The sequence below is a fragment of the Triticum urartu genome, chromosome 1 (assembly GCF_003073215.2).
Source record: "Triticum urartu cultivar G1812 chromosome 1, Tu2.1, whole genome shotgun sequence".
Classification (NCBI taxonomy): domain Eukaryota; kingdom Viridiplantae; phylum Streptophyta; class Magnoliopsida; order Poales; family Poaceae; genus Triticum; species Triticum urartu.
In genome coordinates this window covers 543,957,018-544,097,570 of record NC_053022.1, presented here as the reverse complement: position 1 = coordinate 544,097,570, position 140,553 = coordinate 543,957,018, and the positions used below count along the sequence as shown (strand labels likewise).

The following is a 140,553-nucleotide window of genomic DNA, read 5'->3' as shown; positions in this document are numbered from 1 at the left end:
CTAGTATGTGCCCTAGATGTGATATGTTCATCTGCTATGCTAGTTCGCATGATTAGTTTAATCTCTGCTGTTGTGGTCATGATTTATCTTCTGTTTATTCGGATTAAATCTCGTAGTAATTTGCTCATATTTCCAACAATCCAAAAACCTGATTATAGGCAATTTACTCCGAGTGGTTTTGCTGCGCATCTGAAGCCGCCTGCCTTTAAGGGGGCGCAATATAAGAGGTGGCGCACGAGAGCAGTCTACTGGTTTCAAACCATGGGCTGCTATGATGCCACCAAGGGCAAGCCTAAGGGCGATCTTAATCCAGCACAGCTGGAAGCTTTTGAGAAGATCAATACCCTCTTTAAAGGAGCTCTTCTGAGTGTTCTTGATGACTCCATTGTGGATTCGTATATGTCGTTTGACAACGGCAAGGACATGTGGGCTGCGCTCGAGGCCAAGTTTGGTGCCTCGGACGCCGACAGCGAGTTGTACGTCATGGAGCAATTCTATGACTACAAGATGACTGATGAGCGCCCTGTTGTACAGCAGGCTCATGAGATACAGTCGCTCGCAAAAGAACTTGAGTACTTCAAGTGTGTGTTGCCGGACAAATTTGTTGCCGGAGGCATCATTGCCAAGCTTCCACCTTCGTGGAACAATTTTGCTACTTCCCTGAAACACAAGAGATAGGAATTTTCCGTTGTAGATCTCATTGGTACTCTTGATGTTGAAGAGAAGGCGAGAGCAAAGGACACACGTGCTCGAGTTGCTGAGGGAGGTTCTAGTGCCCACATGGTACAGAAGAAGAACTCCCAGCCTAACAAGTTCAAAAACAATAAGAACAGAACTCAGGGCAAAGGCAAGTTTGATACAAAGAACAAGCCATCACATTCTACCAACTTCAAGAAGAATTCTCATAAGAAGGGGAAGGGACTTTGCCATGTCTGCGGTGATCCTAATCACTGGGCTCCGAATTGTCCTAACCGCTTTGAGGAGCGCGAACATGAGAAGAGCGGCAAGTCTGCTAATGTTGTCATCGGTGATACTGATATGAAGGAATCAGGATACGGTATTTTTCCTACCATCCTTTCAGTATTTCAATCCCCTGATTGGTTAATTGACACCGGTGCCAATGTACATGTTTGTGCTGACGCCTCCATGTTTTCTTCTTACCAGGCAACAGGGACTTCACCCGTGCTGATGGGGAACGGGTCACATGCCATCGTTCGAGGTGTTGGTACGGTCGATCTGAAGTTTACTTCGGGGAAGACTGTGCGTCTGAAGAACGTTCATCATGTGCCGTCCATCAATAAAAATCTCGTTAGCGGTTCCCATTTATGTCGAGATAGTTTTAAGTTGGTTTTCGAATCCAATAAAGTTGTAATCTCTAAGTCTGGACAATTTTTTGGAAAAGGCTATGAGTGCGGAGGCTTGTTCCGCCTATCTTTGTCAGATATTTGTACTAAAGTTATTAATAATGTTTGCCACAATAATGAGTCTGATATTTGGCATTCACGACTCTGTCATATTAACTTTGGTTGCATGACGCGGTTAGCCAATATGAATTTAATTCCGAAAATCTCTACTGTCAAAGGCTCCAACTGCCAAGTATGTGTGCAAGCTAAGCAACCTTGCAAGTCCCATAAGACTGCAGAGGCAAGAGACTTGGCGCCACTTGAGCTTATACATTCTGATCTTTGTGAGATGAATGGCGTGTTGACAAAAGGTGGAAAGAGATACTTCATGACGTTGATTGATGACTCCACTAGATATTGTTATGTGTATCTTCTGAAATCAAAAGATGAGGCTTTGACTTTCTTTAAAAACTATAAAGCTGAGGCAGAGAACCAACTTGATCGAAAAATTAAATGGCTTAGGTCCGATCGTGGTGGAGAGTATTTTTCCAATGAATATGATCTATTTTGTGTGGAACATTGTATAATCCATGAGAGGACGCCTCCCCACTCACCCCAGTCAAATGGGGTAGCCGAAAAAAAGAACCGAACTCTAACTGATATGGTTAACACCATGTTAGACACTTCGGGTCTATCCAAGGAATGGTGGGGGGAGGCGCTAATGACTGCGTGTCATGTCCTAAACCGAGTTCCCACAAAGCATAAGACCATGACTCCATTTGAGGAATGGGAAAGGAAAAGGTTGAAACTCTCTTACCTACGTACTTGGGGTTGTTTGGCGAAAGTCAATATACCAATTCCCAAGAAGCGCAAGCTTGGACCAAAAACCGTGGATTGTGTTCTTCTGGGCTATGCTTTTCATAGCATCGGCTATAGATTTTTGATAATAATATCTGAGGTATCCGACATGCATGTTGGTACGATTATGGAATCAAATGATGCAACTTTCTTTGAGGACATATTTCCTATGAAGGATATGTCGAGTTCATCAAATCAGGAGATACCTACTCCATCTAGTGAGGAATTCACTGTAATTCCTGAACCCACCATTGCGATGGAACACGTTGAGAATCCTGTTGAGGGTAACAATGGAACTCCTGTGAGGAGTAAGATACAGAGGACTGCAAAGTCTTTTGGTGATGATTTCATTGTGTACCTCGTGGATCACACACCCAGGACTATTTCAGAAGCCTATGCATCTCCTGATGCTGACTACTGGAAGGAAGCTGTACGTAGCGAGATGGATTTCATCTTAGCTAACGGTACCTGGGAGATCACTGACCGTCCTTATGGGTGCAAACCTGTAGGATGTAAGTGGGTGTTCAAGAAGAAGCTTAGACCTGATGGTACGATTGAAAAGTACAAGGCACGGCTTGTGGCCAAGGGTTATACCCAGAAAGAAGGTGAAGACTTCTTTGATACTTACTCACCCATGGCTAGACTGACCAGAATTCGGGTGCTACTATCACTGGCTGCCTCACATGGTCTTCTCGTTCATCAAATGGACGTTAAGACGGCTTTCCTCAATGGAGAGTTGAAGGAGGAAATTTACATGGATCAGCCAGATGGTTTTGTAGTACCTGGTCAAGAAGGAAAGGTGTGCAAGTTATTAAAGTCTTTATATGGCCTTAAACAAGCTCCTAAGGAGTGGCATGAGAAGTTCAAAAGAACATTAACTGCTGCCGGCTTTGTAGTAAACGATGGTGACAAGTGCGTGTACTACCGCTATGGTGGGGGCGAAGGAGTTATTCTTTGTCTGTATGTCGACGACATATTGATCTTTGGAACCAAACTTGATTTAATCAAGGAGGTTAAGGATTTCTTATCTCGCTGTTTTGAGATGAAGGATCTAGGAGTAGCTGATGTTATCTTAAACATCAAGCTGTTGAGAGATGAGAATGGTGGGATCACACTGCTTCAGTCTCATTATGTGGAAAAGGTCTTGAGTCGTTTTGGGTATAGCGACTGCACGCCTTCTCCAACTCCATATGATGCTAGTGTGTTGCTTTGAAAGAATCGACGGATTGCTAGAGATCAACTGAGGTATTCTCAGATTATTGGCTCGCTTATGTATTTGGCGAGTGCCACGAGGCCTGACATCTCTTTTGCTGTGAGCAAGCTGAGTCGGTTTGTGTCAAAACCGGGAGATGATCATTGGCATGTGCTTGAGAGAGTTATGCGCTATTTGAAAGGCACCGCGAGCTATGGGATTCACTACACCGGGTATCCAAGGGTACTGGAGGGTTATAGTGACTCAAACTGGATATCTGATGCTGATGAGATTAAGGCCATAAGTGGTTATGTTTTTTCACTTGGTGGTGGCGCTGTTTCCTGGAAGTCTTGCAAGCAGACCATCTTAACGAGGTCAACTATGGAAGCAGAACTCACAGCACTAGACACTGCCACTGTTGAAGCAGAGTGGCTTCGTGAACTCTTGATGGACTTACCTATGGTTGAAAAACCAATACCCCCTATCCTGATGAACTGTGATAATCAAACTGTGATCGTCAAGATAAACAGTTCTAAGGACAATATGAAGTCCTCAAGGCATGTGAAGAGGAGACTAAAATCTGTTAGAAAATTGAGGAACTCCGGAGTTATTACATTGGATTATATCCAAACGTCGAAAAACTTGGCAGATCCCTTCACAAAGGGTCTATCACGTAATGTGATAGATAATGCATCGATGGAGATGGGTTTGAGACCCACCTCATGAGTTGTCCATAGTGGTAAACCACTCTATGTGATCGGAGATCCCGTGAAGTAGAAGTGGGAGACAAGCTGTTGGTCAGCTGGGAGGAGAGTATCCCTATATTAATTATCCCACTCCGTGAAGATGCAATACTCTCCTGATCTGCATGGCAGGTTGATACTTATCTTAATGTGTTCCAAGTGGCTTATTCGGGTAAGCAGAGATGTTGTCCTGCAGAACATCTTCTGAGGAACACACCTATATGAATTTGACTGTTAACGTCGCAGTCTGTGAGAATTGGGTGTTCTCTAATAAATTCATGAAAGGCCCTGGAGTATGACGTATACGCTCCACCCGCGAGGAAGCCTTGCGGCAGCCCAGTATCGGTCAAGAATTTTTGTGAAACTAGTTTCACAGAAAACTTGTAGTTCATGGCATAGTCCACTATTCAAGTTGTGATCTAGTGTAGCATAAATTTCTAAGTGGAAGTTCAACTTCACAGTCTCCACTAAGCACCGATATATAAAACAATGTTTTGGAACTAAATGATGAGATGTGCCAATGAGACTTTGTGGGGATTGTTGGAATTTTGCTAGTAGGCCTTTGGCCCAAAGCCCAACTAAAATTCTGAAATTCTCTTGGCCCATTCATGCACACATGTGAGTGAAGTGAGTGAGGCTAAAGTTTAGTCCCACCCCGGAAGTTGAGAGAGAGTTGCACCTCTTTATAAGGTGAGCTCTTCTACCACTTGTATGAGCATGAGAAGAGGAGACCTACACGCGCGCTCCTCCTCCTCGCTCGCCTCGCCACGCCACGCCTCGTCACGACGCGCCGCGGGTTGCGGGATTGAGCCGAGCCGAGGACAGAGCTATATAGTCAGGCAGACGTCTACCCTAGCCGCCGCCGCTTCGTATGGTTTCTCACCACCGTTCCAGATCATTGCGTCGTCAAGCAAGTCTTCTCCATCCCTCCTTCCGGCGTGCACCGCGAGAAGGGACAGCAGGCCTCCGGAACCCCGCCTCTCGTGATCCTGTACGGGAGAGACGACTTCTTCCCCGACCTCGGCAACCTCGTCCTCGACGACATGGGCGACAACGTCAACGCTGGCGGTGCTGCACCCGCTGCACCGTATGTGATTCTATCCTTCCTGTTCGAGATCGTGGTAGAATTCATGTTTCTAGTATGTGCCCTAGATGTGATATGTTCATCTGCTATGCTAGTTCGCATGATTAGTTTAATCTCTGCTGTTGTGGTCATGATTTATCTTTTGTTTATTCGGATTAAATCTCGTAGTAATTTGCTCATATTTCCAACATCTTCCCTGTGTTGTAATGATGATGAAATCGGCTAGTAGATCCGCCTCAGCTCAAGGTCGATTTGATCCCTTCAATTTTTCTACTATTGTACATGGTGCGGGTGGCATCTTCAGATGTATTTCGATATCCATTACCCTCAAACTTCTGCTGTTACTGTCCAAGGTGCAGGCTAGTCCTGCAGTGTGTTCAGGTGTCTATTGCCCTCTCAGCTAATATGCTACTCCCTCCGATCACAACTATAAGATGTTCTAACCTTTTTCTGAATCAGATGTATATAGACATGGTTTAGTGTGTTTATTCACTTATTCAAGACCGTTTGTAGTCCATATTGAAATATCCAAAACATCTTATATTTATGAACCCGGGGAGGAAGTACTAACAGCAGTCAATTTATTATTTAAACATAAATTTGGGGTTAAGTTCTGTCTACTTTTCCAAAAAAATATAAAAATGCATTGAGATTCACTATACTACCACTCAAATTATGCCCATGTGTGTATTTCACTGCAGGACATCTTGCTGAATTAGTAATATTGATTGGAGCAGCAGACATTGGTGGTGAGATGATGGGTAGCAGCAAGAGAGAGAGCGGCATGCCATCCTGTGGCGAGTCCGTGAAGATTACGGCAGAGGCGTTCCCAAGCAACAAGAGGAAGAAGGCCGTTGTACCTCTTTGTGCACGGTTGCTTCCTGATGACATGATGTTGGAGGTGCTGCTTCGGCTCCCTGTCAAATCCATTCTCCGCTTCCAGGCCGTCTGCCGCTCTTGGGCTGCACTCTTCTCCTCCAAGGATTTCTGCAGCCTCCATATGGCAACATCCAAGGTGCCACCACAAGCACCAAAGCTACTAGTTGTCTCCCCCACAGCAGAATTGGACTCCACCTCAGTATGCTCATACTCAACCTCAAGCTCAAGCTCAAGCTCGAGAGATGCTTTGCTCTTCACCGTTGACTCTGCCCGCCGCAACTCCATGGAAGTAGTGATGCCCTCACCTTGCTGTGGGCTCACCCTTCTGTTTGACGCTGTTGCGCCGGCTTACTATGTTTGCAATGCATCCAGAAGGGAAGTCACACGTTTGCCACCTCACAGTCTTCCGAAATATGATTCCAGTGCTGGACTGGGATTTGATGCCCGGACAAGGGAGTACAAGGTCGTCAGGTTGATCAATGGGTTTTCTGATGAGAAGGAGATGATCAGGTGTGATGTGTACACGCCTAGAGCTGATCGCTGGAGGCCTGCGGCTGGAGGAGTACCCTTCAAGTTGTCCCTGTTTGCAAATTCTGCAGTCGCTCATGCAATGGTGAACAAAATACCACCTGCGTTTGCCAATGGATTTCTGCACTGGTTGATCAATCCTTCTTTTTTCTTCAGAAGGCCAAGAGCTGCTATCATATCCTTTTCTGTTGCAGAGGAAACCTTCGGATGTGTCCGTTCACCGCCGTTCTGGGGACCAACAGAGCACCTGCGCTCCTGGGCTCAGTCAGAACGAGAGCACCTGGTTGTGATGGATGACCAGTTGTGCATTGTCCGGGACCTTCGCAACGGAAACCCTGATGGTAGCACCTTGGAGATTTGGGGACTACTGGATTGTGGCTCTGGTGATTGGTCCCTGAAACATCGAATTGATTTGTTTGGGCAAGTCGGAAGAGAATTAGGTGAGCCAAAGGTTGTGAGGGTTATTGGTTCTGTCGGCAATGGCACTTTGGGGAAGAAGATTGTCATTGCTACTAGCGAGTGTTGGGTTGAGTTTCAGAAGAAGGTTTACACCTATGATCCTAGGTGTCAAATTCTGGAGGCCATTCTTTCGGTGACCGAGACACACACCCGGCTTACGCGTTTGATCCCTGGCTCAAGATTTAGCCTGTTTGAAGAGAGCCTTGCTCCAGTGCATAAAAGGGATGATGAGCTAGCCATGCCATATACCCTGGCTAAACTGATGATGAGCTAGCTATGAAACTACTACTACAAGCTAAATCAGCCATACCGACGATATTTAGCAGTGGCTTGGATTGATTGAGAGTGAAAACTTCAGCTAAAAGACCAAATGGCACTGTTGTGGTGATCTTCTATCACCTAAGGACTTGAAGAAATCATTTGATATGATCTTACCTGGTTAATATGCAAATCTGTTGTGGTATTCTCTGAAGCTGCCACCTACATTTTCTAGTACCAACAATAGCCACTTGATGTCCAGCTTAGATTTACAAAGAGAACTCCATTGGCGATACATATTTTATTTCTTGTTTCTTATTTCATATGTCTTTATAGACATATCATGTGGTTGTTGCAGGTACCCTTATTGATTATGTGAAAGGAAGCTGAAAGTTAGACTGTAAAATATTTATAACCATAACATAATATTGACACTATCAGTCTTTGTATGACTAAACGGTTTCACTTATTTGAATTATTGAGTGAGAGAACTTCGCTGTAGGCTCTATGTTCTTTCATCAGGCGTACTCTGTATTACACCGTTGCTGAATGCTCACTATAATTTTCCCTAATTATCATTTATGACCATGAGTTGTATGAGGGGGCTGACTGCCTCTTTTGTATGCAGTACTTGGTCCTTATATACACTTGAATACACATCAAATCTACTCTGTGTGATAGTAGGTGGACGAAAAGGTCATATTGCTATGATGGATATGTCGAATATATGGATGTCATCAAGGATTTTCAGGTTAGCTTTCAGTATTTAAGCAGTCTGTTAGCATGTTGGTTTACTTTTTTTTGGTCACTAAGACGTTCACCATTTTCAGTGCTTTCCTAATAAATTAGGCTGGCAAGAATGGTCTTAGTCTGCTGTTCAAACTTACTCAAAATGTAGTTGTATTAAAAGTGTGTGCCTTTTGTGAGACCTCCTTAAAAGCAAGAACTAAAAGAATGTTTATGTTTAAGTCTACTAGTTTGACAAATATACACACGTGAAGGCTAAATACCTAAGATACGCCACTTCTTTCCCAAGATACTATTGAGAAATAAGGATAATGGTATGCTAAAAAGGTAAAAAAGAAATTTGTTTCATGTATTCGTAACTGACGGTGATACACATTTTTATTGATGGAAGGTGTGGATGTTGAAGTCAAGGAACTACTTACAGTTCATGTTTCTTCAAGGTATTGAAATTTTGAAACTAGAGTAACTGGTAACCAACACGTTGCTCACCTTGCAGGGATTAAAAGGGTTAATTTCCCTTGTACTTGGGTTTAATCAGCTTTATACTTCGGTTTTTCCGATAACCTGTGAGTGCACCTAGTATTCATATGCTTTAAGTGATAGCAGCTCAACTTCGGATCTAATATGCTGACTTGCTGAGGTTAGTGTAGGTAGTTTGTCTTGTTTGCCTAGGAAACAGGAAAGTATTCAGAGACGTTACTGCTGTCTCATTGGTTTTCCATGGTTCGCGAAAGTGCTAGGTGCTAGGCAGGCAGTGTATGGATGTCTAGTGCCTGGACGTCACCTGGAACATGGTGACAAGCAGCCAACTGAGAACCTTGGGCCTAGGCAATGCATCCAAGAGCAAAAATTAGAGAGTGCGGGTAAGGGAGAACGATGTGGGGTGGATGTAGAGGGTGTCCAGGCATCTGGAGGAGATGTTCTGTGGCCGTGCCGATAGGAGAGTGTCGCTCGTGGTGTCTAGGAAGATGATGCCCCATGTTGCCATGTTTTGAATAGGGGCATATCTGGCCCATGTGCAACCCTAGCTTTATCAGCCCTTCTAGCTGGCCATCTAAACCATCCATATATCCATACCCTCTGCATATGATCTGCTTTACGAGGGAGCCTCCACTTCACAAATCTTCTCATGCTGCCGCTGCTGCCGGTCCTCCTCTTCTTGCCATCGCAGCTCCTCATCAGGTTGTCTCCTCACGCCACCGCTAGAGAAGTCAGTAACTCACTTGAGTACTTTGCTTTGCTAGATACCTATGGTGAAGTGTCGCAGCACGCCATCACAGAGCATCTAATAGCACATTTTTAACCTTGATGATTTCTTGTGTGAAGATTTTTTGGTAGTTCACTTTGATGGTGATGAAAGAAAGCTGTGACCTGACCTTACATCCCCGGTCCAAATTCTGTTCTTATTTCCCAAACCATGTGTTGCTACGAACCCATGTGTCAGTGTGACGTCCAGTCCAGATCCATTATCGATAACTGACAGCTTTGTGGTGGCAAAATACACTGCATGCAAATAGATGTACTTGTTTCCCCTTTGTTAATGAATATGATACTTTGTTTTTTGCGAGAGGCCTTCCAGAATGAACTTATTGGTACTAAACAGTTGAGTATTGCAATTCTTTTGTTGGATAGAACTAGTTTGGACAGCCTTTTGTTTCCTAAGCACCATAACAATGCTACCACACACATTTCGTTGCTGTCTGTCATCCAATTTGTACCCACAAAAGATTTGCTATCTCGGAATGCTTCTTTTGGAGTCTTATCAGTGCTCTTCTATTTCACAGGAACAATGGCAAATCGTTGGAACTTCAGTTTCTGGATAAACACTAACTCTTGGTATCAATAAACAGCTTCCGGCAGCTCTGCTATCAAGATATGAGTACCAGTGAGACGATCAAACGAGAAGGCCTGTGAAACCTCATTAGCAGGTGACACTGTCGCAGTGCGGGCGGGGAGCACACGCATCCACAAGGGGTGGAGATGCGGGCAGCCGAAGAAGAGATGGCATATTTTTTGGTACACACCAGGGCAGAAGGGGCAATCGGAGACACCCAATGCGATGAAGGCACGGGTACGGGTATTCTGGTGACGCATGATCGAGACTAAGATCTTGACCTTCATGGAGCAAAATCACCGCTGCTGACCAGTTCGCAACTGGTGTCCCCTGCCTGCCTGCATGCTTCCATGGTGTCCCCTGCCTGTGCCTGACTGCATGCTTCCATCTCCTGTCCACGAACCTCGTGCTATCTCTGACCCTCTGATGGTTATGATTTTATTTCATCTTTGTCGATTGGGGCAAAGCTCACAGTAGATTCTCACATTTCAGTAAATACCATGGCTGTTCTCAGGATGGACTTGTGGTCGTGGAAGGAGGTCCTCGTATGGTTTGTTTCTTAAAAGTAACTTTAGCAATGATTGGTTTGTAAGTTGCCAATTCGGAGCCATTTGTCTCATGGCTTTGATCAGGCAGATGCTTGGTCTTAGAGGGCTATCATGTTTTCTACCAAGTGCACTGTTAGGTATAGGAAGAAAATGGTCTAAAATCTTTTTTTTTGCGAATACGCAAATGTTGTGTATCTTTTCATTGATAGAAGAAGAGTGATAGCATGTGATTACACGAGTGGGTGTTGTTGGGTGTTGTACCATTCCACCGTGTAACTTGGCTGTTGTTGCTTTACATATAAAGCGGGACGAAAGCCTATTTCAAGAAAGATTACATACACTCACTTAGTCATGTGTGCTAGAGGCATGGTAGTTAGTTTTGGAGCAAACAGAAAAGAGAGGGGTTGCATCGGACGAGGCGTTTTGGCTCCCGGAGTGAACAGAAAAATTCAAAAAAATCCCAAAAACAATTGTGGTCAAAGATGCGTGAGTTCGTGATGTCCGTGCAAAAATTCAGCACATTTGAACATCCAACAAGGTCTGTGAAAAAGTTTACTGTTTTGCACTGTTGGAGCTGATTTTGTTTTATTCTGAATGCTACTTAGATGTCCGAATGAGTTAAAACTTGGCACGGATCACGCACTCAAGCATTTTTCACTGCAATCTTTATGAATTTTCTAGTATTTTATTTGAATGTACTGTTCACATGGTGTAGATGAGCTCGGGAACGAATTGGACATTCGGATTGCATCCCCTAAAACATCAAAGTTAACTCTCAGGAATGATGTTCTTTATCCCGGTGGCGCCAGCCTTGGCCCATAGGCTCGCCTCCTTGATGGTGGTGATGGGTTGAGAGACCGATGTCCAATCGTCGTCGAAGATGCATCCATTGCGGTGTTTCGACAACCACCACGCGGTGAGGATGATGATGGATGCAAGTCCCTTGCAAGCAGAACCTGGCGCTTGGTCGAACGTTGTGGCCCACCATGTCTGAAAGGGTGTGTCACCATGAGGTAGGTCAGTTGGTGCTCTCACCCAACTAAGAACTTCGTGCCATATCTGCCTAGAGAAGGAGAAGCCCGCAAGAAGATGTTGCATCGTCTTTGGCTCTTGGTCGCATAGGGCACAAACGTTGTCGTGAGGGAGGCCATGATGTGCCAAACGGTCTGCCGTCCAGCAACTCTCTTGCATCGCAAGCCACATGAAGAACTTGATGTGGAGCGGCGCCCAGGGTTTCTAGGTAAGTTTCCAGTGTGGGTGTTCACAAGCATCGAGGAAGAGAGCTCAGGTAAGTTTTCAGTGTGAGTCTTCACAAGCATCAAGGAAAAGAGCTTGGTAGCAAGAGTTGACGGAATAGGAAGCCGAGGCCGTCCATTTCCAGTTGAGGCTGTCTGGGAGCCTGATAGCTCCAATGTGGCGCACGCGCCGCCAACGTACTGGACCAAGGCGATCGGCCCAGGGCACCCTGGATATCATGCACCCATGATCGATGGTGAAGAGCCTCGCAGACCATGAGCTTGATCGTTCCTAGACGCCAACGAGCATGGTCTAAAATCTTGACAATGCATAACAAAATCACGCTGCTTGGATGTTCCTTCACGAATTCCATTGATCAGGTTCCGGCCTCAGTGTTCTGCTATTTAATTTTCTCAACGTGGACGAGGAAAACACAAAACTTCGTGGTTGGTAGGTCGAACCGTGGATCATTTGGTTGTGGAAATGATGGTGCTCTTCATTTTCGCGGAGGCAACAGCTTTGCCCCCATTTCAATAAAATAAAATAAAATAAATCATCCAGGCATTCCCCTTCATATTAATTGGATAACGGAAATACAAAGCACCTACACTCTAAAGCCAGGCGTCTCGACCCTCCTCGAACACCTGGGCTGACGGCCCGGTCACTGAAAGCTAAAAAGCAAGACCCAAACAGGCACCTCAAACATTCGGGCTGACCGATACCCTTCATATCCAGGGGAGGCCCGGGCGTGACCGGGCGCATGCGACACGTCGGATCCGGCCAAAGCTAGCCCATCCGATCCGATATATATTCGTCCCTATCTGTTTGCCGTACCAAACCCTAGCCAAGCCATTCCACTTCGCTCCGCTCCTCAAGCTCATGTCCAGTAATCTCCGGCCTTCTTCGGCAATGGCGGGCAGCGGATCTGACTCCGCGCGTCATCCCATGCGGGTTGGAGGAGGCTATGGCCCTCCGTATTGCACTCTGCCGCTGCTGGGAGGACTGCGCCCGACCGACGGCGGCATATGTTCAGCGCGAATTCATTGCATCAACGCAACAGGCGCTCGGATATGCCGGGGCTGGATCATCGTGGTCCGTTAGCCTTCCCATCTCCGGTCCGTTGGAGTATGAGTGCTATCGGGACTGGTGTACCCGTCGTGGGAAGGAGAGGACGGATATGAGGGTGGCCGAGGCCCGCCTCGCTGCCGTGACGGTGGCGGAGGTGGTGGATGTGGCGGCGCGCGCTCCACAGAGGAGGAAGTCATCCGTACTCGCATCCAAAAGAAGCGGCAACATAGGAACATGCACACCCTCGCCCAAATAGGGCGGTCCGCGTCATGGCCGGACTCCCCCCCCCCCCCCCCCCCCCCCCCCCCTCCAAAGAGAAGGATGACAACAGCGACGGAGAGCAGATCCGACTTGATCCATTTTGCATTTTTGAGCGCTACTTCCGCGAGAAACACGGCAGGGACGCCAGGAAGGGCAAGGCCCGCCGTGGATGATCTTCTTTGTAGCTAGTATGTAGGTAAAAAATGCCAAAATAATTTAGTCTGATGACAATGTTCTAATGTAGTAGCTGGACGATTTATGTTGTATCGTGGTGTAAACTAATAAACACCCTTACACTAGCAATCACGGAACATGACAGCCTCCAGAGCACGCCCAGTGGACCTGGCTCACAAAAAAAAAACCACGCACACACGGTACCAATAAGAGAAAAACCGTTGAGATTGCACACAGGTGTCATGTGTGATACCAAGCAATCTCAACGGTTGCCGCGAATCAACCTGTGGTTGAGTTGGTTAGGTGGACAGTGATATCTCCAACCCACCAGGGTTTCGAGTTGGCTATGATGACTATCAAATTGCCTAGCATCACATGTAAGTTGTCAACCATGACTACCTATCAACTTTGTTGCTATGTGAAGCACTTGTTGCCAGGTTACCGACTCAATGCTCTTATAAAATTGGCTATCATGATTGTAAAGTTGCCTAGTTGCCTAGTATCACTTTCAAATGCAAAAGGAAATTTCCTAGCTTTATAATCGCCAAAATAATGTTGCCTAGTTGCCTAGTAACACCACGATACAACATAAAGCTAGGAAATTTCCCCATATGAAAATGCAAAAGGAAATTCACAGTCCCATGATGAAATGTCGTGCTGACTAGCATTGGCGATTATAAAGCTTGGGAAATAAATAGAACATGGGAGTAGGTCGCGCCACATACCGTGAGGTGAATAAATTTATGTAAAAACATCACCATAATCATACTTTGTCGACCTTTTTCTACACAACCCCTCCAACATTGTGTCGCAACTTGCAACCACTAGCCATTGACGCCCTACTCCTGTGTAATCTTGACTATGATATCATGTATATATGTGTTTTTCTTCTTGGATAAAGGAAGACTTTATTGACTAAGATTTTCACATAAGACATTACGAGAAATTGTCACATGATGACAATTTCAAAGAGCTTCCAACATCCAAACACGGTATGTACTCCCTCTGTCCCATAACGTAAGACGTTTTTGACACTACACTAGTGTCCACTAATGGGACGGAGGGAGTACATCGGATTGCAAAGAGTTTCCAACATCCAAACACGATAAGTACATCGGATTGCAAAGAGTTTTGAACACCAAACACGCCGCATAGTTAGAATGTATATGTAAATGGCTCAAACAATGAAAAACATGAAAACAAATAATGCAGCCCCTTTGGCACTCCAGAAACAACGTACACGGACAAAGGGCAGAGAGGTCTTTCCTGATCATCGGCTAGTGTCTGCAACCAAATTATGGCTACAGTTTTGGTGCGCCAAATAACATAGCACAGTATGCAAGCCTTTCGAAAAGAGAACAGCATGCAGGCAGGCACACACATGACATGAAAATAACCGGAGAAAACAAGAGTGCCCACTGTAATCCAGATTTCAGAATTTCCTTGTCTGATCAACCACATAACAATTGTCTATTCTGAATATAAGCTGCAGAATCTCACAGTACTACGACAGTACGACGATCCCTAGACATTGATGAACAGAAATTGTGGCACCGGAAAGAAGGCGGCTCTGCTCACCATTCGAATCTCCCTCGTCGTTCTTGTGACCCAGGCGCCATGCATATCGAAACGGAAGCTGTCGACGGGAACCAGCGGCATTGGACCAAAGACGTCCTGCAATCTGCAGAACTGGTAGGTGATCTGGGAACCAGCACGGTAGGCGCCGACGAAGATGGTCGGCGGCTGCGGGAAGACGAATGGCTGCAGGAGCTGCAGGTCGGGCGCGGATATGTTGGGCATTGGAAGGATCCGCAGAACTTCGCCAAAGCACTGGCACACATGGTCCTGGCAGAAGATCGTGCCGCATGTGTAGCAGAAGAGCACCGCGTCGACGTTGCAGCCGTCACCTTGACATCCGGCGTACGGCAGTCGACGGGGGAATGGTGCCATTCCTCGATGTGGTGGGCCATTCCCCCCGCCGCCGCCTGGCCCTCCCCCTCCCCCTCCGTCACCGCCTCCAGGTCCAGGGGCTCCACCCCCACCGCCGCCTGGCCCTCCCCCTCCGCCACCGCCACGGCCTCCAGGTCCAGGGGCTCCGCCAGTACCGCCGCGACATGGTTCAGCTCCTCCTGCGCCTCCCACCGTCCCACGCCATCCCCAGTTGCTCCCCTGTCCAAGTCGAAGGATCTTGTTAGAAACACACGGGTTGACAGCGGCAGCAATATACTCCTGATTACTACTGTAGAACTTACACGAACGGCGGTGCGACGTCGCCGCTGCCCTTCTCCGCCAGCATCAAGATGGACGGCGGGTTCGGAGCCTCCTCCTCTTGCTTCAAGACAGTGTGCGCAACGCTTGGGCCGGTCTTCCTCTCGGGCTTCAGCGCCGCGTCCCGGCTCATCTTGTTCTCCTGCTTGAGGGACGCGGCGGCCCTGCTGATCTTCCCCTGAATCGGGGCTGTCACGAACCCGCCGCTATTCCCCAGGATCGCTGGCGCCTCGTCGTCTCTGACAAATAAACATGCTCATCGTCGTCTTCGTGTACAACTGTCCATCTCCGATGCAAGATGGGAGCAATATCGATCAGGAGTTTAGGAGCGAAGGTGAATGAATCCGCACCTTGCGACGCGAGGCGCTCGGATGTGCGGGACGGCGCGGCCGGACTCGCCGGTCTCGGGCGCGAGTACCGCAAACGGATTGGAGCTCGCGAACCTGCATTTGTTGGGGAGTGGTGCTCGCTGGCCAGCAAGAGCCCGCAGCCGGCCCGACGCCCTGCGCCAGTCGTCGCGGCGGCTGAACGAGGCGGCGGCCCGACGCGGCGGCGTGGAGCGGTGGCGAGGCGACGAGACGGCGGCCCGACGCGGTGGCGTGGAGCGGTGGCGAGGCGACGAGGCGGTGGCCCGAAGCGGCGGCGTGGAGCGGTGGCGAGCCAAAGAGGCGGCGGCGCCGCGCGGCGGGGAGACGAACCCGAGCTCGGACGGGGGCGCGGGGCCCGTCTGGCCGAATCGGCGGCCCGATGAGGAGTCGCCGCGCGGTGGGGAGACGACGCTCGAGGTGGCGCCGAGGTAGTAGGCGGCGCGGGCGGTTGCCATGGGTGGTTCTGCAAGTAGGGTTTTCCGATTTGGTATTCCGGTGGAGGCGACTTGTTTTTTTTTTTAGGAAAATGCCATTATGGCGGTTTATATTTTATGTGCAAACATCGATACATCGTTTGTCAATACATCTACTAGAAAATCCGGAGGCTCCAATTTCCAGACAATGGTTCTAGAGACCTCCGAATTTCTAGCTAACAAATCTGCCGCCATATTGGCCTCCCTAGGACAATGAGAAAATTCTATTGAAATAAAATTACGAGCTAAAAATGAGCATTCTTCATAAATTACCGCTGCCGGACCAAGTGAGTTTCCTCCGTTTTGCATGATCTCAATAACTTCCATGCAATCACCTTCTACGCAAATTTTGTTACATCCCATTTCATTGGCAAGGAGAAGTCCATCTCGTAATCCCCGTGCTTCTACCGTTGCCGCATCTTGTACGAATGGGATATTGCTACATGATGCTGCCACAAAGAAGTCCGTATGGTCCCGTAGAATCGCACCTGTCGCCCCGGTTCCTGTCACCCCGGTGCCGCTGTCACTATCAAAACCAGCATCAAAATTCAGTTTAACCTCCAATGGCTTCTCCCAGCCATGTCTCTTTATTCTGCCCTTCTTTGAATTTGCTCTTGAGAAATTTTTCGCAAGTGCTGAAATTGCTTGCGCCGATCTAGTGGATTCATATAGTTGCTCACCATGGGTATAGCTACGTCGCTCCCACCATAAATACCACACCGCTGTGGCAACAAGGTCATTGCGCTGGACATCACAGACCACGCCTTCGTTGGGTTCTTGGACATAAGCAGATCAGCCATAACTGAGCCGCCCTCCCTTTCCATCATGCAAACCTCGTTAACCACTGATGCCAAACCAAGTAGGCGCCAAACTTGTTGAACACGCGGGCATAGGAAGAGAGCATGTCGAATGCTCTCACAATCTGAGTTACACAAAGGGCATTGAGAACTAGTTATTATGTGTCTATTTGCAAGAACTCCTTGACATGGGATCGCTCCGAGTAAAGTTTTCCACACGTGGATTTTTACTTTTGATGGCACATTCAATTTCCAAACGGTCCTCCAATCTGGACTAGTACTTGAGGCTTGTATTGAGTTAGTCATCCTCAACTTTCGTCCATGTTGGTGCTCCCATTCTTCATGATAGGCCGAGTTCACCGTAAATGATCCACTCCTATGTAAATGCCAAGAAACAAAGTCCTCCATCATCCCTACAGCCAATGGGATATTCAGAATACGTTGCGCATCAATTGGCCAAAACAACTCATGAATCAACTGTGCATCCCACACTCTGTTATCCGCATCAATTAATTCAGACACCTTGGTGATCACAATGTTAGCTCTAGGTGTCATAACCTTTCGAGTGGGGCTGCTTGGTATCCATGTGTCCTCCCATATATTTATCTATGACCCATCTCCTACTCGCCATATATTCCCTCTCTTGAAAGTTTGAATGCCATACCAAAGACTTTGCCAAGTGTAAGAGTTACCCTTCTTAAGACTGCAATTAAGTAGATCACCCTCAGGAAAATATTTTGCTCTCAAGACTGTAGCACATAAAGAGTCTGGTTCACATAGAAGCCTCCAACACTGTTTAGCAAGGAGAGCCAAATTAAAGCAGTGTAAATCTCTGAATCCCATACCACCTCTCTCCTTCGGTACACACATCTTCCACCAGGCAAACCAATGCATATGCTTTTTCAAGTCATCATCACCCCACCAGTATTTAGACATGGCAGAAGTTATAGCACTGCATATCTGTTTAGGTAATTTAAACACTGACATAGCGTAAGATGGGATTGCCTGGATGATTGACTTTAATAAAACCTCTCTTCCTCCATAAGATAGTAACTTCTCTTTCCACCCTCTAATTCTGCTAAGTACTCTATCAATGAGATGTTGGAAGCAATCAGAGCGGTCCACACCCACAATTGGGGGTAGCCCCAAGTATTTGTCTGTAATCGCCTCTGCCATTATGTTTAGGGTGGTACAAACCTCCACCCTAGTCTCAACGGGTGTACATGGACTGAAAAAGATGGTAGACTTGGCCTCACTCACCATCTGACCTGAAGCTGTACAATAATCATCTAGAGCTCTTCGAAGACTAGTTGCATTTGTAGCGTCTGCTCGCATCAAGATTAATGAATCATCAGCAAAAAGAAGATGTGACACCGAGGGGGCGTATTTGCACACCTTAACTCCCAATAAATTCCCAGACTCCTCCTCATGCGATAAAAGACTTGAAAGGCCTTCCGCACAGAGCAAAAACAAGTAAGGGGAGAGGGGGTCCCCTTGTCTGAGCCCCCTGGAAGGAATAAAATAATCAGTAAGCACGTTATTCATCCGTACCTGGTATGTCACCGACCTGACACACTTCATGATCAGGTCCACCCAATTTGCCGTGAAGCCCAAACGTAGAAGAATCATTTGCAAGAAACTCCATTCCACCCTATCATATGCCTTATGCATGTCAAGCTTCACTGCACATGTGCCATATTTGCCCGTAGTTTTCTTCTTTATCGCATGGTAAGATTCAAAGGCCACCAGGAAATTATCCGTAATGAGGCGTCCCGGAACAAATGCACTTTGGTTTGGTGAGATGATCTCAGACAAAATATATTTCAGCCAGTTAGCCAGAAGTTTGGAAATCACCTTGTATACAACGTTACATAAACTTATAGGCCGAAATTGGGTTATAACCGTAGGATTTTCAACCTTTGGGATAAGAACAATAGTGGTGTTATTCCATCCTTCAGGGATCTTCTTCGAGTTAACAGCAATGAGCACTTCATCAATCAAATCCTCACCAATGATATGCCAAAACCTCTTATAAAAGACCGCATGGAGACCGTCCGGACCTGGGGCCTTTAGGTCGCCTATGTTGAACAAGGCCTTCTTCACCTCCTCTCGGGTGTATGCTTTGTTTAGTTCGTCATTCATTGCATCTGTTACTCTTGGTTTGACTTTGTCAATTACATTCATGTCCGGGGCTTGCTGACCTGTAATAAATAAAGAGGAGAAGTAATCTGCAGCATGAGTATGAATATCATCCTGGTCCTCTATCCAGTCACCATTTTCTCGTTGGAGACGCTTGATAAAATTTCTTTTCCGCCGTCCATTAGCCGCCCTATGGAAGAACTCTGAATTCCTGTCTCCCCTAGTAAGCCAGTCCGCCCGGCCCCGTTGGAGCCAGTAGATTTCTTCTTGTTCTAGAAGTTTTTCAATCTGCAAGTGTAGGTCATGTTGCTTAACCACTGCTTCATCTGATAGTGGTCCCGAGAGTACTACGTTCAATTCTTTCTGCAACTCCCGGAGTTTGTTACGAGGTCCCTTAAGAACCTCTCTATCCCAGCGATGAAGAGCCACATGAACATCTGCAGTGCTGATCGCTAGTGGCACAGAGCCCAACTCCTTGCGCTTGTCCCACGCAATTTGAACGATTGTTTCAATATCTTCCTCCGCTAGCCACCGCGCCTCGAATTTGCGGGTTCTTGACGGCCCCCTAGGCTGCACCCCCGGGTTAAAATCGGTATCAATAAGAACCGGCCGGTGATCAGATTTATCAAACTCCTCATTTGAAACAGCGAAACTAGGGAACAAGTCTGCCCATTGCATATTCCCCACTGCTCGATCCAAACGCTCACGTAGGTGGCCTCGACGCCATGAGAACAGGTCGCCTGTATAACCAAGGTCATCTAGTCCACAATCAGACAAAGCATCACTGAACATTTGCATACTTCTTTGTGGTCTTGCGACTCCACCGTCCTTCTCGTGTGCATGTAGTATTTCGTTGAAATCACCTGCCACTAGCCACGACAAACTTATCATTGCATGTAACTCCCGCAAGTAATCCCAGGACAAGTGCTTCCTTTCTCCACTCGGCTCTCCGTAGAAACCTGTGAAGCGCCACCCATTAACACTTGCTTCATTAATTCGGATGTCAATGTAATTAGCCTGAACTTCAAAAGATGTGACTCCCAATCCTGTGTACCAGAACATCACTAGACCACCGCTTCTTCCATCACTTTCCGCTACCGCCAAGCTATCAAAACCGAGTCTCCTCCTCAACCTTTCTGCCTTAGCTTTACACAGATGAGCTTCAGACAAAAAAAAGCACATCCGGCCTCACCCGCCCTTGGACCCCCAAGAGTGCACGAACTGCCGCGGGCTTCCTCATCCCACGGCAGTTCCAACATAATATTTTCATTGCAACCGGTCGAGCCCCAGCACGGAGCTCCGTCCTCGGTAATTGAAACAATCACGCCCAGTGGCCAGGTACCAAAACACCACCACTAGAAACGCAACCAATCTGAATAGATTGGAGCACAACTTTCTTCACGAGACCTTCAAAATCTCATGCTTGAGATGTTCATCCGATCCAGTCGATTGAACAGACGGATTGATCTATCACGGATTCCAGCAGCAAGGCGGCAGAACTCGTAGTAGAGAGACAAAACCAGCGATGGCACGTCACGGCAGCATCCTGGGACAAGAAACCAGCCACGACACCTTCCGGCGCCGCCCTGGGATAGAGAACACCGGCCCCCGCGCCGCCGCCAGGGAGGCGGCCGGCGGCGGACCAGCGGAACCCTAAGTCGCCCTAGGAGTCGCCCCTCGGGAGAGAAAACGCTTTTGTGCTTACGCTTTTTATGTTGTGGAGGCGACTTGTTTCGAAGGTGAGTAAGGCGAGAGGAAGGAAAGGAGAGGACGGCTGTTAACTAGTGAAACGGGCCTATTTGTGAACCCAGTACACCAATTGACTTTGGGCTGTTCGATAGCAAATCAAGGGATAAATTTGGCTAATTTCAGAAAAAAAAAGAGGCTAAATTCGGCTGGGCGCACGAGTTGATGACGCATTTCAAAAAAAAGGCTAAGTATTTCTTCACAATACTATAAACCAACAGTTCATCGCACCGGTCTAGAACATTCGCATCTACAACCGAATTTGACAAATCCGTCCCACTATACACTCGGGAATGCGCTCGTGCCCGTCCATGGACATAACCAGACAGCCCCTTTTACTAAAAAAATGTGGGACAACCCCTCATATGTTGTGTCTGGCGGCTACACACCTTAAATTTGAAATCTCAAATTCATGCAATGCATGCACGTTGATCATAGTGCACAAACTCATCACAATTCAACAGTTTACGAAATGCGGCAAAGCAAAATAAAGTATAGTTCAAGAGTTCGGACATGCCAAAATGAAATTATTGTTCGAGCATGACGGATCACTCGTTGGCCGATCACCCGCCGAACGCCATCCATACGTCCTGCTCCATGGCCAGCCATGCCTCCTCTTCCGCGATCATCCTTTCCTCCTCCTCCGTGGCTATCCTTGCCACTTGCTCCGTGGCCATCCTTGCCTCATAGTCCCTATGATTGATCTCCTTCTTCATTCCCAAAAGCCATTTCTTTCCATGCTCATTCAAGGTGCTTTCGTCCACCAACATTATCTTGGCATCCTCTGCGTCTCAAGCAAGTTGCAACCTCTTATTCCCAAGCTCAATTCCTCCAATTGTTCGGGCCTTCTCTAGCTCCCATTTCATCGATGCTTCCCTCTTCTCCAACTCGATATTCTCCCTCTCAATTTACAACTTCTTGCTTGCCCTCTCCTGGTCTCAATCCATCCTCTCCTTTTATGCGCCCAACATGAGCTTGTACCTCTTCTCTTTATTGTTCTCCCTTACGAAAAAATGCCCGTTCAAGTGGGGGACATTTTTGTAGCCGCGGTCGTGAGAGGCCCTCGCCTTCTCCCACTTGTTTCCCATCACTTGCCGGTTATCCTTTGGCACTGTGACTTTTCCATTCTCCCCTACAACTTCTTCCTCCTCCTCGCCTAATCCAATTGATTGGTAGGAGCTTGAGACATCATTCTTCCTTTTGTCGGCCTTGAGATCAGCCACTAGTTGTGTCCATTTTGGTTTGTCATTCAGTAGCACCCAGCCATGGCTAAAATCGAATGGCTTCTTTCCCTTTCTTGATACATAGTGGTCGCCACCACCGTCTAGCAAACAATGTATATATAACGATGAGAATGCAACAAAAAAATAATTCAAATGAACTAATTATGCTTACTTGAGTGGACACTCACATCCCACTTTGAGGGCGGCCAAGCACTTGGCATAGTAGTCGACATACTTGTTCACTTCCCCTTGTGACAATTTTGGTTTGTCACAGTCTTATACTTCAATTAATATTCTTTTCTAACCATTCGTACAATTATTGTACTGACTTTATTGTTAATGATTAACTACTGCCTATATAGTGTATCCCATGCAACATAAGGGTTGACTTCAACAAATTATGCGGTAATGCTATGTACTTCGAGGATGATATGGGCCGCACATTCTTAATGGATGTGCATAAACGAATGGATAGAACCATGATATATGGCGATGAATGGAAGCAGCACATTGCACAGAATAATCTCATCGGAGGAGAGTGCATATCCTTTTCCTTGAAAGGAGATGTCAATAGGTTAAGGACAATGTATTCCTGCAACGATGACGATGATGATGACGACCAGGATCATGACGATAGGCAGGATCAACAGGATGATGGAGACAACCAAGATGACGAGGATAGCGGTGAAGATGAGGACAGCCAGGATGACGAGGATGAGGAAGATGATGATGAGGAGGAAGATGATGACGATGGTCCATTAAGTTCTGCAATTTTCTCTGAAAGAATAAGGAAGCTTACTCGAGATGAGACCATGAATATTACCGCGATGTTACCATCGAGTGTAGCCTTCTTGGGGAAGCCATTTGTGCACCGCTTAAGTAAAACCAACGTCATGAAAAAAAATCATGGTGAGATGATTTGTCTTCTTTTATCTTTTTTTCATAACCAAGTATGGTGAGATGTCTAACATTGCATGCTCTCTGTTTGCTTTTAATGATGGGGAGTGCAGAAGTTACCGATCAAGATGTTATCCGGAGTGGACATTCCCGCTGTCGGCACCGCTGGAGTACGCCATGGACCAACTGGGCATGTCACCAGCGTTCAGTACCAGACGAAAACAGACAGACGCATATCCTTTTGTAGGTCTGGCTGGCGGGAGTTCATGACAGGAAATAGAGAAATAAGGGTGGACACTCTTGTGATAATCAACATAAGGAAACGCAACCGCAATGACTTTCAGATGATGGTTGTCGTCGGACATGTTTAGAAATATATTCTTAAGTCATGAATTTATCAGCCGATGAACTGTTAGTTAATTGGTATTTTATGATGGACGTGGTCGATACATTGATGTTTGTTTCTTCAGTCAAACAAATCTGAAGTGTTACTTAATTATTCCGCCGTTTGTTTCCAAACTGAATTCGGTCTGCTTCGATTATATTGAGAATCGTATGACTAGCCTTTTGTAGTATTGTGTTTCAACTTGCAATGCCAAGAATTGTGTAGTCTATCATATCCCTTGAGTGGCGGGCGCTACGGCAAGACTGCCACTGCTACAATGGTATTTGTGGCAGGCAGAAATAGCGAGTTGTGGCGGGTGGGAACAAACGCCCGCCACTGCAAGCACCGTACGAGTGGCGGGCGGGCGCCCGCCACTGATGAGGTTATAGCAGTGGTAGAAGGTCAGTGACGGACGGCCCTGGGAGCCTGGCCCGCTACTACTAGACATTCCTGCAGTAGTGACATGCTCGCAAGAAGCATGTCATGATAAAATGGCGCACTCAGAGAGTAAGTGAGGCATCTCAAATGTGTGTCATCAAAACAACTTCAAATGTTCGGACTAGACGGATCAGACAATTTTTGCCCTCCAACGCGGATCACCAAATCTTGTCTGAAATCCATCAGCATGGCTCCAAATCATGTGGGGAGGGGGGTAGGGGCTCTGCGGGAGTTCGGTCATCCGCTTCGTTCAACTTTTAGACACCTCGGACACACCCCAAAAACCGTGGTTCGGGCCCTCCATAGGTCCAAGACCACGAAGGAAGATGGAGGGCCGCCCCCTCCCGCCGACTGAACGAGCAACTCCTCCAGTCGGACTAAAGAGTCCCAATGCGAGTTCCGCCTCCAAGCAGACAAGAGGCGGAGGCGGCGGCCAAGCGCGTGCACTGCAAGCGTGACGCGGTAGTCAGGAAGGAATGTCGCCACGCCTGGTGCGGCTTCCTCCACTAGCGCGACGACGACGACTTGGACGGTGGTGACTACGACGATGGCAGTGCCGGTGCCCTCAGAGGCCATGTGTACAAGGTCATGATCCAATACTTAGCGTAGGCTTTAGTTTAGTCTAGGTAAATTTCGAGTGACTTGGCTTGAACTTGTTAAATTTTATCATACATACATGCATATAATATATCATACTCACTAAATTTCGGTTGACATTCCTGTTTGATCCGTTTGAAATGAAAGGACATTTGAGGAACACGATTGGACGACATCCGGCGCAACCTTATGTTTGTGGACACGTCGGGACGTGTCGATGGGCATTTGACGAGGTCATGATCCGCGTTGGAGATGCGCTGATGGTAAAGCTCGTCGGGCACACGAGATGGCGAAGTAGAATTGTCAGTCATGAGCGTCTGCCACGAAGATAAAGACACCATAAAAGAACGGAGTGGCGATCAAGGAGACAGAGTGCAAGGGGGCAGTTTGGTGTCCGAAGGCTGGAGCTCTCGTGCGGACCAGCCGAGCCAGACCCAATTAACGAACATTATTGTGACACCGTGGCACTTAATTATAACTGCAAAGCTAAGGTAAAAATGTACAGTAGCTCTCAAAATCATTTTTCTTTTTGAGATTTTGGTGGTCAAATGGGCTGGGATAATGATTGGGAGGTCAAGAGGTTTGGACTTATTACCCGGAGGGTAACTTTTGGTCTATGGGAACATATAAACCCTATATGAAAAAAATATAGTAATTTAACAAAAAGTCAAAAAAAAATTAAAAATATTTTTGAAATAAACTTGATCTTACATTGTACTTGTGAGAAAAATCTCACAAAAATAAAATCCCCCTTTGACTTCTTTTCAAAAAAGACAAATTTTTGGCCAAAATAGTGTGAATAGTGACCTATAATAGCAAATAAATTTTGCCTTTTTCGCTGTGAAGTCAACATTGGTTTTTTTCTCGAAATTTATATATACTAGTGCAAAAGTAAGTTAAGTTTATTCTAAAAAAAACTTCTGAACTATTTTGACTTTTTGTTTAATTATTAAAAAAAATTCTCATGTAGAGTGTATATACAACTAGGAACCAAAGTGTATTTCCCTTATTACCCCCTCCTTCTTTGGAAGTCTTTTCTTTCCATTTTGGTTGGCCGGTGTCACGTGCTAGCTAGGAGCCGGACAAGAACAGGAGCATATGCTTGAACCTTGAATGGTCAAATGGCCCTGACCTGGGTTTGCTAACATGGGTTTGGAAAGATTGGCAAAGATCAAAGACTGACGGGTGAGGATGAATTTGAAGTGAGCAGCAACAGGGCTAGATGTTGTTTACAACTCTCTCCGTTTCATAATATAATAGTGTTTTTTACACTGAGGACGGAGGTAGTAGATGAAAAGAACAAGAATAAGAAGAGTGATGTTTTTTTACCAAACGAAACTAGGGTGGGGCGGCGTTTTGCACTCTGGCAGATGAAGACGAGCTAGTGCTGGATATATGTGGTTTATGGGGGGAAAAAACAAGAGACCGCTGAACTGATGAACAGAGTATATGTACTGTGCTAGCAATGCAGAGAGTTCGAATCAAGATGCCGCAATTAATGCTTTACCAAAAAAAAATGCAGCAGTAAAAAAAGGATGTAAAAGTACTCCTTCTGCGGGCTGTAACCAAGTCAAGAAAAGTGGTTGAAGATTCAAGATTGTGCAGCAGTCCCATTTCTCGCCGGCAGGCTGCAACCAAGATTGGAGCTTCTTCAGAACTGGCTTCTACAATGAACAAGAGACAGAGGAGCACAACTAGAGAAATTCTTGAGGCAAACCCTACCCGGGTGATAAAACCAAGAAGGGAGCGCCCCCAACATACACGTGATTAGGGTTCGGTAATGCACGATGAATTGCGAAAGCATCGACAAACTGAAACTGTCAACACTGAATCTATCTGCTGTCTGTCTTCTTCAACTGTGATGACGCACGTCAATTTCAAATTACTTGAAGAACATGCATATGTATTTATAGAGTATTTTTTTGACATTTTTTCAAATGTTTAGCCCATCTTTTACAACGCCGCACTTGATGCAACCTATCCTATATTTTCATCCATGTTTCGCAGGAGCCAACCCCCTGAACTTTCACCTCGCCTTTTCCTCCTGCATGCCCCCTTAGGTCTGGCCGACCCCGGCCCACGACCATCGCACCACCATCACCGCCTCCTCCGCCAGCCGATCGTACCACCGCCGGCTGCAGACGCCTCCGCTGCTCGTACGTTTAAAGAAGGAAATATGAGGCGTGTTACAGACGTCGATTTTTTTACAAACCCTCCGTCAGGAACGTTTACAACTAGTAGAAGTTTAGGTAGGTGTGTGGTCTCATTCTTCCTGCCAATTGAAAAGACGAAAACAAGAATGTTCTACATTCTTGCAGGGAGTATTACTCTCTGAAGAATAAATTACTCAGACAATATTCAAACTGGCCTATTAGCTCAGCTGGTTAGAGCGTCGTGCTAATAACGCGAAGGTCGCAGGTTCGAGACCTGCATGGGCCATTACTAATTTTTTTCTTCTTCTCTTTTTTTCACTGTTAAAATTGCAAAATAATGAAGGAAAAAAATAGAGTTTGGCTTCGCCCGGGTTCGAACCGGAGACCTTCAGTGTGTTAGACTGACGTGATAACCAACTACACCACGAAACCTTTGTGGTGGAATTATCCACAAGTACTTATAATTATTTCTTACTGTGGCACCCACTGGGTTGGGTAGACAAACCAGTGTCATGTCAGATTGAGATCCTACAACAAGAAAACGAACAAGTGTGATATTGCATTAAAAAAACTTGAGAATTTCATCTACATTAAGCAATGGCTACTGTAATGGATTTTTGATGCTTCAGACTTCCACTCTATGGTGCTAACAGTTGCAGCAGTATGACATACTTGGGAGGACAGGAACAATGTAAGAAGCGGAGAGAACATTCCTTGTCTTGTTCAAATGGTGGGGAAAATTAAAGCATACATTGACTTCATATTGGCGAATAATTTTAGATTGGCTGTCCCAACAGGTGCGAGAACCTGGCATCAATCCCAAAATGGTCTCCGCCACCGGAAGGGCAGTTCTGATCAATGTAGATGTTGCTATCTTCTCTGAATCAAAACGCATGGGTATTTGTGTTTTAATTCAGAATCACATGGGTCTGGTACTAGCTGCTTGCGGACGATATGTGGACCGAGTTGAAAATCCATAACTGGGGAAGCTATTGCAATGCGTCATGTGCTGTTATTGAAGCTGGGTTCCAAAAGATTGTGGTGGCATCTGATTATTTGACCTTGGTTACCAAAGTAAACAGCAACATGGTTGATAGATCTCATATATGTGTCGTTGTGTTTGATATAAAAAAATAGGGTCTCAAACTTCTCATATTGTAAGTTTACTCATGTACATCGAATCTGTAATGTGGCAGCACATGTTCTAGCGAAATCAGCAGAACATGATGTTGGGTCCTGTTGGTATAGCGAGTCTCCTGAAATTATCAGGACCATTGTGTGCACTGGATAATTAGGAATATGAATGAATGATGCTGCCCATTTCCTCAAAAAACAAAGGGCAAGTGTGTAGTCTTCCGCAGTGGCTTACATTATATAAAGTTATTTTGTGTAGTTGTGTGTCCAATAAATGAAGTCCAACACTTAATATTGAGGATATATCATGCCCTTGTGCCAAGGTGCTTTCCCATATTTTTTCTGCTGGTCTCAACCATGCCGCTTTCTGTTTTGTTCGAGATATCATGGTGCTCATGTCAACAATTGTTTCATCATTTTCCCTTCACACTTAGCTTTCTTAGATGACCCTACTAAAAGTAGGACATATTTTTGGTCAGTGATTTTCTTAAGCATACTCAATAGGATGATCATGATATATTTGTGCAACTCATGTAAACTAGGTGATCAAGACCTCGTATGCCTCAATGTGTTTGCTTTCAATGTCAATGGTAGATGAGTTAGGACACTTCAATATTTTTCTTAGCTCGTCTCTCTATTTGCTTAGACTACTAAGAGAGATAGAGTAGATATTTTCAACAACTTTTGAGAAATATTTCTCAAATAGGCTCCAAAGAGCATACCGGCCTTCATGATTAGGTTGTCAAGACGTTGTATGCCTCTGCTTTATCAGGCAACAGAGGAGGGCGGGCAATTGGAGCGGTCAACACTTTTGACACATTCTCTATTTGGTCATAGCCTCATAGAGATGGTTCAAAATTGGTGAGCCAAATTTTAACAATACTTCTCCAGTATGCTGGATAGTGTCTGAAGATATCCCTAGAAAAACCATGTTTTTGTTGAGGTAATTGACATGTTTTTGTTGATGGAGTCATTTTCATGGAAAATGTCACTTTGTTAAATGTTAATGTTTCCTTACAAGTGAAGTTAAAAGGTATGTGTTTGTTAATTAATCATGGTCCATACCAATCTCATTCATTCAACCACATCCCATTCTCATTCGTCCAACCAAACACAATATTGGTACCCATTAAGTTGAAGTTGTAATCTTCGATCTAACGGTACAAGGTAGGAAGATGCAGTTCATCATAGTTGGTAGCATTCCTTTGTGACTAAGTTAGAAAATTTAAATGTGTAATGTAGGCGCATATAGAAAAGATCTCCTACCCTAAGCTCCAATGGCCAGCCCATGGGTTCGGCTCCCCTCTTCGTGCCGCTCCGGTGGCTTTGTTCCTCGACTCCAGCTAGTAGTTTAGGTTAGGATTTTTAAGTCCTCGCATGGGCGGTGCCCAGGCACGGCGACGACTACAGCTCTAGTGCGCTGCTGGTCTTTAGAGGCACATGCACACAAAGACTTCCCGGATTGTCATCAACAAGGTCATGCCGGCTCAAGTATGGGATCGATGGCACTATGATAGTAGAGCAGGTGCAACAGGATGTGGCCGCCCATGCTATGGTGGTTTTCACAGCGGGAGGCAGTAAGCTGAGGGGAGAGGGAGTAGACCATGGGACAGAACCAAATCCAAAGAAGAAGAAACCCACTCCCACAAACTCTCAGAGCTCGGATAGTTCGGCGGCGGCTGCGAATCAGCCCCGCCTGGATCAATGAGTTGCTTGAGTTGGAACTGCCGGGGGCTTGGGAACCCCGGGGCAGTTCGCGAGCTTCGCAATATTGTGAAGCAAGAAGGGCCCGACCTCCTGTTTGTTATCACTAGTAGAAAACGGGCCATTAGCACCGGTTTGTAAGGGCCTTTAGTGCCGGTTATGGAACCGGCACTAACGTTTCGGCACTAAAGGGGAACCGGTGCTAAAGGGGAACCACGTGTCACGAGCCAGCTTCGGGGGCCGGGAGCCCTTTAGTACCGGTTGGTAACACCAACCGGTACTAAATGGTTGTGGGTTTTTGTTTTATTTTGTATTTTTCAATTAAATTTGTGTTATCAATTTAATTTAGGATTGTTTTACGTTATAATGAGTTGTAGTCGTCATCATCATCATCATCATCATCATCGCATATTAATAAATAAATAAACTCTAGCTAGCTAAAAATCATCGTAGTCGTCTAATTACCACTATTTAATCATCATAGTCATTACCGCGCTAGCTATCTAATCATCATCAACGCTGGCTAGCTTAAAGAGGAAACATTCACTTTGTAACAGAAGCAAAGATATCATCAAGTTCAACATAATCGTCACCAAGATCGAAGTTCAGGACACGGACATGAGACAAGTACTAATTAAGAGCATGAACTAGTAGCTACTGATCCTGCTGCTCCCTCTCAGGTAGAATAGCATAGAACATGTATAGCTCTCCTGATTCATCATACTGGAGCATGCAGATGAATCTGTCTCCTAATCTTGCATGGCAGGGGATGCGCTATAGTAGAATAGTGAAAATTTAAAATTATAAGTTGAAGCAAATGAAGCATAAGTTTTGCATTCAAATAATAATTGACAAAGTGACTTACTGTATCAACTTCGAATGTCTCATCCAGCTTGATGCTGAAGCGCCTACCATCAATAAGGAAATTTTGGTCGCACAGGCCGCGCTGGTCTTCACAGTGTTCGCACAAAATAAAATCTTTTTCGTCGTCAGATGACATTTCTTATGTTCATATAGGTGAAACATTGAACACCTATATCTAGCCAAATATATATTCATCTAACATTTGACATTAATATATCTAACTATATATTCAATTGACATTACTATATATTTAACTTTTCTATCTAATTCATCTAACATTCGACATTAATCTAACATTTATATAAACTCAAAATATATAAAAAATTAAATAAACAGAAAAACTCATTAACAAATAATATTTTAATTAGATTCATCAAATCTCAGATACCTAAATTTTTCTTACTAAAAATAAACTAGTTATATTAATTATTAAACTAGTTCAAATCTCATATACCTAAATTTTCTTACTAAAAATAAACTAGTTATATTAATTATTAAACTAGTTCAAATCTCATATACCTAAATTTTCTTACTAAAAATAAACTAGTTATATTCATTATTAAACTAGTTCAAATCTCATATACCTAAATTTTCTTACTAAAAATAAACTAGTTATATTAATTATTGAACTAGTTCAAATCTCATATACCTAAATTTTCTTACTAAAAATAAACTAGTTATATTAATTATTGAACTAGTTCAAATCTCATATACCTAAATTTTCTTACTAAAAATAAACTAGTTATATTAATTATTCAACTAGTTCTAATCTCTAGTTCGACAATTTTTCTATCTAGCTAATTCATCTAACATTCGACATTAATCTAACATTCGATCATCTAATTAACTTTTCTGAAAAACAGAAAATAAGAAAAAAAATGTGTGTGTATGTGTGTGTATACGTATATGTGTGTACGTATGTGTGTATGTGTGTGTATGCGTGTGTGGTATATGCATGTGTGTGTGTGTGCATGCGCGCCGCCCCGTACGTACGAGCGGGGGTGGCGGCGTACGGGGCGGGGGCGCCGGCGTTCGGGGCGGCGGCGGGGACGAACGGCGGCGCGCGGCGTTCGGGGCGGACGGCGCGCGGCGCGGCGGCCGGGTACGCGCGAGGAGAGAGCGAGATACGTACGGACGGCGGCGCGGAACGACGACGGACGGCGGCACGCGGCGTTCGGGGCGGCGGCGGGGACGACGACGACGACGACGGGCGACGGGCGGCGACGACGGGAGCGGTGCGCGAGAGGTTGACGAAAGAAGTAGGGAGATGTAACTGAAATTTCGTAAGTGCTGTATATATAGGTTGAGCCTTTAGTACCGGTTTGAGCCACCAACCGGTACTAAAGGCCTACTTTGGCCAGGCAAAGAGGCGGGAAGAGTAGGCCTTTAGTACCGGTTGGTGGTTCCAACCGGTACTAAAGGGGGGGGCCTTTAGTACCGGTTGGAGCCACCAACCGGTACTAAAGGCCTTGCGCTGCCACCCGAAAGTTTAGTCCCACCTCGCCCGGCGAAGGGCAGCCTCACTGGTTTATAAACCCAACCGCGGCTACCTCTTTGAACTCCTCTATATAGCAGGCTTCTGGGCCTAATTAATTAGGGCACGCTGCCCTGTGGGTCTGCTGGCCCTCCTGGGCCTGCATTTGCACACCCTAGGTCTGGTAGACCCACAGGGCAGTGTGCCAACAAATTTGCTATATAGTTTTTTCTTTTTGCATTACTTATTTTCTTTTATTTATTTTTGAGTAGTTTTTATATAGTACTTATTTTCTTTTATTTATTTTTGAGTAGTTTTTATATAGTTTTTTCTTTTCTGCATTATTTATTTTCTTCTATTTATTTTTGAGTAATTTTTTTGTATGGTTTTTTTTATTTTCTGCATTATTTATTTTTGTATAGTCCGAAACCCTGATACTCGGAAAGAGTTTGTCCAATTTGTACACGAAGTGCGTCCAGTTTTTGCCGTGACCCTCTCTACTCTTTCGCGCATGCTATGCGGGTGATATGATGATACCATGCCAAGTTTCAACATTTTCAGGATTTATTTTGTAGTGATTTTCAATTTCATGGTCATTTAGCTCTCTAAACAATTAGGTAAATGACCGAAAAACAACAAATGATGTCAGAACATGTTCGAAATTGATGACGCCGCTTTAAATGCTGCATACTGAACACAAAAAAAGTCCGGAGTTTAAATAAGTTATTAAAAATAAAAAAGAGGTGCAATGCTGGTTAATTTGCTTCAAGCCATTCGTAATAGTGTAGACTGCACTGCACATAGCTCAGTGCAATCTATGTTATTCCGCAAGGCTTGAAGCTAATCAACATGTAGGTGAGCATTGCAACTCTTCGTCATTGTCTGTGCACTCACGGCTTATAAACCGCTCATACTGCCTCTCTCTTGGCGAAGATCACAAGATAGTTTGGTTAAATTGCATTACTTGTAAGTCCAGTTAACATGGATGCTTATGATGCAAGAGCAACAGCAAAAGTGAAAATTTGGCACAAATAGGTAGTTGTGTAACTAAAATAGGTAGGAGGAGAGATAGCTCTTATGTCACAAAAAAGAAGTTGTATCAAACCTTTTATGTCGGATCTAGAACAAACCAATCAGTATCGCCATCATACAGCCCAACCGTGGCTCGTGATGCATATATATGCATATCAAATGCACGGTTGAACGTATGATGGCGAATCCGAATGATTTGTATTTAGTCGATGAACTGGTAGATGTATGCAGTCGATGAACTGGTAGATGTATGTAGTCGATGAACTGAAAGACTTATGCAGGGAAGGCGAGAGGTGGGCTAGCTATATATAGGGTCGTCTGGCTCACAAAGTGATTGTGGTAGTTTCGATCCAACGACTCACATGAGCTAGGAAGAAACACATCCTTGATCCAACGACTCGCAAGAGCTAGAAAGAAACACATGATCCGTGTGATTCTTCCTGATTGGTGGGATGCACATTAGTACCCACTCCGGACTCCGAAACCGTGATACTCGGAAAGAGTTTGTCCAGTTTGTACACGAAGTGCGTCCAGTTTTTGCCGTGACCCTCTTTACTCTTTCGCGCATGCTATGCGAGTGATATGATGATACCATGCCAAGTTTCAACATTTTCAGGATTCATTTTGTAGTGATTTTCAATTTCACGGTCATTTAGCTCTCTAAACAATTAGGTAAATGACCGAAAAACAACAAATGATGTCAGAACATGTTGGAAATTGATAACGTCGCTTTAAATGCTGCATACTGAATGCAAAAGAAGTCCGGAGTTTAAATAAGTTATTAAAAATAAAAAAGAGGTGCAATGCTGGTTAATTTGCTTCAAGCCATTCGGAATAGTGTAGACTGCACTGCACATAGCTCAGTGCAATCTATGCTATTCCGCAAGGCTTGAAGCTAATCAACATGTAGGTGAGCATTGCAACTCTTCATCATTGTCTGTGCACTCACGGCTTATAAACCGCTCATACTGCCTCTCTCTTGGCGAGGTGGGACTAAAAACAGCTTGCCATAAATTCATTAGTACCGGTTCGTGGTAAGAACCGGCACTAAATGGTGATGGTGGGGCCATAGCCTGACCGCAGGCTGATGCAGCCTCTTTAGTACCGGTTCGTGGCATGAACCGGTACTAAAGGTTCGCCACGAACCGGTACTATTGATCGCCGCCACGAACCGGCACTAATGTACACATTAGTGCCGGCTCTAATTCAAACCGGCACTAATGTGCTTCACGTTTGACCCTTTTTCTACTAGTGTATGGAGACGAGGATTTCAGCGACACGAGTTGAAAGCCTACAGAACTTGCTTGGTTTCTCGGGCTGCTTCGCGGTAAGTAGTAGGGGACTGAGCGGTGGTATTGGTATGTTCTGGACCTCAGGTCTGGACGTGGAACTGAAAAACTATAGTGCCGGCCATATTGATATAATGGTGCGGAAAAAGTACGATGCCACTAAGCAGTGGCGGGTGACTGGTTTCTACGGAGCTCCGAAAGTGGAGGATCGATGCCACAGCTGGAGATTTCTGAGAATGCTTTTTGCAATCCAACATGAAGCTTGGATGTGCATTGGAGATTTTAACGAGACCCTTGTCGGCTTAGAACACTTTTCCAGAACCCCCCGACCAGAACGGCAAATGCGGGCGTTTAGGGAAACGATGGATGAGTGTGCGCTCTCTGACCTAGGATGGTCAGGAACGGAATATACATGGGACAATATGCAGCCGGGCCGGTCAAATGTGAGAGCCCGGCTTGATAGAGCTTTTGAAAATGTTGCATTCATGCAGATGTTCTCAAATGTAAGGATTAGACACATTGTCACAAAAGAATCCGATCATTGTTTTGTTCTCGCGGACTTGCGAGAGAACCTCACGTCAACTACACCTAGAGGGCATAAACCCTTCAGATATGAAGACATGTGGCAAACGCATGTAGACTATGACAAGTTGGTCCTGGATTCATGGCAGAAAGGTGCAGGTCAAGCAGGTTTGCAGGGTATAGCTCAGGCCCTAAGCTCGTTGCAAGGTACACTTGTTGCATGGGGGGCGAGAGAGTTTGGGTGTTTGTCACGCAAGATCAAAAAGCTACGCGAGAAGCTAACTAGACTGCGTGGTCAAGCTTCAAGAAGGGGGCCAACAGATGAGGAGAAAGCAGTTGCGAAGAAGCTGAAACTTGCACTGCATCAAGAAGAAATTTGGCTACGACAGAGATCGAGAGTCCCATGGTTACGGGAAGGAGATCAGAACACGGGTTATTTCCATGCTCAGGCAGCTCAGCGTAAACGGGTGAACAAGATAGAGAAGCTCGTCCGCGCTGATGGAACAATTTGTGATACTCTGGAAGAAGATCGCGATGAGGTTCAGAGCTTCTACGAGCAGCTCTACACTTCGCGAGGCTTCAATCAGATGCAAGAGCTTTTGGATGTTATAACTCCCCGGGTGACACCTTTGATGAATACTGATCTTGAAAAACCATACACAGAAGAGGATGTTCATAGAGCTCTCTTTCGGATGGCCCCATCAAAGGCCCCAGGGGTGGACGGATTCACAACGGGTTTTTATCAGCGCCACTGGAAACTGCTCAAGGATGATACTGTTCCAGCAGTGCTTGATTTCCTAAATGGGGGAGAAGTGCCAACGGGCTTGAATGACACGTCTATAACTCTTATCCCGAAGGTACGTTTCCCACAGAGAATTACCCAATATCGCCCTATATCACTCTGCCCGGTTTTGTATAAGATCGCTGCCAAAGCAATCGCTAACCGAGTTCGTGAGTGTTTGGATGAGATTGTGGGTGCAGAACAGAGTGCCTTCGTCCCCGGCCGGCTGATAACCGATAATATCCTCATTGCACATGAGAGCGTGCATGCAATGAGAAGAAGGAAAAAAGGGGGCAATCCAGTTTGTGCAATCAAGCTAGACATGATGAAAGCCTACGACCGGGTTGAATGGCACTATCTACAGGCCGTCATGCTCAAACTTGGTTTTGGAGTGGAGTTTGTTCGCCTTGTCATGAAGTGTGTCTCCTCTGTCAGATTTTCCATCCGTGTCAATGGCGAGCTCCTTCCGTTCTTTACCCCGTCGAGGGGTTTACGACAGGGGTGTCCCATGTCTCCGTACCTTTTTCTTGCTTTGTGCGGAAGGACTAACATCATTATTGAACCGTTTCGGTGGACAGGAGGTGGATAAAGGTATAAGAGTAAGCTACCGCTCACCATGGATCAACCATCTCTTGTTTGTGGACGACAGTTTGATCTTTATGCAAGCAAAGGAGCAGAGTGCTCACAGACTAAATGAGATTTTGAGAATATATGAGGAAGGTTCGGGCCAAGCGGTTAACAAGGAAAAAAGCTCTATTTATTTTAGTCCAAACACTCCGGCTCCGACTAAGTTGTTGCTAAAGCAAACACTGAATATTTCAGTGGAAGCTTTTAGCGAGGGCTATCTGGGTCTACCCACCGCTGTGGGTAGGATCACAAATGGGACGTTCGATCATATTGGGGAGAGGATTCGAAACAAGCTCCAAGGCGGATCAGAACGTCTGATTTTCTGTGTTGGACGGGAAGTACGGATTAAGGCGATTGCCCATGCCATTCCCATGTTCAGTATGAGTTGCTTTAAGCTAACCAAGAAGATATGTAAGAGTCTTGTCTCTTACTTGGCTAAATATTGGTGGAGTAGTTCCCTTGATCGCAGATCATTACACTGGAAAGCATGGGACGCTTTAACCAAGCCAAAGGCGAAAGGAGGGATGGGATTCCGGGACCTCGAGCTGTTTAACACGGCTCTACTCGGGAAACACGGATGGCAATTGATGACAAATCCTGATTCCCTGTGTGCTCGAGTTCTCAAAGGAAGATATTACCCTACATGTGATTTTATGCAAGCCACAGCTCCTCGGTTCTCCTCTTCAACTTGGCGCGCTATCATCGCTGGGAGGGACGCATTGCAGATTGGTCTCCTTAAGCGTATAGGAGACGGCACTACAATTTCTATATGGAACGACAAGTGGATTCCGGGCACTATATCTATGTCAACGGTCTGCAGAATTGGTACTGCTCAGGTGAATTTTGTGGCGGACCTCATTGACCCCAGCAATGGGTCGTGGCTGGTGGATGTGGTGCGCGAGAACTTCATACCCCCAGATGTCGATGCTATTCTCAACATTCCATTGAGGCAGGGAGGGGGTGATGATTCGTTGGCATGGGCTTTTGAACGATCGGGTTGCTACACTGTAAAATCAGCGTATCGTGCTCTAATGACTCGCAACGAGCATATTGCTCTAGAGGAAGGGACGACTACCGAATCTTCAATGACAGATAAACAGATGTGGTCTCGTTTGTGGAAGCTCAAAGTCATTCCCAGAGTGAGAGTCTTCTGGTGGCGGGTGTTGCAAGGCATTCTCCCCGTCGAAGCCACTCTGAAATACCGCCATATTGAGACGGTAAGCACATGCAAATTGTGTCTTCAGTCTGACGAAGATATGATGCATGCACTACTGGAGTGCCCTCGCGCGAGGCAGTTTTGGGATGCAACACCAGAGTGGCTAAATGTTAAAAGGCCGATCCTGCACCCGCTAACCTGGTCAAGGGATATCCTATGTGACGATATATTTTCAGTCTGAAAGAGCGACTCTAGTGACTGTTATGTGGACGATTTGGACCTCTCGGAACAATATCACCCACGACAAAGCTGCGTTCAATCCTAGCCAATCCATGAGAAAGGTGCGGGAAACCCTAGCAGTTCTGTAGCTGCCTCGTGAGCATGCCCGTACTTTGCCGGGCCATGGTTGGCGCCCATCAGAGTTGGGCTGGATCAAAATAAATACTGATGGAAGTATTGCAATGGATGCAATAAGGGGAGGGACAGGGGGAGTTGCTCGATCTCGGTCTTCCTTTCTTGCGGCATGGTGCAAACCCTACCCTGGGATCACGGATCAGCTGATAGCTGAAGCTCTTGCCATTCGTGACGGAGTCATCTTCGCTCGTCTGAGAGGCTATGCAGAAGTGGTTCTTGAGTCTGACAATTTGGAGATTGTGAATCTCTGGAATTCGCGCCAAACATCCCGTGCGGTGGTGGCGCCTATCTTCTTAGAAATTGGGGAGCATGTTCCTTCTTTTAAGTCCTTTGTAGTTCAACATGTTGGTAGGGCAGGCAACGTCTCCGGTCATCTTTGTGCAAAGCAAGCGAGTACATTAGATGTTACGGAGTGTTGGCTTCAATCTACTCCTAGTTTTCTTGTAACCAGCCTCCTAGCAGATTCTGCTAGTGCTGTCGATGTTGAATAAAGAGCTCCCGATTTACTCGCAAAAAAAAGGTGATTGAAATGTGTCGTACTTCCAGTGAACTTCTGTAATAGAATATGAGTTTTTTTTAAGAAACTTCAATGCGTAGTGTCACATTAAAATTTACCGAACCCGAAAATAGAAAAATTATCGTTCAGTTAGAATTTGTAAACTCTCGAGTTCAGTAAAGAAAAGTTGTAGTTGATCAAATTTCGATTTGTTAAACTAGAAGGGAAATGGAAAATTAGAATGTGGCCAAGGAATAGAAAGCGGTGCTTCGAATTTAAGTCGCGACGGGGTGGTGGCGCAGTTGGCTAGCGCGTAGGTCTCATAGCTAACGTGAGTGATCCTGAGGTCGAGAGTTCGAGCCTCTCTCACCCCAACATTTTTTCTTTTTCTTTTTTTCCGTCAGCATTCAGCCATTCCTGAATTATTATTCCACCGACTAGTGTTTTTTCTCCGTTCTGCTGATGCCTGAGACTGGTAAGGTTCGGCAATATACATGTATCTGCTGAGCTTCCTGCACCGTCTCGTCGTCCTGCTGTTCTACCTACACTTGGATCTGCCCCTCCCTTCCCTTGTGCAGTAGCCCTGCTGTTCTGGAAGCGCTCAGTCGCTGGCCGCGCCGGGATGCTCCGGGCTCGTCACCCATGTTCCACCGGCAATCCTGGTGTACATCGGTTCTCCTGTTCTGCTAGAGATTACGTTGAGGCTGAGCCTTTCTTTCCTTGGCGTTTGTTTGCTGTGGCTGTTCCCCCTGTAGCTGAACTCTGTTTTACATTCTGTCTGTAAACACAGACGACTGACAGCGAGTCCAACAACGTCATACCAATAAAACTAGCAAACCGCTCGCCGTTAAGACACAATCATTACCCGTATCTGATAAGGAAAGCAAAAAATACTTCCTTGAAGACAGTGGAAACCATGTCTACAAAAGAGAGGCCTTACTCTTGGACCGCGGTCTGTGACTGGTGTCGATCTGCTCCATGTATTATCTGCCTGACTGATGAATCATCTGTGGGCTATTCATGCCATTTTTCGAATGGCGTCACATGCAAAGCCTGCGCACCATCTCACTAGAAGCACGAGCAGCGCGAAGGCGGGTCACCTACCGGAGATGTGGGACTGGCATGGCACTGTCAGGCTCCTCACGGTTGCGAGTGGCGTGGTCGCCGGCATGCACGATCACTGGTGTGCCGACGTCATTCCCTTTGTTGGATGCATCGCTGTTTCAGTGCTTCCTCCCCTTTCTCAACATGCTATGGGGAAAACCCTAGATTCGGTATCATGGATCAGACGATGGCGGCACCATTGGATTTGCTCGATATCGTGTTTCCTCTTGGGGTTACCGTTTTGGAGTTGGACTCGATCAGAGGGACTTGGGGCTCGTGGAGGTAGTCGGCGGCAACAAGAATGACATCTTCGTCAGGGCAGCAGGAGCACCCTCTACATAGAAGAAGCGTCAAGCAAGTAATGCCAATCGACCTTGTGGGATTGGAGTGGCATAGGTTTACTCTACCTATATATGTCTATGTGCAGTGGTGGAGCTAGCGATTTTTGAAAGCCGGGGCACGCTGCAAGCTAAATTAGCAAAGTATTTCACTATGGTCCGGAAGTACCCTTCTACTTCCAAACTCATTTGAGCTTGGGATGAACAGTAGATTCTGAAAAAATAAAACAAAATAAAAAAGTCTGAAATGTTTCTGGTGCAAAATTTGACAATGTTCTCGGTGCTTGCAAATTTTCATCCCGAAATAACAGTCGTGGAAGTCATGAAAAAGAAACAACCCTCCAAAATGCTTTAGTAAATAGCATTTTTGGAGTATTGATTTTGTCGTGGTGGGTTTTGTCTCCTGAGTTCTGGGGAAGTGATGACGAGCATGACACGCTCGCGACGGCGCAAGGTGTGCGGCATTGGTGCAGGTGCAGGTGTGGCACATGGTTGCTCAACTATGTGTATGATGGCGGTGGTCATGAGGTTTTTGCTTGGACTTCTTTAGAGTAAAAACCCAAGATCGTGTTATACCTGGCGACGCTGACCGTTGCACGACATTCTTTTATTGGAAGTGTCGTTATTGAAGCAATTTTTTCACAGTCCGGATGTTGTCACCGGTGCTGGTTGAGGAAGGCGATTTGTGGCACACAGGTGCGAGGGAGCCAACCCCATTTTTTTGCTTTTTAATTTGAACCTTTTATATCTTTTGAACAAAAAGCCCAAGTTATGTTTTATTTCATGTTCCTTGTGACGATGGCTTTGAAATAATACCATTTTTAAATACGTTTTGACAAGTTTACAAAACTTCATCAAGTTTCGAATGCTGAAATTTGACACGAATGAACAAGATCACTATCTTTCAGAAGCTAAAACTTAAAACTTGATATGCCCTTTTACGGAATTCAATGACTTTACGGACCGCGAAGCAATTGTGTGGCGGAGAATGATCGGGAAGGTGCGTGCTCCCCAAACTTTTGTGGTGGTTGATGTTAATGGTTATTTATACATGCTAGAGTTTACTTCAACGGGACATTCACACGTCGCATTTTTGTTTTTCTGTGTGTGCGCGTGCATTAAGTGTTGGTTAGGTGCTTTCTAATTATAAAGAGGTTGGATTGATGGTGCTTATATTCTCTTGAGGTGACATTATGAATCAATAAAACCTATCCTTTATCGAAAAAAATACTATAACAAGGAGCCTATCCTCTAGTGACAGTTTAAAAGAAAAAAAAACTCATGTGAAGAAAAAGAAAGATAAACACAAGATATTAGGGTGTTGTACTTTGTTTTTACAAATCTTCTGTCTATTATAGAAATTCATTAAAAATACAAAACAAGTCAAATATAATAAAAAAAATTACATCGAGGTCTTTAGACCACCGAACAACCACTACCACTGTCAGAATGAGCAGTCGACGCAACTCACTATGCACACATTTACATTTTTATATAAAGTGATAGAGATCAGATTGAAAAAATATAGTGTAAAAATAAGATATTTTTAAAATGAAACGCGCTCTGAAGTTTTCTTAAAAGACAAATAAGAACTCATAATCCTATTTATATTTTAGCTGAAAAGGAAAAGTTTTTTTTTTGAGGAAAAATTGGAGCTCCCGCGGTGCCGCCCTAGCGACAGCGTTTCCCACCGCCGGCGCTCCAATCCCAATCCCAATCCCACTCCCACTCCCACCTCTCACGTGCGGCGCCGCCGCCGCCGCCATTCCGGTTCTTCCTCGCCGGCGCGTCGCGTTCCCGCCGTCTCCACTCCGTCCCGGTCTTCGGCCATCGGGCTTCGAGGCACCCGGCGCACCATCTAGATCCGCCCCCAAATCGCCATGGCGGGGCAGTCCGACCCGCATCTCTCCCTCTTCTCGCCGTCCGAGGTAATCGACCCCTGCGCCCACCCGCATCTGTATGCATCCTTGTCGACCCTAGGAGGGCTTGTTCCCCCGCTGCTGGCTCCCTTTGTGATGGCGGCTGGTTGGTTGGTTTGGTGCAGGTGGAGTTCGTGGCCGAGGATGAGATCGTCGAGATCGTCCCCAACATCCGGATGGAGGCCCTGAACATGATCTGCGTGCGTGCTCTCAACGAATTTCGAATTTTACTTATCAGTGTTCTCCTAGTCCACTAGTCATGTTCACTGCACCTCCATTTCTTCAGATTTTCTCCGGCCATTTGTAGTACTTGTCTAGGTACTTTATGCATCATTTGCTGTCTAGTGACCGGTACATTCGATGTTTTGCTGACTGTTGGTTGCTGTATAGTATCATTATGTGGGAATTCCTGAGGGTTGGGCCAATTTTATAGGTCAGTCATGTCTAGGGTATCTTTGGTTTCTGCCGATGGCTGCCCTGCCAAACATTGGTTAAGGAATCCTCCACTCTGCGTTGGCTAAAATTTTGGGAACAATTTTTGAATGGAGATTTAAAGGATCTGTAGGCAACCATTTTTTTTTTGCAACAGACCAAGCAATAGACAAAGTGTCAAGTGGTGCTACACATCTGGCCAGTCTTGTCTAACATTGTACTCACCTTCACCATGTAGGGGGATTTCGGACCCTTCTTCCCCCAAATTCCAAGCAAGGTCCCTCTGTGGCTCGCTGTGGCGCTCAAGAGGCGTGGCAAGTGCACCATACGTGCACCCGAGTGGATGACTGTTGGTGAGTGCTCGCTCGCTTGCTTGTTTTAGTAGCTTCATCTCCTGTCAAACCTGTATCGTAGCTTATAGGATTATATTTGCTACATGCCGGTGCATATATGACAAGTCATACAGGGGAGCTCTGTACCTCTAACTTACTGAGTGATGCATGCGACCAGCGTGCACTTTTTCTGAATTTTTGTGTGCTTGTCCATTTGTCCTTCAGTTGCACCATCTGGTGAAACTGACACTGCCTATATTTGATACATACTTAACTGCCTATTTCGCCCCTTAAGTGTTTGTTATCTTTGTTGCTAGAGCGCTTAACACAGGTGTTGGATGCAGAAAGGGAGTCACCTAGAGAATTTCAGCCATTACCATTCCACTATATCGAAATATCTAAGCTTCTGTTTGATCAGTAAGCAGACCTTGCAACTTTCTGACTGCTTTTATTCTGTAGTAAGAACCTGTATAATTCCGTTAAAGAAACAGCATATGTAGCCTAAGTCTCTTCTTTTTTTGTACAGTGCTCGTGATGACATCACAGATGCTTACTTGGTGAGTTATAAAGAATTCTGAAGGAAAATTTGTACTGTCTAGTTTGCTATGATTTTCTTAAAAGATTCTTACTTGTAGTTTTGATACAGGTGAGATCTTTGATCGAGGATATCAGAGATGTCAGGTTCCATAAGGTCGAGACTGGATTAGAGACAATATCTGGCCGTACTCATGCTGTGAAGGTATCTTTTTGAACTCCACGTCCAGCCACTGGCTCCTAAAATTCTGCTGTTAAAGTTACCATGGAGATGTGTAATATGTCGCCTTTTTTCTCCATTACATTAACAGTTCTGGTGTTTTTCTTGAAGTGATCTTATATGCGTATCTATAGGTTAACCTTCTCGTTTCTCATGGAACTCACAAATTTTTTCATCTGGGGGTTATGAATATTCAAATGTTGATAATATGATTATGGGTTACAAAATTATGAGGTTTTTTTTTTTAAACTGGAACATTTCATTCCATACTTAAACCCGCACAGCAAGATCGCTGGTGACCAAAGACGATACAAAGTCTGGGGCCTGCTTATGCCACATAGAAGTGGCTACCGCTACCCTAAAGCCATATGCGGTTACCGCACTTTTTCATGGGCATCTTTATTACATTCACGCTTAAAAAAAGGGCAGCCCGGTGCATGTAGCTCCTGCTTGCGCAGGGTCCAGGGAAGGGTCCGACCACTTTGGGTCTATTGTACGCAGCCTTTCCCTACATTTCTGTAAGAGGCTGTTTCCAGGACTTGAACCCGTGACCTCATGGTCACAAGGCAGCAGCTTTTACCACTGCGCCAAGGCTCCCCTTCTTTATTACATTCACGCTTACAGAAATGAAATTCGAAGCTGTCAAAACGAGCTCAACATAAACTGTGAGTCCCTCAGTAGGACTCTGATTGACACGGAATCATTTTCTCTTGACTTTAGAGCATTCAGTAGATTGAGGGAGTCGGACTCAGAGATAGCTCTGTGCAGCCCCAGCTCTTCCCCAGCCTCAACCGATTTAATGCATGCCGCTGCGTCTGCATTTAACGGGCTAGACAGGTAATCAAGCTTCCCAGCAGCCGCTGCGAGGAACTCCCTCTGATCTGTTCTGAAGATACATCCCCACGCTACAGCTCCTAAATCAGCATGAAATGCAGCGTCAAAGTTCACCTTGATGAAGTTCTCCTTCGGCCTGCACCACACAGCTTTCTCCTTCTGGACAGCTTCGGCCTGCTGCATTGGGGCTGGTTTCGCAAAGTCCATAGTGTGCTTCCTGACTGCAGCGCATACATACTCAGTTGATCTCACCTTGTCTCCGGCATTTGCTTTATTTCTGGCGGACCACCACTCCCACAGCAGAACAAGAGCATCTTACGCCGCTTGCTGTTCAAACTGCATAGCTGATCAAACATCTCCATTCGGGCCTGGCATTTCACCAATTCTAGGTGGACATCCTCCCAAGTCCAGCTGCTTCCAAACCTGTTTCACGTTTTTGCATTTTACAAATAGATGACCCCCGACCTCAACCAGCTAGGGCTGCAAGAAAAGCTCGAGACTCGTGAGCTGCTCGAGATTGACTGGTTTTTTTTGGCTCGATTCGAGATCAATTTGAAAGGAAACGAGCCGAGTTTGAACACTTTATGTAGCTCGACCGAGAAACGAGCCGATCTTGAGTCAATATTGGCTCGCTCGATTTTAGCTCGATAGCTCGACATAATATCATTATGTTAAATGATGATGCCACTTATTAAATGGCAATAAGATAATTTGTTACCATATATGATGTCCATGATTTTTCTTCATTTTATTTACCAACAAACATGGAAGCTTAATTAAGTGCAGAGCTAATTTTGGTATGTGGTCGACTATGTGTTAAATATCCTGTTGTTTTTAGCAAAAGATCCCAGCATATGCACCTTCGTTTTCTTGTTTTTGGTCCACGAAGACCACCATTTATTGCAGTTGGCTCAAGAGACCAAGATGATCCCTCCCGAGAACGACGAGATGGTTGTACAAAGTTGTGTCCTTATCTATTTGGAATACTTGCCATAAATTTATAATTTTTACTGTCTCATTTAGCTCGAAACTAGCTCAAGATCGACTCGAGATCGTTACAAGCTGAGCACGAGTCATGTTCTACAGCTCGATCATGAGCTTCACTCAGTTTAAGCTCGCTCGAATTTTAATATGAGTTGAGCTGAGCCAACTCCAACTCGCTCGAACTCGACTCGTTTGCAGCCCTACATCCAGCCTCCCGCACATTTGACAGATTGTGTCGAGATCAACCTTCTTCCTATTTATGTAAATTCTCAGCGGTAAGCTATTCTGAGCGAGCCTCCGAGTGAAAATCCGTACCTTATCCGGCATGGATAGGTTCCAATAACAACTCCAAATGTCAGCACGACGACCTGCAACCAATGAGGATTCAGTGTCATGGCTTAGCCGCACATCCCTGAGTCGCACGCCGAGGTGATAAGCTGATTTTACAGAGAACCTCCCCTTGGGGTCAAAGTGCCAAGCAATATGATCTTCCATGCCCTCACGGATTGGAATAGCTATAATATCTTTTGCATCTTCTTCAGAAAAGAGGTCGACAACCAACTGATCATCCCATGCTTCCGTTACTAGATCCACCAAGTCGCTTACCTTAGTAATGACAGCGTTGCCTCGGACAGACCTTGGTTTTCTGTGTCACCCCGTGGTGTCCATGGGTCCTCCCACACCTTAATGTTATCCCCTGGACCCACTCGCCAAATTACTCCTTCCTTGAAGAGTGCAATGCCTTTGAGAATACTTCTGCATGTGTAAGAAATGCCATCCTTCGCCTCTGCCTCCAGGATTGAGCAGTTTGGGTAGTACCGAGCTTTGAGGACTCGAGCACAAAGAGTATCCGGGGCGTCCAGCAGCCGCCACCTCTGATGGGACAACATTGCGAGGTTGAAAATGTGTAGATCCCGGAAACCCAGGCCTCCCTCCTTCTTTGATGAGCCTGGCATACTGCTTTACTTGTGGCGTACGTACATGTTTGTTACAGTATTACTGCACATTTTTTATTACTTGTGGTACAGCAATCTGAGCCTAGTTTTGGGCTGACTATGTTTTATAAGTTAACAAGCTGATCTTTTGCTTACTGCCTTGTGTTTCCTTTTTTCTGCATTTTGACAGCTCAAAAATCTCTCTGCAATGGAGGTGAATATCGTGCGTCCATTTATGGTGAGAACTTTGCAGGCGTTCTACAAGCATGATAGCCCACAGATGATTCAGCAGGCAGACAACACAGGGAGCAGATCAACACCAGTCACAGATCGCGGTCCAAGAGTAAGTCCTCTCTTCCGCAGTCATGATTTCTACTGTCCTCTAGGAAGTAGCTTTCTTTAGCAGATTCTCTCCAAGGTGCATGTTGCTCACGGAACAATTGCCTACCACAAATCTAGTTAACATGGATAACAAGTTTAGATGTTTCAACTAGACACAAGAACATGTACTCCGTATTTTCATGCTTCTGATAACATGCCTAATAAAATCTTTGCTTAAATCCGTGAACTCCTAACAGTATGGTTTGTCATCAAAAGTTGCACCTAACAAATTCCCCCTTCCCTTTTGCTTGTGCAGAGAGACCTAAGGCGCAGGTAACGAGCATACTCGTGCCGGAACAGCTGAGGCGCAGGTAGTGAGCGGGACATCCATGTGCGCATCACTTGTATTTGCGGATAGTTTTCTGCATAGGAGTGGAATTGTAGTGAACAAAGGTACCCGCTGCGCTGTTGTCATGCGCTGTATGTTATTAGCTGAAAAGCCATTTTAGTTCCCTCTGCGTGTCGATTTTATCCCACTGTATCGGATCGTGATGGATGTGTGTTTATCTATTAACCACAAGGTTTTAGAATTGGCCGTTGTAGTTTCCCGCAGTGTGTGGTCTGCCGCTTGCTTAGCTGTGATGTCCTACTGGTCTGTTTGTTGCTTTACCAGTCAGGCGATCACGAGTACTTGATACTCCCTCCGTCCCATAATATAAGAGCGTATTTGACAGTTAAAGGGACAGAGGGAGTATGTCATAACGACCAGTGCTGGCACTCTGTTGGACTCGCTTCGAGCGGTCTGTGTTGACAGGCTGAAGTGGTTCCTGAATGTGATGGCCCCGGAAGTAGATGGTGCTGTACTGACATGGCAGCAGTGACATTACATGTCAGGTTTTTTGAAGGCATATAATGCACATAGGGCACAAAAAAGCGCGCTCGACAAGGGGGGAATCAAAGCGAGATGTGAAATTAACAGTTGGTGTGACCGTTGCCGCTCCAGTGTTCATTGGCAGCTGAAACAAATCGCTGGTCAGTGGAATAATAATTCAGGAACGGCTGAGAAAAAAAAAAGAAAAATGTTGGGGTGAGAGAGGCTCGAACTCTCGACCTCAGGATCACTCGCTTTAGCTATGAGACCTACGCGCTAGCCAACTGCGCCACCACCCCGTTGTGTTTGGATTGGAAACTAGGTCTATATGGAACAACTCAGTTTTAATGGGCCCTGGGCCAGAACGCTCGCATAGCATCCAGCGTCCAGTAGGTTTCAGCTTTTTTCTACTTCATTTTTAATGGTGCTTTTATTTTAGTTTTAACTACTTCATTTTAGTACTTACTAGTAGTATTATTACACAAAAACATAAACTTGATACTTTGGTTACTTCTCAAGATGAAGCATCCAGCTTGATATGTTTCAGCTTTTTTCTACTAAACTTGGAGCTTCCAACACAACGAATTACAAACTTTCTATTTTCAAATCGATAAAAATAAATTTGTACTACACATTGAGGATTCTAACTTGGTGGGCTGTGTGACTTTCTACTACCCAAATGGATGCTATCAACTCGATGAATTGCAACTTTCTCTTGTCAGGTCGAAGCTTACAACTTGATGAATTGCAATTTTCAGTTACCATCCAACCTTGTATGCCTAGATGTGTTTGCATGAGTTGCTCAGAAAAGATACATGAAGACATCATCATCATCATCATTATCATCATACTATTGGGTATATTTAAGAATCATTTTTCACTGACCATAGGTTTGTCTTATGTCATCCACTCTCCGTCTCTCACCCCTCTATTCAAACACACTCGACACATGGGAGATCTTGTGATCACAGCTGTAGTGGTGTATCCTAGGAAAGGTAAGTATGAAGGGAAAATGGTGAACTAATTGTTGATGCCGCTTCCAAGACAATGAGCACCATGATACCTCAGACAAAAAGAGAGAAAAGCATCATTGAGACCAGCAGAAATATATGAGAAAGCACTTGGCACAACATGAGTGTTAGTTTTCATTGACCGGAAACATAAGTTAGTCTTCATTGACCGGAAACACAACTACACAAATTGACTTTATATGACGTGAACAATGATCAAAGATTACACACTTGTTGCTGTTTTTTGTTGGAAATCTGAATCTGACATGACATTTATCTGTCTACCACGTCAGTGAGCGCAACAGCAAAGCAATAAAGATTTTGCTTAACTGTGTTATAATTTCTGTGAAAAATTGTATCACAAAGGTTTCGTGGTGTAGTTGGTTATCACGTCAGTCTAACACACTGAAGGTCTCCGGTTCGAACCCGGGCGAAGCCAAACTCTTTTTTTTTCCTTCATTATTTTGCAATTTTAACAGTGAAAAAAAGAGAAGAAGGAAAAAATTAGTAATGGCCCATGCAGGTCTCGAACCTGCGACCTTCGCGTTATTAGCACGACGCTCTAACCAGCTGAGCTAATAGGCCTTTCTGGTAATGCTTTTCCAATTAGTTTACTTATTATGGAGACGCTCGGCTTACCAACAAGCTGAATAGCAAAAAAACTCGTTCACCACTATCCAAATTTTATGATTTGATGGATCAAGTCCCGAAAAACTTGAAGGTAAAGAAATCCCTCGCGCAGTCGACGAACCCTGTTTTTATTATTTTATATGCTGGAATCAACTAGTTTGGGAGGGAGAGTTGGAATTTAAACGGCGCCGCTCGTTGGGCGTCGTTTCCTTTGTAGAGGCCATGTCAAGGAGCTCGACACCTCTCCACTCTTACAATATTGTCTCTAGGTGAAAACATAGTGTCCTGGCTCTAGCCACTTCAGCATAGGAGAACTTCTGGCGAAAGTGTTGTTCTGCTCCCGGGTGAACACTAAATTTTGAAGAAAATAGAAAAATATGATTATTTTGTGCGATAAACATTGTTTAATGTTTTACTAACATGCAAAGTTTCATGATGGGAAAACATCCACGGGTGGACAAAAAAAAAGAATGTTCCAAAATGCTTTAAAAATTGGCCCTTTCCGCAACATTTTTTTTTCTGGACACATTGTTGAGTACTCCCTCTGTCCCAAAATATAAGAACGTTTTTTACACTATACTAGTGTCAAAAAACGTTCTTATATTTTGGGACAGAGGGAGTACTTGTGAATTTGTGATACAACAGTCTTGAGACTAATCTTGTGCTCACTATGTTTATAAGATAATAAGGTTTATCACTTGCTCAATACCTTACGCTTCTTTGTTTTTAAAGGCGTCGCCGCTGCCCTTCTCGGACAGTTCTTCGCGACAGCTCATTCGGCGCGGACGGCGGGCGGGGAGCAGATGGATGCCCGCACGCTGTTCGGTGTTATGCCTAAAGCGGGGGAGAAGGCGCATGGCAACGTGGAGAGGAGATGTTCAACATCAACCACGATGGAGGCGATGGAGGAGGTGGCTATGAGGACGGACAGGTGGAAGACTCGGATCCCACCTAGTTCGGCAACTACACTCACATGCAACAGGGATACACCCAGGCGGGCACGCAACAGTCGTACACCCAGACCAGCACGAGCACACAACAACATGATTGAGCCAACGAACAACAAGAGGAGGAGGAGAAGGTGGAGGACGGTGAGGACGATGATCCGGATGATTTTTCCGGCAATCTGAAGAAGGGTAGAGGACAAAACTTCTAACATGCGGGAGGACGAGCTGTTTGTGTGATGCATGGTTGACCATTAGCCTCGATCCGATCCATGACATAGAGCAAAAGGACACAACATTTTGGTCCAACATTCATAGATGGTTCCATGAACACAAGCATTTCACGCCCTACTCCGACGCGGTCTTCCACAACCGTGAATTAAAGTCCCTCAACCATTGGTGGTACACCATCCAAGGGGGCCGTGTCCAAGTATTGCGGCCACTTGGCGCATCTCATCGCACGGTGTCCTAATAGCGCACAAATCATCGAGCAAGTAAGTTCATTTGGCCGGATATGCATAGTTTTGTTGATCAGTAGCCGGATATACATAGTTTTGTAGCCGAATATGCATAGTTTTGTTGATCGGTAGCTAGATATGCATAATTTTGTTGATCAGTAGCCAGATATGTATATTTTTGTAGCCGGATATGCATAGTTTTGTCGATCAGTAGCCGAATATGCATAATTTTGTAGCCGGATATGCATAGTTTTGTTGATCACTTGCCGGATATGCATAGTTTTGTAGCCGGATATGCATCATTTTGTTGATCACTTGCCAGATATGCATTCTTGACAATGTTTTAATTTGTAGCCTTCTCGTGCGTTGACGGTGTTCAAGAAGTTGGAGAAGAAAAACTTCACCGTCATGCATTGTTTGTTGAAGTTGAATGGACAATTGAAGTGGAACACATTCATAGCCATGACCGCCGCCCAAGCCACCGAGGAAGAAACCAGTGACCCAACCGACCCAACGATAGAACCGCCCAAGAAGGTTAGAAAAGTGTTTCAGGCAAAGAAATGAGAGTAGGAGAGGACGAAGCGAGAAGGTGCGGCGGTCAAGATGACAGACAGGTTTGAGGACATCTTGACCAAGAAGGAGGAGTCAAACGTCAAGCGCTCGGATACCGAGGAGGAATAAAGGGCGGAGAGGTTCAAAGTGTTGATGGAGGCGATCGAGAAGAAGTTCAAGCTTGAAGAGAAGAGGGCCATGATCGAAGAGAAGAAGGCCATACTCGAGGAGAAGAAGGTGATGCTCTTGAATTTGGAGGGCCAATGTGGAGGAGCCAAGATGTTGTCCTTGAATTTGGACTCTTTGGATGCGGACGCAAGAATGATCGTGCAAGTCGTCCGCTATAAAATGTTGCAACGACATAAAGTTAAGTTGGAAGCAGCGGACAAAGAGGAGGAGGAGGCGGAGGCGGAGGCAGAGGCTGCCTACGCGCCGGCGACGACACCTTGAGCGTGGATGCTTGGATTACCGGTCTGGTAGGGCAAAAAATCTTAATTTTCGGCACGGACTGTTGGACTCGTATTCTTTTGTGATCGGGCATGTGGAAATTTAAGCATACTTGTCTCTCTTTGGTTGTTATCGGACATGTGATCCGGCACTGGTGTGATCTGGCGCGTGCTATGCATCGGACTTTATTAGAATTTTAAATTGCCATTTACTGACGGACATATACAGAATAGCATCGGATGACCGATTTATGTATTCGTGTTGGAGTAAATTTATAAGTCGGTGTTGAAGATGCGCTATGGCCTCTCTTTTGTAGACATGATTTCCACTGTCCTCGAGGAAGTACTTTTCGCTTCCCTTGCCAGATTCACTCCACGGTGCTAGTTGCTCTAGAGATGATCGCCTACCACAAATCTAGTCAACATGACCATTCATCACCTTGAGTGGGCCAATACGATGCATAACAAGTTTGAATCAGTACTCGTATCTGCTTTCATGCTCCTGATAAAATCATTGTTTTTTTTTGCAAATGTGATAAAATCCTTGCTTAGATCCGTGAACTCCCTAATTGTAAGTTTTGTCGGGAAAAGTCACACATAACAAATTTGCCCTTCACATTTGCTTGTGCAGAGAGACCTAAGGCAGGCGACGAGCAAGATATGCATGTACCTGCCACTTGTACTCGCAGATAATTGTCTGCGTAAAGTGTGGATAGTTTTTTTTTCGAAACAGATAAAGTGTGGATTGCAGTGCTCGTTCTCCTAGTTGAAAGCCAGTTTAGTTCTCTTTTCTCCTATTGTATCGGGTATTAATTGATGTGTGCTTAGCTATTAAGCATAAGGTTTTAGGATTGTTCTACTCGACATGATTGTGTCTTAACGGCGAGCGGTTTGCTAGTTTTATTGGTATGACGTTGTTGGACTCGCTGTCAGTCGTCTGTGTTTACAGACAGAATGTAAAACAGAGTTCAGCTACAGGGGGAACAGCCACAGCAAACAAACGCCAAGGAAAGAAAGGCTCAGCCTCAACGTAATCTCTAGCAGAACAGGAGAACCGATGTACACCAGGATTGCCGGTGGAACATGGGTGACGAGCCCGGAGCATCCCGGCGCGGCCAGCGACTGAGCGCTTCCAGAACAGCAGGGCTACTGCACAAGGGAAGGGAGGGGCAGATCCAAGTGTAGGTAGAACAGCAGGACGACGAGACGGTGCAGGAAGCTCAGCAGATACATGTATATTGCCGAACCTTACCAGTCTCAGGCATCAGCAGAACGGAGAAAAAACACTAGTCGGTGGAATAATAATTCAGGAATGGCTGAATGCTGACGGAAAAAAAGAAAAAGAAAAAATGTTGGGGTGAGAGAGGCTCGAACTCTCGACCTCAGGATCACTCACGTTAGCTATGAGACCTACGCGCTAGCCAACTGCGCCACCACCCCGTCGCGACATTGTTTGAAACGGTCGTTATACTATGTACTATAGGATAGCTTCATCAGTACTAAGCAACGATCGTTGCATGGGGAAAGGTAAAGGAAACACCATCTGCTGGATTATTTTTTTGCGTTCAAATACTTTATTTGGCAGTAGTAGTCTTTAGTGATCAAGTACGAAGTTTCAGTTTTTAGTGTAAAATTTTTAGTTAATCACTTTCTTAAGTTTGAGCTTCCAACTTGATCGGTTGCAACCTTCTTCTGCTGGGTTTGAAGCTTCCAACTCAACGAATTACAAGCTTCCTATTTGTATTTTGATGAATCCTTATATCACACATTGATGTTCATAACTTGGTGGACTTCCTACTGCCACCAAACCGAAGCTTCCGACTTGATGAATTGCAACTTGCTACTTCCAAGTCGACGAGTTGCAACTTGCTGTCATGTTGTACTACCGAACATACAAAATGAAGCTTTAAACTAACCGACTTGAAATATCTCTACTACCAAATATAAGGCTTCACTACCCATGAAATATATGGCTTCCAATTAACTTGCATCGTCTACAGCATAGATTCTGATTTAGTTAACTTCTAACAAAACACTTTCTAGAGAAAAAATATATGTACCAATTGTATTTCTTCTATGGTAGTAACATAAACAAGGAAAATGATACATTTTACTGTCCAGCGGTCCGGCCCCTGACGCCAAATAAGAAGGAATACATCAGAATTTGCAAAGAAAATAATGGGACCAAAGCATAGCCTCAAACTGGCATGACAATAGAAGTATATATAAGAAGGTACATATTTTTCATAGTGGGACCAAAGCCATGGAAGCCTTTTAGGGCATGGCCAATGCATAGCCTCAAGCTGATGCCGCACGGGTCATGTAGGCTCGGATGTCAGAAAAATTTGGTTCCGATGATACTATGGGATCTTCAGCAGGAGGCAGGTGCTTGAGAGGAAAAGAGAGTGGTCATAATGTAAAAGGTGAAAAAAGTAGAGTAGATGCATGTGTACCCTAATTCTTTTTCATTTGCTTGATGAGGCCCACAAGCTTATGCTTCCATTGTAGAGGGAAAACAAATGAAGCTGCCTGACTCTACTTTTTCTCATGGGCAATTACATGGTGATGCTTCCATTGTACATACCCTTATGCACAGCGCTAGTGCGAACTAGTACTGGGCCACTAGAAGAAACGACAGCACACACGTGGCCAAAAATGGAGCACCGCCGCACGCGTGTGTCAAATGTGATCCTCTCGTTAGTGTTGATATACTTAGGTTAGTTAATTAGCAGTTGATGATTATGGAAAATAGCTACAAAACCAAAAAAAATTGAATAGCCAAAAGGTAAAATAGACAAAAGCTTGTTTGAAACAGGGATTGTCATGATCAATCTGCAACTTGAAACAAAACTTTATCCACTTAGTATGCATTTGGAAGGAGAGAGGGTGGATACATTGAGATTAGCTATTTGTTGGGCTTAGTGTGATGCACCAGTTTATGTTTGATTGGACGAATGAGAATGGGATATGCTTGAATGATTGAGAAGGGATGGACCATGGTTAATTTATTTTGTGGGGAGATCATGATTAATTAAATAAACTATATCTCCCGACTCCACTAGTAGTTAAATTTTAACATTTAACAAAGGTCATTTCCAGTAAAATGACTACTTAACAATAAATATGTTAATTATCACAAGACCATTGCTAATGATCACAAATAGTGACAGAGCTTCAGCATAATTCTAGATGGAGAAATGACTTAAATGAAAGTAGATTAGTAAGGAAATATGGGCGAATCTCTAGTTTGAACACAAGTTAGGTCTAAAACACAACATGTTCTTGAAAGTCCTACAAATATTTGGTGGGTGTAGGTGGGGGGGGGGATATCCCTTATTGGTCTACACATTAATCACAATTACGTAAGGGCAGTGGGTCGTCTAACAAAAATATGAAACATAATTTGTGCAGTATTTTTTTAAATTGTGCTGATGTAATCCAAACTTGTTATGAGGCTGACCAAAATAGAGAATGCATCAAAAGAGGTGATCGCTCCAACTCACGAACCCATTCTTCTACCGAGCATAGGCATTGGGACTTGAGAGCTTAGGTACGAAGCTGGCATACTATTTGGATTATATTTGAGGGAAAAATCAATATTGATTGCAAACGCTCTATCCAGATAGAGAGACGAGCTAAGGATTGAGTTGTCCTAACGCATCTAGCCTTGTCATTGAAACCAAAAGACACCGAGGCTGATCAAAATAGAGAATGCACGAAAAGAGGTGATTGCTCGAACTCACGAACCCTCTCTTCTACCTAGTAGAGCATAGGCATTGGGTCTCGAGAGCCTAGGTATGAAGGCTGGCATACTATTCTGAGTATATTTGAGGGAAAAATTCAATATTGATTGCAAACGCTCTAACTAGATAGAGAGACGAGCTAAGAAAAAGATTGAATTGTCCTAACTCATCTAGCCTTGTCATTGAAACCAAAGACACGAAGGCATACGAGGTCTTGGCAACATAGTTTGCATGAGTTGCATAGAAAAATACATGAAGACATGATCATTCTGTTCATCTGTTGAGCATACTTCAGAAATATTTCTCACTCGCTATTAATATGTCCTAGCCCTTCCACCATCATCTCTCACATCCAAACACGCTTGAGGCATTGGAGATGTTGTGGGCAGACCTTGTCTATGCATGCCCGATATTTCAAGAGATACTTTTCATCGATTAGAAACACAAATGAAATTTATTTAATGTGAGTCCTTGTTGAATATTGCACACTTTGTTCTGTGTTTTGCTATAGAATCTTAATCTGCCACGCGCTTGCCTCCTTAGTGAACGCAAAAAAAGATATGATATAAGTTAGATGGATCAAAAGGACACGAAGGTTTCCTGGTGTAGTTAGGTCGCTTTGGTTTCTTAGATTTTGACTCAAGGTAATGTCACATCGGTTTCGTGGTGTAGTTGGTTATCACGTCAGTCTAACACACTGAAGGTCTCCGGTTCGAACCCGGGCGAAGCCAAACTCTATTTTTTTCCTTCATTATTTTGCAATTTTAACAGTGAAAAAAAGAGAAGAAGAAAAAAATTAGTAATGGCCCATGCAGGTCTCGAACCTGCGACCTTCGCGTTATTAGCACGACGCTCTAACCAGCTGAGCTAATAGGCCAGTTGTGCTTGTAAATAATTTGGGACATTTTGTATAGTTTATTTGATTTGGTTTGCAGTTTTTTACCTTCTAGGGGAAGGTTTGAAGTTTTTTGTTTGAACAGCGAAGAGCAGGTTGGTTTTGGATTGACAGGAGCGTACACCAGGTGCAACAGCCATCAATTCAATGCATCAAATTCCAGCACCTTCTCGTTTCCATCCGCTTGAGAGCAAAACACCACCCTTCCCCAGTTCAGTTTGGGATCACCGCACCGGTACAGTTGTCTCCCTGCAGCAAGTTTTACGGATAATCTTCTTCTTCTTCTTCTTCTTCTTCTTCTTCTTCTTCTTCTTCTTCTTCTTCTTCTTCCTGCAACAAGGTCATGCTGCTGCTCACTTCAGATCCAGCCTGACTAGTCTGTATGAGGATAGAGGAATCTAAGATTAACCGAGTACAAAAGCTGTAGGTTATATAACGACTGCGACTTCCCAAGTTTGCAGTTTCCCCCCAGATTTTCAGTTGTGAAATGTGTAGCTGGGTAAAACTCTGCTATCTCCCGGTGGGCATGCCCTTATTTACCAAACAGAAAAAGTGTAAGGGCATCTCCAACGCTGACGGGCAAATTTGCTTCGGCATCTGCTTGCGGATACTGATGCCGGAGCCCGCCATCCAATGCTACACGCATACATTTCAACAACTTTTTTAACTAATCGGGTGAAATTCGTGCAAACACGACGGATTTCATATAAACCGGACGACATTCAAGAAAACACAGCGGATTTTCATTACATTTAGAAAAAAAACGTTCCGACTCTAAACCTGTCCTACGCCGGCTGCCGAAGTCTAAGCCTTGTTGTGCCCTTCCTGGGACCACGTTCTGCATCCATCGTCTCCATGAGTACGGGCTATAAGTCCGATGAAATGAAGCTGCGATTTCCGGCGAGGAAGAGTAGAACACTGGAGACAGACCGACTCACATGGGACACAAGGCTCTGTCGCCCCAATGCCCTACTCATCCTCTGAGGAATCCTCGCTTTGTATGTCGCCGCTGGACGTGAGGTCCATGATAGAAATGATGGCGCCGACGCTCTAGTCGTCCCACCGCGCCGCCCGAAAGTTCGTTGGCGGCGCGTAGGAGGCGCAACTCACGTTGTTCTCGTCCGCGAACGCCTGCAACCACGCCTTCGCGGCAGCCGCTTCCTGGCGAGCAGCGGCTTGAGTGCGGGCGGCCTCGTAGATCGCTCGCTGCTCTGCGACGAAGTTGAGATTCGCCACGGCATGGCCGCAACGCCTCTCGCCGTCGATTTGGCTCTCCGCCAGCCAGTTCTGCTCTAGGAGGAACATGCTATACCATTGTTCTTCCCGCGCCTGCTGGAACGCCGACATAGGCGCCGACGCAGGCCACTCCTCCGCCATGGCGACGTTGTAGTGTGCCTGCGCCAACTCCATGGTGAAGCCGTCAAGCACATGTGCGGGCTCCAGTGTGGTGTCGTCAAAGCCCATATCCATCGTGGGGTCATCCTTGTCGTCGAAGACGTCGGGCGAGCTGGCTGGCATGCACATTCGCGGGCTCCAGTGCGGTGTCGTCAGAGCCCATCTCCATCGTGGGGTCGTCCTCGTCGTTGAAGACGTCGGCGAGCTGGCCGGCATGCCGACCTTGATCTGCCTGGCACGGCGGCTCTGCCAGCCGGCCGCAAGGGCGGCCACCTCGTGCTTCATCTCCGTCGAAAGGCTCTCCCATAGAGTGTTGCCGCCTGCAGTCATGACGGATGTGATGCAAGGGATGAGGATGTGGAGTGGCTTGTGTTGTGGAGTGGAGTTAGCCAGGTGTTGCCGCCTTTAGATAGCGGATTCAGGTGAGGCCAAACGTCCGGGTGCGTCAATGTGCGGTGACGAACGGGCACTGAATGGGCGTAATAGATATCCGTTCCATCCCGTCTAGTAATGCGTCTCTGGCATTGAACAAGCACGGAGACCGGGGATGCGTCGCAGTTAGCGCACATGGCTGACATGCCGCTTTAATGTCGGAGCCAGTGAGATGTCACGTCCGCTCTGGGCCGGCTTCAATATGGACCGAACGCTCTACAACGACATGAACGCGGCCCGTTGGCATGCGGGTGGGAACGCGCGTGAGCGAGGAAAGAGGTTTTTGGGTAAGCTAGGGTGGTCAGAAGCGGTTGTGACTGCTGTCCGGATGCCCGCCAAGCTGCCCCTCCCTAGTTTGTCTTTTGTTTGCGGGATAAAGTGTGTCCAGATCGTCCCGCGAACCGATGCAGGATCTTGTTAGATGACACAACACGTTCAGACCGCATGGTCCTGACGGTTGCCGGCGGTTTGGGGGTTAGCATTGGAGATGCTCTAAGACGACTGGTGAGGTACATGTGCTCAAAAAGACATGCCATCAAATGTTTTCATGTTATTACTGCTTAATATTTTTTTGTAACGGTTCAAATACTACAGTTATTGCAGTTTTCCTTTCAACTCTTATTGTGATCCATTCAAAGAAAAAACAAAAAATTATTGGCTCTGTTCTGGATCTTGCAGACTCACGTTTTACATACAATTTAATTATATCGTGCTCTATTGTTTGGGGTAGGATTGTCTGACTCAAGTTCGAAGTGACAGGAGACTGTGCGGGTGTCGTTTAGTGCTGTTTCGCCCTGTGTGTGATGCAAGTGGTCAAGTACGACTATAACCATTTAGTTTCTTCATAATAAATTTATTATGATGTCACGGCCATGATTTGAATTGTTTTTTATACTTACGTCCCTCTTGAAAAGATTAGCTATGATAGGATTAAAGCTCTTGCAATATATTGGATTCACATACCAACCGAGAGATGACCTAAACCTAATAACTCCTTTTTTTTTGTGAAATTAACCTTTTTTTGCAAATAGCGAAATTAAACCTTAATTACTCTCTTTATGCAATTTCGGCAAACGAATAATAGTGCTTTTCAATAGTCACATTCGATAGGTGAACTTCTTAATTTCTTAATATTTGTAGTGTGTACATATTCTTATTTACGCAATAGATGCTCTTTGATCATTGCGTGTTTCGAAATGACTAGCCCGCGCAGATGCAGGGACTGATGACTGGTTCTCCCTCGTGGCTCTTCCCGGTCGTGCGTAACGGCAGAAAAAGAGAGAGTGAAAATTTGACGTGGAAGGGAACAAGTCATTAGTCTACAACATGTGATTCCCGCGATCGGACTTCCAAACACACAGTCCCGATCGGCACTGACCAGTGATTCACATGTTTTGCGTTCAACCATGCACGTTTGTTTCCATAAACACGGAGGAAATAATCCTCTTGCTCCAGTCCAATACCCTCGCTCCCGCGGAAACTGGCTTGTATCCGACGGAGCTGTACTCGAGAAAACAACATATTGTCTCTATTTAATCAGCAGCTCCTACCCTGTGTCACCTCATCTTCTCCTCCCTCCCTCCCGTCGCCTCTGCCGCCTGAGCTTTCACCTGTACCCGAAACACTTCACTGCGAGCTGCAACGAGTAGCTGCGCCGCGCGCGTGCACGTCCACCTACGGCGTCTCTCTTCTCCAATGGCGCTCCGAGCATCGTTGCCTTCCGCGTTCCACACGGCCCCGGCCGTTACTCACGCTTCTTGTCGGCGGCAGGTGCGCACGGGCGATTGATCGCCGGGAAAATGGCTTCGAGCTCTTGCCTGTTAACGACTTTGGCATGCGGCCGTTTGCCTTCGGGTTACGTCTCCCGTGCCGGCTCGGCTCGCCGGAGTGTCTGTTTGATCGATGTGTTGCTGACGGGGTGATTATATTTGATGTCGTACGCTTGCAGTTCCAACTCCGTGCGAGCGCTGCGGCCGCGGCTAGCAGCCCCGGCGCCGGCGACGGGAAGGTGGTGATGGGGAAGCAGCCGGCGACGGGCGCGTGGAAGATCGACTACTCCGGCGAGAAGCCGGCGACGCCGCTGCTCGACACCATCAACTACCCCGTCCACATGAAAAACCTCTCCACCACGGTATATATTTTGTCCTCCGGCTATCTCGGGCTGCCTACGTGATCGTCTGATTGATAACAGCAGTCAGCTATCTCATATGGCTTTACATTTGCCATGTAGTCGTTTTTTTGCTTGTTATGCTTAGCATTCACTTGATACTAGTACATTTTAAGTTAATAAAAATGTTCTTTATGGAAAAAAAGCTAAACAAATAAGATATGTGTTGGCATGGCAGGACTTGGAGCAGCTGTCCGCGGAGCTCCGTGCGGAGATCGTGAACACGGTGTCCAAGACCGGCGGCCATCTCAGCTCAAGCCTTGGGGTGGTGGAGCTGTCGGTGGCGCTGCACCACGTGTTCGACACGCCGGAGGACAAGATCATCTGGGACGTCGGCCACCAGTCCTACCCGCACAAGATCCTCACGGGCCGCCGGTCGCGGATGCACACCATGCGGAAGACCTCTGGCCTCGCCGGGTTCCCCAAGCGCGACGAGAGCGCGCACGACGCATTCGGCGCCGGACACAGCTCCACCAGCATCTCCGCGGCGCTCGGGATGGCCGTCGCGCGTGACCTCCAGGGCAAGCAGAACCACGTCATCTCCGTCATCGGAGACGGCGCCATGACCGCCGGGCAGGCTTACGAGGCCATGAACAACTCCGGCTACCTCGACTCCAACATGATAGTGGTTTTGAACGATAACAAGCAGGTCTCCCTCCCGACGGCCACCCTCGACGGTCCCTCCAAGCCGGTGGGCGCACTCAGCAAGGCTCTCACGAGGCTCCAGTCCAGCACCAAGTTCCGGCGGCTCCGGGAAGCCGCCAAGACCGTCACCAAGCAGATCGGTGACTCGACCCATGAGGTGGCAGCCAAAGTGGATGAGTACGCGCGCGGCATGATGAGCGCCCCGGGCTCATCGCTCTTCGAGGAGCTCGGGCTCTACTATATCGGCCCCGTCGACGGCCACAACCTCGAGGACCTCGTCACCATCTTCGAGAAGGTCAAGTCCATGCCGGCGTCTGGGCCCGTGCTCATCCACATCGTCACGGAGAAGGGGAAGGGGTACCCGCCGGCGGAGGCCGCCGCGGACAAGATGCACGGCGTCGTCAAGTTTGACCCAATGACGGGGAAGCAGTTCAAGACGAAGAGCCCGACGCTGTCGTACACTCAGTACTTCGCCGAGTCGCTAATCCGGGAGGCGGAGGTGGACAATAAGGTGGTGGCGATCCACGCGGCCATGGGCGGCGGCACGGGGCTCAACTACTTCCAGAAGCGGTTCCCGGAGCGGTGCTTCGACGTGGGCATCGCAGAGCAGCACGCCGTGACCTTCGCGGCGGGGCTCGCCGCCGAGGGGATGAAGCCGTTCTGCGCCATCTACTCCTCGTTCCTGCAGCGCGGCTACGACCAGGTGGTGCACGACGTGGACCTGCAGCGGCTGCCGGTGCGCTTCGCCCTCGACAGGGCAGGCCTCGTCGGCGCGGACGGACCCACGCACTGTGGCGCGTTCGACGTCACGTACATGGCCTGCCTGCCGAACATGGTGGTCATGGCGCCCGCCGACGAGGCCGAGCTCATGCACATGGTCGCCACCGCCAGCGCCATCGACGACCGCCCAAGCTGTTTCCGCTTCCCCCGCGGCAACGGCGTGGGCGCCGTGCTGCCTCTCTACAACAGAGGCATCCCCATGCAGGTAGGCAAGGGGAGGGTGCTCGTCGGAGGCAACAGGGTGGCGCTGCTTGGATATGGCACGATGGTGCAGGCCTGCCTCAAGGCGGCGGAGCTGCTGAAGGAGCACGGCGTGTTCATCACCGTCGCCGACGCCCGCTTCTGCAAGCCGCTGGACACGGAGCTCATCCGTGACCTCGCCGTCGAGCACGAGATCCTCGTCACCGCCGAGGAGGGCTCCATCGGAGGCTTCGGTTCCCACGTGGCACACTACCTCAGCCTCAGCGGCCTCCTCGACGGCCCGCTCAAGGTAAGAATAGTACTCCCTCTGTTTTTTTTTTACGTATAAGATTTGATCAAAGCCAAACTTTGTTAACTTTGACTAAGTTTATAAAAAAAATATCAAGATTCATAATATGAAATCAATATTGTTAGATGCATCATGAAATTAATTTTCATACCATATAATTTTAGTATTGTAGATGTCGATATTTTCTTCCATAAAGTTGGTCAAATTTTACAAAGTTTGACTTTAACTAGATCTTATATGCAGACTAAAAAAACGAAGGTGTAGACAGTAGTACTGATGGTTTGAGAAGAAGACGGAAACATTCCTGCTTGGAACTTTTGAGGGTCGGTCACTGATGGTTAGATTTGTTTGTTGCAGCTGAGATCGATGTTCCTGCCGGACCGGTACATTGACCACGGCGCCGCGGAAGACCAGATGGAGGAGGCCGGCCTGACGCCAAGGCATATCGCAGCCACGGTGCTGTCCCTGTTGGATCGGCCACTGGAGGCGCTCCACATCAAGTGATTCAATCAACCAACCAGCATGTGTTAGTGTTACACACCTACATCCACAATATGCATCAGCAGAGAAAATAACGGCATTGCTGCTGCTGCTCCCTACTCCCTAACAGTTACATGGATCTTGGAAGGGTGTTCGACAATGCTACAATACTAGGTAGTTGGAGTTGCCATGACAATGTCTGTCAGTGTGTAATTCTTGGCATGTTCTGATGCTTCCAAGTGCGAAGCAGATGAGTTGGAGCGTTTCTTTGAGCCAGAGGATAAGTACTCCCTCTAAGTTTTTATAAGATGTTTAAGGTCACTAAAGTGCTGACATAGAACATCTTATAAAATTTTACAGAGAGGTAGTAGTACATATGCATGCATCCATCCCTTGGGTTTTGTACAGATGGTTATTACAAGTATATTAATTATTCAGACCATGTAATGTAATAGCCTGTCTTTAGTTTATGGATGTGACAATTACAACAAGTTCTTTGATCTCCTAGTAAAAGAGTCACCGCATTGCGGCTTATAGATCGCCTCCTGGTTTTTATCCTAGTGTAGTGCTTGTTTGGATGGAATCATGGGAATGGATGGGTTAGCATTTGGATTGTCGAAGTGGCGCATACTAATTCCTCCTTTCCGTGACTAGTGATTTATCTCTGGCGTCGCATGTTGATTGATGCCTAGAGCCGTGTTGAGCTTGTTGTAGTAGAGTCCCCTGTGTGTTTGTGTTTTCTTTCTAAATTTGAAGGTTATTCTAGATTTGTTTCATCTCGTTCATATATATACAACTCTTTTTGCAGTTCAGCAATTTCAGATTTTGAAGACTAATGTGCGGTCATCGGTGGTTTTGTTGAGCCATCAATGCAGAATACTACATCAACTGCCACAATAGGACTTTGATTCCAAATATGCAAATAGATTTACCACAACATTTGCTTCAACATTCCATCTCACCAAATGCAGTTATGAACTGGTAAATTGTAAATACTACAACAAATCATTCATCATAAGATAGTCATCAATGATCATTCAATATAGCCTAGTCAGAAAAATGCTACAACAAACATTAATCCTTCAAGTTCAATATTCATCATTCAATAGTCATCGTTCAACATTCAATATAGTCTACAAATCATTAACATTCACTAGTCATCAATAGTTTCTAGAGGTCTAAGCTGCCCTAGCTGACAAAACAACATCTATGGTGAGTAGAACTACGGTTCTGGGAACATGTTTGCCCTCCTCAGTAGACATGGCGCCTCATGAACAATCTTGACCATCCATAGTCCTTACATATCAAAATATTGTGATTCCCCAGGAATACTGCCTCCATGACCAAAAACATCCTCAACTCGAGTGAGTAATGACTGACACGACCAGGGCCGGCCCCTAGGTCGGGCAAAGAGACGGCAACCGCCCGGGGCCCCAAGAGGAGGAGAGCCCCAAATATTATTAAATATAATACTAACCACTATACTATTAAGTCCAAAAGATTATTGCATATGTGTATGATACGTCCATTTTGCATCATGCTTTTATATCGATATTTATTGCATTGTGGGCTGTTCCTTCACGTTATGTCACAATACTTATGGCTATTCTCTCTTATTTTACAAGGTTTACATAAGGAGGGAGAATGCCGGCAGCTGGAATTCTGGGCTGAAAAAGGAGCAAATATTAGAGGCCTATTCTGCGCAACTCCAAAAGTCCTGAAACTCCACGGAATATCTTAAAAAAATAAAGAAAAATCCTCACCAAAGATGAAGTCTAGGGGCCCACACCCTGCTCATGAGGGTTGGGGGGGGGGGGCGCCCCCCTCCTAGGGCGCGCCCCCTACCTCGTGGGCCCCCTGGTGGGTCTCCGATGCCCATCTTCTGCTATATGAAGTCTTTCGATGAGAAAAAAATCAGAAGGAACCTTTCGGGACGAAACTCTGCCGCCACGAGGCGGAACCTTGGCGGAACCAATCTAGAGCTCCGGCAGAGCTGTTCTGCCGGGGATACTTCCCTCCGAGAGGGGGAAATCATCACCATCGTCATCACCAACGCTCCTCTCATCGGGAGAGGGAAATCTCCGTCAACATCTTCACCAGCACCATCTCATCTCCAAACCCTAGTTCATCTCTTGTATCCAATTCTTGTCTCAAAGTCCGGGATTTGTGCTAGTAGGTTGCTAGTAGTGTTGATTACTCCTTGTAGTTGATACTAGTTGGTTTATTTGGTGGAAGATCATATGTTCAGATCCTTTATGCATATTATTATCCCTCTGATTATGAACATGAATATGCTTTGTGAGTAGTTACGTTTGTTCCCGAGGACAAGGGAGAAGTCTTGCTATTAGTAGTCATGTGAATTTGGTATTCGTTTGATATTTTGATAAGATGTATGTTGTCTAGCCTCTAGTGGTGTTATGTGAACGTCGACTACATAACACTTCACCATTATTTGGGCCTAGAGAAAGGCATTGGGAAGTAATAAGTAGATGATGGGTTGCTAGAGTGACAGAAGCTTAAATCCTAGTTTATGCGTTGCTTCGTAAGGGGCTGATTTGGATCCACATGTTTCATGCTATGGTTAGGTTTACCTTAATACTTTTGTTGTAGTTGCGGATGCTTGCAACAGGGGTTAATCATAAGTGGGATGCTTGTTCAAGTAAGAACAGCACCCAAGCACCGGTCCACCCACATATCAAATTATCAAAGTACCGAACGCGAATCATATGAACGTGATGAAAACTAGCTTGACGATATTCCCATGTGTCCTTGGGAGCGCTTTTCATATTATAAGAGTTTGTTCCGGCTTGTCCTTTGCTACAAAAAGGATTGGGCCACCTTGCTGCACTTTATTTACTTTTGTCACTTGTTGCTCGTTACAATTTATCTTATCACAAAACTATCTGTTACCACTTATTTCAGTACTTGCAGAGAATACCTTGCTGAAAACCGCTTATCATTTCCTTCTGCTCCTCGTTGGGTTCGACACTCTTACTTATCGAAAGGACTACGATAGATCCCCTATACTTGTGGGTCATCAAGACTCTTTTCTGGCGCCGTTGCCGGGGAGTGTAGCGCCTTTGGTAAGGAAAAATTTATATAGTGTGCTGAAATTTACTGTCACTTGTTACTATGGAAAGTAATTCTCTGAGGGGCTTGTTCGGGGTATCTTCACCCCATCCAGCAGAGCAAAGAGTTGCTCCTCAACCTACTGAACCTATTGAAAATGAAACTCCTTTTGAATTTCCTTCGGGTATGATGGAAAAACTGCTAGCTAATCCTTTTACAGGAGATGGAACAAAGCATCCTGATGAGCACTTAATATATGTGGATGAAGTTTGTGGGTTATTTAAGCTTGCAGGTATACCCGATGATGTTGCTAAGAAGAAGGTCTTCCCTTTATCTTTGAAGGGAGACGCATTGATATGGTATAGGCTATGTGATGATACGAGATCATGGAACTATAAAAGATTGAAATTGGAATTTCATCAAAAGTATTACCCTATGCATCTTGTTCATCGTGATCGCAATTATATATATAATTTTTGGCCTCGCAAAGGAGAAAGCATCGCTCAAGCTTTGGGGAGGCTTAAATCAATGTTATATTCATGCCCCAATCATGGGTTTTCAAGGGAAACAATTATTCAAAATTTGTATGCTCGGCTTTCTGAAAAAAATCACACCATGCTCGATACTTCTTGTGCTGGCTCTTTTATGATGAAGACTATTGAATTCAAATGGTACTTATTGGATAGAATTAAACGCAACTCTGAAGATTGGGACCTCGACGAAGGTAAGGAGTCAGGTATGACACCTAAGTTTGATTGTGTTAAATCTTTTATGGATACCGACATTTTCCGTAAGTTTAGCACTAAATATGGACTTGACTCTAAGATAGTAGCTTCTTTCTGTGAATCTTTTGCTACTTATGTTGATCTCCCCAAGGAGAAGTGGTTTAAATATCATCCTCCCACAGAAGTAAAAGTAGCTGCACCTATTAAAGTTGAAGAAAAGACTGTCACTTATAATGATCCTATTGTTCCTACTTCGTATGTTGAGAAACCACCTTTCCCTGTTAGAATAAAGGATCATGCTAAAGCTTCAACTGTTGTTCGTAAAAGCAATATTAGAACTTATTTACCTCCTGAGCAAGTTAAAGTAGAACCTAATATTGCTATTGTTAAAGATCTCTTGTCTGATAATATTGATGGGCATGTTATTCAGTTCAATGGCGAAACTGCTAGAATTGCTAAACCTTGTGCTAAAGATAAACATAGACCTGTGGTAGGCGTGCCTGTTATTTCTGTTAAAATAGGAGATCATTGTTATCATGGCTTATGTGATATGGGTGCTAGTTCTAGTGTTATACCACATACTTTGTACGAAGAAATTAAGCATGAAATTACACCTGCTGAGTTAGAAGGTATTGATGTCACAATTAAACTTGCCAATAGAGATACTATTTCACCAATTAGGATCGTTAGAGATGTTGAAGTCTTGTGTGGGAAAACTAAATATTCTGCTGACTTTCTTGTTCTCACTTCTCCACAAGATTTTGTCCCATTATATTTGGTAGACCCTTCTTGAACACTATTAATGCTAGGATAGACTGCGAAAAGAATGTTGTTACTATTGGCTTGGATGATATGGTTCATGAGTTTAATTTCTCTAAATTCAGTAAACAACATCGTGAGGAAGAATTACCTAGTACGGATGAAATTATTGGTCTTGCTTCTATTGCCGTACCTCCTAGTGATCCTTTAGAACATTATTTGCTAGACCATGAAAATGATATGTTCATGAATGAAAGAAGGGAAATAGATGAAGTATTCTTTAAACAGGAGCCTATTCTGCAACACAATTTGCCTGTTGAAATTTTAGGGGATCCTCCTCCACCCAAGGGTGATCCCGTGTTTGAGCTTAAACCGTTGCCTGATAATCTTAAATATGCTTATCTTGATGAAAAGAAGATATATCCTGTTATTATTAGTGCTAACCTTTCAGAGCATGAAGAAGAAAGATTATTGAAAACTCTGAAGAAGCACCGTGCTGCTATTGGATATACTCTTGATGATCTTAAGGGCATTAGTCCCACTCTATGTCAACATAAAATAAATTTGGAAGCAGATGCCAAACCAGCTCGTGACCCTCAACGAAGTTTGAATCCTAAAATGAAAGAAGTGGTAAGAAAAGAAATACTCAAGCTTCTGGAGGCAGGTATAATTTATCCCGTTGCTGATAGCCAGTGGGTAGTCCTGTCCATTGTGTCCCTAAAAAGGGAGGTATTACTGTTGTTCCTAATGATAAAGATGAATTGATCCCGCAAAGAATTATTATAGGTTATAGGATGGTAATTGATTTCCGCAAATTGAATAAGGCTACTAAGAAAGATCATTACCCCTTACCTTTTATTGATCAAATGCTAGAAAGATTATGCAAACATACACATTACTGCTTTCTAGATGGTTATTCTGGTTTCTCTCAAATACCTGTGTTGGCTAGAGATCAATCAAAGACTACTTTTACATGCCCTTTTGGTACTTTTGCTTATAGACGTATGCCTTTTGGTCTATGTAATGCACCTGCTACCTTTCAAAGATGCATGATGGCTATATTCTCTGACTTTTGTGAAAAGATTTGTGAGGTTTTCATGGACGACTTTTCCGTCTATGGTTCCTCTTTTGATGATTGCTTGAGCAATCTTGATCGAGTTTCGCAGAGATGTGAAGAAACTAATCTTGTCTTGAATTGGGAAAAGTGCCACTTTATGGTTAATGAAGGTATTGTCTTGGGGCATAACGTTTCTGAAAGAGGTATTGAAGTTGATAGAGCCAAGGTTGATGCTATTGAAAAGATGCCATGTCCCAAGGACATCAAAGGTATAAGAAGTTTCCTTGGTCACGCCGGATTTTATAGGAGGTTCATTAAGGACTTCTAAAAAAATTCTCAGCCTCTGACTAATTTATTGCAGAAAGATATACCATTTGTCTTTGATGATGATTGTGTAGAAGCATTTGAAATACTTAAGAAAGCATTAGTCTCTGCACCTGTTGTTCAGCCACCTGACTGGAATTTACCCTTTGAAATTATGTGTGATGCTAGTGATTATGCTGTAGGTGCTGTTCTAGGGCAAAGAGTTGATAAGAAATTAAATGTTATCCATTATGCTAGTAAGACTCTAGACACCGCTCAAAGAAATTATGCTACTACTTAAAAGGAACTTTTAGCAGTTGTATTTGCTTGTGATAAGTTCAGACCTTATATTGTTGATTCTAAAGTAACTATTCACACTGATCATGCTGCTATTAAATATCTTATGGAAAAGAAAGATGCTAAACCTAGACTTATTAGATGGGTTCTCCTGCTGCAAGAATTTGATTTGCATATTGTTGATAGAAAAGGAGCTGAGAACCCCGTTGCAGACAACTTATCTAGGTTAGAGAATGTTCTTGATGACCCACTACCTATTGATGATAGCTTTCCTGATGAACAATTAAATGTTATAGGTACTTCTCTTAGTACTCCATGGTATGCTGATTATGCTAATTATATTGTTGCTAAATTCATACCACCTAGTTTCACATACCAACAAAAGAAAACGTTTTTCTATGATTTGAGACATTACTTTTGGGATGACCCACATCTTTATAAAGAAGGAGTAGATGGTGTTATTAGACGTTGTGTACCTGAGCATGAACAGGAACAGATCCTACGCAAGTGCCACGCCGAAGCTTATGGAGGACACCACGCTGGAGATAGAACTGCACATAAGGTATTGCAATCCGGTTTTTATTGGCCTACTCTCTTCAAGGATGCCCGTAAGTTTGTTTTGTCTTGTGATGAATGCCAAAGAATTGGTAATATTAGTAGACGTCAAGAAATGCCTATGAATTATTCACTTGTTATTGAACCATTTGATGTTTGGGGCTTTGATTATATGGGACCTTTTCCTGCCTCTAATGGATATACACATATTCTAGTTGCTGTTGATTACGTTACTAAGTGGGTAGAAGCTATTCCAACTAGTAGTGCTGATCATAACACTTCTATTAAAATGCTTAAAGAAGTTATTTTTCCGAGATTTGGAGTCCCTAGATATTTAATGACTGATGGTGGTTCACACTTTATTCATGGTGCTTTCCATAAAATGCTTGCTAAGTATGACGTTAATCATAGAATTGCATCTCCTTATCACCCTCAGTCTAGTGGTCAAGTAGAATTGAGTAACAGAGAGCTCAAATTAATTTTGCAAAAGACTGTTAATAGGTCTAGAAAGAATTGGTCCAAGAAACTTGATGATGCATTATGGGCATATAGAACTGCATATAAAAATCCTATGGGTATGTCTCCGTATAAAATGGTTTATGGAAAAGCATGTCACTTACCTCTCGAACTAGAACATAAGGCATATTGGGCTATTAAAGAGCTCAACTATGATATCAAACTTGCTGGTGAGAAGAGGTTATTTGATATTAGCTCACTTGATGAATGGAGAACCCAAGCTTATGAAAATGCCAAGTTGTTTAAAGAAAAAGTTAAAAGATGGCATGACAAAAGGATACAAAAGCGTGAGTTTAATGTAGGTGATTATGTATTGCTATACAACTCTCGTTTAAGATTTTTTGCAGGAAAACTTCTCTCTAAATGGGAAGGCCCCTACATCATCGAGTTGGTCTATCGTTCCGGTGCCATAAAAATCCACAACTTCGAAGGCACAAATCTGAAGGTGGTAAACGGTCAAAGAATTAAACACTGTATCTCAGGTAATCCCATAAATGTTGAAACCAATATTATTGAAACCATAACCCCGGAGGAATACATAAGGGACACCTTCCAGACTGTTTCAGACTCCGAAAAGGAATAGGTATGTGGTACGGTAAGTAAACCGACTCCAAAACAAATTTTAAGGCAATATTTCTCCGTTTTGGAATATTTAGAAAAATAGAAAAATAAGTAGCAGTCCGGGAAGGACACGAGGGCCCCACGAGGGTGGTGGGCGCCCCCTACCCCTCTAGGCGCGCCCCCTACCTCGTGAGCACCTCGTGTGCCTTCCGGACTCTGTTTTCTTGCACATTACGTATTTTGGTCGGTAAAAATTCATTATATATACTCCCGAAGGTTTTGACTCCCGTATCACGCAATTATCCTCTGTTTTCGTTTTGAGCTGTTGCTGCTGCAGATTAGAGCAAGATGTCTTCTCAAGAGTCAGTCGGGGAGAGTCGGGTATCTAATCCGGCATCGGAACCAAGGGCAAACAGCGACGCTGACCACTTCGGGCTAGCAACGGAGGAAGAGATGGAGGCTGACTTGATGAGGGTAGATGCCATGGAGGATCAAGAAGTCACCTCTCGCTTCCGAGCTGGATTCACGATGGGGGAACTACAGAGCTCAGCTATTCCAAACTCGGTTATCCCTTCCAATGTTAGATTTCTTTCGTATGAAAATATGAAGAGGAGTGTCACTTGTTCTCCCGCAGCTATGCAACACCCTTGGGTGCAAGGAGCTTTAGCCGTCACAGGAAAGCTTCGTAAGGAAATAATGGACCTCAAGCAGCAAGTCAATAAGCTCGAGGAGGAGAACCGCATCCTGAGTGGAATCATCGCCAAGAATATTACACCAACAACAAAGAAAGAGATATAATCACACGGGTATGGGCACTCCCCTTGGCAACTGCCAAGCTTGGGGGAGGTGCCCCGGTATCGTATCACAATCACATCTCCTATCTTTACCGTTTTTCTTAGTTCGATCCTATCAGTAGTATCTTGATCTAGTAGAATAAAATTTATGGCATGATCTAGTTTTGAGTTTTGCTTTATGATCTCTCTATGTAATCGAGTCTGTGAGCTATATATAATAAAGATTAGTGTTGAGTCAAGGGCTTGATTATTTTGCCATGATCTTGGGTGAATAAAATAAAATAAAAGGAGAAAAAGAATAAAAAGAAACAAAGAGTTCATATTGATCTTATTGAGAGTAATGACTTCACATAGAAAGAGTATGATGATTTAAAGTTGTTGGGAGTTGGCAGACGTAGCTTTGGTCATCGTTGCAATTAATAGGAAGTAATAAGGAAAGATAGGTTTCACATATAGATATATTATCATTGACATCTTTTATATTGGAAGCACTCATTAAAATATGACATGCTAAAGAGTTGATGTTGGACAAGGAAGACAACGTAATGAGTTATGTTTTCTTATATCTGAGATAAAGTATTTTGTCATGGATCCTCTAACATGTTGAGCTTGCCTTTCCCCCTCATGCTAGCCAAATTCTCAGCACCAAGTAGAGATACTACTTGTGCTTCCAAATACCCTTAAACCAGTTTTGCCATGAGAGTCCACCATATCTACCTATGGATTGAGTAAGATCCTTCAAGTAAGTTGTCATCGGTGCAAAGCAATAAAAATTGCTCTAAATATGTATGATTGATTGGTGTGGGAGAAATAAGCTTTATACGATCTTGTGATGTGAAAGTAATAAAAGCGACGGACTGCATAATAAAGGTTCATATCACAAGGGGCAATATAAAGTGACGTTCTTTTGCATTGAGATTTTGTGCGTCCAACCATAAAAGCGCATGGCAACCTCTGCTTCCCTCTGCGAAGGGCCTATCTCTTATTATTATCTTCTACCTTATGCAAGAGTCATGGTGATCTTCACCTTTCTTTTTATTTTATCCTTTGGCAAGCCCAGCATGTTGAAAAGAACATGATATATATATCTAATTGGATGTAGGGGAGCATGAATTATTATTGTTGACATTACCCTTGAGGTAAAAGGTTGTGGGGCAAAACTATAAGCCCCTATCTTTCTCTGTGTCCGATTAAAACTTCATAACCACAAGTATTGCGTGAGTGTTAGCAATTATGAAGGACTAAATGATAGTTGAGTATGTGGACTTGCTTTTTAGCTTTGACATAGACTCTTTCCGATGTTATGATAAATTGCAATTGCTTCAATGACTAAGCTTATAGTTTGTTGGTGCTCAATAAGGTTTCTGATTCATACTTTTGCATTGTGAATTGATCATCACTTGAATATAAGTAATCATATGACAAAATCTATATATGTTGCTATTATGAGAATAATCATGATGCCTTCATGTCTGTATTTTATTTTTTATCGACGCCTCTACCTCTAAACATGAGGACATATTTATTGTTATCGGCTTTTCGCTTGAGGACAAGCGAGGTCTAAGCTTGGGGGAGTTGATACGTCCATTTTGCATCATGCTTTTATATCGATATTTATTGCATTATGGGCTGTTACTTCACGTTATGTCACAATACTTATGGCTATTCTCTCTTATTTTACAAGGTTTACATAAGGAGGGAGAATGCCGACAGCTGGAATTCTGGGCTGGAAAAGGAGCAAATATTAGAGACCTATTCTGCGCAACTCCAAAAGTCCTGAAACTCCACGGAATATCTTAAAAGAAATAAAGAAAAATCCTCGCCAAAGATGAAGTCCAGGGGGCCCACACCCTGCTCACGAGGGTGGGGGGCGCGCCCCTACCTCGTGGGCCCCCTGGTGGGTCTCCGACGCCCATCTTCTGCTATATGAAGTCTTTCGATGAGAAAAAAAATCAGAAGGAACCTTTCGGGACGAAACTCCGCCGCCACGAGGCGGAACCTTGGCGGAACCAATCTAGAGCTCCGGCAGAGCTGTTCTGCCGGGGATACTTCCCTCCGGAAGGGGGAAATCATCACCATCGTCATCACCAACGCTCCTCTCATCTGGAGAGGGCAATCTCCATCAACATCTTCACCAGCACCATCTCATCTCCAAACCCTAGTTCATCTCTTGTATCCAATTCTTGTCTCAAAGTCCGGGATTTGTGCTAGTAGGTTGCTAGTAGTGTTGATTACTCCTTGTAGTTGATGCTAGTTGGTTTATTTGGTGGAAGATCATATGTTCAGATCCTTTATGCATATTATTACCCCTCTGATTATGAACATGAATATCCTTTGTGAGTAGTTACATTTGTTCCTGAGGACAAGGGAGAAGTCTTGCTATTAGTAGTCATGTGAATTTGGTATTCGTTTGATATTTTGATAAGATGTATGTTGTCTAGCCTCTAATGGTGTTATGTGAACGTCGACTACATAACGCTTCACCATTATTTGGGCCTAGAGGAAGGCATTGGGAAGTAATAAGTAGATGATGGGTTGCTAGAGTGACAGAAGCTTAAACCCTAGTTTATGCGTTGCTTCGTAAGGGGCTGATTTGGATCCACATGTTTCATGCTATGGTTAGGTTTACCTTAATACTTTTGTTGTAGTTGCGGATGCTTGCAATAGGGGTTAATCATAAGTGGGATGCTTGTTCAAGTAAGAACAACACCCAAGCACCGGTCCACCCACATATCAAATTATCAAAGTACCGAACGCGAATCATATGAACGTGATGAAAACTAGCTTGACGATATTCCCATGTGTCCTCGGGAGCGCTTTTCCTATTATAAGAGTTTGTTCTGGCTTGTCCTTTGCTACAAAAAGGATTGGGCCACCTTGCTGCACTTTATTTACTTTTGTCACTTGTTGCTTGTTACAATTTATCTTATCACAAAACTATCTGTTACCACCTATTTCAGTACTTGCAGAGAATACCTTGCTGAAAACCGCTTATCATTTCCTTCTGCTCCTCGTTGGGTTCGACACTCTTACTTATCGAAAGGACTACTATAGATTCCCCATACTTGTGGGTCATCAGTGTAGAATAAAATTTTAATTTTGTAGGACCAAATCTGCATCACATCAAAGTAAAACCTAATATAATAGGTGATTTGTGAATCTGATAGACAATGACCTTAGTTAGCCTGCTATTCTCCATCTCCGATGGACGTCCTGCCGGTTGTACTGAAATCTATGCAAAATACAGTTCTATGTGTAATCCGTACATAACCTTTTAGTTTAGAAACTGGCATGAGCTCTTATATACACCATAGGAAATTAAACGTCTAGATGAGTATATTAAATAAACAAACTAAATGTAATCATAACCGAATTAGTGATATGTTTACGTACGTCAATTGTTGGTGCTTTTTCAATATCATGCATGTAATAAATTTATTACTCAATCTAACTTGCAATAAATTTGCAAAATGTACAACTTATACTCTACAAGGTTCTATAAATATGCACACCGAATAATACACTACAAATCACTAATAACATATTAGTTGCATCTTCTTATTTGGAAACCTCTATCATTATATTTACTGAAGCTAAATTATATATCAGCATGTGCACATGCATTCAAATATGTACATGTGCACTATATAGTTTTTGAAATTGACACAAATTAATTAACAGATAACTTTTACTATATCAATTAATTTAAATTAAATATAAGCAAATTGGTTAGTGATATACATTACAATAAGAACAAAGAATATTGGTTAACTATAAAAAATAAATTATGTGGTTAAATATACCAACTAAAAAAATATATAATAATATTATACTATGATAAAAACAAACAAGTATAAAAATTTGATATAAAACTTTATTTCCGTCCTGGTCTCATATTTGTTTCGACCGACCCGAACATGATTCCCCACATGGGATGTGGCTACGAAAAGATGATGACTATGCAAATATTGAAATGGCTGAAATATTTGCACTCATTGATTACAATGTCACTAATAAAACTAGAGGATGCCCCGCGTGTTGCGGCGGGAAATTCTACAACAATTGAGAGAGATATGAAAAGAATTGGAAATTAGTAATGCGATAGTTATTAGATTGACACATTTTAGCCAAGAAAAGTTCACATTGATATGTCTTCTCAATTCAAAACTCACCAAACTACATAAATTGCATTGGACAACTATATCTCATTCAGAGGGTTTCAAGAATATTCGGTTATGGCTTAAATAAGAGAATAAGGAAGGGATCGTCACAATATTTAACTCAGGAGGATGAAGGAAAACTAATGGATAATTACCCTACACCAAACTCTCACCTAACGAATGAGCTACAAATCCAGAAGGCATTATACTGGATTCGTTTAAAAAAAGAACAGTCTTGATAAAGAAAAGAGCAATCTAAATCACACAAAGTAAAAACTGAATTCTTTATAAAATTACGGTATATGAAATATACCACTAACGGTATAAAGGCCATAGTAAAAATTTAAATATACAACACATGTGGCCAGCACTTCGAAAGAATAACTGCTCGAAAGAGAAGATAAAAGTGGGAGATGGTTCGCAACAGCCCAAAGCATGCACAGTTTGTCACCCTAGATGCAAATAAAAGTGTGTCTTTGGAAAACACAATCAAACATTAGCAGCCTATGTGACAACTTTCACACACAATATTAATCATTTCAGTGCTTCCCTCCATGCTCGGTCGTCGCCTGCAGGATAAGCGCAAGTAACAGTAGAAGGCTGAACTAAAAATATCTGCTAAAAAATCAAAACAGGAAAACCACTAAACCACAAAATAATTACTACGGTATCCTAATTAAGTAAGACACACCTAGATCGAGTTGTTGAATTGCTACTGCCAAGAGATATGCTAGTGCTCACTTTTTTGTAAGGTAAAGAGAGATCTGGTATGCTAGTTGAGCCGCGTGGTGAGAAGATATGTGTTTCACGAGATTTGCTAGTGCTCACCTTTGTAAGGAAAAGGGAATTAAACTGCTGCCAGGATCGGGTTGTTCAATTAGGATATGGGCCATCAGTCGCAATAATTTGGGGAAAACTTACGGATGGGATTCACGGAGGAGATAAAAGCATGGACACTTGCGATTTACAGCCCATGTCCTATAGAGGATGTCGACGACGATGTTGTAGCCGGTCGTGAGAACTCCATACTATATAGGAAAGGGAAGGAGGTGGAGGACTTGGGATCAGAAGTCGGCGGTGCACTCATGCTCGACGTCACCCACCCACGCTTAGGTGTACCTGGCCCGACGTCCGCGCCATGGATGCCGCAGCACGAGCTACAGAAGCCCTCGACGACTACGTCCTGTCCGCGAGCACCACCACGAGGGCGCCTCTCCTAGGGAGCGCGCCGGTTGCGGACTGCATGATCTCAACCGGTGTCAGCGAATTGTCGAGGGAGTTGTGCTCGTTGGAGATCTGACCAGCCTGAAGGACGCGGGTCATTGCATTGGAGGTGGCGACGCTGCTCACCGTGGCTTTCGACTAATCACCTGAACAAATAACTGGCACAAACAATCAGGTATATGGCAGCAGTTCGTGGGTCTCCGATGGCAAAGACCGGTGAAGTCTTGGCTGGCGGCGGCGCAATGCAGAGAGAGAGAGAGAGGGAGAGTTAGAGATAGAGATATAGGAAGATGATAAGAATCGGTGGGGATTTTGTTAGAGGACCGGTGGAGAGATTTATTCCTTCAGGGAGACGAAGGACCGCAGTCACCCGTGTACTCCGTCATAATCAAAGCAGTTTCCTTCAGGGAGATGAGAAGAATGAGTGGAGTATTAATTTCCATCTTAATCAAAGCAGTTTCCTTTTACAGATGATAATATGTGCGATCCTATATTGATGGCTACCACTACATGCACGTATAAATTGCCGTTTATTGGCACCCCTAGCGATGATGGACGTTTGCATGCAGCAGTCTTGCGATAGACTTTTTTTGCTAATTATCTATTGCATGCAGGAGGCATTGAGGGATGGAGAATTCCACTACGGTAAAAGCTTATGTGGCAAAGTGATGATGTGGACATTGTGCATGCTAAGAGAATAAGTAGAAGTGGGGAGCAACTTCTTAAGAATGTTAGATATCAGTCATACTTTACTCTTTAAAAACCTCTAACATAATATTTAGTGAAACTAAGCTATACAACATGTGCACAAAAATACAAATATGTACATGTGCACTATATGATTTGTGAAATTGCCACAAATCAATTGAAAGATAACTTTTTATTACATCACTTAATTTAAATTTAGTATAAACAAATTGATTAGTGATATACATTACAACCGAGAATAAAGAACATTGGTTAATTGATTTACATAATCAATTTTAGCACTAAAATCATGATGCAAAATTTCATGGTTATCATTATTCTTTATATCATACATGTCATCACCATAATCATCATAGATAGCCACTTTGTTGTAACAATCAATTAAAACCTCTTCCAAAATAGTGGTATCATCATTAAATAAAGTCATGAACTCTCCAAATCCAGTTTTATAATTATTACAATAATATTAAACACCTTCCAAAATAGTGAGATCATTAGTACCTAGAGTTGACACTCTTCCAAACCCACTTTCAATAATATAATCATCAGAAATAGGAGGCATGCTATCATCATAATAAATATTCTCATCAAAACTTGGGGGAGTAAAAATATCATCATCATCAAACATAACATCCCCAAGCTTATGGCTTTGCCTATTATTAGCATCATGGATATTCAAAGAATTCATACCAACAACATTACAATCATGCTCATCATTTTTCATGCCAAATATTCTATTGAATTCTTCTTCTAACCACTAAGCACAATTTTCCTTTCCATCATTTTCAAAAATGACATGATAAAGATGAATAATATCCATTTTTAGTTTTTTTATAAACCAAACTAGTGATAAACAAGAAACTAAAAGATTCAACTGCAAGATCTAACGCTGTGTTTGGATGTAGGAAAAATTGCTTGGAATTGAATTGGACTAGAAATTCCAAATCCAAGATGGAAAGGAAATGGGCTCGAATTTGAATTCTATTGTTTGGATGTGCATGGAATTTATTGTTGGAATCAGAGGGTAGCACTCAATTCCAATTGCTGTTTGGATGTACAAACCATGGAATTGGATGTTTTTTGAGTTTGGATAATAGAAACTTCTGTACATGTATGAAAAAAGTATTATGTGTGTGTATATATATTATTTTACACACATAATAACAATAAAATGTTCTGAATAAGTTCAAAACAATAACACAAGTAGAAATAAATATGGAAAAAGGAAGGATGCCAGAAAATTGTTTTAAAGTACCAAGAAAACAATATGGATAATAATTTTGGTAGTTTATGTCTCTTACACATAGCACAAGTAGATAGTTTTATGTCTCTTACACATAGCACAAGTGGATAGTTCGCAAACAAGAGTCCATACATCAACTAAACACGATAGTAACAATTAATCGAAGGTCAACAGCCATGGCTTCCTTAACTCCTCGGGTAGCGCCATGAGTGCTTCAAACAAACGCTCATTGACAATCAATTTCCATAAGCTCTCAGCATATCACTATCTTCCAAATCTGGTACCTTCTTTAGTGCAGCAAGGATTTCTGTTGGAGGAGTCACCTTAGGCATAGGAAGTGGCTCAGTTGTCTTCAAAGCATCATCAAAAGAAATCTTCATCTTTCCCATCATGCACAAGATAGCATCCCCAATGTGTTGCCTCTTCTGAGGCACCTCAGGAGCTTCTTCAACAACAGGTGTGTCTTGTGGTTCTTGAACACATTCAGCTCCTGTCCTAGCACCGACACCGGTCGCATGATCTTTTGAATATATGATATTGATAGACTCCCAATTGTGCACTACCTTGTTCCTATAGGCACGTGCTTCCTTGTTAGCCTACACAAAACACACAAATGAGATGATATTAAAGTTGCAAAAATAACCACAAAATAAATTTGGTGTTAAGTACCTCCACATATCGAGACCACACTTCTTCACTATCAACTGACACCATGTTCTTTACCCAATCCCATCCAAAGCCACTCTGTGCAAGCATCTTGGTAATGATCTCATACTGCTTGTCAAATGTTTTGATTCTTCCTGTTATGTTTTCCTTTGTAATGTCAACATCACATGTATCCTTGACATGCTTAATGCAAGCATTATACACATGTGGCTTCCAACCATTTTGAGCACGGTCACCATTGCTGTGATGCTCAACAAGGACGACCAACAATGTCATGTCCATCTTAAGAGTCCATGTAAGGTAAACTCTACTTTTTTCCTTTTGTTTCGGCCATGCTTCTACAAGTAAAATAAATGAATGTGCATAAAAGTAAGAACAAAAGAGCAAGCACGAGTAAGGTAAACATATATATTAGTACGAACAAAAGATGAAGCATGTACAACCCATAACACACAAGGCACCATCACAACCAGCATGCTCCCACACATAAAAGGGCACCATCAGCAAGCTAGCACAAAAAAGGCACCATCAGCTAGCTATCTACTCCATCGGCACTTATCTACTCGATCTCTAGTTCTCCATGCGCCACAAGGTACTCAGCATACATCTCATCCGCAAATTGCTGCCTAAAATTGGACCATGCATTTGTTTGTTGGACACTTCTAATGAAAGTAGCATCATCTGCAGGTTCAGGAGTCATAGTCGCTAGCTCAGCGTCGACTTCTGGAAGCAACAAATTATCTCTCATATGCTGCCTATCCCTTGCATAGTTGTGTAACACACAACATGCATTAATAAGACGAATCTGCAAATATTTAATTTATCGTCAAAGAAGGACACATGATGCCCATATGAACAATCAAATGGACATGTGTTACCTGGTCCTCTATGTCAAAGAAAGAACAAGAACGCAAGATGGCCCATTTTTTCTTCAACAAGCCAAAGGTTCTCTCCACAACATTTCTAGCACGAGCATGGCGCAAGTTATACAACTCTCTTTCGTTTTGGGGTTGTTGTTGACTTGCCACCCACTCTTTCAAGTGGTACCGAGTGGATCTGAATGGAGATAGAAATCCAGGTCCATTGGTATAGCCAGCATCAACAAGATAGTACTTTCCTTGACAAGTACGTAAGTTAGCTAACAAGTACATATGAGAAATGAAACGCAAAGAGAAAGAGCCATACCGTGTGGTACAACAAATGCATCTTCGCGATCGATTCTCATAGCATCTTTTAGCACTCTCGAGTCCGATGATGAACCCTCCCAACCAGGTAGAACATAGAGAAATTTCATGTTCCAGTCAACCACAACTAGCATGTTAGTGCTGATATCTTGGTGCCTATTCCTATACCTTCCTTTGTCAGTGGCATTAACAAACACCGGAATATGACACCCATCTAGTGCTCCAAGTGCATTAGGAAACCACTTCCACTTGTAATCATCGGGAGGGGTGATAGAAGGATCAGGAAGCTTGATAAACTCCCTGGTTAGAGACAGGATGGCTGATAACACAGTAGAGAAATGCCTACTGATAGTCTCTAAAGAACGGTGGTACGTGCCACCCAACATTCTCATTTTAAGTCCATGTCCAACAACTTGTAAGAACATAGCAACATTTTCTTCTACTGTCACAAACGTGCTATCTTTGAGACCACACTTCTCACGCAACATAGCACAAAGATCATGGAAGTTTCTTTTAGTTAAGCGTAGCTTATCATAGCAAGTTGTCTCGGACCCCTCATAAGTTTGTTTCAATATATACTTCCAATATGCAACCTTTTCCTTGTCATCATCGAAGCATCCGAGATTCCTCGGTGCCCTCTGAGAACTAAGATACGCAAATGCTAGACATGACATTTCGAAATACTGCTTTGTCAACAATATCCTCTTCCTTTTTCTTCTTTTGTTCTCTTCGGTAATGTAGGCAACCAAAGACATGATGAAAAAAGCTACAATGCACACACCATTTGTCCATGAATTATTCAGAGCATTGGTACATAATAAACCATGCAGCAACATGTGTATAAATGACAAAACAAAATAACAGTACAGACATGAAGTACGAGTAGATAATATACCTTGGCACCACGGTAATTTGACCTCCTAAATCCCCTGGAAACCTGCATAGTTCAAACAAATCATACTTTAGCAACACACAAAATCGAGCTCTTAAATTCAAGGAACTGGACTGCATCTAAGGAGCTACAGTGAACACCACAAAAATTCTAGTTCTCCCATGGACACCACAAATATTAGAGCTTCACACAGAGGGGATGGCGCCACTCTCGCCATCGTTCCACTACTACCGTCATTCCCCTGCGAACGACCTATTCCTGCCGCAAATCCCCGACTGAATCTAGGGTTTGAGGGCGAGGTCGTTCCATGGCTGAAGAACAGATGAAAAGGATGAGGGGCGGATGGGAGGGAGAGGAGGGAAGGGATGGATGGGGGAGGGAGAGGAGGGCCGGAGAACAAACCGCCACCATCGCCGCCGGTTGCTTTAGGGGAGTCAGGAGCGAGATGGAGTCGTAGTGAGAGGAGCTCACCAGGAATGAGCGAACAGGTACGCGGGGTGGGGGCTGCAGGGCGTTTCCGAGCCTTTCCGAGCTCGTCCGCTCGGAAGCCTCGCATGAGGGGTGGAGGTGCGCTGGTGGCTCGCTTGGAATTGGGCCAAGTTTTCCAAGCCCAAATCTTGTACCACCCCAAACAATAGAATTTGGCCTGGCAGTTCCAGATTACCAATTCCAAGCTGTTTTTCCTACATCCAAACAGGGTATAAAGATATACCTTTAAGCACCCACCTCCCCGGCAACAGCGCCATAAAAGAGCTTGATGTCTACTACGCAACCTTTCTTCTTGTAGACTCATGTTGGGCCTCCAAGCGCAGAGTTTTGTAGGATAGTAGCAAATTTACCTCAAGTGAATGACCTAAGATTTATCAATTCGTGGGAGGCATAGGATGAAGACGGTCTCTCTCAAACAACCCTGCAAGCAGATAACAAAGAGTCTCTTGTGTCCCCAACACACCCAATACAATGGTATATTGTATAGATGCACTAGTTCGGTGAAGAGATAGTGATACAAGTGTAATATGGATGGTAAACATAGGTTTTTGTAATCTGAAAATATAAAAACAGCAAGGTAACTAGTAATAAAAGCGAGCGAAAACGGTATTGCAATGCTTGAAAACAAGGCCTAGGGTTCATACTTTCACTAGTGCAAGATCTCTCAATAATGATTTTTTTGGATCATATAATAATCCCTCAACGTGCAACAAAGAATCACTGCAAAGTTCCTATAGCGAAGAACATAAGATGAAATTGTTTGTATGGTACGAAACCACCTCAAAGTTATTCTTTCCGACCAATCCATTAAGCTATTCCTATAAGTGTCACAAACAGCTCTAGAGTTCGTACTAAAATAACACCATATGACACGCATCAATCAACACTAATATCACCTAAATACTCCAATGTCACCACAAGTATCGCGGGTTAATTATACGACGTGCATCACACAATTCCAGGTTCATAATATTCAATCCAACACAAAGAACTTCAAAGAGTACCCCAAGATTTCTATCGTAGAAAGGAATATGAAAACGTGTATCAACCCCTATGCATAGATTACCCCAATGTCACCACGGGAATCCGCAAATTGATAACTGAAACATACATCAAGTGAATCAATAGAACATCCCATTTTCACCAAGGATATCCCATCGCAAGACATACATCAAGTGCTCTCACATCCAAAAGATTCAATACGACATAACAAAACCACAAAGGAATCAAGAAGGAGCATCAAGTGTTCATGGTTAACAAGACCACTAGTTTCAAGAAAAGGGGCAAGGGAAAGAAAGGGAACTTCAAGAAAAATGGCAACACTACAAAAAAATACACTTCCGTGATGATACGTGTTTGTCACAGTAGATCACTTTTTTTGTCATGCATGTACATCCATGAAAAATTTATGACAGAATCAAGAGAGTCATACATGTGCTGTCGTAGAAGTGTTCCATGACATTACCAAAATTATCATCACGGAAGTGTCCACTTCCATGACAATAAATCGCGCGTCACAGAAGTGCTTTCGTCAGGGTGACCGACACGTGGCATCCACCGTAACGGAACGCCGTTAAGCTATCGGGTCAGGTTTTGGATCCGATAACCCGTTAACAGCCCCGACCAATGGGGATTTTCCATGTGTAAAATCATCATTGGCTGGAGGAGACACGTGTCAACTCATCCAATGGGCGAGACGCGCCTATGATATGTTGACATGTGGACCAGCCCATCAAGTTTAAATGGGCCGGCCCAACTGAAGGCCCACAAGATTTTGCGGACCATAATGGGCCGGCCCAACTGAAGGCCCACAAGATTTTGTGGACCATAATGGGCCGGCCCAGCTAAAGGCCCACGAGATTTTGCGGACCATAATGGGCTGGCCCAGCCAAAGGCCCACAAGATTTTGCGGGCCATAATGGGCCGGCCCAGGTAAAGGCCCACAAGATTTTTTTGTGCCATAATGGACCGGCCCAGGTAAAGCCCACAAGATTCTTGCGGGTCATAATGGGCCGGCCCAGCTAAAGGCCCATGAGATATCGCCGACATTAATGGGCCGGCCCAGCTGTAGGCCCACAAGATTTTGTGGACCCTAGTAGGCCGGCCCATTAACTGCCTGCCATGTTTTGGGCCAAATGCTGGCCCATATTTGATCTGGTCCATTAATGGCCTGCCACGCTCCAGGCCTAATAGTGGTGTCGGTGTACTAGAGTAGGGGTACCCTAGTATCCCGAACTTGTGCACGGGCAGTCGCAGCACCCCGCGGCAAGGCTTGCCGGGTGACCGCCAAGGTCCTCCGTGGTTCCTTTGGAGCCATTCAAGAACAAAGTATCCAAGTCAAGACCCCGGCAAGAGGAGCTTGCCGGGAAGGCCAACCAAGGCACCTTAAGACCCCGGCAAGAGGAGCTTGCCGGGAAGGCCGCCCAAGGCGTCTCAAGGAACTTGCCGCGACGCGCCACGCGTCCCGGCAAGGCCCGGTGAGCGACAAGCTCCCGGACGCGACAAGACAACGACCGCGGCAAGGCGCTTGCCGCGGCAAGCTACCACTCCGTGCCCGCACTCCAGCACATCCACCAACGTGTCGCTCTGGGACCCTTCCAGGCGTACGTGGCAGGAGGCTGTGCAGCCAGGGGTGCGCGGTGGCAAGCGGCGCTGACAAGATCGCCATCATGGCGAGCGGTGGCGTCCCTGACGGTCCCTTTTACACTGTTTAGGCGACGCAGACGGGCATTTAAGGCCCTTGTCCCCTGCCGTCAGGGTTAGGTATGATACACTGTAGCAGGTAGCTGTACCTACTGCAGCACCTTTCCATTTCTACCCTTTACCTCCGTTGCCACCTGTTGGTGACCCCTTGAGCATATAAAAGGAGGCCCGTGTGCAACGTAGAGGGGGGTTCAAACACTCACGCTCGGTCTCGTTAGCTGCTGAAGTGTACTGTAGCACTTCGCGCTCCCGAGCAAGAAATCAATACAAACCACAAAGCAGGAGTAGGGTTTTACGCATCCGTGCGGCCCGAACCTGGGTAAATCGCTCGCGTGTATCGCCTCGATTTGCTCTTTGCGCGATCTCCGCCCCCGCCGAACCGCAAGGGACTCGATCCGCCGGTCCCATAGGTGTTCGTGGATCAGTACCCCGACATCTTTGGCGCGCCAGGTAGGGGGCGTCGAGGTTGTGTGAACCAGATCCAGCGTACACGCGAGCTAGATCTTCATCATCTTCATCAACATGCCGCCGAAGAAGAAGGCTTCGGAGGCGGCCGCTCCGTCCGCGCCGAACCCGCCACCGCCGGAGCAAACGGCTGGTGGGGTAGACGCCGGCGGAAGAACGGGCGTCGGCGGTGCAGTCGGCTCCCACAATGACCGGGCGCACTCCAAGACCTCAGCGTCCGTACATGCACCGCGCCCATCCCAGGAGGAGCAGGACCGGCAGCGTCATGGTATTCACGGTACCATGCGTTTGCTGGACCAAGATCGAGCTGGTGGATCACGGGGCGCTCAAGACCAGCATGCACGCCAACATGCTGGCACGAGCAGGGCACGGTCGCCTGGACGGGATGCTGCTCCTTCTAACATAGTTACAAGTCCGAGCATATCCCGCTCCTCGCACCGTTCGACACCACCACCCGCCACTGCAGCAGAAGCTTTGGCGCAAGCTCAACTGCTCCTAGATTACCCTCCAACGGCGGATAAGATCGACGATTGGAGGGCCACCATCCAGAGTCTCATCGGCTTCGCCAACGGCGACGCTCAGCGGCAGCCAAGCACGTCGCAGCCGCGGCAAGTCAGTCAGGCACGAGCCGGTGGCGACAAGACCGGTGGGGGTGCAACCACTGAGCACTCTCCGCCCCGAAGGCCAAGATCGCCGACTCGCCGGATCCACCTCGACAGCGACTCCACCGCATCATCAGATCCGCGAGCTCGTCGCGATCAGCGCCAAGTTCTTCAAGAACGGCAGCAAGAGGACGCTCGTACTCGCATCGAGCGCCGAAGAGAAGCGCGGCGTCAATCAGACCAGCGCGCTGGGCCCTCTGTCGACATGCATGCGCCAGGGGAACCAGGCGACTTGCCGTACGCGGTAGGTTGTCCTGCGTTCACTCGCGAGCTGCGGCAAGTCTAGTGGCCCAGCATGAAGAATTTCAAGCCAGATGTACCAGAGAAGTACGACGGCAAGTCGCATCCGTCGGAGTTCCTCAGCATCTACACCATCGCGGTGCATGCTGCCGGGGGACGGGACGACAAGATCCTTGCCAACTAATTCCCGCTGGTGCTCAAACCCAACGTCAGGTCCTGGCTCATGCACTTGCCAGACAACTCCATATCCTCCTGGGCAGACCTGTGCCATCAGTTTGTCGGCGCCTTTACAGGCGGCCACAAACCTCATGGCCAAGAGAGTGACCTTCACCTGCTCGCCCAGAAGGAAGGAGAGCCCCTGCGCAAATACATTCAGAGATTCAGCCGTGTACAGCGCACCATCCCAGATGTCCACCCTGCCGCGGTCATCAGCGCATTCCATCAGAACGTGCGTAACCGCAGGATGCGGGAGGAGATGGCGATGTGCAAGATCAGAGACGTCAGTGAGCTATATGCCCTGGCCGACAAGTGTGCACGTGCTGAGGAAGGGAGGAGACTCCCCGGAGAGAACACAGGAGCAGGAGGATCTGACAGCGAGGATGTTGCCCCGGCAAAGAAAAACCGGCGGCGGAACCGGAAGAAGAAAGGCAAAGATGTGCTAGTCGTTGAGCAGTCCGGCAACGAAGGTGGCGCCAAGAAAGCCAAAGTTGGTAGCTCCGGCAAGGAGATTGCCGCATGCACCAACTGCCAGGCCGTGGCGGTCGCCGACAAGCAGGACGGCACCGACAAGCAATACTGCAAGATTCACCGCACCAAGGGCCATGACCTCCAGAGCTGCAAGAAGGTCGAGCAACTTGTCCAGCAACAAAAGGCTGAGTACGAGCGACGCGACAAGGAGAGGGCCCAAGGAGGCGCTGGAGAATCTGGCAAGAAGCGCGTCGGCCGGGGAGGACGCCGCGGCAAGGCCAAGCAGCGGCAAGGAGACAGACCTCCCCGCGGCCGCGACAAGGATGAAGACGACGACACCGACGAAGACATGGATGATGTTGAGACCAGTGAGCAGGAGTTCCAGAAAGCCACAGAGGTCTTGTGCGTTGACGGCGGTGCTTCTCTACATACTTCGCACCGCCAACTCAAACAGTGGGCGCGGGAAGTCAATGCGGCAGAACCACCCGTCGAATCACGCAAGCTTCTGAAATGGTCCAGCACGCCTATCATCTTTGATATTGAGGACCACCCTGATCGCACAACTGCGGTCGGGTGCTTGCCGATGTTGGTTTCACCAACTATCCGCAACCTCAAGGTCACTAAGATGTTAGTTGACGGCGGGGCCGGCTTGAACCTGATCTCCTCCGCTGTACTCCAGAAACTCTAGATCCCTGACAGCGAGCTCAAAGAGACCGACACATTCCAAGGAATCAACCCGGGAAGGAGCAAGCCGAAGGGAAAGGTCACACTACCGGTAACATTTGGCAGCGAGCTGAACTTCAGGACTGAGAGGATCACTTTTGACGTTGCCGATATTCCATTGCCTTACAATGGGATACTTGGCCGTCCAGCACTCGCCAAGTTCATGGCAGCCTCTCACTACGCATACAACATGCTGAAGATGCCAGGCCCGATAAGCGTCATCTCTGTCCCCGGCGACAAGAAGGATGCTCTTATCTGCACCGACAAGATCTACCGGGAAGCAGCAGCCGCAGCAGATCGCAAGTCACTTGCCGCTGAAGCTCCCGGGGGGAAGAAGACCAAGTCCGGCAAGAGTTCTGATGCCCACTCCGGCAAGCGCACCTCTTCGGAGTGCTGCGCTGCCGTCGAGGACGCGCCATCGAGCTCCACCGGCAAGTGTAAGAAGGCAATGGCAGCTCCGCCAGAGACGAAGAAGGTGTCCGCCAAGGAGGACGGCACTGGTGGTACCTTCACCATCAGTGCCGCTCTCGACCCTAAATAGGAAAGCGCGCTCATTGCTTTCCTGCGGGCGAACGTCGACGTGTTTGCGTGGCAACCGTCTGACATCCCCGGTGTTCCCAGGAAAGTAATTGAGCACCACCTCGCCGTTTGTCCTCATGCGCGGCCCGTCAAGCAGAAAATCAGGAAGCAGGCAGTGGAGCGCCAAGAGTTCATTGCAGAAGAGATCAAGAAGTTGGAAGCAGCAGGCCTTGTCAGAGGAGTGCTCCATCCTACGTGGTTGGCCAATCCTGTAGTCGTGCGCAAGGCAAACGGGAAATGGAGACTTTGTATCGATTTTACCGATGTTAACAAAGCTTGTCCCAAAGACCCATTCCCTTTGCCGCGCATTGACCAGATTGTTGACTCCACAGCAGGATGTGATATGCTTTCATTTCTTGACGCATACTCAGGATACCATCAGATCTTCATGGCAGAAGAGGATGAGGAGAAGACTGCATTCATTACTCCATGTGGCACGTACTGTTTCATACGGATGCCTTTCGGATTAAAGAATGCTGGTTCAACATTTGCAAGAGTAGTCCATGTCGCTCTTGAGCCACAAATACACAGAAATGTGGAAGCCTACATGGATGACATAGTGGTCAAGAGCAAGAACAAAGCAACCCTGATCCAAGATTTAGACGAGACCTTTGCAAATCTGCGCAAGATCAGCCTCAAACTTAACCCCAAGAAGTGTGTGTTTGGAGTCCCCTCCGGCAAGCTTCTCGGGTTCTTCGTATCTCAGCGGGGAATTGAAGCCAATCCTGACAAGATCAAGGCCATTGAGCAGATTGAAGCACCAAAGCGCGTCAAGGATGTACAAAGACTTGCCGGTTGTGTGGCTGCTCTCAGCAGGTTTATCTCTAGGTCTGCTGAGCGCGCCCTGCCGTTTTTCAAATTATTGAAAAAGGCAGGTCCAATGAAATGGACTCCGGAAGCGGAGGCTGCGCTGCAAGACTTGAAGAGATACCTGTCCTCCCCTCCAATACTTGTCGCACCTAAGCCACAAGAGAAGTTGCTGCTGTATATTGTGGCAACCAATCAAGTGGTTAGTGCTGCGTTAGTTGCGGAAAGGGAGGCAGATGATGAGCCGGCAACCACGGCAAGCACATCCAGCGACAAGCAAGGTACTTCCCCGGCAAGCTCTGGTCCCGACAAAGATGGATCTGCGCAGATGCACGAGGAGACACAGAAGAAAATGGTGCAGTGCCCAGTTTACTTTGTCAGTTCCCTTCTGTAGGGGGCTAGGTCAAGGTACTCTGGCATGCAGAAATTGCTTTTCGGCCTTCTCATGGCCTCGAGAAAGCTGCGCCATTACTTCCAAGCACATGAGATCACAGTTGTCACTCGCTTTCCGCTGAAGAGGATACTGCAGAATCCAGAAGCAACAGGCAGGATTGTTGAGTGGGCACTGGAACTGTCAAGCTTTGGCCTCAAGTTTGAGAGTACTTCAACTATCCAAAGCAGAGCATTGGCAGAATTCATAGCAGAGTGGACGCCAACACCAGATGAAGAAATTCCAGAAACGAGCATCCCCGACAAGGAAGCAAGCAAAGAGTGGCTGATGTACTTTGATGGTGCCTTTTCGCTGCAAGGCGTCGGCGCTGGCGTGCTGCTTGTCGCACCCACCGGAGAGCATCTCAAGTACGTAGTCCAGATGCACTTTCCCAAGGAGCAAGCAACGAACAATACTGCAGAGTATGAAGGCTTGCTTGCCGGTCTCAGAATCGCGGCAGACCTTGGGATCAAGAAGCTCATTGTCAGGGGTGACTCGCAGCTTGTCGTCCGCCAAATGAACAAGAGCTATCAGAGTCCGTTGATGGAAGCCTACGTCGACGAAGTGAGAAAGATAGAAGAGCACTTTGACGGCCTACAGATGGAGCATGTTCCAAGATCTCAGAACGCTATTGCTGATGGCCTGTCAAAGTGCGCCGCACTTAAGTTACCTGTGGAACCAGGAATCTTTGTGCTCAAGCTGACTCCACCGTCCGTAATACCATCAACTGGACAGAGCAAGAAGAGGAATTTGTTTTCTGGTGACTATTTTCCGGCAGAGCTTCTCGAAGCCGCCGCGAAGAAGGTCCCCAAGATCAACACCAAGAGTGCTGAGGAGCAGTCTGCTCCGGCAAGCCCTAGGGTTTGTTCCGTTGAAGCAGAAGCTCCCGATAAGTTTTGCTCCGGCAAGCTTGTCGGGGAACGTCAAGCTCCGGCAGAGACGCAGCTTCTCGCCATAGGAGCAGATGTTCCCGCAGCAGCTGAGACCAACACCAAGAGCGCTGAGGAGCAGCTTGCTCCGGCAAGCCCTAGGGTTTGTTCCGTTGAAGCACAAACTCCCGACAAGTTTTGCTCCGGCAAGCTTGTCGGGGAACGTCAAGCTCCGGCAGACCCGCAGGTTCTTGCCGTAGAAGCGGATGTTCCCGCAGCAGAAAATATGCCTTTAGTCCTTGTTGTCGAGCCACAAGCTCCAGCATGGGCACAGCAGATTGTCCGTTTCCTTCAGACAGAAGAACTTCCCGAAGAGCAAGAAGAAGCGGAAACAGTAGCCCGACAGTCAAGTATGTACCAGTTTGTCGACAAGACACTGTACAGAAGAAGACTCAACGGTGTGAAATTGAAGTGTATTCCCCGGGAAGATGGACAAAAGCTGTTGGCAGAGATACATGGAGGCATATGTGGTCACCACATTGGCGCGAGAGCACTTGTCGGCAAAGCGTTCCGGCAAGGATTCTTTTGGTCGACAGCCCTCCAGGATGCAACTGCACAAGTAACCAAGTGTGAAGCGTGCCAGTTCCATTCCAAACAGATACACCAGCCAGCTCAAGCTCTCCAGACAATCCCTTTATCCTGGCCATTTTCGGTCTGGGGGCTCGACATCCTCGGCCCCTTTCCCCGAGCAGTCGGGGGCTTTGAGCACTTGTACGTTGCAATCGACAAGTTCACAAAGTGGCCGGAAGTGGAACCAGTGAGGAAGGTGACAGCACAGTCAGCAGTCAAGTTCTTCAGGTCGATTGTTTGCTGCTTCGGGATCCCTAACAGGATCATCACCGACAACGGCACGCAATTCACGAGCCGCACCTTCATGCAGTACGTCCAAGATCTTGGCGCCAAGGTCTGCTTCGCTTCTGTTGCTCACCCGAGAAGCAACGGTCAAGCGGAGAGGGCAAATGCTGAAGTGCTGCGAGCGCTCAAGACCAGGACTTTCGACAGGCTGCAAAAGTGCGAAAGAAACTGGATTGAGGAGCTGCCGGTGGCTCTTTGGTCGATCAGGACGACGCCAAATCGAGCCACTGGACAGACACCTTTCGCTCTAGTCTATGGAGCAGAGGCAGTTATCCCCACGGAACTCGTATACGGGTCACCTCGAGTGCTCGCTTATGATGAGCTCGAGCAAGAGCAGCTGCGACAAGATGACGCGCTGCTCCTTGAGGAAGATCATCTTCAGGCCGCTGTGCGAGCTGCTCGCTACTAGCAAGCTTTGTGCCGCTACCATAGCCGTAAAGTTAACGCCAGAAGTCTCGAGGAAGGCGACCTTGTTCTTCGACGTGTTCAGTCCGCCAAGAATTCCAACAAGTTCACGCCGAAGTGGGAAGGCCCTTACCGGGTGAAACGAGTCACTAGGCCTAGCACTGTCCGCCTTGAGACCGAAGATGGCATTCCGGTGAGCAACTCCTGGAACATTGAGCATCTTCGTAAGTTTTACCCGTAAGGCGCGGTTGCCGGAACCTGTTCCGGCAACCACCTTTTGTACAAGTCTTGCCGCTGCTGCATGTAATCCTTTGTACAAAGCCGGGCGCAGACCCCGTGCATAAGTAAAGCTCATGTGCTCCGCACATCTTGTCAATTTCATGCTTTCTATTTTTTTTGCATGTGTTATCTGACACTTTGTGCAGCACCTACCCCCGGTAAGCAACAACGAGCCATAAGGCTCCATATCTTTATTTTCTCTTCTTATCAAGGAAAGGAAGATTCCCTCGCGCACAAGTTTGCCGGGGGGGAGGAGAAGATAATAGTATGGACCAGGCGTCGTTCAAGAAAGTTTCGCCTTGCCGGGAAGCAAACAACAGAAAAGCTAAGTTGCCAAAGTTTGAGCAATCAAATTTTTAAAATTTTTAAGTTATCTCCCTTGAACGACCGTGCTTTGTATGGAAAACCTGTGCGCGGAGGAACCAACTCGTAGCTAGTTGCGCCCTTACTTTGTTTCGAGTCCGCTCAACAAATTAAGTGAGCTGCGACGCACCCTTACTTTGTTTCGAGTCCGCTCAACAAATTAAGTGAGCTGTGACGCGCCCTTACTTTGTTTCGAGTCCGCTCAACAACTTAAGTGAGCTGCGACTAGTTGCGACAAGGTTTCTTGTCGGCAGCGGCACCGCCAGCAGGCTGCTGATGTCCCGCACTCAGCGCTCGCGGCAAAGGTGCCCGCGCCGACAAGTTCCCTAAAAGCGTAGGGCAAAAACATACAAAGCAAAGCATCAAGTAAAGGAGATAACATTGCAATTAGTAACCAGAATAAAGTTATATTACAAAGATAGCTTGCCGCAGCTCTAACAGATTGTTTCCATAACATAATAAACAGCGACAAGGAAAGAAGAAATGAGCGGCCTAATCTACGCGATCGCCTTCGACCCTCTTGATCCCGCTCACCTTGTCCACAATGGGTGCGACAAGGGCCTTGAGCTCCTCCAGATCAGCTTCCGGCGGCAAGGTCCTGAGGACGTTGGTGAGGCGGAGGCCCGGATTGCGGAAGGCCACCTTCATCAACACTTTCTGAAGAGCTCCCGCGCAGATCTTGCGTGACTCATCGGCCAGCTGCTTGGGGATCCTTTCCCGGAGCCGCTGAAGGGCCATCGCCACGCCCTTGAAGAACAGGACGAGCTTGGCGCTGGGTTGGAGGTTGTCGTCAGAGGGATACCCGAGATCCTCCATCCCCAGCTGCGCCAGCTCCTTGTCGATGTCTGTGGCGGTATTCACAAGACTCTCTGTCCAGTGCGTCACAGTCTCCCTGAAAGCGTTCTGGGAGGCGGCAGCGCTCTCCAGCAGCGCCTTGTCGGCCTTGATTTCCTCCTTCAAGGCCGCTTCCCGCTCCTTGGCGCTGTCCAGAGTCTTGGTCAAAGTGGTTAGCTTCAACTCAAGATCCACGTTGAAGACCTCGGCGGCGCTGAGCTCTTTGCCCTTCTCGGCAAGATCGGCCTCCAGCCGCGCCACCGTCGTCTTCAACTCCTCCTTGGCAGCCTCGGCAGCGGCAGCGGCGTCCTCCGCTTGTTTGAGGGCTCCACCGAGTTTTTCCTCGTGCGCGGCAAGCTCTTCCCCGTGGGCGTCGAGGTTGACCTTCCGCTGCGCCAGCTCGCCCTCCTACGCGGATAGCTTCACAGCGGCAAGCCGCTGTTGCTCTTCGACTTCGGCCTTCTCGAGGAGGAAGGCCTTCTGCGCTTCAGCGAGCTGCTCCCGCTCCTCCGCCAGGGATCGGAGGGCTTCCCGATGGAAACCCCCGAGCTCTTCCACACGCTTCTCAATGTCTGCTCCCGCCTTCGCGACTAGTGCCTCGCGTGACTCCAGCTTGGCTTGCCGCGCGCGGTAGAGCGACAGCAACTTCCGCAGCAACCGCTCCTCTTCAGACTCGTTGCTGCTGCTGCTTGGCGCGTCAACCACCGTCAACCCCGCGGAGGCAAGTACTTCTCCGTCAAAGATCTCCCCCTCGACCGGCACCCTGGAGCTTGACGCCCAGGGGAGGTTGATGAAGACGTCCAGGGGAGGGCTAGGGCCCCTCGGAGCTTGGTGCTGCAGCTTCGGCGGACGGGTCGGTGGTCGGTGTAGCGCCTGGCGCTCCTGCGGCCTCAGGGCCATCAGTGCGATCACCAGACCCTTCGCCAGTTGCTGCGGCGGCAGCCTCGGTCTCCATCCGCTCCGCAGCAGATGGGTCTGACAGTCGGCAAGGGGAGAAGAGTCAAGCGAAATCCAGCAAAAACCCAAGAAGATCAAAAGAAGAAGAACCCAAGGGAAGTTTTGAAGCAAGAGGAGTACCTGCACCAGGTTCTGCAGTCGTGGTCTCCGCTGTCGGGGGGCCGCTGGTGCTGTCCCTCGCCGGAGAACCCTCCCTTGCCGGAGACTTCTCCCTTACCGGGAAGCCCTCCTTTGTCGGAGAATTCTCCCTTGTCGGGGGATTCTCCCTTGGCTCCTGGTGGGGCTGCTCGGCTCCTACACGAGTCAATAAGCAGATATCAGCAAAGACAAGTACCCATGCGCGCCTCACAGCGGAAAGTAAATCATACACTTACGCTGGGGGCTGCCCTGGAGAAAAGTCGCCGGGTTCGGCAAGGTTGTCTCGGGCGCGCCACCTGCTGTCGCAGTAGGCTCGTCCTCGATGTCGATCACCGGGACCTTAGCTCTCTTTGCCGCCCTCTGGGCCAGAGTCCTGAAGAGGAACAAGTTCAGAGAAAAGCAAGTGAGAAACAAGACAAACAGCAAGAACTGAAGGACTACAAGTACAACAAGAGAAGCTTACTCTTCTTCTTCTTCCTCGTCGGAGCTGAACGCGGAGAAGTCAAAGTCCGGCGCGCGCCCGGCGCGAGGAGGCGGAGGGGTAGCTTCCCTTGGCCGCTTGCCGGGAGCAGTGGCAGTGGTCTGAGACGACCCCGCTCCGGCTGTCGGCGCGGCGTGAGCAGTGGCAGGAACTGAAGCGGTGGTCCGGCTAGACTCCGCTCCAGTTGCCGTCGCAGCATGAGGCGCTCCCGTGGCAACGGTGTTTGCCGCGGTGGAGCGCGTCACGCGGCGCGGCGACTGTTGACCCGCTTGCCGCTCCGCTGCATCACCGGCCTTGCGGAGACGCCTTCTTGGTGGGGATGGAGGCTCTGCTTGCGGTGGGCTGTCTGAAGACGAGGTGGAAGAGGAGTTGATTCCCAACGAGCCGCTCGTGTCCTTGGCGGGCTCGCTCGGCTCGGCGCCACGCCCGGCAAGCTCCTTCTTGCCGGTGGGCTCCCCTCGCTCGGCACGGCTTGCCGCTTCTGCTGCATCTGCCTCCTCCACAGTAAACCCAAATTCGCCCGCGGCTACGGCTGCCGCTGCCTCTTCCAGCCTAGTGGCAATGAGCGCCATCTCCGCATCCGTGGTGTCGCGGGTAAGGCCATCCTTCTCGTCGGAGCGGATTGGCACTTCCACCAAGTCATCGAAAAACTGCTGCACGACGTCGTCTGCAGGCTCCTGCCAAGTTGGCACAATTCCATGTGAGTCGCACTCCGGCATCATTGCACGGATGCGGTCGAGCGAGGAATTGTTGCAAAGCGGAACGACGCCCCCCGGCAACCTGAAAACCTCGGATGTTGGGGGTCATACTTGAAGAGCTCCTGAAGCATCGCGTTGAGCTCCAGGACCGTGAAGTTGTAATTGAGGCCCGGCCGCAGCCTCATGATGTCTGCCGCGTTCTTGAACTCCCAAGTGGGCCTCCCCCGCTCCTGCAGGGGGGCGATGCGGCGGCGAAGGAAGTCTGCGCCAACGGCGCCAACAGTAAGCCCGGCAAGCCTGAGACGCAGGATCCTGGTGACGGCAATCTTCAGCCTGTCGTCTTCCGGGGCCACGTCACTCCAATCGCTGCCGCGTGCTATTGGGGTTTGGCGCCGGGTGGTGAATGGCTGCGGGTTCTCCTCGTCAATCCAGCACCAATCTGCCCTCCACTCCTCCCACTTGCCGCGGAATTCTCCCTCCGGATACGTTTCCTTCTTGCCGGCCCTCGAGATCCAGGCGATTCCGCCGGATAAAGATTCTCCTCTTTCTACTCGGGGTATGAAGAAGTGGCGGAAGAGGGCTACGTTGGGAAGGACTCCGACAAAGTTTTCGCAGAGATGTGCGAAAACTGCCATGGTCAGAACAGCATTGGGGGTGAAGTCAAGGAGGTGGAATCCGTAGGTATTCATGATGTCGCAGAAGAATTCAGAGAAGGGCGGGCAGAGCCCGCAATAGAAGAACAGAGCAAAGAAGGGGTATCCATTCGGAGCCTTCTTCCAAGCGGCGGCGGGGAGTACCTTTGTGCGCGGATGCGCGCGCGTCTCCGCCGACCAGAAGAGGTAGTAGTTCTCCCTCAGCTCCTTCGCGCCAAGCCTGGGGGGGAAGACCGCCCGCTCCTTTCGCAGCACCGCCAGCCGCTGCGTCTCGGTCGTCTTCACAGCCTTCCCCTTGTCGGCTTTTGGAGCCATGGCGGAAGCAGTGGAGGAGGTCGACGGCGTTGGTGGTGCTGGTGGCGATGTGGGGGCGGAGCGCTGCTCTCTCTCTCTCTCTCTCTCTCTCAGCTTTGGGAAGGCAAGGGAGCGGCGGAGATTTCTGAGATTGGAACGGCAACGGGCAAGTGGGCGAACTACCGCTGTTTCCCCTGCTTATAAAGAGGGAGGGGGCGGACGTTCCGCATTTCTGAATAAAGAAACCACCCACGATCTCTCCCACGACGCCGCATTCGACGCGTGCCGTTCGGGGAGGGTGCGGTGGATGCGGAGAGAGATACGGCGTAACCTAGGCCGCGCGTGCCCGTGCCCTATTTTGGGCCTGGCCCAACAGCGCTCGGCACCGTGTATGGCGCAGGCCCGGGGGCTCCTGTCGGTGTACTAGAGTAGGGGTACCCTAGTATCCCGAACTTGTGCACGGGCAGTCGCAGCACCCCGCGGCAAGGCTTGCCGGGTGACCGCCAAGGTCCTCCGTGGTTCCTTTGGAGCCATTCAAGAACAAAGTATCCAAGTCAAGACCCCGGCAAGAGGAGCTTGCCGGGAAGGCCAACCAAGGCACCTTAAGACCCTGGCAAGAGGAGCTTGCCGGGAAGGCCGCCCAAGGCATCTCAAGGAACTTGCCGCGACGCGCCACGCGTCCCGGCAAGGCCCAGTGAGCAACAAGCTCCCGGACGCGACAAGACAACGACCACGGCAAGGCGCTTGCCGCGGCAAGCTACCACTCCGTGCCCGCGCTCCAGCACATCCACCAACGTGTCGCTCTGGGACCCTTCCAGGCGTATGTGGCGGGAGGCTGTGCAGCCAGGGGTGCGCGGTGGCAAGCGGCGCTGACAAGATCGCCATCATGGCGAGCGGTGGCGTCCCTGACGGTCCCTTTTACACTGTTTAGGCGACGCAGACGGGCATTTAAGGCTCTTGTCCCCTGCCGTCAGGGTTAGGTATGATACACTGTAGCAGGTAGCTGTACCTACTGCAGCACCTTTCCATTTCTACCCTTTACCTCCGTTGCCACCTGTTGGTGACCCCTTGAGCATATAAAAGGAGGCCCGTGTGCAACATAGAGGGGGGTTCGAACACTCACGCTCGGTCTCGTTAGCTGCTGAAGTGTACTGTAGCACTTCGCGCTCCCGAGCAAGAACTCAATACAAACCACAAAGCAGGAGTAGGGTTTTACGCATCCGTGCGGCCCGAACCTGGGTAAATCGCTCGCGTGTATCGCCTCGATTTGCTCTTTGCGCGATCTCCGCCCCCGCCGAACCGAAAGGGACTCGATCCGCCGGTCCCATAGGTGTTCGTGGATCAGTACCCCGACAAGTGGCCCATATGAGATCCGGCCCGTTAAAGGCCTACCACGTTCTGGGCCAAATTACGACCCAGATCAGGTCCGGCCCTTTAAGAGGCTTTGAGCTCAATTATGGCCCATATCAGATTCGGCCCATCAATTGGACACTATGCTTTTGGGCCGACTTGCTAAAGGCCCACTTAGTAATTCGGCCTGATATTAGTTTTGCCCTATTAAGGGCCTGTTTAACATTTCGGCCCTATATTAATTTCAGCCTGTTAAAAGCCCGTCATACAGTTGGGCCTAATTACGGCCCGGTTTGCATCCGGCCTGCTCGCAGCCGATATCTGATTGGGCCAAACAAGGACCGAGACAATTTTTCGGCCTGTTAAAAGCCCGTGATTTGATTCACACAATCATGGGCCGGGGTTCATTTCGGGCTGCTGCCGGCCCGTGAGCTGATCTGCACGTTTTCAGGCCCAACCTACATCGTGATTGCACGACAGCCCGATTATGTACCGTAATTTTACGGTTTGGCCGGTTTACTGCAAAGACAGGATATATTTACAATAAAATAACTGGAGCATCGTGAATAAGAAAAAAACCTAGACTATACAATAAAGAAATTATGGCATATTACATCCACTGGGCATCAAAGTTCGCCACTATGATAATAAAGCACAAGCAGACAGTAGATTACATACACTGGGCATCAAAGATCGCCACCAGTGCAAATAAACACGCTGACAAAATAATATACAAAACCGACAACACTTCAATAGAGTTCAAGAAAGGTTAGCCCTGCTGGGGAGCTGCAGCGCAAGCAGCTGAGCAAGATGATGAGACTGTGCTTGTTCAACACTTATATCTTCCTCACTCTGAAAGATAAACAAGCAGACAAATGACATGTTTTGCACATAAAAGTATTAGTGCTGACAATTCATCACATTTCTTACTGACAAATAAAGTGACACAGTTTAAATTTGGATTAACACAATATGGTATTGTTCAGGTCAAGACATGGCAGGAAATGACATTGTGAAGGAGTTTGCAGCTTCACGACACCACTGGATTACAGATCAAGAACTCATAAGTATCAATGGTTAGTGTGCTGTCAATTTATACCATTTCAGATTGGAAAATAAAGAGACGTTTAAATAATAGTAGAATGATATGACATTGTTCATAGTTAAGACATTGCAGAATATGACATTGTGCTGTAGTGGGTAGGTTCACCACACCACTGGATTACAGATGAAGAATAGAAGCATACATGCAGTGCAAAAGAAGATCACTTGCTCTGTATAGTTTAATTTACATGGTATGAAGAAGAAACTTGGTTGTACAACTGAAAACTTAAATTGAGAAAGGATGAACTTTTGTTTATGAACTACATATAATAAACTTTAAACTAGCAATTTGATGCAAACACCAAAAATAAACAGCTATTGCAGTCATGCCTAACCAAATATATACAACAAAGTTTGAAGGCTTGAGATGGACAAACTTATATTATTGGTGAAGAGAGGCTCTATAAAGGCCTTGTCCATGCTGATGGGGGGGGGGCAATTCAAGAAGTTTACCACAGAATCTTCTTCAAAAGCATTGCCTTTATTCTACATTTTGTTAGGAGTAAATATAGATGTGATAATATACGAAAAAATGGAGAATATTTAAGATAAGATGAAGAGTGATGCTACATAACCAAGTAGCTATAAATGTAAGTGCAGCGATACAGGCAAAAGGTACAACCAAGAGCAATGCACAGCTAAACTTCTTTAGTACCAACCTTATGGTAAGAGTAAATATAGATCTGATGTGTAGAAAATGGAGGGCAAAGGAAAATAAGCTGCAGAGTGATGGTACATGAACACCTACCTGTCATTATAAGTACACTGATAAAGGACAACATGTACTTACAAGAACAATGTAGAGCTAAAAAAACATTGGCATTGGATATATTCTACACTAATGTAACCATTCATACAGATCCGATAATTTGGAGCGAACAATTGATAAGCAAGCTATCATGCATACTGCTGTCACATAATGAACCAGGTATGTATGCAAGTACAGTGATACAGGACAACAGGTACTAACAAGAGCAAAGCAGCGGGCAGCATATTTGTGATATCCTGTCGTTCTTGTCAAACCGGAATTCTTCTTCGAGCATATTTCCTGCAAAAAAGAACCGTAAGGCACATGCGGAAAAGTAGAAGTTCAAATTGTCATGTGATTTCATAGACAATACCTCATCCTGGGAACGAGACCAGTGCATAACAAGGTTTTTCCATTCAATGTCTTCTAAATTTAGCACAAGAGACTTCACCAGAAATTCGTTTATAGACTTGCCATCAAAGTGTGATTTCCTCAGGTAACACCGATACTGCTGCAATGCTTCCTTGAAAAGCACAAGCAAGCTTTGCTCGTCATGACTATCCAGATTGACCCTCGCCTAGTTACAACAATGTAATGTAAATCATTGATGTGTTCAATCAGCAGAAAACAGGAAAATAATAACCATGAATAATAGCACTTACACATAAGTTGGACAGGAAGATGTGAAAATGGTGTTTGTCTTCACAATAATCTTCCCATGATGGGAATATATGCACGTAGTCCCTAACAACATTGAAATCATTGTCTTTTAAACTGGGAATAAATGGAATGGGGTTCCAATCTACAGGAATTGGCCGTCTGTGCAGTTGGCATAGGTCTTCAGCCGGTGGACTTGCTGTACTTTTTGCTGGAGTGGGATTTTTCTGCGGTACAGCTGGTGCTATGGCAAATGAAATCGGTATACCTTTTGCTGGAGTGCAGGTCCTATGTGGTGGGGCTAGTGGTGTGGCCAGTGAAGTATGGGTACAGTCTGCTGGAGTCGGTCCTACATTTTGTGTCACTGGTTGTACAACCAATATAAGTGGGGTGCTGTCTGATTTCTCCGGCACCACCATGTTTTTCAAGGACTTTGCTGGTGCTCCTTTAGGTTCGGCAATCACCCTCTTCCTTTTTGATGTCTGATGCACCAGAACAGCATTTGAGTGGAAAAACATGGTACGATGACAGATGGAATATGTATTGATAATGGATGGGCATGGCATCTCGACATATATGATGAGTAAACTAAGCAGATGGCAGTGCAACAAAGTAGAATAAATGCAAGACAACATATGCAAGATACGCGCAATCAATAAAACCTTGCCAAATTAGAACAGGCACCTTGATGGGTGAACAGGACATGCCATCTGCCTTTGACTCCTCGAGGTTAGAATAGTCATTAGGATGATATTCTGAACAAGAATCAATAGGTGGGGAGCCTACGAGTTTCATTGCTTCCAGAATGGCACTCAATGCCTTGGTGCCAATTTTGTAAGTCATTGCAGTGTTCCACAATATTCTTCTGACGCACGGATTCTGATATTCACTGTAATTGCGTATGATATCTAAGAACCATGAAAACATAAATAGTTGTGAGATTATCTTTGTAATGCAGATGATATTCTAATATAGGGGCGCCCCTGTAAACACTTGTGTGCTATCACTGGATTCTGATGAGAGAGCTCATGTGTGTTGTAATATGGTGCGTGCATTTATATAATCTAGCACAAGTACACAAAAAATAGGCTCCAGAAGTAAGGATAGCTGGCAGATGATAGGCTCATAATATACTGTATAGAGAGCTTATTGCCAAACCATGATAACAAGAGCACAGAGCAACTAGGCAGATCATAGTGTACATAACGGGGGTACACCATAACTAGGATATATAAATCGGGAAAGTGGAACTGGCTGGAAATTACGGTGTTGTATTGCCGCTAGTAATTGAAAGCCTATCGATCACGTACATGCCAGCTCTATCAGCTATTAGACTGGAGATGTCCCCGCTCCCCTTCCTGACAAGGAACATACTGTGCTTCCCATACAGAACACCGCACGGGCCGCCAGCCGAACCACCGGCCCCACCTCCTGTGTTCCGCCGCCACCCCCACCCCGCCCCCACCCACATCGAGTTTTCTTCGTTCGATGAGGCCCCACCACCGCCCCCACAACCACCGTCCCCACCCGAGCCCCTTCGATCGCGCCGGCGAACTCCGGCGAGCTCTGAAAAATCGACTGACCCAATTTTGAAATTTAGTCTACTGTGATTTAACTAGTGTGGAATATAAAAGGGGAAAACCATGAGCATTGCGAGTATGGTGTTGAGCGTGCCATGGCGGATCTGAAGGTGCAAACCGGACAAAGGCAACTTCACAACCAAGACAAGAAGTCAGAGTAAAGCAGTGGCGATCTATTTTCTTGCTGCGATAAATAAGTTGAGCAGATACGAAAGAGTACCGCCTCTGGTGCGGCGCCGTGTACGCATCTGCTGAGAATTTGATGGTGCTTCGGTAGCGATGGCTGTCAGCGGCGTGGAAGCAGATCTAGGAGGTTAGACGGTGGCGGCGGGGCGCGGTGGACGAGATGGTCGTAGGAGCGGCGCAGGCAAGGTGGATGATGGCGGGGATGAAGCGAGAGGACATGATGCAAGGATCCTGGTCCAAAGCCGTGGATGAGAGAGGTCGATCTCTTGTAATGGACGGCGGTGTCGGGGTATCAGCTCCGGCATGGTGGAGGAGGACGGCGGTGGATGGGGTGGCGGACGGCGGCGGCGGACGGAGGAGGGTGGGGTGGAGAGGGTGTTTTGGCGCCCACAGAGTACGAATGGGGAAAATGGAGGTAGAGAGGAAGGGGGGAACCATGTATTCAGGGCGCGCTTGTGTCAAATGCGAGGAAATTTACAAACTTAGCCCCCGTTTCAAATTTCTACTACATCACAGCAACACTAGTCGGTTGGGGATAGGACGGTAATCTCGCATACACCGAATATTTGCCGCCGAGAGTTTGTTTTTGGCGCCCACCGTGTATGAATATGAATCAGGGAGGGAGTCGATTTCGGCTGAGCACACACTGTGTTTTGGCGCCCACCATGTATGAATCCGGGTGAGAGGCGGTTACGTCACGTTTGGGTGAAATTACAAACCTACCCTATCGAAACCTATAGAAATCCAGCATATAGGCTTTGCGTGGCAGGGATAGGCAGTAGTGATTTCCATCTCGCAGATTTTGGTTTCGAGCGGTTACTGCGACTTTCCCCGCTTCGTTCAAATTTTGCAGAGTGCACGTTTACTGTGCCAACTCAATTCGAATCCCGTTTGTATTCTATTTTTTTCGGGCGGGATCCATTTTCAATTGGAATTACATTCTATATATATCATTTTTTATATATACTTTCAAAAGCACAACACCATTTATACATAAATATGGTTTACAAATGGCATGATCTCGGATTCATAAGGTTGTATCCATCAATTTGGATTTTCAAATATTTGAAACCACTTTATGTTGAAATCCAATGTATGCATTCCTTGCTAACTGTCTCCAATTAATGTGTGTTTCATGCAGTTTTTTTACTTCTCAAACATGTATAATGTGTTTCACACACGCAACATATAGTGTAATCCTGTTTAGACATTAATTGCATATAAACCATTTTGTAATTGGAGAATCTATGGATCACCAATATTGATAAACTATATAACATTACACGTGTGCCCAAATTCAAATGAATATGCATGTTTGATACACCAATTTGCGTTATGATATTATCGATGTCGTGATCTCCAGTTTAAATATTTGAATCCCCTTTAATCCAGATATTTGTCTCATATAGCTATCACTCATGCTTATATAGGACTATCTCTCTGGACCTATACGCGTTCATCGTCTCTCAGGTATCTCTCGTGCTACCTGTATGTCGACAATGATCTTTTATCTTCGTAACACACTGAGGGTACTCTCTCCCTCGACCTTCATCACTCTATCTCTCTCTAAGTATATCTCGCTCCCTGCTATGTGTCTCTAACTATGATTCTCCATGTGGAATCTCTTTCTCTCACACAAACACAAAACTTTGTCTCCCGGGGTCTCATTTCTCTCTACTATTCCCATGTGTGCCACTCGCACACCCCTCATACAGAGATGTCTTTCGCTCCTTAGATATGAGAACCTACAACTCTTCCTCTTCAATATCTCTTTCTCACACACAAACACAAACTCTGTCTCCTAGGGTCTCATATTTCTCCATTGTTCTCTTGTATGTCGCTCACACACACCCTCTCTCCCTAGAGATATCTTGCGTTCCCTCATATGTCTCTCTAGCTATCACTCTCGTTGTGAAATATCTTTCTCTCTCGCAGACACAAAACTCCGTCTCTCTGGATCTCATTTCTCTCTGATATCTGTTTGTATGTGACTCACACGCACCCTCTCTCTATCTCTCTCACACCCACACACATAACCTAGCCTTTTGATCCACTATACTCCTATCTCTAACGCACACTAGCTAGCATCTTTATCTTTCTATTTATCTGTTTCTCCATCAACCTTGTTTCTCGCCCTCACTCTTGATTCCTATCACGCACACTACATATGTTTCTCTCTACATGCAGTCAAGTGCCCTCTCACACACATATATAACTTCACCCTTTGAACCACCCGACGGTCATCTCCAACACCCAAACTAGCGGATGTCCCTCTAGCTAGCATCTCCATCTCTGTATCTATCTGTAGTTTCTCCGTCAACATTTCTTTCTCGCACGGAGTCTTGCTTCCTATCACCCACACTATATATGTCTCTCCATACATATGCATTTATAGGTTGGTCTCTTTTGCACAATCGTTGCGCCTCACTCCCTCTGCTCGCCATAGATGCATGCTCCAGCCCACGCCACTATCTCTTAAAGACAAAAACACATGCTCAATTGTCGGGACTTCTTCCATGCATTCTCACATGCATGCATATTGTCATACCGATCCGTCTCTCCCATGTCGTTGATCTTATGACTTATGTCTTCTTTCTTTTATCTCGATCATGCGCGCGCGCACACACACACATCCCACGTATACATGTATACCTCTCACACATGCATGTTCAAGGTCTCTATGTCTCCATACGTAGTTAATTACCCTCAATCCTAACGCCACATCGAATCGTTCTCCTCTTTTGTGCACATAACTTCCGCCTGGATGGGTAAAACACACACTCACACTTAACAATCTCCTTCTAGCTACCCCCCCCCCCCCCCCCCCCCCCCCGCCTCTCACTCTTCCCCTATATCCCTGAAACCAATAAGACCATCCCTTAGTTTAATTCCCGCCTACATGCACCATCGATATATAGTAGTCTTCCTCGGTGTCTCTCGAACAAACACGTTCTCTCGAAGTCGACTCCTCTCACGCGCACACACCTTCTCTTCCCTCTCTACGGGCATTTTCTCTCTCGCACCCCATCGTTGGTGGCCTCTGCCATACACATCACCTCTCTATGATGAAAGCCATGGACACTTAAATCACATCCGCCACAGAGGACCCCGCGACACACACACACACACACACGCACGCACCCCCCCAACACACACACACTAAGACTCCATCTCTCTCTCTCACACACACACACAAACACACACACACACACGCAAGCACGCCCGCACCCCCCCACACACACTAAGACTCCATCTCTCTCCCTCTCTCTCTCACACACACAAACTAAGACTCCATCTCTCTCTCTCTCTCTCACACACACACACACTAAGACTCCATCTCACACACACATGCTCTAGGCGGAGCATTTGTTCCTACAACCCTTCATCCAACCTTACCCGTATGATGAACAATCACCTTTATTTACTTGCATAAGATGGACAAATTCCACTTTACTTTAGTAGTCAGCAAACTTATCATCTGTACCCTAATAAAAAAACGAGTTGGTGGTGATGGTGTGCCTGCCATCTTGTAATACAAACCGTATGATCTATATCTGAGGATAGAAAGCAAACTATGATAATTTTGCAAAAGATACCCGCACCTCTCTCCACATCATTATCTCCCGCAACCTCATTGCTTAGCAATTAAAAAGGAATAAGTCTCTGGAACAATCTAGCATGCATGGTGGTCGCTGCCGCCTGCCGGCGCCGTCCATCCCCATGCCTCCGCCCATTTCGACTACCAGTCACCACCACGCTCCACTCCTCCACGCCTTATCTCTCATCTTTCATTTTTTCGATGACATTCTCGAGATACCAGTTTTCCGATAAAATTCTCGAGATATCATTAGTTTTTACACATGGGATTACTCCTGCATGGGTCAATCACAACAGGTGTTCTGTAAAAAATGCATATTGATGTTGCGTGCAATGCACGAGAATCTTGCCTGTAATTATATAACGCAAATCACGAGCAGGAAGTGACATTTTTTTGACACAACCACGTTAACATGGCCACATAAATCACTAGCTAAAGTAAATACCATTATACTTATATCCCGATGCAAAAGGTTGAGTACATGTCCGAAGAGTAGAGTCGCACACACGCACTCTGTCTCTCAGAATCTCTCTCACACACACCCCAGTTACGTGACGCCCACTTAAGCAGACACGTATGTTACAATTTGTGCACCCGCGGGTACACGTGATGCTGCGCATTTATTTAAGCCGGAAGGCGAACCCAAACAGTAGCTGCATTCATTCCCCTCCCGCTGCCTCTTCTCTGGTCGCCGTCGCCCGGTAGCCATGGGCCGGCCGTGTTGGAAATATGCCCTAGAGGCAATAATAAATTGGTTATTATTATATTTCCCTGTTCATGATAATCGTTTATTATCCATGCTATAATTGTATTGATAGGAAACTCAGATACATGTGTGGATACATAGACAACACCATGTCCCTAGTAAGCCTCTAGTTGACTGGCTCGTTGATCAATAGATGGTTACGGTTTCCTAACCATGGACATTGGATGTCATTGATAACGGGATCACATCATTAGGAGAATGATGTGATGGACAAGACCTAATCCTAAGCCTAGCACAAAGATCGTGTAGTTCGTATGCTAAAGCTTTTCTAATGTCAAGTATCATTTCCTTATACCATGAGATTGTGCAACTCCCGGATACCGTAAGAGTGCTTTGGGTGTACCAAACGTCACAACGTAACCGGGTGGCTATAAAGGTACACTACAGGTATCTCCGAAAGTGTCTGTTGGGTTGGCACGAATCGAGACTGGGATTTGTCACTCCGTGTAAGCGGAGAGGTATCTCTGGGCCCACTCGGTAGGACATCATCATAATGTGCACAATGTGATCAAGGAGTTGATCACGGGATGATGTGTTACGGAACGAGTAAAGAGACTTGCCGGTAACGAGATTGAACAAGGTATCAGGATACCGACGATCAAATCTCGGGCAAGTATCGTACCGATAGACAAAGGGAATTGTATACGGGATTGATTAAGTCCTTGACATCGTGGTTCATCCGATGAGATCATCATGGAACATGTGGGAGCCAACATGGGTATCCAGATCCCGCTGTTGGTTATTGACCGGAGAACGTCTCGGTCATGTCTGCATGTCTCCCGAACCCGTAGGGTCTACACACTTAAGGTTCGATGACGCTAGGGTTATAAAGGAAGTTTGTATGTGGTTACCGAATGTTTTTCGGAGTCCCGGATGAGATCCCGGACGTCACGAGGAGTTCCGGAATGGTCCGGAGGTAAAGATTTATATATAGGAAGTCCTATTTCGGCCATCGGGACAAGTTTCGGGGTCATCGGTATTGTACCGGGACCACCGGAAGGGTCCCGGGGGCCCACCGGGTGGGGCCACCTATCCCGGAGGGTCCCATGGGATGAAGTGGGAAGGGATCCAGCCCAAAGTGGGCTGGGGCGCCACTTTCCCCTAGGGCCCATGCGCCTAGTGTGGGGAAACCCTAAAGGAAGAGTCCCAGAAGGGGAAGGCACCTCCTAGGTGCCTTGGGGAGGAGGGATTCCTCCCTTGGCCGCCGCCCCCCTAGGAGATTGGATCTCCTAGGGCTGGCGCCCCCCCTTGGCCCCCCTATATATAGTGGGGGAGATGGAGGACTTCTTACCTTTTGCCTTTGGTGCAGCCCTTCCCTTCTCCCAAGTCCTTCTCCTCTCCCGTGGTGCTTGGCGAAGCCCTGCAGGATTGCCACGCTCCTCCACCACCACCACGCCATTGTGCTGCTGCTGGATGGAGTCTTCCTCAACCTCTCCCTCTCTCCTTGCTGGATCAAGGCATGGGAGATGTCACCGGGCTGTACGTGTGTTGAACGCGGAGGTGCCGTCCGTTCGGCACTAGGATCTCCGGTGATTTCGATCACGACGAGTACGACTCCATCAACCCCGTTCTCTTGAACGCTTCCGCTTAGCGATCTACAAGGGTATGTAGATGCACTCTCCTTCCCCTCGTTGCTGGTTTCTCCATAGATAGATCTTGGGTACACGTAGGAAAATTTTGAATTTCTGCTACGTTCCCCAACAGTGGCATCATGAGCTAGGTCTATTGCGTAGATTCTATGTACGAGTAGAACACAAAGTAGTTGTGGGCATTGATTTTGTTCAATATGCTTACCGTTACTAGTCCAATCTTGATTCGGCGGTATTGTGGGATGAAGCGGCCCGGACCAACCTTACACGTATGCTTACGTGAGACCGCTTCCACCGACAAACATGCACTAGTTGCATAAGGTGGCTGGCGGGTGTCTGTCTCTCCCACTTTAGTCGGATCGGATTCGATGAAAAGGGTCCTTATGAAGGGTAAATAGCAATTGGCATATCACGTTGTGGTTTTGCGTAGGTAAGAAACGTTCTTGCTAGAAACCCATAGCAGCCACGTAAAACATGCAAACAACAATTAGAGGACGTCTAACTTGTTTTTGCAGGGTATGTTATGTGATGTGATATGGCCAAAGGATGTGATGAATGATATATGTGATGTATGAGATTGATCATGTTCTTGTAATAGGAATCACGACTTGCATGTCGATGAGTATGACAACCGGCAGGAGCCATAGGAGTTGTCTTAATTTATTTATGACCTGCGTGTCAACATAAACGTCATGTAATTACTTTACTTTATTGCTAACCGTTAGCTGTAGTAGTAGAAGTAATAGATGACGTGACAACTTCAAAAAGACACGATGATGGAGATCATGATGATGGAGATCATGGTGTCATGCCGGTGACGATGATGATCATGGAGCCCCGAAGATGGAGATCAAAAGGAGCAATATGATATTGGCCATATCATGTCACTATTTGATTGCATGTGATGTTTATCATGTTTATACATCTTGTTTACTTAGAACGATGGTAGTAAATAAGATGATCCCTCATAACAATTTCAAGAATGTGTTCTCCCCTAACTGTGCACCGTTGCTAAAGTTCGTCGTTTCGAAGCACCACGTGATGATCGGGTGTGATAGATCCTTACGTTCACATACAACGGGTGTAAGACAGTTTTACACATGCAAAACACTTAGGGTTAACTTGACGAGCCTAGCATGTACAGACATGGCCTCGGAACACAAGAGACTGAAAGGTCGAGCATGAGTCGTATGGTAGATACGATCAACATGAAGATGTTCACCGATGATGACTAGTCCGTCTCACGTGATGATCGGACACGGCCTAGTTGACTCAGATCATGTAATCACTTAGATGACTAGAGGGATGTCTATCTGAGTGGGAGTTCATAAGATGAACTTAATTATCCTGAACATAGTCAAAAGGTCTTCGCAAATTATGTCGTAGCTCGCGCTTCAGTTCTACTGTTTAGATATGTTCCTAGAGAAAAATTAGTTGAAAGTTGATAGTAGCAATTATGCGGACTAGGTCCGTATACTGAGGATTGTCCTCATTGCTTCATAGAAGGCTTATGTCCTTAATGCACCGCTCAGTGTGCTGAACCTCGAACGTCATCTGTGGATGTTGCGAACATCTGACATACACATTTTGATAACTACGTGATAGTTCAGTTAAACGGTTTAGAGTTGAGGCACCGAAGACGTGCTGAAACGTCGCGAAACATATGAGATGTTTCGAGGGCTGAAATTGGGATTTCAGGCTCGTGCCCACGTCAAGAGGTATAAGACCTCCGACGATTTTCTTAGCCTGCAAACTAAGGAGAAAAGCTCAATTGTTGAGCTTATGCGTAGATTGTCTGAGTACAACAATCATTTGCATCGAGTGGGAGTTGATCTTCCAGATGAGATAGTGATGTTTATCCGAAGTCATTACCACCAAGCTGCTAGAGCTTCGTGATGAACTATAATATATCAGGGACATATATGATGATCCTTGAGAAATTCGCGATGTTTGACACCACAAAATTAGAAATCAAGAAGGAGCATAAATTGTTGATGGTTGGTGAAACCACTAGTTTTAGGAAGGGCAAGGGCAAGAAGGGATACTTCATGAAACGGCAATTCAGCTGCTGCTCTAGTGAAGAAACCCAAGGTTGAACCCAAACCTGAGACTAAGTGCTTCTGTAATAAGGGGAACAGCCACTGGAGCAGAATTACCCTAGATACTTGGTAGATTAGAAGGCTGGCAAGGTCGATAGAAGTATATTGGATATACATTGTGTTGATGTGTACTTTACTAGTACTCCTAGTAGCACCAGGGTATTAGATACCGGTTTGGTTGCTAAGTGTTAGTAACTCGAAATAAAAGCTATGGAATAAACGGAGACTAGCTAAAGGTGAGCTGACGATATGTGTTGGAAGTGTTTCCAATGTTGATATGATCAAGCATCGCACGCTCCCTCTACCATCGAGATTGGTTTTTGCGTTGAGCATAGACATGATTGGATTATGTCTGTCGCAATACGGTTATTCACTTAAGGAGAATAATGGTTACTCTGTTTATTTGAATAATACCTTCAATGGCCTTACACCTAAATTGAATGGTTTATTGAATCTCGATCGTAGTGATACACATGTTCATGCCAAAAGATAGTAATGATAGTACCACCTACTTGTGGCACTGCCACGTAAGTCATATCGGTATAAAACGCATGAAGAAGCTCCATGTTGATGGATCTTTGGACTCACTCATTTTTGAAAGGATTGAGACATGCAAACCATGTTTGTTGGTAGATATGCATGAAGAAACTCTATACAGATGGATCGTTTGGACTCACTTGATTTTGAATCACTTGAGACATGCAAATCATACCACATGGGCAAGATGACTGAAAGCCTCGTTTTCAGTAAAATGGAACCAGAAAGCAACTTGCTGGAAGTAATACATTTTGATGTATGCAGTCCAATGAGTGCTGAGGCGTGTAGTGGATATCGTTATGTTCTTACTTCACAGATGATTTGAGTAGATGTTGAGTATATTTACTTGATGAATCACGAGTCTGAATTATTGAAAGGTTCAAGTAATTTCAGGGTGAAGTTGAAAGATCGTCGTGACAAGAGGATAAAATGTCTATGATATGATCATGGAGATGAATATCTGAATTACGAGTTTGGCACAGAATTAGGACATTGTGGAAATTGTTTCACAACTAATACAGCCTGGAACACCATAGTGTGATGGTGTGTCCGAACATCATAACTGCACCCTATTGGATATGATGCATACCATGATGTCTCTTATCGAATTACCACGATAGTTTATGGGTTAGGCATTAGAGACAACCGCATTCACTTTAAATAGGGCACCACGTAATTCCGATGAGATGACACCGTATGAACTATGGTTTAGAGAAACCTAAGCTGTCATTTCTTAAAAGTTTGGGGCTGCGACGCTTATGTGAAAAAGTTTCAGGCTGATAAGCTCGAACCCAAAGCGGATAAATGCATCTTCATAGGACACCCAAAACAGTTGGGTATACCTCCTGTCTCAGATCCGAAAGCGATAAGGGATTGTTTCTAGAATCGGGTCCTTTCTCGAGGAAAAGTTTCTCTCAAAAGAATTGAGTGGGAGGATGGTGGAGACTTGATGAGGTTATTGAACTGTCTCTTCAACTAGTGTGTGGCAGGGCACAAGAAGTTGTTCCTATGGCACCTACACCAATTGAAGTGGAAGCTTATGATAGTGATCATGAAACTTCAGATCAAGTCACTACCAAACCTCGTGGGATGAGAAGGATGCGTACTACTTCAGAGTGGTACGTAATCCTGTCTTAGAAGTCATGTTGCTAGACAACAATGAACCTACGAGCTATGGAGAAGCGATGGTGGGCCCGGATTTCGATAAATGGCTCGAGGCCATATAATCCGAGAGAGGATCCATATATGAAAACAAAGTGTAGACTTTGGAAGAACTACTTGATGGTCGTAAGGCTGTTGAGTATAGATGGATTTTAAAAGGAAGACGGACAATGATGGTAAATGTCACCATTAAGAAAGCTCGACTTGTCGTTAAGATGTTTTCTGACAAGTTCAAGGAGTTGACTACGGTGAGATTTTCTCACTCGTAGCGATGCTAAGAGTCTGTTGGAATTATATTAGCAGTCACTGCATTATTTATGAAATCTTGCAGATAGGATGTCAAAACATTGTTTCCTCGACGATTTTCTTGAGGAAAGGTTGTATGTGATACAACCGGATGGTTTTGTCAATCCTAAAAGATGCTAATAAGTATGCAAAGCCCCAGCAATCCTTCTGAGGACTGGAGTAAGCATCTCGGAGTTGGAATGTATGCTTTGATGAGATGATCAAAGATTTTGGGTGGATACAAAGTTTATGAGAAACTTGTATTTCCAAAGAAGTGAGTGGGAGCACTATAGAATTTCTGATGAGTATATGTTGTTGACATATTGTTGATCAGAAATGACGTAGATTTTCTGGAAAGCATATAGGGTTATTTGGAAAGTGTTTTTCAATGTAAAGCCTGGATTAAGCTATTTGAGCATTGAGCATCAAGATCTATAAGGATAGATCAAAACGCTTAATGGAACTTTCAAATGAGCACATACCTTGACATGATCTTGAAGGTGTTCAAGATGGATCGGTCAAATAAGGAGTTCTTGCCTGAGTTGTAAGGTATGAAGTTAAGACTTAAACCTCGACCACGGCAGAATAGAGAGAAAGGACGAAGGTCGTCCCCTATGCTTAAGACATAGGCTCTTCAGTATGCTATGCTGTGTACCGCACCTGAAGTGTGCCTTGCCATGAGTCAGTCAAGGGGTACAAGAGTGATCCAAGAATGGATCACAGGACAGCGGTCAAAGTTATCCTTAGTAACTAGTGGACTAAGGAATTTTCTCGATTATGGAGGTGGTAAAAGAGTTCGTCGTAAAGGGTTACATCGATGCAAGCTTAACACCTATCCGGATAGCTCCGATAGAGATACCGGATACGTATAATGGAGCAACAATTTAGAATAGCTCCAAGTAGAACAATTATTTGGAATAGCTCCAAATAGAACGTGGTAGCTACATCTAGGAGATGACATAGAGATTTGTAAAGCACACACGGATCTAAAAGGTTCAGACCTGTTGACTAAAACCTCTCTCACAAGCAACATGATCAAACCCAGAACTCATTGAGTGCTAATCACATAGTGATGTGAACTAGATTATTGACTCTAGTAAACTCTTGGATGTTGGTCACATGGCGATGCGACCTGTGAGTGTTAATCACATGGTGATGTGAACTAGATTATTGACTCTAGTGCAAGTGGGAGACTGTTGGAAATATGCCCTAGAGGCAATAATAAATTGGTTATTATTATATTTCCCTGTTCATGATAATCGTTTATTATCCATGCTATAATTGCATTGATAGGAAACTCAGATACATGTGTGGATACATAGACAACACCATGTCCCTAGTAAGCCTCTAGTTGACTGGCTCGTTGATCAATAGATGGTTACGGTTTCCTGACCATGGACATTGGATGTCATTGATAATGGGATCACATCATTAGGAGAATGATGTGATGGACAAGACCCAATCCTAAGCCTAGCACAAAGATCGTGTAGTTCGTATGCTAAAGCTTTTCTAATGTCAAGTATCATTTCCTTAGACCATGAGATTGTGCAACTCCCAGATACCGTAGGAGTGCTTTGGGTGTACCAAACGTCACAACGTAACTGGGTGGCTATAAAGGTACACTACAGGTATCTCCGAAAGTGTCTGTTGGGTTGGCACGAATCGAGACTGGGATTTGTCACTCCGTGTAAGCGGAGAGGTATCTCTGGGCCCACTCGGTAGGACATCATCATAATGTGCACAATGTGATCAAGGAGTTGATCACGGGATGATGTGTTACGGAACGAGTAAAGAGACTTGCCGGTAACGAGATTGAACAAGGTATCAGGATACCGATGATCAAATCTCGGGCAAGTATCGTACCGATAGACAAAGGGAATTGTATACGGGATTGATTAAGTCCTTGACATCATGGTTCATCCGATGAGATCATCGTGGAACATGTGGGAGCCAACATGGGTATCCAGATCCCGCTATTGGTTATTGACCGGAGAACGTCTCGGTCATGTCTGCATGTCTCCCGAACCCGTAGGGTCTACACACTTAAGGTTCGATGACGCTAGGGTTATAAAGGAAGTTTGTATGTGGTTACCGAATGTTGTTCGGAGTCCCGGATGAGATCCCGGACGTCACGAGGAGTTCCGGAATGGTCCAGAGGTAAAGATTCATATATAGGGAGTCCTATTTCGGCCATCGGGACAAGTTTCGGGGTCATCGGTATTGTACCGGGACCACCGGAAGGGTCCCGGGGGCCCACCGGGTGGGGCCACCTATCCCGGAGGGTCCCATGGGCTGAAGTGGGAAGGGATCCAGCCCAAAGTGGGCTGGGGCGCCACTTTCCCCTAGGGCCCATGCGCCTAGTGTGGGGAAACCCTAAAGGAAGAGTCCCAGAAGGGGAAGGCACCTCCTAGGTGCCTTGGGGAGGAGGGATTCCTCCCTTGGCCGCCGCCCCCCTAGGAGATTGGATCTCCTAGGGACGGCGCCCCCCCCCTTGGCCCCCCTATATATAGTGGGGGAGATGGAGGACTTCTTACCTTTTGCCTTTGGTGCAGCCCTTCCCTTTTCCCAAGTCCTTCTCCTCTCCCGTGGTGCTTGGCGAAGCCCTGCAAGATTGCCACGCTCCTCCACCACCACCACGCCGTTGTGCTGCTGCTGGATGGAGTCTTCCTCAACCTCTCCCTCTCTCCTTGCTGGATCAAGGCATGGGAGACGTCACCGGGCTGTACGTGTGTTGAACGCGGAGGTGCCGTCCGTTCGGCACTAGGATCTCCGGTGATTTGGATCACGACGAGTACGACTCCATCAACCCCGTTCTCTTGAATGCTTCCGCTTAGCGATCTACAAGGGTATGTAGATGCACTCTCCTTCCCCTCGTTGCTGGTTTCTCCATAGATAGATCTTGGGGACACATAGGAAAATTTTGAATTTCTGCTACGTTCCCCAACAGGCCGAAGGTAACAACATACGTCATACTCCCGCCGGAGCGGCGCTTTAATATGGAAATTTTAGTGGTCATGCATGCATTTTTTTGTGCTATCACTCCTATATAAGGGTTGACCGGTCGCTTCCCGCGGACGTGCGCGGGCGGTGGAAGAGGAAGGAGAAGGGAAGCGGGCTATGGAGTAACATTTTTTACCACAATTTCCTAGGAAACCGAGTGCAATAATTGAGTAGTTTCGCAAACTACCAGTACTACACCTGAAACGGTTCAACACCTATACTCTCTTGCCAGCGTGCGCTTCCCACGTGAAACGGTCAGCGTCGCCCTGGAGCGTCAGTGCCGCATTAATGCCCGGCCAGAGCGGAGGCGACCTCTCACTGGCGCCGGCTTTGAAGTGGCGCGACGGTCGAGAGAGCGCCGCTTCCCGGTGCACGCGACTGCTCCGCGTCGAGACTGGCCATAGGCCCTGTTTGGATCCATGGGTTAGAGTTAGTTTGAGCTAGTTGGGGCTCAAATAGCCCTAAACTATCCAAGCATGAGGGTTTAAATTGGAGCAAATTGCACCGAACCCACCAAAAAAACTATCCCACCCAAGAGGTGCTAACTGGAGATAGTTCTCATTGGGACCACTAAAAAATCACTTTTCTCTCTCCATGAAGTGCATTTATTGTCAATCTAACCCTGTCACCCAAACACCTCTTTGGCTACAGTTAGTTCAGGGTTAGTCATGAGTTAGTCTAACCTCTAGCTAAGTTAGAGTATCAAACAGGAGCAGTATAGGACATGCAAGTTTCTCAAAGCATACAGGAAAATTCGTACGTGAAAGGATTTTTTCTTTTTGAAAACGGAACGTGAAAGGAATTTTTTTTAGAATGCTCTTGGCATGTTGCTAACATGTGATAGTTAACCGACCTCAATAGACGGTAGAAACGCCAGCCCGCCGCACTTTGATAGAGACGAGGAGGGAGAAGCGATACAGGCTGCTGGATTACTAGAGATAGGTGTCGCACGGAAGCCAAGAAATATGGTGATAGCATGGGTTAGCCATGTACTGTACTAGTATGATGTAACTACACTGGGCTGCCGTGTTTCGTACTCTTCCAGTCCACTGTGGAGATGATTGGTTAATTTTATATCACTGAATAATATTAAATATTATGAGTACAGACGCTCCACCATGAGGTTCCTTGCTCCTTCTCGGTCGTCCGGAATCTATGTTCTTCCACTCTATTTTTTTACGTGAGCTTTGTTCATCCTTTTGCCAACACGCGAGACATCTAGCATCAAGGTGCACGTGTTATGCAAGGATCGTTCCATCTATATGAAGAACACATGGGACTGGAACTACGAGACGAACATGTACCCAGGAGTGGACGTACGAACCTGAGTAATGTAGCGTGGTAAGTGAAGTAGAAAGGCACAAATCATATGAACATGCGTGGCATATAGGGTGTGTTTGGTTGCGTTCTCGTCTCAGCATAGTTGTTCCCTCTTCAGGCATGCTCAACTCAACACCCCTCTTCATGCATGCTCTCTTGATGCATGCTTCTAGTGTATTTGTGCTAAACTAGTGTGGACTCATGCACCGTCCATACACTCTACCAGACACCCAAAAGTAGGTCGAGAAGGGAACTCTTGGGCGGCATTTGTCTCTTACTACGTACTACCACTAAATGTTGTACGTGCAATGCACGATGATGTTATGGAGTACGTGCCTAAGTACTCTACTACTACTATATTAGTTGGAGGCACATATTAACTTTTATATTTGTTTACGTGTATGCCCCGAGACCTTCCAACTAGACGTGTCTTTGCCTCTAGGTCGCACTTTGTATCGTTCATACCACTAAGTACTACTACGTGTGGTCTCCGACCCAGAAGTGGAAGAAGTGGAGACGCTCTACCACTCTGTTTTTTACGTTGGGCTCTACCACGCTGTTCATGTCCCACTCCTTTCACTGACGTGTGGGACATCCAGCACGTGCCGTGTTTGGCACCCTTCGTCGTAAGAGTTGAAACGCTAGCATTCATCAGAAATAAAAATAATTATAAATCGGCAGTGATACTATTTTTTGTGAACCAATCAGCAGTGATACTATACCTCGATATCGGAAAGAATACTACTCTGTTCGCCAACATGTGGGACGTCGACCATCCTGGTCCACTTGCCATGCACACAGAACTCCAAGGGAGTCACCCAGGTCGTCGTGCCGCAGTAACAATGACTAATGAGCCGTCAAATCACAGGCCCACTTCCCACTTTGAAGTTGCTTGGACGAAGGAACCATCATGACTTCGTTGAATTCCGCTTCTTGAAGAAAACTACTGTACCAACAGTACTGCTAGCTACAGTAGTTACTACAACAGAGGCCTCCTTTCGTTCATAGGATAGGAATAGGAAAATCATAGGAAGTGAGAAGACATGCATCTCAATTCCTATAGAGAAAGAGATGCCATTTGACGCTTAGGATAGGAATTTTTCCATTTAGTCTAGGCTAATGTACTGGTAATTTGCTCTAAAAACTACAGTAGTAACTAGTAGTACTGGTACATGCTCGTACTCACACACACACACACACACACTAACTACTAGTACTACTACTTCTCACATGCTGGCCAGACGCCGTCGTTCTCCTTCCCGGCTTTGTCGGCGACACCCCACCGTGCTTGGATCTCTGCCGACCTCTCCGCAGCAGGGCGTGCGTCCTTTTCTTTCTTGCGGTGGCGGGCCTCTCTTTTCTTGAGTGCTTTCTGAATTTTCCGCTCCCTCTGTGCGGCTTTGGCCGCCTCTTGCTCTACCGCCCATTCGGCCTTGGCATCTTCAAATTCCTCCCACATAGTTGTGAGGTCGCGAGCGGCGATGAACTCAGCACGGCGGGATGCCATCGCTTCCCTACCATTTTGTGTGTGGTCGTGGGCGGCGAGGAACTCGGCGCGGCGGGATGCCATCGCTGCCTTACCGGTTAGTGTGCGGTGCGGTGGCATGAACGGCGCTTGGTGAGAGCTCTGGGGTGGAGTGGCCGGACAACCGTATAGTGCATTGGTTTGTCAAGAGCTCAAGGACAGAAGACGAAGCAAATTTGGATTCCCCTTCAATCCTGGCCATTTATTACCGAGTAAAATGCATTGGCGGTCATCGAACTTGTCTTGGTAGCTCACTTTGATCATTGTATACGATATATGGTGATTATACTGTCACTGGCTCAGCATATAGCTCCGTATTTGTCTGGTTGACCAGTCAAACAGTCCGCATGCGCCTCATCAGCTCGTGTTCTTTATCTATCTACGCGGGCCTACTTGTCAATGGAGAAAGAAATACTGTAAAAACCAAAATTATGCTAGAGTCCGGACTGCTTCCGGAGCCCGCTCTCACCGCCCTGGCCCCTCAAGACGCCAGCTGCCCGCCGCACGCATGCATAGCAAGTAGTACTCCTTATGTGGAGGAGAGAGAGGCATTGACAAAGTCAAGGAGTGGGCTCTACAAGAGCCCGTCTCTACATGTGCTCCTAGGTATAAAAAATAATTCTAAAAAAGGCATAAAAACAGTTGTGTCTTAAAAAAGAAAGTAAAAAACATTTGAGAGGAAATACATAGAGAGAAAGTGAGAAAAAGCTGTAACCTGGGCATTACATGAGGAAGGAGGGAGTGGTGCACATGCCAAGTTCACTGGGCTGCCGTGTTTCACACTCCTTCGTCGTAACAGTGGAGACAATAGCTTTCATCAAAAAAAAACAATGAATACTCATTGCTCGTCCTCTATATCGGAAAGAATACTTTCATTCGCCGACATGTGGGACGTCGACCATCCTGGTCCACCTGCCATGCACAAAATTATCCTGGTCTACCCCGGTCGTATCGCAGGCCCAACCTTTCCCACTGTAAGTTGTTCAGACGAAGGAACCATCATGACCTCGTTGAATTCCGCTTCTTCAAGAAAACTTACTGTACCCACAATACTGCTGCCACACGCGAAGACTGGACGGCACTGTACCACGTCATATCACTGAAACCCACTAGGCCAAACTAGCCCGCCTAGGTCATCTATTTTGGAACGGAGGGAGTACGTCTCTGCACTGCTATGATTTTGTGTTGCACGTCATATCACTGAAACCCACTAGGCCAAACTAGCCTGCCTAGGTCATCGATCGCTAAGCCTACAATTTTAGGAGCTAGGGCTATTGGTCGATCGACGAGGGATAAGTATAAGCGTACCACGAGCTCATCAGCCCCAATGTTTCTCTTCGGTGAGTGTTTTGCAAGTACTATAGCTCGCATAGTAGCTAGACTACTAACACCAAGAATCATCAAACAAGCCCTGCTGATATGATAAACAGTTCAAACTTACATCTAATCATGCCATATATTACATCAAAAGCTGGTGAGGATACATCTGTTTCCATAACTCGGAGAGGGTTCGCATGATTCACTATCAAACAAAAGTAGCAAGATCCGCCCACACAAGACAGTGCACTAGCCCTAAGATGGTTTGATAACACGCATCGTTCTGGTAATTAAACACAGGGCAATGCAAACTACCATGAAGGATTAGCGCGACAAACTATTTCTTGTCATCGATCTCTCGGGCAATGACCACAGCACGGACAGCGGCATGGGAATCAATTTCTGGGGCGATGTTCACAGGAATGACCGCGACATCGAAATCGATCTCTGGGGCGATGTCCATAGGATGGACAGCGGCATCGGAATCGATCTCCGGGGCGATGCCAACAGGACGGGCCACGACATCGGAATCACAAGGATGTCCACCGGCACCTACACAACCCTAACATATTAGCAAGCACATTGCAAATAATCAAAAACCACAAACTATGGTAATAAGCCATTATTTTTTACCTTGTGCAGCTCACCGGGGGATCTCATCCCTCTGGGGGCCATCTCCTCGTCCTCGATGGGGGCCATCTCCTCGTCCTCGATGGGGGCCATCACCTTGCCAGGGGAATACTGCTTCTCAACAGCGACTATCTCCTCAAACTCGGTCTTGAGCCTCACATAGGTGGCAATCAGAGTTCCTGGGGTAGGCACGGTGGGGCCATTGCCGTTCTTCCAACTTTCTTTGAGGAGTTCGTCCGCCAACGTCCTCAACTCTTGGGCCAATGCTTGTTTCTTGGAGTTCTTCGTCTCCATGGGTTGGCCCGCCAACATGGTCAACTCGTTGGTCGGTGCTCGCTTCCTGGAGATCGCTGTCTCCAGTGGGTTGTCCGCCGGCAACTCTTTGCCTAGTGCTCCAGGATCCATCAATGAACTGACAAACAAAAAGCAATCGAAAGGAAACCACAATCGCAATGAAAACGGGAAAAGAATAGGATGTGAGAATCGGTCGGTGCTTCACAAAAAGAAGATTCTTGGAATGAAAATATAGCAGCATAACTGATTCGCCCACCTTTCCTTCGTTGGTACAGAAGAAAAATGGCAGAAGTGAGTAGCTTGGAGTGAGGTTTTCTTCAAGAAAGGGAAGAAAGGGCTTGAACGAGCATTCCAGTGAAATGATGGTTGCTTCGTCCAGTCCAACTTGGAGGCCACCTTACCACTGCTGGTAAAGGTGTGCGTTTTGTGATATGACGGGTCATGACGGCCACACCGGGGTGACAGGTGAGTCTCGACTGTAGCACCTCGCTGTGATTTGGTGGATGGCACGCGGGCCCGGATGCTTTGAAATTTCCCGCATGTAGATAGAGAGGCTAGTCATATACTCCCTCCTTTCCGGTTTATAGGGCTCAATTCAAAAATTTCACCAACCAAGGTAGATGGTGAGTGGTGGAATCCTTTTTGTAATTTGCAAAAGCACCCAATTAATGCTCTTGTTTTCTTCAAAAATGTATGTTTACCAATGTATTAATTGCAATGCATGCATGCATAAAGTACATGCATTGGTCAATTTTCTCTTAATACCTGCATGCAATTATTTAATGCACCTTGGAATCTGAACTTGTGATGGGGAACAACCAAATTGAGCCTTATAAAATGAAAAAACTAAGATTTTGAGATAAGCCTTATAAACCGGAAAGGAGGGAGTAGGAGTGCTCAATATTGTGCACCGCGAACAAGGCGGAGAGGAAAACGAGAGAACTACGTAATTAATGCATGAGTTTAATTAGGGTAGTTTTGTAAAGTACGAGATACATTTCTCCAATCGCAAAATGCCTTGGTTCATGAGATTTGAGATTTGAGCCCTATAAACCGGAAGGGAGGGAGTACTGCACACGGTGTAGTCTAGTCACTTGTTGAAATCTCTAGAAAGGCAAATACTCCTTTCCGGTTTAGAGGGCTATACTACTCCCTCCGTCTAGGTGTGTAAGTCATCTTATGAAAACCAAATACGTAGTCCCAAAACACTTAGGCGCGGTGCATTAATTTCTACCTTGTTTCTTGTTTCTTGACATATCAACCAATAAGAGATGAGAGGTGTGCATGCTTTTAATGACTTGCAATGGCTAGTTCATTACATGCAATGCTATTAATTAGCAAATAAACATTGGTGACCCCAGGAGGAAACGGTGCTAAGCGCGTGGACCTATGTAGAATGAGTATCAACCAATGGATAATGGAGTTTAATTGTTAAACAATGGCAATTTTGTCTCATGCAAGAGCCTGGCTAGTACTCCAAGGAACCGCACCACGTGAGCGTTCGCAACTGCCATGTTCAGGTTGCGCTTGGCTCTTCGCCTCTTCGAGAAGACGAACAATGATGTTACTCCTACTTCTACAGTATCGAATCCACTGCTGCATGTCCGCCCACCTGGTGCGGGAGGGATAGCGTGTAGCGAAAGCTTCTACTTACTGCTCCTGCCTTTGCATCTATGACAGGTGGGCCCAACAAGTGGTTGGCCCTCCTGTCATGCAGCCAAAGGCAGGTGCAGTTAAGGCACCGGAGCTCAGTCCGCGAGGGAGAGGGTGTTGTAGTAATCAAATTTCTCGGTCTTGTACGAGTTGATGAAGATAGGGGTTGCTCACTATGTATATATAGGCCGGAGCCTCCGCGCTTGCTTGCTAGGGTTGCTCTATTCACACACTCTCATCCTCTCCAGATCTAAACAAGATAGGGGTAGTAACACTGTCTTTCTCCCTTCAAAAAACACTGGCTTTCTATCCTCACCGCTGGTTATAGATCCGGACGTATCCCCCTCCGCCGGTGAAGGGGAGGAGGGGCAGCGTTTAGGCCGTCGTCGACAGCGAGGGAGGAGACCCACTGTCGGCCGCACCATTATCTCTGGCCGAGCACCAGCGCGGGAGGTCCTCCGATCCCTTCGTCGTTGCCTGTGGGCGGATCCGGCCTCCCTCCGCCCACCTATCCACATCCCGACGACCTTCAGGTATATCTTCGTTCAAAACCGCCTTAGCTCTACTTCCCCAGCTCGCTACATCGCTGCATGTGCATCATTTTCTACCTCTCAGCCCCTCTCGATCGGATGGTCCAACGTCACATTTTTTTTCTTCTATTGCTAGAGGTAAAGCTACTTCATGGAGTCGAATCTTGTACTACTTGGTTCAAACAAGAAATAAAGTGGGGGTGGGGGAATTTAGTATGTACATCGGACTTGGTACAAACAGGAAGGAAAGGGGGTGAAAGTAGTACAGACTGGTCGTCCAACCGGTCTCTTGGTCGAAAAGGGAAATACAGGGGTAACGCTGTACATAGTGGTATGACCAGGACTAGATTTGCTATCCACACGTAGGAGTAGGTGGCTAGAGTGAACAAAAATGGGACCAACCCAGATATGTTTCTTGGATGTTTGTTTCTCGGGGCAACAAACTATGAATCACCACTTTATGCCCCTGTTTACATACATGGTGCTGGACTGCTGGTGCACCCACTGTCCCATGCCCTTATACCAAATATTTAGGCTCCGTTCGGAATAAAGGGGCAGAAAACATAGGTCTTGATGAAAATAGAGGAATAGGTACTACCAGACCAGCTTTCCTATGAAACACTGCCTCGGGCTTCCGCCCAAAAAATGAGCAGCGCGTGGATGTTTCTAATCCTATGGAATCAGTACTACCAGACCAGCTTTCCTATGAAACACTATTCACCTTTCCCATGTTCCAAACGGTTGGAAGGGAAAGAATACCGTAGGAATTGTGTTCCTACGAAAATCCTGCACCAAACCTGTGAACCGAACGCAGCCTTAGCTGTTCTTAATCTAATGTCCCTGGTAAAAATGAAGCCATGCCACTGTTATAAGCCATGACAAGTTCAGCCAAATGTTTTTGCCTATAATTGTTTGAGACTCTGACTGTTTCCTCTGTGCCTTTTTGTGCAAATAGGGATATCCAATTCACCTGGTTGCTGTTGTGACCTTTTGGTGCACTGCACAAAACTCTTCTTAAAAGAAGTGACTTTTGTGCTGTTTAACTGGAATGTCAGAATGGAACAGTTGGTTCATTTGGTGGAACTGCACAAAGGGAGATCTATGTTCCAATCCTCACCATCCATATTGGCGCCATAACCTTCCTTTAGGTAAGAATGATATTTAATGCATGTGTTCATCTCTATTTTCCGACTGCCATGAGAAAATAATGCTGTTTTTTACTAGTACACTTGTACTCCCTCACTGACAAAACCAATTCTGAATTAGAAGGCCAATCATGTACTTGGTTTCACCAACTGGTGAGGAAAAAGAGAAACAGAGCATGAAGAGGAAGAAGAAGAAGAATAAACAGTGCCAAGGCGATCTTGCTGAAGCCAGAGGCCTCAGTCGAGGCCATTCAAGGGCTCTGGCAACGACTACCTTACATGTGAGACGATCCTCCAGGGAGCCTTTCCACTTCTGCTGTCTCACTTAATTAATTAGGAGTACTTAAGTACCACTAATTTATTACTGCCTAATTTTCCTGTTGGAGTTAAACAAATCTTTAGTAGGACCCTATGCTGAATCATGTATGTGTGTATGTTTGTCTATGGAGGTGAATCATGTGGTGGAGCAGGGAGGGAATATTATTAGTGTCATGACATAATATTGCTATTGTTCTGCATGTCAATTTATTGCCATTGGTTCAATGAGGCAATGTTTTGCGTATTGTCCATCATGAATTTGATGCTACTGGTTGAGTAATATGCTAATGTCTTCCTATCCTTTCTCACTAAGCTAATGAATGTTTCACCTTGTTCCTACTTGTGCAAACAGGGATCATGTTGTGCCAATCATACATTAAATGGAACTACACAAGACAATACAATGAACTATATCCCAGCCAGTGCTTTAACTCTGCTGGAAGTTCTTGATAATCTTTTGATATAATCTCAGCACTGGTAGACAAGAGTGATTTCAACCATAAATTTGAAGTGCACAAAAATATATACTATTGTGTGATTCCAGTGAGTGCTTTATCATCTCTTATGGGACTAGATGAATAAGCTTTTTTTCTCAGGTTGGTACGGGCCTAAGGCCTTCATCCAGATTAGTTTGCTATCATCTGTATTTGTATCGTGCTACTGTCATGAGAAACTCCTTTATCTTTGCACATTAAAGTTTTGCAACCTATGATAAATGGCAATGCTTTGAGTGTTGAGTTGAGCTAATTGGCACTGATTAAATAAACTAATACCTCTCTTTAAGCAAGACTACTATGTTGCTAACTTTACCCATTAAGATAATGAGGGTGCTTCTATTTGTTAGCGTATGTTTCATAAACTAGTCCCACTATTACAGTAATCTCATTCTCTCAATATATGTGCCAACAGGGATGCTCGATTTTGGTGGAACTACACAAAAACTTTGGGTGCTTCATTGCCTCGACAGCTTCCGTCCTTTCCTGTCAGTCGCTAAACTCCGCATGCTTTCTTCCTTTGCTGTCAGTCGCTTGGCTTATCTTGGCCTCCAGTCAAAGGAAATAGTAATTGATATGCTACCTGACACAGGTTGGTACTGGTCTTTATCCTGATTATTGTGCCTGTCATATGTATTGGTAATTTGGTATTGTGCTACTGTTTGCTGATTTCATAAAGGAGTAATTTGGAGCCTGAACTCGCAGGCAAATCATTACATCGGGTGATTTCAGTAGAACTACACAAAATGATAAGATGGACAGGTACTTATGCTGCTGCTATGTACTCCAAAGTTCACTCAGACAAGCATCGATGTTGACAAGAAGTGCCTATATTCATTTGAGTATCAACCGGCGTCAACCAATTGTCAAGGCTAAGAGTTCAAAGGACAACATGAAATCCACAAAGCACAAAAGAAGAAGATTGAAATCTGTCAGAAAATCAAGAAACTCTGGAGTAATAGCGTTGGATTATATCCAGACGGCTAAGAATCTGGCAGACCCTTTTACGAAAGGGCTATCACGGACGATGTTGACAAGAAGTGCCTATATTCATTCGAGTATCAATCGGCGTCAACCAATTGTCAAACTCCAAGTATTAGGAGAGTGAACGCCAAAAATATTGCTTGGTGCATAGCCCAGAAAAACGTAGTCCAGTCTTTGGTCCCAACTTGTGCCTTTTGGTTATCGGCACATATGGTAGCGAACTATATGGCATGGAGTCTAAAGATTCCAGACAAGTTGGTTGACGCGTATATTCATCTGGCACTTAATCAGTCTGCACGCCAAGGATGCTCCATTTCAGTTGAACTGCACAAAAAATTTGGGTGGTTCATTTTCTCAACCGCTTCCTTTCTCGTCTGCAATGTAGAATTTTGGCGAGATACAGGACCAAGATGAGCCAGTAAACTGGTTGGATGAAAGTAGTGGCCAAGTTGCTCAAACCTCCCTCGGCACGAGGCCACTATTTGAGGATAAACCTACAAGCAAAGTTCAGATTGTTTGTGTTGCCTCTTATGTACTCGAAAGTTTACTCGTACAAGAACTAATTTTAGCAAGAAGTACCTCCGATTGAACACCATTTACCAGTCTGTACCCTAGGTAATTAAAGTTCGTCCATGGATCATATTGGCTGTGATCTCAATCATTTGGATGCATAAACATACTGAACATGTGTACATCTGAATCTTTTTGTAAATTATGTATGAATATTGTCGTGTGATCTATCAATCATTTGGATGCATAGATATGCTGAGCTTGTGTATATATGAATCTTTTGAGTTGTTGATTGTGAATGTTGGCTATGGATATGAACTTGTCGTGTGAACTTGAGTTTGATATGAATGTTTACCTTTTCTGTTGTATTTGTGTGTGAACTTGTTAGTATGCCTACTGTGGGGTATAAAACACAGGTCTCTTATAAAAGTAATGCCGCGTCCAATTTATGTTTTCCCTTCTAACCACATTATATATATTTATATTATTACTATTATCATATATTTTATAGAGACTTATATATACATTATAAAAACATCCCAACTTATAAAAGTAAATGTTTAACGGAAGTCGGCAAGCAAAATCCTGGTTGTTTTTTACTCAGAGGCAAGGAAAATCCTGGTTGTTTTTGACTCACAGGCAAGGAAAATCCTGGTTGTTTTTGACTCACAGGCAAGGAAAATCCTGGTTGTTTTTGACTCACACGCAAGGAAAATCCTGGTGATTGCAAAGATTTTAAGGATCAATTTAATAATAACGCGCTCATTTTTATTTTGAGCAATAACTCGCTAATTTATTAATTATATATATATAAAAAATGTTCCTCTCCGGTTTATTCTTTGATATTAATTGCTCCTTCTAACATAACATTATACGTATATATAACGAGCCCACCTAATACGTGTATTTCAAGGAAGTGCAAATGGGTTGGGATTTCTTAGAAAATATAAATGGGCCTGATTGACGCGAAATTATTTGTTCACCCAGCCCAGCAAATGGACTCTACATTCTAGAAAACATGGGTTAAATATATGCCACACTTTTGCAGGCTGATATGTGGGCCAATAGGTCGAAGCCTACGCAGGGCGTTGTCAACTTGGTCAACAAATGATTGTGTCATCCACAGCCATTGGATTTATATCCAACGGCCGGCATGCACCTTCAGTCTCTCGTCTTCTTCCTCCAGCGTCACCGGGACCGCCTGGTCCGGCCTCCGGCAGCTAGCGGCTCTGCTTAGCACGCATCGCTGCGAAGCGCTACCCCACCGCCGGCCAGGCTATTGCTCCACCCCTCGACACCTCCTGTTATTCTCCACAGACTATAGCCCCACGCCGCAACAGAACCAGTTATAACCCTTCTCCTCCTCTCAATCTGCGACTCCACTGCCGCGTTTTCCCATCTCCGAGTCGTTCCCGTCCGGGGCCTCGCCGTCGTCCACCGCCTCGCTGCGTTCGGTGCAGCATGGTCAACAAACGAGAGTCATCGGAAGAGGACTTTACGTGGAGAGCCTGACGGCTGGGACCCACGAGGTCCATGGTCGCACGCAAGGAAAGTTCCTCCTTATTAAGCTGAAAAAAATGTTTCCTCCACCTGATAGCTGGGACCCACCGGCTGTATCTTCGCACAGAAGGAAGCGCCTCCTTGTTTTGCGAGAAAAAATTATTCATCCCATTGACAGCTGGGACCCGTCAGATTTGGTGACTGACTTGTGGGCCTAATAAGCGGACGTGTACGCATGGCTTTGTCAACTTAATCAACAAATGATTCTAGCAGCTGGACCATTGGATGTTAATCCAACAGCCGTGCTCCTTCTTCAACCTCTGGTCTTGCTCCTGTCTCCCGTGGGCGGCCCCGCGGCTGTGCTGCCGCGCACCCGAACCAGTGAAGTTTCCCACTCCTCTCCATCTGCGACTCCACTGCAGCTTAATAAATAGTAACGTCTAACTGAGCCAGTTAGTTACATGCAACCACTTGGTGTAGTAGGATCTTTATTTAGTTTGATGCATACACTTGTTCTTTTTTGGTAGCCCTTTTGTAATGATGGCTGATGTTTGGTTTGAAAGAGAGAGTTGCGTCTTCACTCTTCTGGCCTGCTTACTGCTTCTGTTGCACCCCCAGCCCTGGTTGCTGCTGCTCTTTTCAATGTACAATCAGTAGTATATTTCGTCTGTTGGTTGAATAAATGTGTTGTTAGAACGACAAACACAATGTTTTGGAAGTCGCTGCATGGTTCGATCCTTTAGTGCCCCGTACCGTACGTAGCGCATACTATTTATCGTACGGAACACATTTTTTTTGAAACTCGGAACACATTTTCCACTTGTTGATAACATGCAGCCCACTGATGAAGGCCCAATAGAGAAGCCCATAATTAACTGGAAGGGAGGTTCTCACATGAATCCGGCCCAGGTACATGCTCATGGTCCCCTAAACATAAATAACTAAATAAATTAATAAATAAAGCTAAATGCTCATGCACCAGTTCTTTGGGAAAATAGCTAGCCCAGTATTTCTTTTTGAAGAATACCCAAGCTAGGCATATTTGTTTTCTCCGAATTACTGGGCTGCAAATCTTTCAAGACGAGGAGGGATGCATTCTGGCCTAGCTTAAGATTATGGTCAATGTTTGTTAAAAGTAATATCAAAAGGGGTTGAAAATTCCAAAAAAATTTATAACAAATGGGATATAAGTTTCTTTTTTTGTTTTTGTTCTTCACTGATATCTTATACATATTTCATTGGATTTAACATGACATAGTACTAATTTATTTTTAAATTTGTTTTACTATGGCTATAAATTTTTGGATTAAGAATATTTCGTTCCCCAGCAAAAATTTGCGAATTTTCAAAATTTCCCACATATTTAGTTAATTTTTTGACCCTGGTACTGACCAGAAAATGGCCAGCAATTCTAAAAATGGAAAACGGGCTGCAATAAATTCTATATGAATTAGAAAATGAGTAAAAAAATATAAAAATAATAGCAAATGGGCTGTACACGCCACAGATTTCGAGGCTGACTTGTTTACGCAAGGCTTTGTCAGTGAACACATGATTCTAACAGCAGTTAGTGTTGGATGTCCATCCAACGGCCGACGTGCTTCTTTAATCTCTGATCTTCCTGCTCCAGCCTCCTAAACTAGCGCCGGCGGGACTGCCTGCTCCCTCCTCTTGTGGGCCTACTAAGTTGACGGGGACGGAGGGCTTTGTCAACTTAGTCAATATGCACGATTCTAGCTCCAGTGACCGTACGATGTCCATCCAACGGCCGTAGTGCTTCTTCAACCTCTGGTCTTCTTGCTCCAGCCGCCCAAACCAGCGCCGGTCGTGCCTCGTGCTCCTGCCTCCCGTGGCCGGCTGCGATGTGGCGGAGGCCTCACTACACCCTACTACTCCCACCGCTGGCCAGGCCATCCCTCTACTCACCCACACCCCCTGTTACTCTGCGGCGACGGCAGCCTCACACCGCAGCGAACCAGTGCCCTCGTACTCCTCTACGCGTGGGCATCCACTGCCGCGTCTTCCCCGGCTCCGCGTCGTCCCTTTCCCAGGCCTCGTCGTCGTCCAGACCACCGCCCTGGTGCTCTCGGCGCGGCGTGGTCAACGTGGTCAACGATCGACTTCCATCGAAAGAGTACTGTACGTGGAGAGGCTGACAGTTGGGTCCGGGCAGCCGCAAGGAAGTGCCTCCTTATTACGCGCAAAATAATTATTCCTCCACCTTACAGCAGGGACCCACCGGACGGGCCACCTTATTTCGCGAAAAAAACGTTTCCCCCCTGACTGCTCGGACCCATCGGACGGACCAGCGTATTTCGCGAAAAAAACGTTCCCCCCGTTGTCAGCTCAGACCCACCGGAAGTGCCTCCTTATTACGCACAAAAAAATGAATACTTCCCCTGCTAGCCGGGACCCACCATGGTGGGAGGCTGACTTGTGGGCCTACTAAGTTGACTGGGACAGGGGCCTTTGTCAACTTTAGTCAATATGAACGATTCTAGCTCCACTGACCGTACGATGTCCATCCAACGGCCGTAGTGCTTCTTCAACCTCTGGTCTTCTTGCTCCAGCCGCCCAAAGCAGCGCCGGTCGTGCCGCATGCTCCTGCCTCCCGTGGCCGGCAGTGCTGCCGCGGAGGCCTCACCGCCCCTACTATTCCCACCGCTGGCTAGGCCCTGCGGCGACGGCAGCCTCACACCATAGCCGAACCAGTGAACCCTCGTACTCCTCTCCGCGCAGGCTTCCACTGCTGCGTCTTCTCCGGCTCCGCGTCGTCCCCTTCCTAGGCCTCGCCGTCGTCCAGACCACCGCCCTGGTGCTCTCGGCACGGCGTGGTCAACGACCGACTTCTATCGGAAGAGTACTGTACGTGGAGAGGCTGACAGCTGGGTCCAGGCGGCCGCAAGGAAGTGCCTCCTTATTACGCGCAAAATAATTATTCCTCCACCTTACAGCAGGGACCCACCGGACGGGCCACCTTATTTTGCGAAAAAACGTTGCCCCCTGACTGCTCGGACCCACCGGACGGGCCAGTGTATTTCGCCAAAAAAACGTCCCCCCACCCCCCCCGCTGTCAGCTCAGACCCACTGGAAGTGCCTCCTTATTACGCACAAAAAAATGAATACTCCCCCTGCTTGCTGGGACCCACCATGGTGGGAGGCTGACTTGTGGGCATACTAAGTTGACTGGGACGGGGGACTTTGTCAACTTTAGTCAATATGAACGATTCTAGCTCCAGTGACCGTACGATGTGCATCCAGCGGTCGTAGTGCTTCTTCAACCTCTGGTCTTCTTGCTCCAGCCGCCCAAAGCAGCGCCGGTCGTGCCGCATGCTCCTGCCTCTCGTGGCTGGCTGTGCTGCCGCGGAGGCCTCACCGCCCCCTACTATTCCCACCGCTGGCCAGGCCCTACGGCGACGGCAACCTCACACCGCAGCCGAACCAGTGAACCCTCGTACTCCTCTTCGCGCGCGCGGGCTTCCATTGCCGCGTCTTCCCTGGCTCCCCGTCGTCCCCTTCCTAGGCCTCACCATTGTCCACCGCCCTGGTGCTCTTGGCGCGGCGTGGTCAACGTGGTCAAGGAACGACTTCCATCGGACGTGGACTGTACGTGGAGAGGCTGACAGCTGGGTCCATGGCGGCAGGAAGGAAGTGCCCCCTTATTACACGGAAAATAATGATTCCTCCACCTGACAGCAGGGACCCACCAGACGGGCCACCGTATTTCGCGAAAAAAACGTTTCCCCCCTCACTGCTGGGACCCACTAGCTACACCTTCGCACGCAAGGAAGTGCGTCCGGGCAAAAAAAAAACCAAAACGATTCGCCCCCCTGACTGCTGGGACCCACCAGCTACATCTTCGCAGGCAAGGAAGTGCCTGACAGTCGGGACCCACCTGGTCGAAGCGTACGTAGCGTTGTCATTCTGGTCGCGAACGTGTATGTACATACTGGTCGATGTAGAGGCGCGCACGTGTCGTAGTAAAGGCGCGCACGTAGCATGTACACGTACGTACAGCGGCCAGGGTGCAAGAAAGAAAATACGGCCACGTATGTGTACATACGGGCAAGGTCTCGAACGCCTACTTGCGCATACGTACGGCGAGGGCTCGTTGACATGGCTGGGTCGGAACGGAGAAATAGCGTCGTCGTCGTGTTCATGGGGAGGCAACGGAATGCGTCGTGTTCATCGGGAGGCAACGCGGCTGGGTCGGAACAGAATGCGTGGTCATGTTCATCGGGAGGGCTTGGACGGAACAGGCGATGGAAAAGAGGCCTGGCGTACCGCACAATGAAGGAAACAGCCTTGTGTTCGACCGGCCATGTTCGAAACGGGATCTTGTTCATCGGGAGGGGTCTGGCGTACCGCAAAACGGAGGAAACGGACCTCCTACAGTCGAAACGGGGGTCCTGTTGATCGAGAGGGGTGTGGCGTACCGCAAAAAGGAGGAAACGGACCTCCTACGGTCGAAACAGGGGTCCTGTTGATCGTCAGGGGTGTGGCGTACCGCAAAACAGAGGAAACGGACTTGTGTTGGAGCGCTACGGTCGAAATGGGGGTCCTGTTCATCGGGAGGGGTGTGGCGTACCGCGAAACGGGACTCCACGGGATACTGTTCATCTCCACCGCGACCCCCTCCAGCCTCCACAAGCTACTGTTCATCCACCATCGACCTCCTCCAGCCTCCACGGGCTCCTGTTCATCCAGCCTCCACCGCGCGCTACTCCACCGGCTACTGTTCAACCACCCCTCCACCGTCTACTGTTCATCCAGCCCTCCACACCACGGGGTCCTGTTCAACCACCCCTCCACGGGCAACCCTCCACCGTCTACTGTTCATCCAGCCCTCCACCACACCACGGGGTCCTGTTCATCTAGAGGCAATGCCACCGCTCACTGTTCATCCAAACCCCCCCCCCCCGCAACGCTCACTGTTCATCCCATCGATCGGCTTCAGTTAGCAGCAGTAGCCAAAGGAATCGCTCGATCGGGTTCAGTTAACAGCCATCGATCGATCGCTCGGGTTCAGTAACGCGTAGCCTACAGTGCAATCGCTCAGGTTCAGTTAGAGCCCAATGCCTCGCTCGGGTTCAGTTAGAGCCAAAGCCTCGCACACACGCGCGTACGTGTACGAGAGAAACGCGCATCGCTCGGCCCCCGACCTCCCACCGTAACCGGGAACTCCCCGAAATTTTCCTCCCCCTCGCTTCTACCACGGTTTTTTCCGTCATGGACGGCCCAAAGAATGTCATGCAGCTGCGTCTCCGGCCCGCCCAGGACGAAAAGCCCATTTTCTGTCATGATTTTTTGTCATAGAAGTAGGAGCCCACCACATCTATGATGATACCGGGTTTTGTCACAATTATCGTCATAGAAGTGTCATATGTATGACAGAAAAAATTTCGTTCGGCCAAAAATGTCACGGATGTGTCTTTTTTTTTTTTAGTGCAAGCAAGTTGCCACTCCCGGGAAGAAACCCAAAGCTGGACCCAAGCCTGAAACTGAGTGCTTCTACTGCAAAGGGACTAGTCACTGAAAGTGGAACTGCCCCAAGTATTTGGCGGATAAGAAGGATGGCAAAGTGAACAAAGGTATATTTGCTATACATGTTATTGATGTGTACCTTACTAATGCTCGTAGTAGTGTCTGGGTATTTGATACTGGTTCGGTTGCTCATATTTGTAACTCGAAACAGGAGCTACGGATTAAACGAAAATTGGCAAAGGACGAGGTGATGATGCGCATCGGGAATGGTTCCAAGGTCGATGTGATCACCGTCGGCACGCTGCCGAAGGAATACCTTGTGTGCTATCAAACATTACAATGTAACTAGGTGATTATAAAGATGCTCTACAGGTATCTCCGAAGGTGTTTGTTGAGTTGGCATAGATCGAGATTAGGATTTGTCACTCCGAGTATCGGAGAGGTGTCTCTGGGCCCTCTCGGTAATACACATCATAAGCTTGCAAGCAAATGACTAAGGAGTTTAGTCACAAGGTGATGTATTACAGAACGAGTAAAGAGACTTGCCGGTAACGAGATTGAACTAGGTATGAAGATACCGACGATCGAATCTCGGGCAAGTAACATACCAACGGACAAAGGGAATTACGTATGTTGTCATAATGGTTTGACCGATAAAGATCTTCGTAGAATATGTAGGAGCCAATATGGGCATCCAGGTTCCGCTATTGGTTATTGACCGGAGAGGTGTCTCGGTCATGTCTACATAGTTCTCGAACCCGTAGGGTCCGCACGCTTAACGTTCGATGACGATATTGTATTATATGAGTTACGTGATTTGGTGACCGAATGTTGTTCGGAGTTCCGGATGAGATCACGGACATGACGAGGAGTGTCGAAATGGTCGAGAGGTAATTGATATATAGGACGATATTCTATGCATATAGGAGTCTCGACATGGGCCTTATGGGCCAAGAGGGGAAACGCACCAGCCACCAGGGGCTGGTGCGCCCCCCATATGGGCTGAACCAAAGGGAGAAGGAAAGAGGCGAAGAGAAAGGAAAGGGGGATTAGGCCTCCCCCTTCCCTTTCTCCCCCTCCTCTTTCCTTCCCCCTCCGGTAAATAACGAAGGGGGGCGCCGACCAAGGAGGAACCCAAGTAGGATTCGGTCCTATTTGGGGTGCCTCCAGGGCTCTCCCCTCCCCCTCCCACCTATATATATGTGGGGGGCGCCCCTACCACACACTAGACAATTGCCTAACCGTGTGCGGCGTCCCCCTCCACCGTTTACACCCTCGGTCATATTTTCGTAGTGCTTAGGCGAAGCCCTGCGAGGACCACCTCACCATCACCGTCACCATGACGTCGTGCTGACGGAACTCATCTACTACATCGATGTCTTGCTGGATCAAGAAGGAGAGGGTCGTCACCGAGCTGAACATGTGCAAAACGCGGAGGTGTCGTGCGTTCGGTACTTGATCGGTTGAAGCACGAAGAAGTTCGACTACATCAACCGCGTTGAGAAACGCTTCTGCTTACGGTCTACGAGGGTACGTAGACACACTCTCCCCCTCGTTGCTATGCATCTCCATGGATAGATCATTGCGTGTGCGTAGAAAAATTTTGTTTTCCATGCAAATTTTTCCAACAAGGGTGTGGTGCGAAGCTTCACTGTCTTGGCGGTGCCATGGGACATGTCTAAGTATAGATTTTCATGGCTTTGGCAGCGGTGACGAAAGTCATGGTGACTGCGATCGGAGACTTGTAATGGAAGAGAGCAGTTTTGGTTGCTTTGAAGAATGGCGGCATAGGCTTTTTCCTGTGTGTCGGGTGTTGAGGACTTGCAGCGGCGGCCTTGGCAGGAGGGTGCGGCAACACAGATGAACAACATTTTTGGGGGTGCTATTCGAGTACCGAGCCGCGATCTTCAGGGTGAAAGTCCAAGGTCTGGCTTTCATTGGTTGTACCTGGCAATGGTCTTACGAAGGCATTGTTTTTGAGATCTCGGACTCTCTCCAGAGTGAAAACTCAAGATCCTTGATAGGGGGACGACAATGCTTGTGCATTGTTTTCTTCTTGGAGGCACCACTTTTGAAGAACCTCTTCTGCTGTTTGGGTGTTGTCTTTGGTGGTGGTTAGATTGTTGTTGTTGCGAGTGTTTCATCACTGCGACGGGGTCTTTGGTTTTTTATATTTCTCTTTTTTTTATTTTTGTTTTTGGTTATGTGTGTCTTTGATGTCTTTCCGTATCTTGTTGGTGTCGAGTTCGAGTGTAATTAGTATCTTCATAATATTAATATATTTCCTTATATTTTTTCCACGCACAAGCCAGTTTCGCAGCAACAGTGTTGGAAACAAACGTGCATGTTTCAATGCAAAACATGCGAGTCACTGGTCAGTGTCGACCGGGACGGTGTGTTTTGAAGTCTCGCCTGAAACGCATGTTGTGGACTAATGACTTGTTTCCCGATATTTAATTTGGCACTTGGGAGCACGCGCTCATGCGTGCCTATTATGTTATTTGCAAATAAAAAAAATGTAAACATGTTCATTGTCACACCCAAATGACCTACATATTTTCACGGAAAAACCTAAGCATTTTGACCTATGCGAAAGAAAAATTAAATGCCAAATATTACCTTCAAATATTACACTTAATTTAGTTTCTTCACCGATGTAATAATGCTATCCCGTATCGCATGAAAATTGTCAATCACACTTGCTACACTAACATGAACATCTGTAAAAATAATCAGATATTTTAAATTTTATTTACTATATATTAAAAATTTACTGGTCATTAGGGAGCATATGCTCCCTAGAGCCAAAACAGCACGTTCATATTTAAATTTTTCCCTAATAATAATAAAATACAGAGTGCTTCTAGTCGTCCGTCCTGTATTATCTTTCTCTATAATAAAGCACTAGAGTGTTTTTGGTCGTCCATCATGTCTTATTGCAGAAAACCCCCTGCATTATCCATTAACCGGCAGTCCATCTTAAGTGAGAACCAATCGTTTTTTCTTCACATTTTACACAGAACCCCCGCGTTTTATACTAATCAACCCGCGATCCGTATTTAATTCAGCCGAATCGTTTTTTCGTTTTAATAGAAAACCCCCTGACTTTTTGGTTAATCAGTCCGTAGTTTATCAAAAAAAATATACGTATCTTTAAAACCATAACTCCGATTTTAACATGTTATATATGAAATTTGATTAGAAAAATATGTAGAATCTAAATATGATGTTATTTTTAGCTGTTAAATATTTATAAAATATTGTTTTTGATGCAAAATTAATATATAGTGCACGATCCATTTTTCTTTCGTACCAGCGGCGATTCGAATTGCAATAAACACCCATTAAAACCAAATTGAGAGAAAAAAAATCGATAACCACACATGAATACCTCTGAAAAACCTCACGGGGAAAAACAACATATTCCTCATATTATTTTGAACGAGTGTGCGTGCGCGCGCGAGAGAGAGCGAGGGAGAGAGAGACGCCTTAGGGCTGACCACATTCAAACATGTTTTCGTTGTGTGAGCATTGAGGCTACCGTCGGCAACATAAATATGATGCCATGTGAAAATAAAGGATGTGGATCCATTAGGGTCTTGAGTCATTGTTATCAGGTTAAGAGTGTGTGTTCCCGCCCCAAAAAAAGGGTTAAGAATGTGTGTCATTTTTTCTCATGTTGTAACGCACGAGTTCTTTACTAGTCTCATCAAAAAATATTATAATCAATTCCCGCGGCAACGCGGGAGGTATGATCTAGTAATTTGAAAGAAAAAGCAAGTTGTAACTAATTACCCCAATCCCGACTAATAATGTAATTAACGACAACGGGGAGGGTATATATACGATGCCAATCTTTGATGTCAAATTGGACGCTTGTAAGGGCATGCCGACAGACTACAGGAATCGGACGTTCCCTTTCCGACAGACCTTCAAGTCTCTCGCCACTCAGTCTCACCGGTTCGTATCCAATTCCAACCTAAATAATCCCCTTCCCCTCCATATCTCTCCGGCTCTCCCGGCAGAAAAATCGAGTCTTCCTTCCGCCGAGCCGCCGTAATAACCAATCCTCCAAGCTTCGCGGATTCATCGCGGGCGCCGTCCAGTGGATTCGCTTGGTAAGAAACCCGTATCTCGCTCGGATCTGTTCGATGCCTTAATTCATCTTCTTGTCACACGGATCTCCTTCTGATCTCGTCTTCCCTTTGTTGTAATGATGAAATCAGCTAGATTTGTCTTAGCTCAAGGTCGATCTGACCCCTTCTGTTTTAGTACTAGTATTGTACATACTGCGGGGGGCATCTTCAGATGTATTTCGCTGTCTATTAGACTATTACCCTCAAACTTCTGCTGTTACTGTTTTCAGATAGTGTCACTAAGAGCAGTCATTTTATTCTTTTCAAGGTAAAACTCATAATTGGGCCGATCTTGCCTCTTCGCTTCAAAAGAAACACAGATCTGTTCTGTCCAAGATGCAGGCGAGTCCTGCAACTTGTTTTGGTGCCTATTGCCCTCTCAGCTAATATAGGACTAATAGCAGTCAGTTTATTATTGAAACAAAGTTTGGGATTAAATTCTGCACCTTTCCCAAAAAAAATGCATCGAGGTTCAGTGTACTAACACTCAAATTGTTCCCATGTGTGTATTTCACTGCAGAACATCTTGCTGAAGTAGTAATATTCTTGGAGCAGCAGACATTGGTGGTGAGATGATGGGTAGCAGCAAGAGAAAGAGTGCCACCCCATCCTCAACAGAAGTTGGTGGTGAAATGATGGGTGGCAGCAAGAGAAAGAGTGCCACCCCATCTTGTGGCGAGGCTGGGAAGATTACGGCAGAGGCGTTCCCAAGCAGCAAGAGGAAGAAGGCCCTTCTAGCTCTTTGTGCACGGTTGCTTCCTGATGACATGATGTTGGAGGTGCTACTTCGTCTCCCTGTCAAATCCATTCTCCGTTTCCGGGCCGTTTGCCGCTCTTGGGCTGCACTCCTCTCCTCCAAGGATTTCTGCAGCCTCCACATGGCAACCTGTAAGGTGCTGCCACCAGCACCAAAGCTACTGGTGGTCTCACCCACAGAAAAATTGGACTCCGCCACAGTATGCTCATACTCACCATCAGGCCCGAGAGATGATTTACTCTTCACCATTGACTCTGCACGTCCCGACAATGTGGAAGTACTGACACCCTCACCATGCTGTGGTCTCACCCTTCTATATGATGCCGCCGCGCTAGCTTACTATGTTTGCAATGCAGCCACGCGGGCAGTCGCACGTCTGCCACCTTACTGTGATCGTGCACGTGATTTTACTGCTGGGTTGGGATTTGATGCCCGGACAAGGGAGTACAAGGTAGTGAGGTTGATCAATGGGCTTGCTCACGAGGACATCCTCAGGTGTGAAGTGTACACACCAGGGGCTGATTGCTGGAGGCCTGCAGCTGGAGGAGTACCCTTCAGGTGGTCCAAGTTTGCACATTCTGCAGTTGGTCATGCTATGATGAGCAAAATACAACCTGTGTTTGCCAACGGATTTCTGCACTGGTTGATCAGTCCTTCTCTTCTCATCAGAAGGCCAAGAGCTGCCATCATATTGTTTTCTGTCGCAGAGGAGACCTTCGGATCCATCCGTTCACCACCGTTCTGGGGATCAAGAGAGCACGTGCGCCCCTGGTCCCAGTCAGAAGGAGAGCATCTGGTCGTGATGGATGACCAGGTGTGTATTGTCCGGAACCTTCGCAACGGAACCCCTCATGGTAGTGCCCTGGAGATTTGGGGGCTGCTGGATTACGGCTCTGGTGATTGGACGCTGAATCATCGAATCGATTTGTTCGGGCACATCAGAAGAGAATTAGGCGGGCCACAGGCTGTGAGAGTTATTGGTTCTCTTGGCAATTGCAGGTCAGGAAGAAGATTGTCATTGCTACTAGCAAGCACTGGGTTTATGAAAAGTTTCATAAAAAGGTTTACACCTATGATCCTAGCTGTCAGGTTCTAGAGGGCATTCTTTCGGTCACTGAGACACACACCTCTGTTCCATGCTTCATCCCTGGTTCAAGATTCAGTTTATTTGAAGAGAGCCTTGCTCCAGTGCATAAAAGGGATGAAGAGGTTGCCCTGTCATCTACCCTGGCTAAGGCAACTAAAGAAACTACTACTTCCAAGCTAAAAGGTTAAAAGGCGAAAGGTCAGTATTGTGTAAATCAAGATCAGCATCTCCATGGTGTGTATTCTCAGGATATCAGTTAGTAGCTGGTTTCGAACGTGTACGGCAGAAATCAAGAGCTGATAATGCATATAGTACATGTAGAATGGCTCCAGCTACATGAACAATCGGGTGTAGGCTTGTTTTGCTTTGTTCTAAAATTTGAGGAAGAGAATAAAGAGATAGAAATATATTGGGTGGTTCAGTTTTGCCTGAGCAAAACTTCTTTGTGCTACATAGTTCCTTCTTGAAGTTCTTTCCAAATACATTCGTCACACGATAGGTGCCACTAGTTCTGATTTGGTTGCATACTGTCCATATAATCTTACATCTGAACTTTTTTGCCCTGCAAGAATCACCATTAGCAACTGCATTGTGCTCCTCGAGAACCACAGAGATATATTAACGGTTATGCACTGTGCTGCAACCGCCGGCCACCCTCCTGCCGACATAGAATGTTGAGAATGACACGGTTGGACTAAATAGTACTAGTATTAATACAGTAAGATGAGACAAAGTGTATGGCTGATCTTTTGCTGTTTTGTTTGTTAGTACTGTACATCTTTAAAATGGGCACTCTTAACTGACCCAAAGTATAATGGTGCAAATTACCGAGCTGCACTTATCTTTTTATGATGGGCCTTTGCTTGTTTTTCAAGGTATTATGTCTTCTTCTCATTGGATAGGGCGAGCATACCACCCTTGACCACTGCCCCGATCATGAACCAAACCATGTTTAGGTACTGAAAGCTGCAACATAGATCATCAAAGGTCCTTAGATACGCCGAGTGCAAAACAATACTAAAAATGCAGTAGTTTTTATGTTGGCAAAATATGATCAAGATTATTATTACTCGAAGTCGAAGTGGAATATATTGACAATAATAAAAATACAGTAGTTTTATGTTGGCAAAATATGATCAAAATTATTATTACTCGAAGTCGAAAGGGAATATATTGACAGACACCGTGATCCTGCCAGCTCTGACTTTTTGTTGATGAGCGCACACATACACCGCGTCCACCCACTTCTGCTGGAACAATTGGCCAGAAAAAGTGGTATTTCACATGATCATCACATTTCTCTTCTTGTGGCTGTTATCATACCAATTTTTTGCAGTATTAAATTATCCCTAGTGAATCCGGATAATATTCAAAATCCACCAATTTCTTAGCTCAAATGGAATAATATTTTCCCAAATGCACACTAATATTCACAATCCTTCAATACTGCGTGAGATCTCTAGGCAGGCAGTGCGGTCTGCAGGCGCCAAACAAATAATTTAACGATTTTTCTATGCACGAACTCAACGCACACTGATGTCTTGTGTATCACAAATGAATTTAGAAACAATATAACAGATTTGGGGAACAAAATGTCGAAGTCCTATATAGTGGTGGACTTAAGTATCAAGAATTCCTTGTGTGTTCCAGATTAATGAAAATTACATTTGCAACAGTATGGTAAGCAATGAAGTACACACAAGATGCAATACCGTAGGTAAACAGAATCTAATGCTTGTACGTGCTTGTGTTAACTATGGAGATAACTCTCGTGTATTATTTGCAGGGTACTCTATTCTTTGTGCTATTAAAGATACTCTGAAACTCTTCACGGCACATCAATTCAGTCTGGTCAGGACTCAGACGTGAGTTTGTCATAAGAACAAACAGAAAGTCCCGGTGCGGGTAGTGGAGCTTGATGGAGGCAAGGCGCCACATGTCCGTCCGCGCGGGGCCTCGTGTGACTTTAGTGCTTCACTTCACCCTGGGAGAGGAGGGTAAAATTGATGAGGTAATAGCACCCAGGTACCCTAACTTACACAGAATGTGATGATTCAGTCCCAAACTTGCAAAACTTGACTCCATCATACCCCAACTTGCACCTCATGTGATGATTTAGTCCCAGGCCAATCACAGCTCAACAATTGGCAGCCAGGTGGCTGGACGGGTCAGCGCACGCACTTTTGCAGAAACCCCCGTGCTGTTTTGTTATACGCGCAGCAGATCTTCCTGTATTATAATAAAAACCAACAAAAATAAAAGAGTGAGAAAGGGATACCGGCACTCAGACCAGAGCCTAATAAACTAATCAATCAAGAGCACAAAAAGCAAGGAACGGCCCACAAAACGATTCTTAGCTCCTGACCTGTATGTATTCCTCCTTGATATACATACCAAGGATGTACAGATCAAGCCTGATATTGCAGCCATGGAAGTAATTCTGAAGCATGCCGTGAACTGAACCATTAATTGCCCACTGCATAAGCAGCGACCAAAACTTGGATCGATCATTCTTAACAAAAGAAAAGAAAAACGATTAGTGTGTTGCAGTTTGAGATTCAACAATGGAACTCCAAGAAGAGATAAACCATTAAATCAAGAACTCCAAGAAGAAAAACCATTAATTGCAACTGTTCTCTTTAGTTACTGATGATGATAACCAGGTATGTAAATACATCTTGAGAGATGTTCAGTAAGGGTGATGCTCTGCTGGTGGAAAGCAGAGGATGGATGTACTCTTGCCTA

The 140,553-nt window shown here is 46.1% G+C and overlaps 2 protein-coding genes, 9 non-coding genes and 2 pseudogenes across 12 annotated transcripts; 7 read left to right on the top strand and 6 right to left on the bottom strand.

Annotated features, from left to right (window-relative positions):
• Positions 1 to 26,908: 26,908 nt before the first annotated feature.
• On the top strand, positions 26,909 to 26,982 carry TRNAI-AAU. Its single transcript has one exon. It is a non-coding gene; the product is annotated as a tRNA-Ile (tRNA).
• A 72-nt stretch (positions 26,983 to 27,054) lies between these two features.
• Positions 27,055 to 27,128, bottom strand: TRNAV-AAC. The gene has a single exon. It is a non-coding gene; the product is annotated as a tRNA-Val (tRNA).
• Positions 27,129 to 38,476: 11,348 nt separating this feature from the next.
• TRNAM-CAU lies at positions 38,477 to 38,563 on the top strand. Its single transcript is given in 2 exon segments — positions 38,477 to 38,514; positions 38,528 to 38,563. It is a non-coding gene; the product is annotated as a tRNA-Met (tRNA).
• Positions 38,564 to 41,254: 2,691 nt separating this feature from the next.
• On the top strand, positions 41,255 to 46,732 carry LOC125528372 (DNA replication complex GINS protein PSF2). Of its 2 annotated transcripts, none has more exons than XM_048692861.1 (8): positions 41,255 to 41,559; positions 41,676 to 41,750; positions 42,221 to 42,335; positions 42,659 to 42,731; positions 42,841 to 42,871; positions 42,961 to 43,053; positions 46,012 to 46,164; positions 46,459 to 46,732. In XM_048692861.1, the coding sequence occupies exons 1-8, from the start codon at positions 41,512 to 41,514 to the stop codon at positions 46,477 to 46,479; spliced, it is 609 nt and encodes a 202-aa protein (XP_048548818.1). In that variant the 5' UTR covers positions 41,255 to 41,511; the 3' UTR covers positions 46,480 to 46,732. The 2 variants fall into 2 exon arrangements, with proteins under 2 accessions (XP_048548818.1, XP_048548810.1); XM_048692853.1 differs by having other exon boundaries at positions 41,256 to 41,559; positions 42,632 to 42,731.
• A 493-nt stretch (positions 46,733 to 47,225) lies between these two features.
• TRNAM-CAU lies at positions 47,226 to 47,312 on the bottom strand. Its single transcript is given in 2 exon segments — positions 47,226 to 47,261; positions 47,275 to 47,312. It is a non-coding gene; the product is annotated as a tRNA-Met (tRNA).
• Positions 47,313 to 48,388: 1,076 nt separating this feature from the next.
• Positions 48,389 to 48,462, top strand: TRNAV-AAC. The gene has a single exon. It is a non-coding gene; the product is annotated as a tRNA-Val (tRNA).
• Positions 48,463 to 48,534: 72 nt separating this feature from the next.
• Positions 48,535 to 48,608, bottom strand: TRNAI-AAU. Its single transcript has one exon. It is a non-coding gene; the product is annotated as a tRNA-Ile (tRNA).
• A 3,798-nt stretch (positions 48,609 to 52,406) lies between these two features.
• Positions 52,407 to 52,493, bottom strand: TRNAM-CAU. Its single transcript is given in 2 exon segments — positions 52,407 to 52,442; positions 52,456 to 52,493. It is a non-coding gene; the product is annotated as a tRNA-Met (tRNA).
• Positions 52,494 to 55,453: 2,960 nt separating this feature from the next.
• TRNAV-AAC lies at positions 55,454 to 55,527 on the top strand. The gene has a single exon. It is a non-coding gene; the product is annotated as a tRNA-Val (tRNA).
• Positions 55,528 to 55,599: 72 nt separating this feature from the next.
• On the bottom strand, positions 55,600 to 55,673 carry TRNAI-AAU. Its single transcript has one exon. It is a non-coding gene; the product is annotated as a tRNA-Ile (tRNA).
• Positions 55,674 to 59,066: 3,393 nt separating this feature from the next.
• LOC125528366 (probable 1-deoxy-D-xylulose-5-phosphate synthase 2, chloroplastic) lies at positions 59,067 to 62,587 on the top strand. The gene is made up of 4 exons (XM_048692844.1): positions 59,067 to 59,288; positions 59,467 to 59,649; positions 59,864 to 61,600; positions 61,958 to 62,587. The coding sequence occupies exons 1-4, from the start codon at positions 59,214 to 59,216 to the stop codon at positions 62,102 to 62,104; spliced, it is 2,142 nt and encodes a 713-aa protein (XP_048548801.1). The 5' UTR covers positions 59,067 to 59,213; the 3' UTR covers positions 62,105 to 62,587.
• A 15,492-nt stretch (positions 62,588 to 78,079) lies between these two features.
• Positions 78,080 to 78,900, bottom strand: LOC125538525 (annotated as a pseudogene).
• Positions 78,901 to 135,716: 56,816 nt separating this feature from the next.
• On the top strand, positions 135,717 to 138,259 carry LOC125528357 (annotated as a pseudogene).
• Positions 138,260 to 140,553: the final 2,294 nt, after the last annotated feature.

What these genes read in the sequence shown, in the direction of transcription:
- LOC125528372 (XM_048692853.1), top strand. Translation starts at nt 41,512, where the DNA reads ATGGCGGGGCAGTCCGACCCGCATCTCTCCCTCTTCTCGCCGTCCGAG. An exon ending in ACATCACAGATGCTTACTTG is followed by an intron (nt 42,872 to 42,960) that starts GTGAGTTATAAA and finishes GTTTTGATACAG; the next exon opens with GTGAGATCTTTGATCGAGGA. An exon ending in GCCGTACTCATGCTGTGAAG is followed by an intron (nt 43,054 to 46,011) that starts GTATCTTTTTGA and finishes GCATTTTGACAG; the next exon opens with CTCAAAAATCTCTCTGCAAT.
- LOC125528366 (XM_048692844.1), top strand. Translation starts at nt 59,214, where the DNA reads ATGGCGCTCCGAGCATCGTTGCCTTCCGCGTTCCACACGGCCCCGGCC. An exon ending in TGAAAAACCTCTCCACCACG is followed by an intron (nt 59,650 to 59,863) that starts GTATATATTTTG and finishes TTGGCATGGCAG; the next exon opens with GACTTGGAGCAGCTGTCCGC. An exon ending in TCCTCGACGGCCCGCTCAAG is followed by an intron (nt 61,601 to 61,957) that starts GTAAGAATAGTA and finishes TGTTTGTTGCAG; the next exon opens with CTGAGATCGATGTTCCTGCC.